At 42.0% G+C, this 144179-nt stretch overlaps 2 protein-coding genes across 5 annotated transcripts in view; one reads left to right on the plus strand and one right to left on the minus strand.

Moving 5' to 3' along the window:
• The first annotated feature begins 8201 nt into the window (after nucleotides 1-8201).
• On the plus strand, nucleotides 8202-79869 carry LOC137631025 (uncharacterized). Its single transcript, XM_068362580.1, has 3 exons — nucleotides 8202-8312; nucleotides 20028-20091; nucleotides 73590-79869. Exons 2-3 carry the CDS (start codon nucleotides 20048-20050, stop codon nucleotides 75991-75993), a joined length of 2448 nt encoding a protein of 815 aa, XP_068218681.1. The 5' UTR covers nucleotides 8202-8312; nucleotides 20028-20047; the 3' UTR covers nucleotides 75994-79869.
• Nucleotides 79870-90637: 10768 nt separating this feature from the next.
• Nucleotides 90638-144179, minus strand: part of LOC137631026 (1-acylglycerol-3-phosphate O-acyltransferase Pnpla3-like) — a 137122-nt gene continuing 83580 nt past the window's right edge. The window contains exons 3-13 of one of the 4 annotated variants that reach the window (XM_068362581.1): nucleotides 143340-143459; nucleotides 130504-130692; nucleotides 129577-129774; nucleotides 129366-129437; nucleotides 119756-119931; nucleotides 113523-113683; nucleotides 110281-110347; nucleotides 104473-104770; nucleotides 103692-103833; nucleotides 98429-98498; nucleotides 90638-93571 (exon numbers count right to left, since the gene is read on the minus strand). In XM_068362581.1, the coding sequence (XP_068218682.1) occupies nucleotides 93490-93571; nucleotides 98429-98498; nucleotides 103692-103833; nucleotides 104473-104770; nucleotides 110281-110347; nucleotides 113523-113683; nucleotides 119756-119931; nucleotides 129366-129437; nucleotides 129577-129774; nucleotides 130504-130692; nucleotides 143340-143459 (1575 nt within the window). In that variant the 3' untranslated portion in view covers nucleotides 90638-93489. Of the gene's footprint in view, nucleotides 93572-98428; nucleotides 98499-103691; nucleotides 103834-104472; nucleotides 104771-110280; nucleotides 110348-113522; nucleotides 113684-119755; nucleotides 119932-129365; nucleotides 129438-129576; nucleotides 129775-130503; nucleotides 130693-131652; nucleotides 131842-142117; nucleotides 142307-143339; nucleotides 143460-144179 lie in introns of all 4 variants that reach the window. The other 3 variants (XM_068362583.1, XM_068362582.1, XM_068362585.1) reach the window with 3 other exon arrangements.

Here is a 144179-nt window from a genome sequence, read left to right on the forward strand (position 1 = left end):
GTTTATTCAAAACTGAGATTAATGAATATGCAATTTACGAGTAACATTGGCATAGCTGAATTGTAAAGACTTCTAAAGTAACATTTTATTTTCTTTATGATATTATAGTTAATCTGAAACGGCACAGTAAGAAAGGAAATGGTAATGAAATTAAATTGCTTTCAATGTAAAGTGATATATTCACTCAGAAAATATAGTAATGTATTAATTAAGGTCATTATATATGTAATTGCTTTTCCGGTCATTGTAATTTTCATACTATATAGCAACTTTCCCTCCATATTACAGTACTATATTTCATATTCATATTCACAACTAATATCTAACTAAACACTATCTTTTTGAGCTATTAAAGTGCAATTTTAATTTTGTTTGAGTTACCCTCGGAGTAGTTTCCTGAAATTGTTAGCGACTACTCATTGTGTTTATAAATTTGCTCACTTCTTGCAGTGACTGGCATACTGTAGTTATACAGTAAGTACATTGTTCGTGTATAATTCCAGATTGAAGTTGTTTTTCTAAAGATTATAGTAATTATGGAACTACAATTGTAAACTTCTATGTAAAATATTTATTCAGGTACATTAAGTACATTCAGCTCAGTTTGTAACAATACAAGCTATATATTGATACACAATGATTTGAAAATAGTGCTAGACATGTATCTGTACAAATTGAAAACCGATTTTTCTGTAGTTTCTTGTTGTAGTCGTATGTTCACATACATCCGTGCCTTTGTAGCTCTTAGGAATTGTTCACATTCTATATAATTGCACCATAAGAGAATTCCTGAATATGAAATGCGGTAATATTTCATGTCTCATGAATACTTTATTCACATTTTTAACACATACGCGTACCTATATTTCATTTGGCTAATATTTTATATTTCATTGTATTATTACAATTTGACATCAGAAATTATTTACGATATCAATGCAAAAAATATATTGTGATTTGTTTGAACTTCTTCCTCACTGAATCCTTTTTGCATTAATGTACATATTCATAAAGGTTGTTTGCTGAAATGTAAATTAAACTACAAGGAGAGAAATGTTTTTGTTGTGTAGAGTACGTACTACGTTACAGTATGACAGTGAATGTAACTCGAGTTAATATTACCCATAGATTTCGTAAACTTGATAATACCGTCTTATCAACGGTAACCAATTGTATCCTGCCATTGTTATCAACCAGCGTAATATACTGGGATTTATCTAATAGGCCTATGGCTAGCGCTAGACTTCTAGTGGAACGCTACCAGTCTTCCCCTCAAGATTTTAACATGCATAGTTCTATGCTATATTATTAAATTGAAGCTGTGTTCAATAGCTTATTGCGCATTTAAATCCCGAACTTGAAACATTAATTTATCAATCGTATAGCAAATTGAAAAAAATGTAAGTGGCACACAGTATGTAAAATGTTAAAGCGAATAAAATATTGAAATTGAGAAGAATTAATGGAAAAATGGACGACTACTGTACTTAAAGAAAATACCCAATGATGAGAAGAATTGTAAGCAAGGAGAAGAAAGTTGACATTATAGAAGGACAACGGTTACTTCATAGCTTAATGAAAAAGAGACAGTTGCCACTATGGGGTTTACCACAGATCCACTTGGGTGCTAGATCCCCACACAGAGCCAGCACTGGGTTATATAGACTAAATTCTTAAATCCAATAGAGAAGGTGAATGGAGAGGGTTGGCGGCAGGAAAGGCATCCGGCCATGAAAAATTAGCCAAAACCAATATGGTCGGGGGGAATTGTGAGATTAGAATAAATGCTAGGGCATATATATGATGAAGTGTGGGGCAGAGGTAAATGGGGAACGCTGGCCAGAAATATCGACCCCACATTATGTGGGAAAAGATGCAGACAAAGAAGAAGAAGAATAGAGAAGGTGACATCTGAAGAGTTTGGAAGATTAAGATTAATGATAATCTTTCAAAGCAGTTGAAGAATCAATCATTAAAAAACAAGTGAAAATAAGTCATTAAAGAACTGACAAGGGTAATAAAAACGTTTAAGAGAGAGAGAGGAAACCTAAGGATTGGGAAAGGTTATTTACCATTACTATATTATGCATATGAAAGGAAGGATATATATATATATATATATATATATATATATATATATATATATATATATATATATATATATATATATACATACACACATATATATATATATATATATATATATATATATGATATATATATATCCAGGCCTACATGATTGAGGACTATGAAGCGGGAAGTAGGAGATGATGAATGTAGAAGAATTGGTTCAAAAGATCAAGATGTAGACAACGGGGGAAATCTAACCGATGCCCTTTGCGTCAATAAGCGTAGGAGATGTTTGTGTGTCCGTACTTTAACAGATCAGATTTTACCTAGAATAACTATTGTATACTCGGCTGCTTTTGGTCAGATTTTATTCTTCAACTGATAAGGAATACAATTTAACCTATAAAAAGCCTAAGTGGTTGGCTAGCCTTAAATCTGCACTCTGTTGTACACTTAACAGTTCCTCCTTTGCTTAAACCAGAAGGCTCTGTTACTCACTGTCCAAAGGAAAAGGCAACCCTTTTATGTGATATGTTTGACAGTAAGGGGAGTAATGAGAAACTCGATCTTCCTCATTCCTGCTTTCCTAAGGCTAAAATGACTCGATTTATTGTAGTTTTTTGGCCCTGTGCAATAGAACCACTCATGGTGAGCCTTCATGCTTGTGGAGTTTTAGATCCAAATGGTATTTTTCCTTTATTAATAAAGACCGCTGATTTCTTAGCCCATACATTGTCTTATTATTTGCAAGACGCCTTTCTTTTTGCACTTGGTGGAGAATTGGTAACGTTACTCCATTAGGTAAATGTGTTTGTGGTAGCTCTAGCCCTGCTGATCACCCTCAATTACCATATCATCTAAAGTTTTTGAGCGTCTTTTGCCAAAACATCTAAATGGGTATGATGAAAGTAATCATCTGTTCCCTAGTCTGGCTTTCGCAAAGGCCTTGGAGCATGTGATGCTCTTCTTATAATTTCGAATACTGTACAAAAGTCCCTTGATTGTGGTCAGAAAGTTTGAGTGGTCGGCCTTAATTTCGGTGCAGCCTTAACCGTGTTAATTATAATGCCTGTATTTTAAACTCAGACAGTTTGGAGTAGGTGGGTCTTTTCTTAGCATCATTATTTAATTTTTAAGTAACAGATTGCAAAGAGTAGCCTAATTGTTTATGGTCACCATAGTGAGTATAGAAATGTAATATCTGGTGTTCCTCAGGGTAGTGTTCTTGGCACATTACTTTTCATACTATATACACATAGTATATGGGTTAGCCTAGAAAACCAGCTTGTTGCATAAGCGGATGATGCTACTGTTTTTGCATTAATTCCATCTCATTAATGTAGATCTGTGGTTGCTGAATTCTTTAATAAAGATCTAGCTAAAATTAGCAAATGTTACAAAGTATGGGGCATGAAGTTGAACCCTAACAAAATTTAAAGTGTGATTGTAATTAGGTCGAGGAAAGTGGTTCCTCAACATCCAGATCTCAGCATTGATAATGTTTCTTTAACTATAGGCTATATAACTCCTTTGAAATTTTGGGTATGATTCTGTATTGCGAATTTGTTTTTGAGAAACATTTTCTTATTTATTCAATTGTACAAAAAATGGATTATTGAGAAAATTTTTAGATATTTTTTATTAGCATTCCATCCTGACGAAATATTTTAATGCTTTCATTCTACCTAGTTTTGAATATTGTTCTATCTGATCTGACCCAATCTGTTGGACAAAACTTAGTCTATTAAATTTCTTATTCGTGATCTTAATATTAATTTCTGGCACCGTCGTTTAGGTAGTTCTTTGTGCATTGCGCATAAGATTTTTCATAAGTGTGACTATAATAATTGTAATCTTCCCAAACTGTACCATGATGTAGATAGTATTAGGTATGCATTTAGCCTAACATTCTTGTCTTCATCATAATACACAACACTACATAGTATTATCTAGAAATTTTATCTCGGTTGTGACCAAGTTGTGGAGTGATCTTCCTATTCTGACAGTTGAATCGGTGGAACTAAAGAAGCTTAAACTATGTGAATCTTTCTGTTGAACAGGTTGCAATGACTCATCATAGTTTATATATAACATATCTAATCTGTTACTTATCTCAAGATGTTTTATATCTTTTATTACTTCTCGTGTATAGTTTATTTTTTTTCCTCAATGGGTTATTTTTTTCTATTCGAGCCATAGGGCTTATAGCATCCTGCTTTTCCAACTAGGGTTGTAACAACTGTAATGTTAATGATAATATTATTAATGGGCTGCCAGTAACGAATATTATCACTCAAACTTTTAACTTTCCGGAGACAATGAGCAAAGCTTGCGTTTCTTCAAGGAAAAAATTCCAGTTATTCATTCGTGTGTTATAAGCAAACCAGGTGATGTAGGCCTACGTTTTTTATCATTCACTCTTTAAAGAATTTATGAAGTTTTAAACTTCGTCTTAGCAGTCACACAACAATGAAAGCACCACTAATCCTTTTAAGGAACTAGACTTTGTGATGGAAAAACTTGATGTATGCTACATTTGCACCAAGGAAGCTCATAATAAGAGTTCAGAGACAGACTTATGACAAGCCAGCAATTGGAGGTGAATCGTACGATGCTTATCTAGTCTAGAAATTCCAACCAAAGAATATGACGACGAATAATTTTTAGGATATTGCTGCATTAGAGGCTGACAAATTAATGAAGTAGAAATTGGTTGATAAAGCTGACATAATAAGAGAGCCAAGATCGAGGTGGTATGGCCATTGGCGAGGCAAGGTGAAGGAGGCTTAGGCCTTAGGTGTTAACTGTTACGTGTGAAGGTCGCCAGGGGGCCAAATGTGTATATGATGTGATAAATTTACGGAAGAAAGGCTTTTATAATATATTGTATATCGTATTGAAGTAGGGGTTCAAATAGCTCCCTTAGCTGCACCCGGTTTTTAGCCGTTTACCATGCATCCATTGCTGGTCTTTTCAGCGTCTAGCTACAATTACTTTTCTGGTTCTTTATCTTTATATCAGTTTCCTGTTTACTATCTGGCTGTCCAACCTCAGAACTTGTCTCCCAGGTCCCGCCGCTATAGTCCTTTTGGTCTCGTGCAATTTTGAGATTTTCCCGTTACGCATTGCCTTGTCGGTCCATAGGGACCCAATATCATATAGAGAAAAATTAGGAATGAGTACCAGTAAGGAAGTAAGGACTGGACACAGTATACAATACAATACACAATACTTGCATGAAAATAAAAAGCTTTTATTCACAGATCAGCTCACCAGCAATCAGACGGGATATTGTACTGTAAATGGACAGAGCTGTAAAGACAATTACCTAAGATCCCAATAAGAAAACATACTGTACTGTATATACGCTGCCGAAGAGAAAGTTGAATACAGTATTTCAAGCCTTCTACCTGTGCGGATCAAATTTGTCTCTTTGAGAAAGTAGTTAAAGGAAATATAGATCATGATAGACAGGACTAGAACTAGGGTAAACATAATGAAACTAAGTGGGTATATGCATGGGAAGATAAACCCTTGAACAATAAAAGAAATGGTGTGGAATTCACAGACAAACGAGAAATAAGGAAGAAAAGTTGTTGAGCAGAAAAAAGATACTTTTTTTTTTTTTAATAAAAACCTCCAGGAAAGAAAGAATAGAATATGCCATAAGTAATTGTCATAGTTTGGAGATCTTAAAGAAGTTCACAATCAGCACCAACCCCAAAAATCGGGTGTATTAATAGTTAACAAAAGAAAGAAGAGCATATTAAAACAAAAGTGAAGAATGGGCCAATAAGTTTAGTTATAGAATATAAGTATCTAGGTGAATGGTATACTGAGAAAGGAAACAGAGGATTGAGTATCAGTGAAAAAAAAAAAAGGCCGAAGGGTCACGTATATGACCCAATAGATACGAAAATATGGAAATATGAGAAAAATATATGAAACACTAGTAGTACCAGCAATATTTGCTAATGTGGAAAACTGGAGTGTAAGAGATAAAGAAATGAAAGATATGGAAAACCTTCAATATAGGATAGTAAGGAACTTGTATGAACAACCTGCAAGTACTCCATATTGGGACATCCTTGCAGAAATGGGAATATGATTAGTGTCTTGCAGAATGAAAAAAAAATCATGCTCTTCCATAACATAAACTTAGATAAAAAATTGTAGTAAGAGAGATGATTGAGGATCAGTTTAAGAACTCTCATGGAAATTGCTGGAGTAACAGCGTAGAAGAAATCTGTAGTAAATATGGAATGGAAGTTGAAGAAATAAGAAATGGGGTGGGTTGGGGTGGGGAAAGACCCTGAAAAAAATATCAAGAAAAGAATTATGGAAAAAAATGAAAGAAACTATCGAAGTAAAGAAGAAAGTTATGAAAAAAAATAAGATTTATAGAAGTAAATGGTCCTCAGCCTTATATCAGAGAAATGGATCTTGATAAGACATCCCTTGTAATGAAGACAAGATCAAATATGCTCAATTCAAAAGCAAATTTCAGGGGAAAATATGCAGATAATTTGTGCGACCTGTGCAAAGATGAAGACACTACTGAACAGTTATTTTCAGGCCCAAAATTAGGACAGTCAATGAACCTACACATAAGTGTAGCTACGTTGCAAAATCCTAGATGTGATCTGGACGCATTTATAAGTAGAGCAATGCTATTGAAATAAGAATCTAAAAAGTTCAAACTGATCAAAATAGGTAGTCAAAACTGATGATAGCAAGGTGCTATATTAGCCGATTTCCAGATAGAATGGGATAAAAGTAAAGATTGAGAATTTCATCATTAATTTATTTATGGTACAGGCAAAATAAGCTTAATTACAATAATAAGAATAATCTTAGAAGCTTTTCTCCTATCTGTAAAGTGATAGAGTGCCCGCAAATTTATTTTGCGGCGTGAGCAATAGGAACCAGGAACCAGATTTCTCGTTGCTTTCTCCACAAGACGATAATTGTGGGCACACTACTAGAAACGTAGCAGGTGCAAAGCGCTGCAATCTACAGAAGATTCATCGTCATTAGTTAACCCCTGCACAGACAGCACAGCTTGTATACTTTTATTTCTGACTTCCAGGGCCTGTCTAATAGATCAGACAACTTCTTTAGTTGGTGTTTCTAAATTCTCTAATTCTATGCCGTTGCTTCTAAATTTTCTTAATTCCTAACAGCTAAACATATGATCAGTTGTATCACCTGCCCCACTACACAACACACAAAACCTATCCTTATGATTCCTATTTTTATCATTTTCTTTTAGTTTATCATTCAACCTTGTTTACATGATTTCTACTGCTTCCCTAGTGTTAAGTTCTATGCGATCCCTTCTGCCATTACTATTTACAAACCTCAGTTTGGTAATTTTTGCTTTCTTTTCTTCTATTTTTTCTTTTAATTTCAATTACTACTTTACTTTTTATTTCTTACTTGTCTTCTTACTTTTTATACTTTCTTACTTCTTCAGTTTTAATTTTATATTTTTTTTTTTGCATATTTCTCTAATACCTTTTCCTCAGCCTTCCCCATATGGTTCCCCTTTTTAATCTTCCACTATCTCCTTAACTAGTCGTTTATCATCTGATGTTATGAAACCATCACTTTTTTTTTATACTCTATTCTATTTTCAACTGGCCAAATTCCTGTTGCTGTTTCTGCCATTAACCCCCAATAAGGTGTGGTAACAACCTTTTCAAATATTCCCTTTATAATTTTGTACTGTATACCTTCTAGTTCTTTCATTTCTTTTTATTTTCATGCACCCCATGTGTCTATATTTCCAAACATTGTATGTACTACTACTTTCTCAGATGATTTTTATTCTCACCAGTGTTGCCAGATATGGGAATTTATTCCTAGATTTGGGAATTTTGGGTGTCTGATGAGGATATTCTGTACAAATTTCTATGAAGAAGAAACAGATGAGTATACCTTTACATTGTTGTAATTAGTTTACTTGCACTTATATGAAGTACATTGAGTAATTTCTATATTAGTAAAGCCTACATTATCAGAAGAAAATATATTTGTGGAAATGGGGATTTTTGGGTTGTTTTGGGATTTTTTTTACCATGAGTTTTGGGGATTTTTAGACGGGTTCTCACAAACAAAATACAAATCTCCGATTCTCCACGATCAACTTGTTATTCTGACCGCTAGATGGAAGCACGTACATGTAAATATGGCATTTTGAAAGTGAAATTCTGAGTATGTAATATTATCGTGTTTACGACGTAAGTAAGAACTCAGATGCATTTAAATTTGTATACGATCTAATCATATGGTTTTATTACACTCGAAAATTGATAGAAAATAACCACTGATGTACAAATCGTAACGAAAGGCACTACCGTATGTCAAATGTAAGATCGGTTATCCTACGATTGATCAGTGTTTGTTTACAAGATTATTTAGCTAGGCTTATATACTAAAATTTGGATTAGATATTAGAATTTGGACTAGCATTTCTAGTAGAAGTTTAGGGGTGTATGTATGATAGCGGCCGCTTGTGTATTATTATGGCTCAATTAGAATACGGCAGTGCAAGGGGAGGGGTCACAAGGGGGCGTCAGGCCCCCCCCCCGTTAAGTAAGTAGGTAAGGACATGGCTTATAGATTATGTTAGGGAGGGAAATATAGGTTAGTTGATGTCTACTTTTATTCAACCTGTGAGGAACTGGCCGCTGATATACAAAGGATCCGAAGTTTATTTTTCTTGATCCTTTATGGCCACAGTCCTTTAAGCACCCAAAAAGCTATTTCCCATTTGTGACTATACCAAGGATATATGTTTTCCTCTTGTAAATAACGTGATTTAACAGGTTTTCACCTTCATTTCAACCCCAACAACAACAACCAGTTCGGCTACTTGAAGTTAGTCGAACTGGTTTTTCTGTTTGTTTACGGTTTAAATGAAGGTCAAATTTGGTTACTACATGAAAACATATTTTTTGTTCGAAATGATACCCTGTAGACTTGTAAAACTTTACCATATTTACCATCATTTTTATTGTTGGAAGATTATCCTTGGTATAGTCACAAATGGGGAATAGCTTTTTGGGTGTTTATAGGACTGTGACCATAGAGATCAAGAAAAATAAACTTCTGAGCCTGTGTACAGTGAACCCTCGCTACTTCGCGGTTCGACCATCGCGGATTCACCACTTCGCGGATTTTTTCCATAACCCATATATATACAGTGGCATGGTTGGTTTCGACCTGGCCTTTCATTAGAAGGGGCTAGCGTTCGATCCCAAGTATGAGGTAGAAATTTATTTCTATTTGAACACGATGTTGTGTTGATATTTATCCATATTGACTCATTAGGGGTAATTTGAATGAATTACTACCAATTGTGTCACGTGGTGGCCCGGGGAAATCGGGTAAAACTCGCTGGTAAGAGACTGATGTCTCGCCAGGTAAATCCTCGGACAGCTAGATTAGTGTCAGGTTCGGATTTCCTTTTAGGGGCCTCTCGTGGCATGGTTGGTTTCGACCTGGCCTTTCATTAGAAGGGGCTAGCGTTCGATCCCAAGTATGAGGTAGAAATTTATTTCTATTTGAACACGATGTTGTGTTGATATTTATCCATACAGTAACATATATACATATATATGTATGCATGTATTTATGTATATATGTATGTACAGTATGTAAATATGTAGGTATGTATATGTGTATACATATAAATATATATATATATATATATACACACACACACACATATATATATATATATATATATATATATATATATATATATATATCTATATATATATATATATATATATCTAAAGTAGGAAGATGTGATGTAGTTCTAAGGGAATAGTATGGGAAATATGTCTGGGTAATAAGCAAAGCTCTACCTCCAGTTTGTTTCTTCATTATGATCAGAGATAAATGTAAACAAAACATTGGTTGCCATTTTTTAACGTGCTTTTTAGCGTGTTTAGGGAACGCATGATATAAAATTGCCTTTAATATATGTGCCTGTTTTAGTTTAGGGTACTGTAGTACATGCATTAAGTGTTCTGTACATTAAAGGGTAGTTTGTTAACAGTACTACGTACAAGGGAAGGTTTTAAAAGTCTGAATATACATGTTGAATAAATAGGTAAATATGGTGTCACTACTTCGCGGATTTTCACCTATCGCGGCCGCGTCTGGAACCTATCTACCGCGATAAACGAGGGTTCACTGTATATCAGCAGCCAGTTCCTCACAGGTTGAGTAACTAGTGTTAAACTAATACTGTTGAGTCCCCATACCCTAGCGAGGTGGTATTGGGAAAGTCGTGGTTACAACAGTTTTTCATACTAAAGACTCGGAATAACTTTACCTGGACGGTCACACTTCTATATATCTCAACACACAGCTTGCGTAGGCCGCAGACCTTGCGTAACAAGGTTTCAGCGAGGCGCAGGGACCCCTTATTTTTTAGTGCTAACATACTCAGATAAAGAGCCCCCGGGTAAAGCCAAAAATCCAGATTGGCAGGGACGTCCACCCTTCCTAATGGGTGAGTCACCCCTAATAAATAGCGTAGGTTTGTATTCCAGTTACGGATCATGACAAATTCGTAGATAATCTGTATTTTTTCTAACTGTACAAACCTTAGCTATTTAACCAAACTTGCCCGCCAGCCCTATCCCCTTTGAAGTCTTACCTCCAAGCAAAGTTAGCTAAATCTTAGGTGTGTTAGTGGGAGCAGTAGCAAGCTAACCCCCCCTACCCCAGCTAACTAGTGGTGTGGGTAGTTAGCCCATGCTAATTTTAATTTTGAAACATAAAACTTCCCTGCTGGTTATATAAGAATGGCTAATGCCCCTGGACGCCCAGCAGAAATTCAAAATCTCGCGGCAATCGCAGATATGCCAGGTGTGTACTAGCGCCCTCGCGGTAGACAGGCCGAACTATTCCAACCAATTCAGACCTTCTCTGCCGCCATTGCTAGCTGGAACAATTGGAATTCACTCGCAACTTACTTTGATTTGGACGGTTTATTTGGTGATGTACACTGTCTGTTGGTTTTGGGCTTTCGCTTTATTGATTTCCCTTTCATATTATCTTGAAATCTTTGTTGTTTTGGGTTTATTTAGATAGTTTTGACCCTTGTTTATGTTTTGATCTCTCTTATAACTCTTCAATATGGCTGACCCCTCCCCTGTATATAGGAAGTGTATTAAAGGATGTCATACTCGTCTTCCTAAAGCTTCTGTGTTCCAACATAGATACAAACCTTCGCTATTTATAATAGGGTATTACTTTCGGCGCAGCGAAAGACGAGCCATGATAATTTTAGTGAGGGATAACTACCCCATCCGCTAGTTAGCGGGGGGGGGGGGTTAGACTGGCTACCCCGTTCACTCACACCTCTCAGCTGAGTAACCACTTTACTTTTTGGCTCGGTAGAGGACGGACATGCTGTTCTTCTCTCCCGCAAAGACTTGCCTTGATGTTTTTTATTTTTGGTTTGTTCCGTAACCGAAATACAAAACACGCTATTTACATTGGGTTTACCTTTTAGCGCAGCTGAAATGACGAGCCAATAGTTTTAACGAGGGCTAATTACCCCCGCGCTAGTTAGCGGGGGGTAGGGGAAGGGTAGCTTGCTACCCCTCCCCCCCCACACACTGGTGACTTGCTTCACTTCACTTTTGGCTCGGCATTGAACAGACGTGTCTGTCCATCGTCCTCTTTTTTCTGCTTTTTCTTTACTACAGCTTGTGTGTGTTTGAAGTTGACTACCTTATATTATCTTTGCTATGCGTACATGCCCTGGTGTTGCCGGCCGCCCTTGTGGGACCTTTATGTCGGCCTTGGATACGGATCCTCACACCCTTTGCCCTCAGTGTCGGGGCCGACGGTGTGACCAGGAAAACATGTGTAGTGAGTGTAGGGAGTGGTCTGCCTCCCAGTGGGAGAGGTTTGGCCGCCGGCGTAAGAAGTCCAATAGAGACCGTTCTCCTTCGGGGGTTGCCTTGAAGGAGGAAGGTTCTTGGGACTCTTCTTTCGCCGCCCAAACCTCCTCCGAAGCTCCCCCTCGTCCGGCTCCTAAGGAGAGTCGGCCGAGTGGTAGCGCATGCCCTAGTTCTGTTTCCCGACCTTGGGCGGGGGGAGAGGGCGTCGCCTCCCATAGCGGGGCGGTTCCCCCTCCTCCTCCGGGGGAGGTTGTTGATAATTCATTGTCTAATGATGATCTCTTACAGATTTGGGCTTCCCTGGGGCTTAAGGGCTTGCCCTCCAGGGTCGCCTTGATTGACCTTGTCTCGTTGGGGGCCGCCGTTAAGCAGTCGCCGGCGGTAGCAGAGGTAGACCCTCTGTCTATCGTCGACGTCGTGGTGGCAGAGGCCTCCGACGGGGCAGGGCAATCCTCTGCAGGTGCAGTTGAGGATGATGGTGCTGACGGCTCTCCTCCCCCTTCCGTACATCCTTCGAAGAGAGAAGTGAGTCCTACGGGCTCTTCTGCTGTTCAGCTTCCCTCTAAGGGAAGTGCTTTGACTGAGACTCTCCTTCGGAGGACTGATGGTCCTGATGATCTTCCCCGTGGCCGCCTTCGCCGTAAGGCTCACCGTCCGCTGCGTCGCAAGGGCCTCCCTTCCCCTTACAAGGGGGTTAAGAGGCACCTTTTTGGATCTTCTTCCTCCGAAGGGGGCTCTCCTCGTCGTACTCAGCCTACAGCTCCTGCTCCTTTGGACCTCTCTGCAGACCGTTCTCCTACTCCTGCTAGAACTTCACCTTCTGGGGAACTCGTCACCCGACGGGCAACGGTCCCTTCGGGGCAAAGGGATTCTTCCCTTTTACGTGCAGTGTTAGCGCACAGGCGCTCTCCTGCTCGTCAGCGCTCTCCTGCTCGTTAGCGTTCTCCTGCTCGTCAGCGCTCTCCTGCTCGTCAGCGCTCTCCTGCTCGTCAGCGCTCTCATGCTCGTCAGCGCTCTCCTGCTCGTCAGCGCTCTCCTGATGTTCGCCCTCCTCGTCAGCGCTCTCCTGAGGACATCCTACATCCTGTGGTTCCTGAAGAGCGCTTAGCGCGCCAGCATTCTCCTGCTCGCCCTTCTGCAGTGTTAGCGCACAGGCGCTCTCCTGCTCGTCAGCGCTCTCCCGTTCGTCGGTGCTCTTTTGAGGATCATCGCCCGCTTGCTCGCCAGCCCTCTCCTGTGGTCTCTGATCATCCTGCTGTCCCTGTTGGACACCCTGCGCGCCATCAGTCTCCTGAGCTCTCTCGCGATCCTCATCCTGTGTCTACGCAACATCGTCCGCGTTCTCCAGCGCGTGTTTCAAAAGCACATGTTCGCCCACGCACCTACGATCTTCCTGTTCCTTCACAGGATCTCATGCGTCGCCTCCTTGCTCGCCAGCGATCACCTGCTCGCCAGCGTTCACAGACGATTCTAGTATCGCCTGTTCGTCAGCGTTCTCCTACGCGTCAACGATCACCTGTTTATCGGCGATCTCCGGACCGCCCGCGTTCTCCAACGCGTCGTCGACCAGAGGTTCTGGAAGGACATGGTTCGCCATCGCGCGATCATTCACCTGCGCGTCCTGCGCGCTATCGCTCGCCAACGCGTCACCATGCGACAACGCGCCATCGCTCACCTGCGCGTCAGCGTTCGCCAGCTCACCACCGATCGCCTGCGGATCTACGCCGCCAGCGACCTTCTTCGCACACGCGCCAACGCATTTGTTCGCTGACTCGGACACGCGGTCGTTCACCTGTACACCCTCGAGCCCACTCGCCTGCGCGCCCGCGCGATCATTCGCCCGCGCGACCATCGTTCGCGGCGAATTTCGCAGCCAGTGGTAGCAGCAGGAACGCTTGTTCCTAGACAGCGCTCGGGATCGCCTCCATCCAAACGCAGGACTGTATTGCAGGACAAGGAAGACACTGCGGAGAGGTTAGTGCATCATTCTTCACCCCCTTCTTTTCAGGCAGGTACTGTGGTGTCCACTCCAAAGGATCGCCCGATCCCTTTCCCTCCAGCGAAGATTTCGGACTCTGTGTCCGTGGAGCAACAGACTTGGTTTGGTCCTCTGATGCGGGCGTTAGTGAGGGTAATGAAAGCGGGACTCGCCGATCAGGGCAACAAACCAACGGCTGCCTCTCCTAAGCTGAAGAGAAAGAGAGGAGTGGACTTCGTGGTGACTTCCCCCAGGGCGAAGTTGGTTCCCAAGAGGTCTGTCGTGAAGCCCCCTTCTCCTGCTCGAGTGCTTTTTCCTTCTCCTGTGGACGAGGCTTTTCCGTCCTCGGGTGAGTCCAGTGAAGCGGTAGTCTTCCCCTTGGCACCAAGGGGGGAGACTTCACTTCATGGAGGAGAGTCGTCTCGTGCGGAAGGGGCTCTTTGAACCTCTTTGTTGGGATCCTGTATCCCTCCCAGGAGGGAATCCAAGGACTCCAAAACCGTCCCGAAATCATCTTCGAGGATTCGCCAGGAACCCGCGGCTCCCCGGGGGAACGTCCACGCTTCACCCCAGGAAGAGATTCCGGGGACAGGAGACTTAGCTGCCAGCCCGCAAGGAGGTGATCAGCAGGAATCCGAACATGCCTTATGGCAGGTCCTGAGCCTGATAAGGCAACTTAACGGGCTTATGGACCCCGTGATCGCCCCCCGTGAAGGCAAGGACACTATCTTGGACGAAGTGTTTGACGTTCGGAAGGCCCCTAAGTCCAGTGCGGCTCTGCCCTGGTCTCGGGGTCTGAAGAGTGCCAGAGCCAGGGCCAACGCTCAGATCGCGATTCTTGCCTCCTCCAGTCGTTCCTCTGCCGGGAACAAGCTCATCCCTCCTCCTCGTCTTCAGCAGAGGAGGTATTTTGAGATCTTGGGTAAGTCCAGCCTCGCTCTTCCTCTCCATCACTCCGTGGAGGAGCTGGCGAAGGGAGTTCCCCTTGAGAAGCTCTCTGCCCGGCAGGTGTCGTTCTCGGCGGAAGAGATCCTTAGCCATGAAAAGGTCGCGAAGTGTGCCATGCAGGCCACTTCGTGGCTGGACTTTTGGCTAGGGACTCTGGGCATCCTATTGCGCTCCGAGGACTTGTCCTAGGAGACCAATAGGAAGGCCCTGGAGACCTTCTTACTCTCGGGCACCCGCTCCATCTAGTTTTTGGTGCACCAGGTCACCATCCTGTGGGCCAACTCGGTGTTGAAGCGTCGCGATGCTGTGACCGAGAGATTCTATCCGAAGGTCCCCGCCGTGGATGTGTGTAGGCTCAGACATGCTTCCCTTCTTGGGGAGAACCTGTTTGAGCCTCAGGACATGGAGCGAACGGCTGAGAGGTGGAGGAAATCTAGCACGGACTCCCTCCTCCATAGGGCCCTTACAGCTCGGCCCTATAAGCCTCCAGCTCCGCCGCAACAGCAGCAGCAGCCTCGTAAGGCTCCGAAGCAGGCACCGGCAGTTAAGAAGGTGGTGTCCAAGTCCCAGCCCTTTCCAGCCAAGGTCAAGAGGGGCGGTAAGTCCTCCAGGGGAGGCAAGACTCCTAGGGGTGGTGGCCGCGGCCGCAAGCTCTAGGGGTGGCAGTCCCCCTGCGTGTCCACCTGTGGGGGGATGCCTTCAGCGTTGCGTCCACAGGTGGCAGCAACACGGGGCCGATGCTTGGACGGTCTCAGTGATCGGCCAAGGCTATCGCGTCCCGTTCACAACATCTCAACCTCCCCTGACAGCGAATCCAGTGTCGTTGAGCTCCTATGCCACGGGATCGGCAAAGGGGCTGGCCCTTCGGGCCGAAGTCGAGACCATGCTCGAGAAGGGTGCTCTCCAGGAGGTCGTCGACGGCTCCCCAGGCTTCTTCAGTCGACTCTTTCTTGTAAAGAAGGCGTCTGGAGGCTGGAGACCTGTCATCGATCTCTCAGCTCTGAACGGGTTTGTCAAGCAAACCCGGTTCAGCATGGAGACAGCAGACACGGTCAGACTTGCGGTGAGACCACAAGACTAAAGGACGCGTACTTCCAGATCTCAATCCATCCGTCTTCCAGGAAGTACCTAAGATTCTGCCTAGACGACAAGATCTACCAGTTCAAGGTGCTGTGTTTCGGTCTCTCCACAGCTCCTCAGGTGTTCACCAGAGTGTTCACCCTGATTTCATCTTGGGCGCGCAGGAACGGCATTCGTCTCCTTCGTTATCTGGACGACTGGCTGATCCTAGCAGACTCGGAGTCGACCCTTCTTCGGCACCGAGACAGGCTTCTGGATCTTTGCCAGGATCTGGGGATCGTGTAAACCTCGAGAAGTCCTCTCTGCAGCCGTCCCAACGACTGGTTTATCTAGGCATGCTAATAGACACCAATCTCCACAAAGCCTTTCCATCAGACGACCGGATAGCAAGGCTGAGGAGGGTGGCGGAACCCTTCCTCAGGCGAGAAGAGCTCCCCGCCCAGTCGTGGTTGCGTCTCTTAGGTCACCTATCCTCCCTGGCCCGTCTGGTTCCAAACAGCCGCCTCAGGATGAGATCCCTGCAGTGACGGCTCAAGTCCCGGTGGAATCAAGGATCCGATTCTCCGGACATTCTGATTTCGATGGGGTCTTTGGAACAGACGGACTTGCGGTGGTGGCTGGTCGACGAGAACCTGCGGAAGGGAGTGAGTCTTCTCGTCCTCCCCCCGGAATTGACTGTTTTCGGACGCGTCAAAAGAAGGGTGGGGGGCGCACGTTCTGAACCAGAGGGCCTCAGGCCTTTGGTCAGAATCAGAAAAGTGCCTACACATCAACCTGCTAGAATTGAAGGCCGTCTTTCTGGCTCTTCAGCAGTTCCAACGGTCCCTGGCGGGTCACTCCGTGGTGGTGATGAGCGACAACACCACGGTAGTGGCTTATATCAACAAGCAGGGAGGCACTTTTTCGCAGCAGTTATCCCATCTTGCAGTAGAGATTCTGAGGTGGACCGAAATTCGCTCGATAACACTATCAGCTCGCTTCATTCCTGGCAAGAGGAATGTGCTCGCCGACTTTCTGAGTAGGGCCTTGCAGATAGTGAGTACCGAGTGGTCTTTGGATCCTCAGATAGCCAACAAAGTCCTGACTTTGTGTGGTTCCCTGACTGTGGACTTGTTCGCGACAGCGTTGAACTTCAAGCTGCCCCTGTACTGTCCCCAGTCCCGGACCCCAAAGCACTCTGGCAAGATGCTTTCCAGCAACGGTGGGACAACATCGACGTGTACGCCTTCCCACCGTTCTGTCTGATGAGAAGGGTGCTCAACAGGACCAGACTATCGGTCAACTGTTCGATGACTGGTAGCTCCGCTATGGCATCACGCGGAATGGTTCCCGGACCTTCTGCAGCTCCCGAGGGAACTTCCTCCACGACACGAGCTTCTCAGACAACCCCACTCCGGCGTCCCTCACAAGGCCGTGGCCTCGCTTCGGCTTCACGCCTGGAGACTATCCAGCCTCTCCTAACGGAGAGAGGCTTTTCGCAACAGGTTGCGGAGAGAATGTCTTGGCACCTGCGAAGGTCCTCTGAGGGAGTCTACCAAGCAAAGTGGAGAGTCTTTTGTGGTTGGTGTCGTGGGAGGGTTATCTCTCCACTCGATGCCACTATTCCAGCAATAGCGGACTTCCTCGTTTATCTGCGGGAAGAAATGCGCCTTTCTGTCTCGGCAGTGAAAGGCTATCGCTCAGCCTTAAGCTTGGCCTTCAGGCTGAAGGGCGTGGATATTTCTTCATCGCTAGAACTCTCTTTACTCATACGTAGCTATGAGCTTACCTGCCCCCAGTCGGAAGTGAGACCTCCTCCTTGGAACGTGGTTCGAGTCCTCAGGGCTCTTAAGAGACCTCCCTTCGAACCATTACGCCAGGCCTCCGATCGCCACCTTTCTTCTTTAAGACGGCTTTCCTACTCGCTTTGGCTTCGGCCAAGCGGGTTAGTGAACTTCATGGTCTCTCATACGACATCGCCCATTCAAGGGAATGGGGGGAGGTAACGTTCAGGTTCGTCCCTGAGTTTGTTGCCAAGACTCAGAATCGTGGAGTGCCGGATCCTCGCTTCGACTCTTTCAGGATCGCGAGTCTCCGTTCTGTAACAAGCGACCCAGACCAGCTGCTACTATGTCCAGTGAGGTGTCTGAGGCACTACTTGAAGAGAACGGCTGCAGTCCGTCCTCAAGTGCGAGCTTTGTTTGTGAGCACAGGCAGGACTAAGAGGAGGGTCACCAGGAACACCATCTCAGCTTGGATTCGAAGGGTTATCCACCATGCCTTGAATCCAGACCCTCCTCCGTCACGTCGCCTTAGGACACACGATGTCAGGGGTGTTGCTACATCCCTGGCCTTCAAGAGAAACTTCTCTGTGACGCAGGTACTTCAAGCTGGGGTCTGGAAACGTCAGACGACCTTCACAGCCCACTACCTGCAAGACGTGACCCACAGGAGCCTCGATACGTTTTCTATCGGCCCTGTGGTGGCTACACAACAGCTGATCTAACCTCAGGCTCCTTTTTGGACAAGTAGCAGTAGGTTGAGGGCGTTGTTACCCGGTCTTAGTCTGCGTGAATGAAAGAGTATGTCTGACCCTTACTTCTTTCTTCATTGTCCCCTCTCTTGGGGAAGCAGCATCCTGGTCCTCGCATAGCTGACCTCGACCTCTGCAGGTAACCCATGCTTCTTTGTGCTCCTAGTATTAAGCTTAATACTGTTGCGTCCCCCATACCCTGACGAGGTGGTATTGGGAACGTCCTATCCTAGATTCCTATCTAAAGGTCTCAAGGTCAACTTCATAGGACGAGTTACTCTTTCTTCCACACACTGCTTATGTAGGCCACTCGTTCCTAGCGATGCTAGGAACTTGTGAGGTGCAGGGGCTCCTTTTCTCTAGTGCTGCTCACTGAGAGATTGAGCCCTTGGGCAAGCCGAAGTCAGTAAGGCTGGGGACTTTCCATCCTTCCTAAGGGGTAAGTCACCCAATGTAAATAGCGTGGTTTGTATTTCGGTTACTGAACAAATGACAAATTCGAAGATAATTTGTATTTTTCCTAACCATACAAACCTTAGCTATTTACACGTATGTGCCCGCCATCCCTGACCCCCAAGTCAAGTCCTACCTCTAAGTGAAGTGAAGCAAGTCACCGGTGTGTGTGGGGGGGGAGGGGTAGCAAGCTACCCTTCTCCTACCCCCCGCTAACTAGAGCGGGGGGTAATTAACCCTCATTAAAACTATTGGCTCGTCATTTTGGCTGCGCTAAAAGGTAAACCTAATGTAAATAGCTAAGGTTTGTATGGTTAGGAAAAATACAAATTATCTTCGAATTTGTCATATTCAAGTCTCACAGGAAGGGTTAGAATGTGGTTTTTACCTTGAATGTTTTAGTATCCCTTTTTGCACATGCCTTGAATTAACCTGTTGTACTAAAGGAATTTTTTTTCCAATGCAGTTATTGCAAAGTAACTGCTTTAGTAGAAAGGGAGCCCTTGAATGACAAATACAGCATCAGATGAGGTTTTGCCTTTCCTAGGTCGGTGCACCTATAGTAATACTGTAGCTTTACTATGTCTCTATCAGTACATTTTAGAATCAACTTATGTCAAAGATTGATAACTTTGGTTAAACTTTATTTTGGCAATGTTATTCATCATTTAATTTTGTGACTTAACTCTTATCATACTTCCTGAGCACTTGTAAGCCTATTCATATGTCATTGCTACTTTTTATTCTCAAAGTATTTTGGCTAATCTAAGTCTTCAAAATATGTTCATGTTTTAGTATCTGGGTCTCCATATGTTGCAGGTCACTGAAACTCAAAGTGGCAGCTGATGAGTATGGATAGTCTAAGTGATTGGGATAATCTTTGTTAAGAGTGAAGTAATCCTGTTGCAGTAGACAGTGTCCTGATAGAATAAGTTCGTAATTATGTATGGAACTACTGTACTACAAATTTCCTTTTATTTTAATTGTTAGGCAACTCATGTTTTGTGCTGTGATCATTGATTAGTGTAATGTTATAATTTTTTTTCTTGTGTTTCAGTGCTTTAAGGGATTACCGGTATGAGTGATCAGCCACATACAGAGGCGCCTCCTAGGAGAAGCAGGTTAGTTAAGTACACCTTTCATGGAAGTTAATCTTTTCTTTTTCAATATCAAACTTACCCGATGATCATATAGCTGCATCCCTGCTGCCCGACAGAAAAAATCTACGGGCGGAATACGCCAGCGATCGCTATACAGGTGGGGGTGTACATCAACAGCGCCATCTGTCAAGTAGGTACTCAAGTACTCGATGTCAACATAGAACCAATTTTCCCTCTGTCGTAGGTACTCAAGTACTCGATGTCAACATAGAACCAATTTTCCCTCTGTCGTGCCACAGGCAAGACCTACTAAATACGCCATCCCTAACTGGATTTGTTTTCACAACGAATTGGTGAAGTACACTATTCCAGTTTTGAGCTTTCGCTATGCAGGGGTTTTATCTTCATTTCAAAACTTGAACTCGTTTTGGATAGATTTAATTATGGCCGACCCTTCCCTTAGACGGAAGTGTTGGTGACGAAGAGAGTATGGACTCTCATTCACTTTTAAATGGCCGACCCTTCCCTTAGACGGAAGTGTGTTTAGGTTTTTGGTAATTTTGCTTAACAAGTTATAGATCTATTTTTTTTTATATCTCTCCGCCTTTATAGGCCTCTTCGATTAACTTTCCATTTATTATAAACTTATAAAAATTAATTTTTATGTTTGTTTATATGCGACCTTTCCTAATAGTAGGCGGTCCTTACTTGGAACCGAAGTTAATTAACATTGAGCCCGTCATTTCGTATTTACCTTTTAAGAATTTATACTTTTTTAATTTTAATGTTTTTGAAAGAATTTCTTTGATAAGTCTCGTACTGTTTTCAAAGATGAACTAACGTTTAGTTTAGTCTCCGCAGTTGTTGACGTTCAGAACGTTCAACATGCGCTCTGTCGTTACGATAGAGAGAGAGTATTTCACGGTTTCACGTTGCAGTAAGAGTAAACCGATTCTAGCGTTTCGTTCATTCTTTCTTAGCTTAAATGGTTTAAATTCTAATAAAGGAACTTTTTATTTGGGAAACCTTTCAGTTTTTTCCTTTAGCAAATAATATGTTTTAACGATATATAATTGGGCTCTTCTCTCAGGTTCTAAGTCGAGAGAGAAGAGAGAGAGAGATAGAGACGGAGGGAGAGAGAGGAGAATAAACGTTTCGTTCTAGCGGGTAACGTTGTTCTCGTTTTTTACTCTTCTCCCTAGTCGCTGTAGGGGAAGAAGGTAAAACGTTTCTAGAGTTTTATTCTTGTTCCCAGGCTTTATGCGGTGAGAGATTTTAAACGTAGTTTATTTGATCTAGTGTTTAGTCTCTTTTCCAGCCACTGAATTCTTTATCTTTAATTATGTTTTTCTGTTGCATTGTAAACTGTTTTCGCAATTACTACCTTTTAATGAAGGATAGGATTGCGTGTTTCAGATAGAAATCAGTTAAAGTTTCGATTTCAGTGAAATAAGTGCTAACAGAAAATCAAAAGTGATAAAGTGATATGCGCAAAGTGTTACAGTGTTGCGTTCGAGGGTTCGTCTGTTCGTGCCAGTTGTTCACCTAGTCCGATACCTCTTACAAGCTCCCAAGCCCAGGGGAGAAGTAATGTCGAAGGACTTATGGGTTCCACAGGCCTTGATCGACGAACAGACGTTTCCCTCGGTGGTTTCGGGTGTATCTACACACGTTGCCGACGTGATCGCCCCACCCACACAAAGACGAGAGAGCCCATTTATTCCTCGTCTGCGGAAGAGGTTTCTCGCAGAAACCATGGACCAAATCTTGCAGCTTTTTAGTGCAAGTCGGTCCCTTCCGCGCAAGTCCAACGGCCTAGGTGTAGCCACTGGGTCAGTTCGGACTCGCTGCAGTCATCCGACGACTGCACACCTTCCAAGAGAGGCAAGGTGGTACCGCAACAGGCAGTAACTCCGTCTGTTGCCGCACCAGCTGTTTTAGACCCTCAGTCACAACGGACAGTAGCTCCGTTTGTTGCCGTCTTTTATAGACCCTAGTGGTCCATGCTGCAGACTATGCAGTCTCAGCTTGCTTCCTTCATGCAGGAGTATCGTGCTGAGAAGGTTGACACTGCACCTGTTAACCTACAACCTGCCACGGTTGTGCGCTCAGCAGATACTGCGGCTGCCTGCTCCCACACTCCACCTGTGAGAGCTCCACCACCGATGCGCAGTCGACCCTGCCAGACGCATGTTCATGCTGCACCCTCCGTTGACATGCGTGAGCTACCGCATCAGCAGTGGGAAGGTGCTGTAAAGCTGCCGTGTTTTGACGCAATGCGGCATGCTCCGCAAACCACGGCAGTCCCTCCCACGCACCAGCACTCCGCTTTTGTTGTTGCCAGCTCCCACACTCCGACTGCGGAGAAGGTTGACGATGCACCCGTTGGCCTACAGCCTGCCACGGTTGTGAGCCCAGCATGGCTGCCTGCTCCCACACTCTTGTTGTGAGAGCTCCTCCACCCATGCGCAGTCGACCCTGCCAGACGCATGCTGACTCCCACAGACACACGGAGCACTCCGTTGCCGTGCGTGAGCTACCACAAGCTGCCGTGTTTTGACACGGTGTGTCAGCCTCCGCAACCCACTGTGGTTACCGCCACTCGCCCGCAGCAGACTAGTCAGTCAGGAGTTGAGGCTTCCCCACACAGCTTTGGTTGTTTCCAGCTCACAGACTGTCAAGCAGTTACATGACGTTGCCTTCTGGTCTGCTACTATGCACCAGTGCTGTATGTCCTCACGCTCCTGTTGTGGTTGACAGTTCAGTTTTTGACAGTTCACAGACTGTCAAGCAGTTACATAACGTTGCCTTCTGGTCTGCTGCTTATGCACCAGTGAAACCCTCACTGAGATACCTAGCTTTTCTCGGACATGGTTCCTGTAGATGAGAAAGTGCTGTTCTCCCTCCTTCTGATATTCCCTTGAGGACTCTGTCATTTGGAGAGGAGCCTTAAGCTGCTTAGCCTCCTATGGACTTTAATTAAAGCATAACATGCTTCCAGGGATGGTAAATGGTTCCGCTTCAGTCGCTAATCCCGTCTGTTGCCACACCTGCTCCCATAGACCCTAATGGGCTTTGTTGCAAGACATGCAGTCCAAGCTTAGTCCTTGTTAGAGGATTTTTTTTTTACGGAGAAGAACCTTCTAGCCAACAACCTTCCTACCGGTTGGTTGTACGCCCTGTTGACGCTGAGGTATCCTACTCACGTCCGCCAGTTGAGATGGTTCCTCCACCGGTGCGACCCAGTGTGGGTTGCCAGTCGCACGTTGACGTTAAGCAACTCTCGGAGGTGGTTGTGGACGTTCAGTGTGTCACTAGGAAGACGTTCAACAACCAGCAGAGGTGACTTGTTGTGACGCAGTGCGGCAACCTCAGCAACCCGGTAGGGGGTTGTCTGCACAACCCAGACAGTCTAGACAGTTTCGGGTTGTCACTGTACTTCCTCGCGTCCCCATGGTTGACAGTTCACAGACTGTGCAGCAGTACCATGATCTTGTGTCCGGCTCCGTCACGCATCCACCAGTGCGACCGGATTCAGCGAGTCAGACGTTGCCCACTCCGTTGCCGTTTCCTCATCAGTTTCGGATGAGGAACCCTCTGATGGGGACATGGCTGAACAAGACGATCATCCCCCAGCCATGCTATCCATCCAGAAGATGCTGAAGAAGGAACACGGCCCTGTCAGGCTGTGGATGAGTCTGGTTAGGACACTGTCATCCGTGGTTCAATTGGTGTCTCTTGGAAGACTACACCTCCGTCCTCTTCGGTATCATCTAGCTCTTCACTGGAAAAGGACAAGACGCTAGAAGCGGTCTCGATCCCGGTTTCCGGAAAGATAGTCTGGTCTGACTTGATGAAAGGGCTTTATCAACCTTTGAAAGGGATTTCCCCTGACTGTTCAGACTCCCAACCACGTTCTCTTCTCAGACGCATCGGACGTAGGCTGGGGTGCGTCCTTAGGCGGTAGGGAATGCTCGGGATTATGGAACTCGAGTCAAAGGACAATGCATTTCAACTGCAAGAAGCTTCTGGCAGTACGTCTGACCTGGAAAAGCTTCAGGTCTCTCCTTCAAGGCAAAGTGGTGGAGGTGAACACGGTCAACTCCGTGCTTTGATGTACATCTCCTAGCAAGGAGGGACCTACTCTCTGACATGGTACGAGTTCGCAAGTGACCTCCTCTCCTGTTCAACAGGTCTAGACTTTTCACTAGTAACGAGTTTCATCCAAGGCAACTTGAATGTCTTAGCAGATTGTCTCAGTAGGAAGGGACAATAATTCCAACACATTGGACCCTCCACAAGGATGTATGCAAGAGACTTTGGGTCACCTGGGGCCAGCCAACCATAGATCTCTTCGCAATCTCGATGTCCAAGAGGCTCTCAATACTTTGCTCACCTATCCCGGACCCAGCAGTAGTTCTTATAGATGCCTTTCACTAGATTGGTCTCATCTAGATCTATATGCATTCCCTCCGTTCTAGATTGTCAACAAGGTACTGCAGAAGTTCGCCTCTCACGAAGGGACAAAGTTGACTCTAGTTGCTTCCCTCTGGCCCGCGAGAGAATAACTTACCGAGGTACTTCGATGGCTAGTAGACGTTCCCAGAACACTTCCCCTAAGGGTGGACCTGCTACGTCTGCCACGCGTAAAGAAGGTACTCCAAGGCCTCCACGCTCTTCGTCTGACTGCCTTCAGAATATCGAAAGACTCTCGAGAACTAGAGGTTTTTCGAAGGAGGCAACCAGAGCAATTGCTAGAGCAAGGAGAACATCCACCCTTAGAGTCTACCTATCGAAGTGGGAAATCTTCCGAAACTGGTGCAAGTCAGTATCCATATCCTCGACCAGTACCTCTGTAACTCAAATAGCTGACTTCCTCTTATATCTGAGGAAAGAGCGATCTCTTTCAGCTCCCACTATCAAGGGTTACAGAAGCATGTTGGCATCAGTCTTCCGTCACAGAGGCTTAGATCTTTCCAACAATAAAGATCTACAGGACCTCCTTAAGTCTTTTGAGACCACGAGGGAGCGTCGTTTGGTTACACCTGGTTGGAATTTAGACGTGGTTCTAAGATTCCTTATGTCAGACAGGTTCGAACCACTTCAATCAGCCTCCCTGAAAGATCTCACCTTTAAGACTCTTTGCCTGATATGCTTAACCACAGCTAAAAGAGTCAGTGAGATTCATGCCTTCAGCAAGAACATCGGATTCTCATCCGAAACGGCTACATGTTCTACATCTTGGTTTTCTAGCCAAACACGAGCTGCCTTCTCGGCCTTGACCAATATCGTTCGATATTCCAAACTTATCGTATGGTTGGAAATGAACTAGAAAGAGTATTATGTCCTGTAAGAGCTCTTAAGTTCTATTTTAAAACCTTTACGAGGCCCGTCTGAAGCTTTATGGTGTTCAGTTAAGAATCCATCTTTGCCTATGTCAGAGAATTCTTTTTCCTATTTTATCAGACTGTTAATACGAGAAGCTCATTCCCTTCTGAATGAGGAAGACCAAGCTTGGCTGAAGGTAAGGACACACGAAGTTAGAGCTGTCACAACTTCCGTGGCCTTTAAACTAATAGATCTCTGCAAAATATATTCGACGCAACCTATTGGAAAAGCAAATCAGTGTTCGCGTCTTTTATCTTAAGAATGTCCAGTCTCTTTACGAGAACTGCTACACTCTAGGACCATTCGTAGCAACGAGTGCAGTAGTGGTGGGGGCTCCACCACTACAATTCCCTAATTCCAGAACCTTTTTTAATCTTTCTCTTGAAATATTTTTGGGTTGTCCGGAAGGCTAAGAAGCCTTTCGCATCCTACTTGATTTGGCGGGTGGTCAAAATCATTTCTTGAGAAGCGCCTAGATTAGAGGTTTTGATGAGGACCTTTAGTATGGGTTGCAACCCTTCATACTTCAGCTCCTAGGAGTCGCTCAGCATCCTTTGAGGATCGCGAGGCTCAGTAAGGAAGACGTACTTAAAAAGGCAGAGTAATTGTTCAAGTCGTCTTCCTTACCAGGTACTTATTTATTTTATGCTTGTTATTTTGAATAACTGCTAAAATGAAAGACGGAATACTTAGCTCATAATGTCAACTTGTAATGCTGGTCTCTACCCACCCCCCTGGGTGTGAATCAGCTATATGATCATCGGGTAAGTTTGATATTGAAAAATGTTATTTTCCTTAGTAAAATAAATTTTTTAATATACTTACCCGATGATCATAAATTAAAGGACCCACCCTTCCTCCCCAATAGAAAACCAGTGGGACAGAGGAGAAAATTGGTTCTATGTTGACATCGAGTACTTGAGTACCTACTTGACAGATGGCGCTGTTGATGTACACCCCCACCTGTATAGCGATCGCTGGCGTATTCCGCCCGTAGATTTTTTCTGTCGGGCAGCAGGGATGCAGCTATATGATCATCGGGTAAGTATATTCAAAAATTTATTTTACTAAGGAAAATAACATTTTACTATGTTATTTTTCACATACAGTAAATGCTATTATTTAAAGATATAGGATCAGTAAATGTTCTAATAAAACATTTTTTCTGGTACTAATACAAACTTTCGTCTTTACATGTTGTCTTTACATGTCGGTTAAAATTTTATAATGAAGTGTAAACAGGTGGTTGGTAGTTACCAAGTGGGGAAGTTCCTCCTTTCTGCTTGCTCACTAAATAGTCCCTTTCATAGCAGCCATCAATGAGGACAGATGTTCTCACTGGCTGGAATTTTGGCAAACTATAATCATTTCCTTTTTCCAGTGTGTTAGCTACTTCATTCTTCAGTGTGGATGCTTGCGGAAATGTCTGGGGATGTTGGAGAGTAAGTGCAGCACCTTTATGAGTTCCAAGGAGAATGATCCTCATCTTTTGTGCCCTGCCTGCAGAGGATGCTCCTGCAGTCAGGCCTCCCCTTGTGCTGACTGTTGGGAATGGTCACCCTACCCACTGCAATCGCCCTCCCGATGGGTAGCGCCTACAGAAGGAGCCCCCCTCTCCTACCTTAGCTCACCTGAACGTGCTGGCAAGGTTGCATGTCAACCACTGCCTGACCCCTCCTCAATGTGTGCATATGCTAGAGAGGCACAAGATCTTAGACTTACAGTCAGGCTTAAGTGTCGCGACAATTGTTAGGGAGATTCTCCGATCATTGATCTTTTTCTTTCCTAAGAGGGTGAAGGCATGTTTTCCCCAACATGCCCTGCTTCGGTTTCATGATTTAGACATGTCAGGATGCCTGATAACTCATAATCAATCAATCATGATTTAAACATCGTGCCTGTAAAGCTCAATGATCGATCACTGTGCAACCGCAGGTGGCAAGAGACGCCTTGCCGAGGCAACCATTGCCCTCTGACTCATTGGGGGTCTCTGTCACCCAGGGAGATAACCCTGGTTGACAATTATCGGTTCTCATCGATAAAATTTGACTCGACATCTTGCTCTCCTTCTCAGAGTCAGAAGAAGGATGGGGCAGACTGACATTCTGCTCTGGACCGGGACAGATCTCAGCCAGTCTCGGACTGCATAGAGGATGCCAGGATTTAAAAGGTAAAAAGGAATCTGAGGAGTGTAGCTGCTAGCTCTCCTCGGTCTCAGTCTCTTCTCAGGAGAGACAAGTAAGAGACTTATTTGACTTTTGACCCTTCCCTAGACCTGCCGGGTATGGTATTGAAGAGGGATGACCCCTATCTAAAGGACTCTGGTGAATTTTACGGCACTCAGGTGGCTAGATCTAGGGCACCAGATACGGAAGTAGGAGAGTCAGATTCCATCTTTTTACAGGTATTAACCTGCATTTGTAGAGTTAGTGCCCTTGGAGAGACAGCTTGCTCCTTGCCCAAGGGGAGGATAGTGGTTGTGTCATGCACCTTGGGACATCAGACCTCGCCTAGAGCTTTCCTGGTCAATCCTGGCCTCGGAACTGCTTGACAAGGTCAATACGCAGGTCTGCAAGAAAGGATTCCCTAAGGGCTGGGAGATCCTATTACAGGATTCCTCCAGCTTTCTCGTGGTAAAGAAAGTACTACCACACACAGAAGGCTTCTCATTCTCCCTTATCTTTTGATCCTATAGTGGACTTTCTGATATCAGGTGTCATTGCGGACTGCCGAACTATGAAAGCCATTACCTTATCGAGTGAGGCTATGAGCATGGCGAGCACTGCAATGGCAACTCTTCAGACCACCTCTTGGATTGACCATTGGTCAAGCACATGCTTATTAAAGAAGGGCTCTTTGTAAAAGGATGATGACAGCTCTCCAGGTTTAGTCAGCTATTTCTTAGAAAATGTATCTGGAGGCTGGAGACTAGTTGTAAACCTGTCAGCCGTGAATGAGTTTGTATTATAAACATCGTTCAAAATGGAGACTGCAGGCGATCAGGTCTTTGGACTTCATAATGACGATTGATTTCGAGGACGCATTCTTCCAGATCCCAGTCCATCCTGCCTCCAGGAAGTACCTCTTCTTTGTTGTGACCAGCATATGTACCAGTTGAAGGTGCTTTGTTTTGGGCTCTCAGTATCATTACAAGTCTTCACCAGAGTCTTTATGCTAGTGTCAGCATGGGCACATGCCAACGGCATTTGTCTCTTGTAATATGTGGGCGATTGGCTGATCTTGGCGGACTCGAAGGAAGCCCTTCTCCTTCACTGAGACAGACTTCTTTCATTTTGTCACAATCTTGGAAATGTGGTGAATATGAAGAAGTCCATCCCAGTGCCAAAGCAAAGACTCATCTACCTCGAATTGGACATCGTCGCAGTCCTCGAAAAACCTTTCCATCTCAGGACTGGGTACCATGCCAGAGAGAGGCTGCACTTCCTTTCCTTTGTTTAGCCCCAGCTGCCAGCTCACCATTGGCAGAAATTACTGGTACATTTAGTATACCTGGAATGTCTCGTTCCAAATAGTTGCCTTCACCTACGGGTTCTCCAAGGGGAGTTAAAGGGATAATGGTCTCAACATCTCGACCACCCTCTTTCATTGGTCCCAATGGGGAAAGAGTCCAGACACGACCTAGAATGGTGGCTGGTGAGACAAATCTTGTAAAGGATTCCCCTCATATGTTGCCTCCAAGAGAGCTTCTGTTGTTCACGGATGCATTAAAAGAAGGTTGTTGAGCACATCTCCGGCATCATATGGCATGTTGAAACTTTGAGAAGCTCTTGCACTCCAACACTTTTGCCTTCTTTTAACCAGTTACTCGTGGTGTTGATGAGTGACATCAAACAAGGAGTTACCGTGTCACTGCAATTTTGCCAGCTAGCAGTAGAGATCCACAAGTGACCTAGGTTCAAGTCAATTACTCTTGACAGCTTACTTTATTCTAGGCAGAAAGAACATCATAATGGGTAAACTGAGCAGGAGGATGCAAGTGATTAGTTCAGAATGGTCTTTGAATCCCCAGATAGCGACCAAGATTCTGACATTTATGGTTTGTCTGACAAATAGGTTTGGAATCTCAATAAACCACAAGCTTCCAGTTTACTGTTCACCATTGCCAGACCCTGAAACAATGTTCCAACACCCATGGGAAGGCCTTGAAGTATGCTTTTTACTGTTCTGCTTAATAAAGTGTTTCCTTAATCATGTTCGAGTGACTCAACTTCAATATAAATATAGTGGTCTCGAAATTGCCTCAAGTAGTTTGGTACCCTGACCTACTTCTGGTGAGAAAAGACTCTGAGGAAGTACTGTATCCTCTTCTCAACCTGTTGTGCCAGCTACATGCCAAGATGTTCCACAGCACAGTGGAATCACTTTGGCTTCGTGTTTGGAGGTTATTTAGCATCTCCACTCAGAGAAAGGTTTTTCACGCAAAGTTCTGTAAGAGATGTTTGAACAGACTTGTTCTCTGTTAGAGATGAGGCCACCACCCTTGAATGCTGTCAAGGCCCTATAATTCCTGAAGAGGGCACCTTATGAACCTTTAAGGCTTGCCTCAGATAAGAATGTTGCTCTTGCTCATCCTAGCCAGAACATGCTTCTTGAGTTTTGTCAGGATCTGAGGATTGTGATAAATCTCAAGAAATCATTACTGCTTCTGTCTCAGAGACAGGTTTATCTCTGTATGATTATATAAACCAGCCTTCCGAAAGTCTTTCCATCAGACGACTGAGTATATAGCCTGAGAGAAGTGGTAAGACCCCCATAAATGGGAAAATCTTCCAGCCTGCCAGTAGTTTTGCCTTCTAGGCCATCTGACCTCCCTGATTCGTCTTTTTCCCAACGGCTGCCTCAGGACAAAATCCCTACAATGGCAGATAAAGTCTGTGTGGAACGAACACACCAGCTCCCCGGACATCTTAGTTCGCATAGAGTTGTGGTGGCCGGTGCGGTAATGTCCCTTACTGGTGAACGCCAGACTGGGATTCGAGTCCCGCTCAAACTTGTTAGTCCCTTTGGTCGCTTTAGCCTCACCATCCTCATGAGCTGAAGATGGGGCGTTTGGGGGAGCCTATAGGTCTATCTGCTGAGTCATTAGCAGCTATTGCTTGGCCCTCCCTGGTCCTAGCTTGGGTGAAGAGGGGTCTTGGGCACTGATCATATGTATATATGGTCTGTCTCTAAGGTATTGTTGTGCATGATAGGGCAATGTCACTGTCCCTTGCTTCTGCTATTCATGAGCGGCCTTTAAACATGATCGAGTAACGGATTTGCAATGGTGGGTGTCAGAGCAGAACCTCAGAGGACTAGATCTTCTCGTCCCTCCTGCTTACTTGATGCTTTACACAGATGCATCAAAAGAAGGATGGGGGCCCTGCTTGCTGCATCACACGGTTTCGGGCCTTTGGTCCGAGTCCAAAAGGTACCAGCTCATAAATCTCTTTAAGCTCTCCATCAGTTCCATCTGTTGCTGGCGGGTCACTCACTAATGTTGATGAGTGACAACACTACAGTGATGGCTTACATAAACAAGCAAGGCAGTACCTTTTCGCAGCCCCTATGCCATCTTGTAGTAGAGATTCGATTATGGGCAGAACATTCATTATTCCTATTAGCTCGCTTTATTCCCGGCACAAGGAATGTGCTCGAGGACAACTTTAGCACTGTGACTCAGATAGTGGGCTCCAAATGGTCTTTGAATTCTCTCATAGCCTGACTTTGTAGGGTCCTCCATCTGTGGACTTGTTCGCAACGTCCCATTATACTGCTCCCCAGGTCCGAACCCTTAGGCTCTATGGCAAGATGCATTCCAACAATGGTAGGACAATGTAGCGGTTTGCGGACTGTGGCCAGAGGTAGCACCCGAACGGCCTAGTGTCCGAATGCCGACCACACCCCAACGTTCACTACACAAAAAATATACAACGGTGGAATACCCAAAAATCTGGGTAAAAGGCAAACAATCAAGGATGAACTGGTACCACCCCTTGATTTATTCTGGGCAAGGGGACCCAGCTAGAATCTCAGTTCTTTTTTTATCTTCCCTTTCATGTAGCTTGCTGAATTTATGTATCATATCAGAACATTAGGTGAAAGGATAAAAATATAAACAATGAAAAATAAATTGTAAAAAAAACAGTGGCTGTGAAGGGGACACTGAGATGTAAGGAACTGGAATAAATTTATCTTCATAAAAACAAAAAAAAGTATTTATTTGTAGATGAAACAAAAAAAAAAAAACTGTTAGGAATACATTAACATTGATTTTTCAATTAAATAATCAATTAAAGGCAAAGTTAGCATCCCTTTACACTCCAGCTCCACAAATAAAAAAAAAAAACAAGAACTATTCACATATGGGACGCTCATAAGTGTTCCAATACAGTACAAGTATAAACAAAGGCCCACCTAGCCGTGTATCTATTTGGGCAAATACCAGTAGCTTGCCTCACGATCAAAGGGTTCATAAAACAAGGATTGCAATTCATGTGGCAAAACTAGAAGATCTCGGCAATCTTGCTTATAACTGTCTTCCCCCAGGCAGACTAGCAACATACTCAGGTGGATCATGCAGATTTATTCCTGACTATGACAGAAACAAACTTCAAGCTTAACGGAGAACCCCGCGACACTGTGGTTCATAATCTGCTTGAACAATCCACTGGGTTTAAGAATTGAACACACTTAAAAGTTTGGCTATCTCTGCAAAAAAACTGTTCCATGCCACTTTATGTTCACTTGGTTCTGGGGCAAACATTTATAAAAACTGTCCATCACTAAGTTCCAGTATGGAATCACATTCTGTGATCTGGTGATGTAGAGTAGCAATATTTTGAGCCTTGTTGATGTAATCTTGGATACTCAAGTTTTAAACATCTGACTTACCCGGTAGTTATATATATAGCTTTAGTCCCTGACGTCCCGGCAGAATTTCAAAACTCGCGGCAATCGCAGATTGGGTAGCCAGGTGTACCACCGGTGCGCCCTCTAGCGAGGTACCTGGAACCATTTCAGTGATTCCTCAGATCATCCCTGCCACCATCGTCGGCGACATCGTTGGATATTTCACTCGTTGTTAACCTGAATTTTTGCAGTTATCTTGGTGATGTACTACTAATTGGTTATTGACTTTCGCTTTTTTGGACTTGCTTTTGGATTTTCTTGAACCTTTATTGATTTTTTTTATTTTGACCCTTGCTCGTTTGATCTCGTCTAAAATATTCAAAATGTCTGACCCTTCTTCTGCTTATAGAAAGTGTGTGAAAGGTTGTAAGACCTGGCTTCCTAAAGCCTCTATTGATCCCCACTCCATTTTTGTAAAATGTAGGGGTAAAGTGTGTGAGTTGGGAGATCGGTGTGATGAATGTATTTTGTTGTGTGAGAGTGAGTGGTTAGATTTTGACCGCTACACTCGTAAACTTGAGAGAGATAGAATTAGACGAAGTTCTTTTCGTTCTAGAGAATATTCCTCTTCCCGTGTCATTGAACCTAATCCTTCCCCTGTAGTGGTAGTTTCAGATCCCACTACTGTTACTGCTGAGGAACCAACGCTAAAGGACATGATGGTTGCTATTCAAGCCTGGGCGTTAGGGTTGAATCGCTTGCTGCGGTCAGAAACCAGTTAATGTCTGATGTTGATCAATTAAAAAGTGCCAATGTCAGTGCGAAAAGTGCGGTTAATGTGTTTAGTGTAGTGGAGGGTGCGTCTGCTCGGACCTGTCGTTCACCTAGCCTTAGACCTCTTCCAAGCTCCCCAACCCCTGGGAGAAGGAATGTCGATCGGCGAAAGGGAACGAGAGGCGTTATCGCCCGAGCAGACGTCCCCTCGCGCGTACCTGTTGACGCTTCACGGGACGCTCGCCCTTACCGCGGGCAAGGTGAGGTTAAAGTGTTTACTTCATCTTCGGATGACGCAGCGCCCAGTCGGGGCTGGCGCCAAGCTTCCAGACCTCTGAAGAGGAAGGTGGAAGCAGTCGTTCAGCGTCGCGCCATGTCGCCGCAAGCTCCTGGTTGTAGTCATTGGAGCAGTCCGGAGCGTTTTCCTTCTTCCGAAGAAGGTTCTCCTGCTAAGCGTCCTGTAAGGATGTCGGATCCTGACAAGCGTGCAGCCCAGCCTGTTGTAGATCAATTTCCTGAGTCTGGCATGACTTCGGTTCATGCTCCGCCACCACTGTCAGACTGGTTGTCGTCTTCTGGACACTCTGCGCGTTCCGTGAGCGACGGAGAAGGCGAGCTTGTGGTAGAAGTAACCTCGCCTGCTTTGCCACAACAAGTTGACCCTAATAATTTGAGTATGCTGCAAGAGATGCAGCAGAAACTCTTCTCTCATGCAAACATATCAATCTGCAGACAACAAGAGAGTGGCTCGCCAAGATCCCGAGCGCCGGGAAGCTTCGCAACTTGACGCTAAGCGTCGTAAGGCGGTTAGTCAAGAGGCTCTTGACGACGGATAGCTTTCCAAGCGTCAAACAATTAAACACGACAGCGAACAACGTGATAAAGTTCCTGTTAAACGTTGAGAGACTGATCCGCATGACACCGAACGTCAAGCGACCAGAGGTGATGCCAAGCGTCAAGTAGTCAAACGTGACGCCGAGCTTAAGAGCCTCGGACGTCGTGATGACGCCAGTCGAACCGAGCGTCGTATCAACGTGACGCCAAACGTGATGACCCTGCGCCTCTTGACGACAGAAGTCAGGCCCATAAGGAGTTGCCTCTAGTCATGCAAGACGTCTCTACTTCAGTTAGTTTTATTGGAGGAAGAGATTGATGATCACCTTTCCCCGGCTGAGCTGTTAGAGGAATTCTCGGAAGGAGAAGAGCCTAAGATCCTTCATCATTCGGTTGATCTTGAAGAGAATCTTGAAAGTTTTTACGGAAGGGTTTCCAGATAATTTTGTACCTGTTGCTCCGCGTTCACCCCCTTCGGAGTTTACCCTAGGGAAGGCAGCGAAGGAGTCTCTTTTCACCAAGATGGTTCTTTCTCGATCATCGAAGAGAGCTTTAAGGATGTTGGGAGACTGGATGCAGTCCAGAAAAGACAAGGGCAAGACGGCCTTCTCTTTTCCTCCAGCTAGATTAGCCCCCAGGTCAAGCGTTTGGTACGAAACGGGAGAAGTTCTCAGCTTGGGAGTTCCTGCCTCTGCCCAAGGAGTCTTTTCAAGTCTAGTAGACTCTCCTCGTCGGTCGGCCATGAGGAGGACCAAAATTCTCTGGTCTACTTCTGAACTCGATCATCTTCTCAAAGGCGTCTTTAGAGCCTTCGAGGTTTTCAATATTCTGGATTGGACTCTGGAAGCCTTGGGGAAGAAAATTTTGACCTTAAATGATGTTGACAATGATAGTATCATCCACATCATGTCATGTATGGATAAAGCTGTTGGAGACAGTTTTAATGAGTTGGCAGCCTTATTCTCGGCTGGGGTTCTTAAGGAAAGAGCACAAATGTGTTCTTTTCTGTCCATGGGGGTTACATCCTTTCAGAAGTCTGAGGTGAAGTACGCACCTCTTTCTCCCTCTCTTTTTCCTCAGGAGCTGGTCAGAGAGGTTGCTTCCGCTTTGACCCAAAAGGCCACACAAGATTTGGTCTCAAAGACAGCAAGGAAGGTCCTACCGACTTCCTTCACTAGCCGCAAACCGAAAGAAGCAGCTCCATTCCCTCAGTTTTCGCAGCCTTTTCGAGGGAAGTCCGTCAGTAGGGGTAGTTCCAGACCCGACAGAAGGAGAGCAAAGAGGAGAGGATCCAGACCTGGGTGAAGCAGAGTCTGACTGCTTTCGCCTTCTGACAGCAGTAGTAGCCAGACTGAACAACTTCTGGCAAGCTTGGGAGAAGAGGGGAGCAGACCCTTGGTTCGTTCTTTTACTGAAGGAGGGATACAAAATTCCTTTCATAAGGAAACCTCCTTTAGTTTTAGCTCCGATAAATCTCTCTCCCAGATACAGAGAGGAGTCAAAGAGGCAGGCTATGCATCTCCAAATGTCTCTCTTGTTGGAGAAGAAGGCAGTAGAGAGGGTACGAGACTTGCGGTCACCAGGGTTCTACAACCGCTTATTCCTGGTTCCCAAGAACTCAGGGGGGATGGAGACCAGTCCTGGACGTAAGTTCCCTCAACACCTTCGTTCAGAAGACAAAGTTCTCCATAGAAACATCAAAGTCTGTCCTAGCAGCAGTAAGAAAGGGCGACTGGATGGTCTCTTTGTGTTTCAGCCTCAGCACCGCTCCTCTAATATTCACGAAGCTGCAAGCATACTGCACTCAAGAGGTATCAGAGCCTCCCTGTATCTGGACGACTGGCTACTCGGAGCTCATTCCTACAATCGCTGCCTGGAGGATCTGCAAATGACATTGAGGTTATCAGAGGAACTGGGTCTTCTTGTAAACACAGAAAAGTCCCAACTGATACCATCCCAGAAGATCCTTTATTTGGGGATGGAGATTCAGAGTCTAGTTTTTCAGGCTTTTCCGTAACCCTCAAGGACGGAACAAGCCCTCCTGAAACTTCATATTTTTCTAGAGAAAAAAAAGTGTTCTGTGAGAGAGTGGATGAGTCTGCTGGGAACCCTCTCCTCGTTGGAGCAATTTGTTTCCCTGGGAAGGCTGAATCTTCGTCCTCTTCAGTTCCACCTCAGTCATCATTGGGACAAGGAAAAGGGCCTAGAGACGAAATGCATCCCCCTTACGGAACCCGTAAGAAGTTGCCTCCAGTGGTGGAACGATCCGGCCAAACTTCGAGAAGGTCTCTCACGGGAACAGAGGAGCCCAGACCTTGAGTTGTTTTCCGACGCCTCGGACTCGGGGTGGGGAGCAACACTGGGCAAGTTGGAGATCTCTGGTCTGTGGACAACAGATCAGGAGAGCCTCCACATCAACCAGAAGGAGCTGTTAGCAGTCCTGTTGGCCCTCAAAGGTTTCGAAGGGTCAGTATTGAACAAAGTGGTGCAGGTCAACGCCGACAACACTACAGCATTGGCCTACATAGCCAAACAAGGCGGAACTCACTCGAGGTCCCTTTACGAGAGTGCGAAGGTTCTTCTCGTTTGGGCAAAAGAGAGGAATGTAACTCTTCTAACAAGGTTCATTCAAGGGGAAAAGAACGTGATGGCAGACAGCCTCAGCAGGAGAGATCAAGTTCTGTCCACAGAATGGACACTGCATCAAGAGGTCTGCAAGAACCTATGGCGGATTTGGGGTCGTCCGTCCATAGAACTGTTCGCAACCTCGAAAACGAAGAGGCTAGAAACATACTGCTCCCCAGTGCCAGATCTCGAAGCGGTCCACATAGATGCTTTCCTGCTAGATTGGTCTCACCTGGACATGTATGCGTTCCCCCCATTCAAAGTTCTGTACAAAGTGTTGCAAAAATAAGGTGTCACATGAGGGAACCAGATTGACTCTAGTGAATCCCTTTTGCCCCTCAAGAGAATGGTTCACAGAGGTACTAGAATGGATGGTGGACACCCCGAGAAGCCTTCCATTAAGAGTAGATCTACTCAAACATCAAACAACCACACTTGGAAAGGTACCATCAAAACCTCCAAGCTCTACATCTTACTGCCTTCAGACTATCGAAAAACTCACAAGAACTAGAGGATTTTTGTAGGAGGCAGCTAGGGCTATCGCTAGAGCAAGGAGGACTTCTACCATCAAGGTTTACCAGTTCAAGTGGGAGGTTTTTAGAGAATGGTGCAGAGTCAACTCTGTTTCCTCGTCCAGTACCTCTTTGACTCAGATTGCTGACTTCCTGTTAGACCTTAGAAGAAAATGCAAGTTTTCTTCTCCTACCATCAAGGGATACAGGAGCATGTTAGCGGCCATCTTCAGGCACAGGAACTTGGACCTCTCTTGTAATAAAGACCTACAGGATCTTCTCAAATCCTTTGAGACATCTAAGGAGCGACAACAGGAATCACCAGCCTGGAATCTGGGTGTTGTCCTGAAGTTCCTCATGAGTGACAGGTTTGAGCCCTTACACTCAGCTTCTTTTAAGGATCTCACTATGAAGACTCTATTCTTGGTTAGTCTGGCGACAGCTAAAAGGGTCAGTGAGATTCATGCTTTTAGTAAGAACATTGGCTTCAGAAACAACAAAGCTATCTGCTCCTTGCAACTAGGATTCCTTGCCAAGAACGAACGCCCTTCTCATCTCTGGCCTAAATCTTTCGAGACTCTGAACCTTTCGGGATGTGGTTGGTGAGGAATTAGAGAAGGTCCTGTGCCCAGTAAGAGCACTGAAGTTCTATTTGGACAGAACGAAAGAATTACGAGGCAAGTCAGAAGCTCTTTGGTGCTCGGTCAAGAAGCCCTCGTTACCGATGTCAAATAACGCCTTATCATTTTTTATCAGGCTCTTGATAAGAGAGGCTCATTCACATTGCAGCGAGGCAGACCTCAAACTGTTGAAAGTGAAGACGCATGAAGTTAGAGCTGTAGCAATTTCTGTAGCCTTCAAGCAGAATCAATCTTTACAACCTTTTGGAGGAGTAAATCTGTGTCCGCCTCACATTACTTGAAACGTGTCCAGACTCTTTATGAGGACTGCTACACTCTGGGACCATTCATAGCAGCAAGTGCAGTAGTGGGAGAAGGATCTACCACTACATTCCCTTAACCTTGTACCCTTTTCTTCTCTTGGAACTTTTGTATTTTTTATGGTTGTTTGTGGAGATTGGTCGACAGTCTTCCGCAATCATTGATTTTAGTCAGGTGGTCAGTTTTGTTCCTTGAGAGCGCCCGGAACAAGGGTATTAGATGAGGTTCTGTCACATAGAGGTATTTACACTGGTTTGACAGCTCCTAGAGGTCTTTAACCTCTTGGGTGGATCGTTGGATCTCATAAGGAAAGCGGACATAATGAGGCAGAGAATCATTGGAGTCCGCTTCCTTATCAGGTACGAACCCTTAAGCTTGTTTATCAACTCTTAAGTAAAATTCCAACAATGTTGGCTCTGTCTGACCCTCCACCAAGGGTGTCAATCAGCTATATTTATATAACTACTGGGTAAGTCAGATGTTTAAAAATTATATTTTCATAATAAAATAAATTTTTTAACATACTTACCCGGTAGTTATATATAATTTATTTCCCCCCCTCCTCCCCTCTAGAGACCTATGGGCATGGAAGATCTGAAGAATCACTGGAATGGTTCCAGGTATCTCGCTAGAGGGCGCACCGGTGGTACACATGGCTACCCAATCTGCAATTGCCGCGAGTTTTGAAATTATGCTGGGACGTCAGGGACTAAAGCTATTTATATAACTACCGGGTAAGTACTGTATGTTCAAAAATTTATTTTTAAATATTAAACTTAGCCGGTGAATATATAATAGCTGACGTCTCCGACGGCTCGACAGAATTCAAAAACTCGCGAGCGATCGCCATGAAGGTAGCGGGTGTGCCCACCAGCGCCGACTATCGGCCAGATACCGCATATACATGTAAACAGCTTCAGTTCTTCTCTGTCGGTTTCATCGACAAGTCGATTCCACTCGCTATTATGACCTCGAGTTTTCTACCGAATTGGTGAAGTACTTGGTTTTGGTTTTATTGCTTTCGCCGTGTTGGATTATTCAATACTATCCTCAAAAGAAATGCTTTTGAAAGGAGAGTAAAAGTGTTTTGCCCTTGCTTTTATCTCTGGTTTTTTTCCATAGAGTAAAAATGGCCGACCCTTCCCTTAGTGTACGGAAGTGTGTTTTAGGCTTTTAGCAATTATCTTATCACGTTATAAATTGTTGTTGTTAATTATAGATTTTCCTCTATATATTTTATATCTCACCCACCTTTATTAGGCCTCTTCGATTAGCTTTCCATTTATACTAAACATCAAGCTAAATTTTAATGTTTTGTTTATATGCGGCCTTACCTATTCCTCCCCTAGTCCGAGAGTAGGCGGTCCTAACTTGGAAACCGAAGTTAAACAACGTTGAGCCCATTCAACTTTTATTTTCGTTAAGTTTAAATCATTTGCTCTGTAAGAGTTATTAAATGAATATTTTTTAGTAGATATTTTATGAAAGATTTTCTTTGAATAGTCTTCGTGCTGGTTCAAAGATGAACTAACGTTTGGTTTATTTATGCTACGCAGTTTGCGCTCTATCGTTACGATAGAGAAAGAGAAAATCACGGTTTCACTTTGCAGAAAGAGTAAATCGATTTTGACGTTTTGTTGATTCTTCTTTCAAACTGAAATGTTTTAAATACTAATTTAAAGGAACTTGTTAATTTTCAATTTCTTAGTCCTTTCAGTTTTTTCCTTTGGTCAAATAACCTGTTTATTGACGAAGGGTGAGTGGGCTTTTCTCTTCTGTGGGAAATCAAGAGAGAGAGAGAGAGAGAGAGAGAGACGGAGGGAGAGAGAGGAAGAGAGAACGTTCCGATCTTTATTCTCGTCCCAAGCGAGTAACGTTGTTCTCGAGTCAGTTTTTTACTCTCGTCCCAAGTCTCTGTACGGGGAGAAAGAATAAAACGTTTTTAGTTTTTATTCTCGTCCCAAGGCACTGTACGGTGAGAGATTGAAAACGTAGTTTTTAATGAACTAGTGTTTAGTCTCCTCCCCAGTCACTGATCCTTTTAACTTTATATATTTCCGTTTTATTCGATATATATGTTTACTGTTTTTTGCTTGTATTAATGTGCTTACATTATACGACTTATTTCGCAATTATAACCTTTTGATGTAGGGGAGAATTGCGTGCTTCAGGTAGAAATCAGTTTTATTCATGCCTAATGTGAAATTATTGAAAAATACGATTTCAGTGAAGTGCAAAAACAGAAAATCGTAGTGATAAAGTGATAATTGCGCAAAGTGTTTTTTAGTGTTGCGACCGAGGGTTCGTCTGTTCGTGCTTGTCGTTCACCTAGTCCGATACCTCTTTCAGGCTCCCATGCTACCAGGGAGAAGTAATGTCGTAGGACTTATGGGGACGAGAGGCTTTAACCAACGAACAAACGTTCCCTCTATGGTATCGAGCGTGTCTAGCAAGATCGCCCCTACCATAAGACGAGCGAGGCTGTTTTTCTCCTCGTCATCCGAAGGCTTCTCGCAAAAGAAATCTTGGAGCAAAGTTTCTAGACCCTTAAAGCGGAAGTCAGTCCATTCAGGACAGGTCCAGCGTCCTGGCTGTAGCCATGGGGACAGCTCTGACCCTTGGCAGTCGTCGGAAGACGGTTCGCCTATTAAACGGAAGCGTAACACGGGGTCCGAGGGTCGCGGTAAAGGCAATGTTTTGCCAACACAGACGACGTTACCGTCGTCTCGGCCCGTCCCGACTCCTGTTGATCCTAAATGGGTTGTCCTGCAGGACATGCAGACTAAGCTTGCCTCCCTTATGGAGAAGTATGACGTTGAGCAGGTTCACGATGAACCTTCGCTTTTGAGTCGCCGTTACACTAAACGAGACTCTGGCCGTCAGCCGCCCAAATGAGCATTTACTCGTCCGTTTGACGTTATGAAACGTGATGTCGGTAGTTTGTCACGTCAGTCACGTGACTTGGATCCTTACTCGCTGCAGTCCCGTGTTGACTTTCAGCCGCTGCCGCAGCCTCGTGTTGACGTTCAGCCGCTGCTGCAGTCTCGTGTTGACGTTCAGGACGTTCGCCAACCAGCTCAGTTGCCTTGTTTTGACGTTGAACGTCAAGCACCGCAGTCAAGAGTTGTTTTAACTGCTCTATCTAGGCAGTCAAGGCAGTCTCGACTTGACGTCGAGCGTCCTCCCGCACCTGTTGTTGTTGCTGGTCAGTCCTTTAAGCAGTTACATGACGTAGCGTCCTTGACTGCTACTGATGCTCCTTTGCGTGTGGACTCTGCTTGTCAAGCATTGCCACCACGGCAGGTCTCTCCCTTGCTTGAGACTCGGCAATTGTCGGACGAGGTTCCTTCAGATGAGGAAGTTGCTGATCCCCCTCCTACTGATATTCCCTTGGGGACTCTGTCAGACGGAGAGGAGCCTAAAGCTGCTCAGCCCTCTATGGACTTTAAATAAATCATGCTGATTTTTAAGGATCTTTGTCCGGACCATTTTGTAACTGCTGCTCCTCGTTCGCCTAAACGTCAGAGTTTACACTAGGCCTAGCTACTTCTAAGAGAGCTTTACGTTTGCTAGGCGACTGGTTGATCACCTGGAGGAGTTTGGGGGAGACAGCCTTTGCTTTCCCTCCTTTTAAACTGGCTTATAGAGCGAGCGTCTGGTATGACACGGGAGAAGTTCTCGGCTTGGGAGTTCCTGCCTCTGCCCAGATAGACTTCTCAAGCCTCATAGACTCTCCCTGGCGCCTGGCCATGAGACGCTCCAAGATTTTATGGTCGGCTTCAGAGCTAGACCATCTCCTGTTAGGAGTTTTTCGAGCGTTTGAAGTTTTGCTGTACAATTATGTCATGCATAAACAAGGCTATCGGGGATGGCTCCAATGATCTGACAGCCACGTTCTCTGCAGGAACAAGACTATCAGGGATGGCTCCAATGATCTGGCAGCCACGTTCACTGCAGGAGTACGTAAGATGCAAGTGCGCTCAATGTGTTCATTGTCAAGACAAACTTCACGATGAAGTCTACCAAGCTGTCTTGACAGCATTAAGGGAAGGCGACTGGATGGTCTCTCTCGACCTTCAGGATGCATACTTCCACATCCCGATTCATCCAAACTTTCAACTACATCTGAGGTTTGTGGACGGGAAAGTAATGTACCACTGTCGAGCACTGTACTCCGACCTCATTCCTGCTCCTCTTGTTTTTACAAGACCCTTGCAAAATGTAGCAAGCTTTCTACATTTTTTGAGGATTCAGAGCCTCCCTTTATTTTGACGACTGGCTAATCAGGGCGTTCGTCATTATATCGCTGTCTGGAGAGCCTCTAATGGACATTAGACCTAACCAAGGAGCTAGGTCTCATAGTGAACGTAGAGAAGTCGTAACCTACAGTATCCCATCCCAGACTATTCTTTTTTTGGGAATGGAGATACAGTGTCTGATTTTTCGACCCTTTTCGTCTCCCGCAAGAATGGAACAAGCTCTGTTAAAAGTCCTTCACTTGCAAGAGAAAAACAGTTGCTCTGTAAGAGTTTGAACTAGCCTCGTGGGAACTCTTTCATCGCTGGAGTAGTTTATCTCTCTGGGGAGACTCAACCTATGCCCTTTCCTATTTCACCTAAACATGGGAACAAGGAGAAGGGCTTAGTGAGTATCTCTTTCCCAATCTCCAACTCAGTCTAGACATGTCTGACTTGGTGGGACAGCAACATCAGACTTCGAGAAGGTCTTTCTCTTGCGATCAAGAACCCAAACCATGTGTTGTTTTCAAATGCAGCGGATTTGGGTTAGGGAGCTCCACTGGACAGTCTGGAAGGCTCGGTTCTTTGATCCACGGATCAGAAGGAACTCCTTTTAAGGCAGTAACATCTCTCCTTTGGCAAGATTTGTGCAGAAATGAATGTCTTGGCGGACGGCCTCAGCAGAAGAGGACAAGTCTTCTCCATGGAGTGGACGTTGCATAAGACTGTGTGCGAGAAGCTATGGATGACATGGGGTCTACCCACCATAGATCTTTTTGCTACTCTCTCTGACAAAGAGGCTCTCGACTTACTGCTTTCCAGTTCCAGATCCAGAGGCAGCTCACATAGACGCTTTCCTGCTGGACTGGTCTCACCTGGACGTTTATGCCTTTCCACCTTTCAAGATCCTAGACAAGGTGCTGCAGAAGTTCACCTCTCACGGAGGGACCAGGTTGACATTGGTTGCTCCACTCTGGGCCGCGAGAGAGTGAGTAACAGAGGTACTTCAATGGCTGGTAGACGTTCCAATGAGTCTACCTTTAAGGATGGATCTCTTACGGCAGCCACGTAAGGAGTCTTCATCAAAGCCTCCCCGCGCTTCGTCTGACTGCCTTCAGACTATCGAAAGACTCTCAAGAGCTAGAGGATTTTCGAAGGGGGCAGCCAGAACGATTGCGAGAGCTAGGAGAGCATCTACCATCAAGGTCTATCAGTCGAAGTGGGAAGTCTTTAGAGACTGGTGCAAGTCATCATCCATTTCCTCTTCCAGTACCTCTGTAGCCCAAATTGCAGACTTTCTCCTACATCTGAGAAATGTTCGCTCCCTCTCAGCGCCCACTATTAAGGGCTACAGGAGCATGTTGGCGTCTGTGTTCAGACATAGAGGCTTAGATCTGTCCAATAATCAAGATCTCCAAGATCTCCTTAAGTCCTTCGAGACCTCTAAGGAGCGTCGTATGGCAACTCCTGGATGGAACTTAGACGTGGTCCTAAGGTTCCTAATGTCCGACAGGTTTGAGCCATTACATTCAGCCTCCCTGAAGGATCTCACCATCAAGACGCTTTTCTTAGTGTGCTTGGCTTCGGCTAAAAGGGTCAGTGAGATCCATGCCTTCAGTAGGAACATCGGCTTTTCTACAGATAAAGCCACATGTTCACTTCAGCTTGGTTTTCTTGGCCAAAAAATGAACTGCCTTCTCGTCCTTGGCCTAAGTCATTTGATATACCTTGCCTGTCAGAGATCGTAGGCAACGAGCTTGAAAGAGTGCTGTGTCCAGTTAGAGCTCTGAAGTTTTATTTAGCTCGGACTAAATCCTTACGAGGTGGATCTGAGGCTTTGTGGTGCTCAGTTAAGAAGTCTTCATTGCCTATGTCAAAGAATACTTTGTCATATTTTATTAGATTTTTAATCTGAGAGGCTCATTCTCACTTGAGTGAAAAAGATCGTTGCTTGCTTAAGGTTAAGACGCACAAAGTAAGAGCTATAGCAACTTGTGTGGCCTTTAAGCAAAACAGATCTCTGCGAAGTATTATGGACGCGACCGTTTGGAGAAGCAAGTCGGTATTCGCGTCATTTTACTTAAAAGATGTCTAGACTCTTTATGAGGACTGCTACACACTGGGTCCATTCGTTGCAGCGAGTGCAGTAGTGGGTGAGGGTTCTACCACTACATTCCCTTAATTCCAATATCCTTTTAATCTTCTCTTGAAATGTTTTTAATTGGGTTGTACGGAAGGCTAAGAAGCCTTTCGCATCCTTTTTGATTTGGCGGGTGGTCAAATGTCATTTCTTGACAGCGCCCAGATTAAGGGTTTTGATGAGGTCCTGTTGTATGGGTTGTCGCCCTAGATACTTCAGCTCCTGGGAGTCTTTCAGCATCCTAAGAGGATGGCTGGGCTTCGTGAGGAAAGCGGACTAACAAGGCAGAGTAATCGTTAGAGTCAGCTTCCTTACCAGGTACCTATATTTATTTGGGTTTTGTTATGATATAACTGTCAAAAACTCTAAGCATATACGCCGTAAACTGTATTAATACTGGTCTCTACCCACCACCATGGGTGTGAATCAGCTATTATATATTCACCGGCTAAGTTTAATATTTAAAAATGATATTTTGATTAAAAAATAAATTTTTGAATATACTTACCCGGTGAATATATAAATTAAAGGCCCCCCCTTCCTCCCCGATAGAGACCCAGCGGGATGAGAAGAACTGGAGCTGTTTACATGTATATGCGGTATCTGGCGGATAGTCGGCGCTGGTGGGCACACCCGCTACCTTCATGGCGATCGCTCGCGAGTTTTTGAATTCTGTCGAGCCGTCGGAGACGTCAGCTATTATATATTCACCGGGTAAGTATATTCAAAAATTTATTTTATAATCAAAATATCATTTTATTATGAAAATATAATTTTTCCAACTGTCGAAGCTCTTTTTCAACCGACTGAGAATACTGATGAAGATCTGTGCCTGATGTCAAAGCTTCTCTAATGACATCATCTAGTTGAGCCTTAAAACTTGAGTTTATATCTTCACTTTCTCCCCTTTCACCCATTTTGATCAATGCATCATTAATTTCTATCAAAGCGAGATAATCATGTTTTGCGTTACATTGGATTCCAGGGACGGATGTACTCACTCTTCTCTATATACTGTACATACAGTACTCTTAAGAATAAACTTCCCTTACACTCCCTACTGAGTGTAGGGGCTGCTGTCAATACCTGAAAAAAAATAATAATAACGGATTAAGGCATTTTTGGAGGGCACAGAGGAGTATTCAAAATTAAGTGTCTCATAACAATACAGTGTATAAAATATTTTTTTAAATATGTAACTTCCCTGGTAGTTACGTATATACAGTATAGCTTAATCGCGCCGATTCGTCGCGCGGATGGCAGAAATTCAAAATTCGCGGGAATCACCGACATGTGGCCAGGTGATCATACCTGTGAGCCCTCTAACCAGGTACCTGGAACCATTCCCATTTGTCCTCAGAAATTCCCTGCCGTCGTTCTAGCAACACGTCGGAAATTCGCTCTACGTTGTGGTTTTGCTTTGTCTACAAATTGGTGAAGTACCCATTGTTTGGTTTTTTGTTGATGGCTTTCGCTGATTTTGGATTTTCCCTATTGACTTTTCACTCGGATAAGATAGAGTTTGTTGGTTTTTTTTACTTGGACAGTTAGTTTAACTACTTTTCTAGTTTTCAAAATGGCTGACTCTGTTATTAGGTGTGTCAAGGGGTGCAAGGCTCGGCTTCCAAAGGCTACGCTTAATCCCCACTCAATACGTAAGAGTTGCAGAGGGCATGAGTGTTCATGCAATGACAGATGTAATGAATGTGAAGTTTTATCAGAGAGAGAGTGGAAAGAGTATGATCGCTATGTTAGGCGATTGGAAGAGGACAGACTTAGGAGAGCCTAGATCATCAAGTTTTCTTTCTAATAGGTCTTTGGATAGTCAAGTCCTTTCTAATTTGCATAAAACTAATATTCATGATCCTAATCCTAAGGTTGTAGTACCAGACCCACCTACGGAGTCGGAGGTAAGTGAGTGAGCCTTCTTTGAAGGATATTATGGCTGCGATCTCTGCCTTGGTAGTGAAAGTGCAATCCCTTACTTTGGATAAGGAAGTGATGTGGAGGGCAGTGCGTGGTTTGCAACGCAAGTTCGGAGATAGTGATAGTGCAGTGGAGGGTGCGTCCGTTCGTGTCTGTCATGCTCCTAGCCCTGGACCTCTTCCATGCTCCCCAACCCCTGGGAGAAGGAAAGTCGACAGGCTAAAGGAAGTGAGAGATGTTGAACAGCGAACGGACGTCTCCTCGAGCGATCCTGTTGATGCATCCCAGGACGCTCACCCTCGCCGCAGGAAAGGCGAGATGAGGAAGTGTTCGTCTTCTTCGGAAGACGCAAGATCTAGATGCGGTTGGCGTCAACCTCTTCAATCGAGACCTCTCAAGAGACATAGGTCCCCCGTTAAGTTCCAGCAACCCTCGTGTAGCAATTAGAGCTCTCCGGAAATCTTCCTGTCGGAAGAAGACGACGTGTCCGAGCCTAAACAGATGTGTAGGACGCATAGTTCGTCGGAGGAAGAAGACGTGCACTTTACATTGGTTCACGCTTCTCCCCCACCCCCGGATTGGGAGATGTCGCAAGGGACTTCACCTCCTCTTCGCCAGAATACCCCAGCAAGGGTTTCCGAAACTGTGGACGCTCCTTTGCAGCGATCGGGGCGCATTACAGGAAGCGACAAGGATCATGACGCTCCCTCGCAGCAGACTGGACACATCCAGAACGCACCGCAAGCAGCATGCCTGTCAGAGCTTCAACGGTCCATTACGTCCCTGTTTGACGTTTATAAGTTGCAAACAGAGGAAACTTGGAAGAAGGAACCTAAGGACGTCAACAGACCTAGGAAGAGAATAAGATCGGAGTGAGACGCGAACAGCCAGCAAGAAGCGGACTCGCGGCAAGCTGCAGCGCTCATGGACGCGCAGCGATCTGGACGCGTTACCGGAGGCGACAAGGATCTTGACGCTCCCTCGCAGCATGCTGGACGCTTCCCCGCAGCATGCTGGACGCATACATGAAGCTCCCTCGCTGCATGACGCACGCAAGCATGACGCTCCCTCGCAGCATGCTGGACGCATGCAGGACGCATGCAAGCATGACGCTTCCTCGCAGCATGCATGACGCTCCCTCGCAGTATGCTGGACGCATGCAGGACGCTCCCTTGCAGCATGCTGGACGCATGCAGGACGCAAGTAGACAAGACAAGGGGTGTGTTTCTCCCCCTCGTTCTACATCTTAGATCGCTAACCCTTTAGAGGAGGAAATGCAGGAAACTCTTCATGCAGCAGATCTTAAAAGATTACTGGCAGTTCTGGCGGACTTATATCCGGAGGACTTTCAGCAGGCTGTACCTCGGAGCCCGTCCTCGCAGTTTTTGAAGGGTAGACCCCAGAAACCTTCCTCTTTCAAGAAAACAGTGCTAGCCAGATCGGTCAAGAGGGCTTTTTTTACTCTGAACGATTGGATTCTCAAGAGAAAGGAACAAGGAAGGACTACCTTTTCCTTCCCCCCTACGAGATTGGCTTCTAGATCCAGTGTGTGGTACGAGACTGGGGAGGTTCTCGGTTTGAGAGTTCTTGCCTCCTCCCAGGGGGACTTCTCCAGACTCGTTGACGCCTCGCGTAGATCAGCCATGACTAAGGCTAAGGTGATGTGGTCCACGTCGGAGATGGATCACTTGCTGAAGGGCATCTTCAGAACAATCGAGGTCTTCAGCTTGATGGAGTGGACTCTCGGAGCCCTCGCTGATGTCACAGACGAAAAAAACGAGACGCAGATGCACCGTATTGCCTGTCTCGATAAAGCCGTGAGGGACGGGACGGTCGAACTCTCCGCCCTTTTCACGGCAGGGGTTATTAAGAAGAGATCTATGCTGTGTTCTTTCCTGTCGTCAGGATTGGCTCTCGCTCAAAGAGCAGAGCTCTTGTATGCTCCTTTAAATAATCACCTCTTCCCTTCTGATGTAGTGAAGGACTTGTCGGCAGCTCTTGCGCAACAAGTGACGCAAGATCTTATTACCAGGACTGAGAAGAATGTCCTCCCGGCTAACTTTTTAGCCAGGAAGCAGAAGGAAGCTCCTCCCACGCGCCAGCCCTTTTGAGAAGTCAGAGAATTGCTGCTGGAGGACAACCTCGTAAATACACAAAGCAGCAACCAAAAACCAGAAAGTGAGCTCTACAACCTCCAGACACAAGTGGGAGCCAGGTTATCCCACTACTGGCAAGAGTGGAGCCAAAGGGGAGCAGACGACTGGACAGTCGATGTCTTGAAGGAGGGTTACAAGATCCTCTTCCTAAGAAGGCCTTCTCTTTCGCCAGAGCCGTTAGAATTGACAGCGACATACTCGGAGAGCAAGGCAGCAGCTCTTCAAGAGCAGGTCCCTCTTAATGAGAGAATGCCTTGATGAAGTCATTGAGCTTCAGCACGGCATTTCATTCCTGTGCTGAAACTTGGTGACGGGCAAGAGGGCTCCCGAACTTGGGGAAATTGCTCCCCCAGTTCGAATCTAAATTTCTCTCTTTCACCTTTTTCTTTTTCTCAATATTACTTCGACCTTATCCTAATTTCATAAACTTTCTTTCGTCTTGCTTTCCAAACTCTATGAGAAAAATTTCCCTCATTATATATGTGTATATATGTACATATATATTTATTATTATTTTTTTTTTTCTTATGGCTTGGATGTTTCTACATCCATTGTAGCCCCGGCGGGGATGTTCATACATCCTTTATTGCTGCCTGCTTTGATGAGTGGGAGGAGGTATCACAGTTGGGAGGTGTTTGCATTCAAAGCTATATGCGAGAGTATTGGATGATTTCAGCCATCCCGAAGATGGTTTGGACCTTTTTGGCGGAACTATTCTCAAGTGTTCGGTCTTCGGAATTCAGGGGGATCCAATGCTTGGGGTAGGACTCTCGGCTTTTGGCCGGAAGCCCGTCATTACAGATATGGGGAGGATGATTCCATAATTTCTTGGTCTCAGTCCTAACAGGCGGGTTCAGCTTACACCTGTGCCTCTATATCTGTTTTGATGCTATCCTTTCGGGTAGGGTATGGAGTGGACCATCTGGGAAGTATACTCTCATTGTGCCAATAGTGGAGAGTGCAAATTTCCTTTCTGACGTGTGATGGCCTAACATTCTCGAGCAGGTACATCAAACTAACCCTTTTCTCTCTCTCTCGTCTAATGGATTCTTTTAAGTAACGAACCCCCATCCCCTGGATACGCTGACTCTCCCCCGGCACTGTTGACGACCTCTGCTAATGTGATAAGGGAAAGTTCTGTTGATGACCTCGGAACGGGAAAGGACCATTCTACTGATATTTCAAAATCGAGTAATTTGGGTAACACGAGGAAACTTTGAATCCTTCATGTTACACAAATTTCAATAGAGACAAATTATGATGATCTATGTAAAGCATTTGAATGCTATGGATGCATAAAAGAAATAAGGATGAAACTTGAAGCTGAAACTTGGGATTCATGGATATCTTATAGTAGTTATGACGAAGCATTTAGTGCAATAAGTAACTTGAATAATATTAAAATTAATAACTTGAATGTCGCGGCTGCTCTCTGCGATAAGGTACCAAAAGATTTGGATGTGTATAGGCCTGCCGATTGGTTGGAAAAAGACGCAGATTTAGTTATGCCCTCCCAGAGAAATCCAAAACCACCGATGTGGCTTATAGCTGAATCAAAAGGGTTTACAGGGAAATATTTTAAAATATGCAAATTGATTCAGGAAAAAGTAGGAACTATTGCACCAGGCCATATATCTCGTTTCGGAAAAAATAGTTTCCTTATCCATGCCAAATCTAGTAAACAGTCGGTAATATTGTCCAATATGAAAATAAGTAATGATGACATTAAGTTAGATGTCAAACCCCACCTAAATTTTAGCTACGGAAGGGGCGTAGTTTTTAACAGAGATCTATATGATTTTACAGAGGAGGAGATACTGGCCATGTGTCCATTAAATGAAAGTTCACAAAGTCCCAGGTACATCAATGATAATCCTTACGTTCCAGGATGCTGATGTACCTTTTCATATTATTATCGAGAACGAAAGGATTAAAGTAAGACCCTTCAAGCAGAAGCCATTGCAATGCTTTAATTGTTTTAAATTTGGGCACCCGTCCAAAGTTTGCAAAAATGAGAAGATGTGTGGTATTTGCTCCAAATCTTACCATGGAGAGTGTGCACTTGGAGCCAGGTGTTTAAATTGCAGCTCGAATCACAAATCCACAGACAAGAGCTGCGAGCTATATAAGCTGGAGGAAGCTGCCCTCAACAAATCAAACTTAGAATATATAAGTGTGACCCATGCCAAAAGACTATTAAATAAATCAAATACATATGCTAAGGCATTAAAATCAAACCAACCTAGCGCTGCCAATAGCTCAAAAAAAAGTATACTATCTGACAAAATGTCAAATAACGAGGTAATCATATTACCTCCTGAGGCTTTACCACGGTGTATTAACACTAGGTCATTGCCCATTGCTGTACAGCCTTCAGCCGCCATTACAAAAAATAATACAAACCTCTCTCAGGCCATGTCCTTGCCTGATCTGATGGAGGTTCCACTTAAGACTAACTTACCTGATGCACCTGTAGTGGGAAAGGTGCAAAAACCTCGAATCCCACCATTTATTAATCGTAAAAGAGAGAGACCTCCATCTCTCTCTCCACCCTCCATTAGAAACGTTAAGGTTATGACATCAAATAAATTTGATGTTTTGTCTGTTGATGTTTCTAATGAACCAGAAGATAAACTGAATAAATCAGAAATTCAAGTTGAGGTCCACCATCCACCTCAACAAATAGATAAAAAGGATACAAAGAAAAACACAAACGTAAAACCCAACATAACAAGACCACCTGTGAAGAAACCTACAGGTAATAATGTTAGATTAAAAACTGCTAATGGGAAGACCTCATCCAAGATGTCTTCCAGAAATAATCCATAGTTTTCTCCTCCATTTTGCAATGGAACTGTCAGGGTTTGAGGGTGAAATATGAAGAACTTAAGCTCCTAATTCATGAGCATTCCCCCATAATTGTATGTCTACAGGAAAGTATGCTCGATTCTAACACTCCTAGTCCTCGAGAGTATGTTAGCTATAGAACACCATATAATCAACAAGCAGGGAGCCATGGCGGAAGTCTCATGTACATTCGTCGAGATGTTCCCCAAATACCTATGTCTATACGTACAACCCTGCAGGCAGTTGTTGTACAAATTGATATAGGGAGAAAATATACAATATGCTCTCTGTACTTACCTCCAAATGATATTATTTTATATGATGATTTAGCAGAGGTCATTCAACAACTCCCTCAAACTTTTCTCTTACTGGGAGATATGAATGGTAGACATCCTTTATGGGGTGATGTTTTGGCCAACACAAGGGGCAATATTATCTCATCAATTGTGGAGAATGAGGATGTGGGACTCCTTAATACAGGAGAGCCCACGCACTTCCATGTTCAGACAGGTACTTTGTCATGCATTGACCTTTCAATTGCAAGCTCTAACTGCCTTCTTGATTTTGATTGGAGGACATTAGATGATTGGCATACTAGTGATCATGCACCAATCATTATAAACACCAACAAGGGTCCACCTTTGCAAAGATCGCCACGTTGGAATCTAGACAAGGCAGACTGGGTTAAATTTTCTGAGCTAAGTGAAATCGAAGGGAGAGCAGAACAGTTTGAAAGTATTGATGATGCCATAGACCTACTGAATGGAACTCTTCATACAGCAGGAATCAATTCGATTCCCAAAACCACAGGACTATTCAAAAGACGACCAGTCCCGTGGTGGTCCTCAGAATTAACAGCCTTGCTCAGAGCCACCAGAAAGTCCCCGACTAGATTGCGTAGACGCCGTACTGATGAAAATTTTATATCATACAAAAAGTGTAGAGCACAGTTCCGTCGTGCCATGAAAGAAGCTAGACGCCAATCTTGGGTGGCTTTTGTTTCCTCCATTAATAGTAGAACACCACCATCTTCTGTATGGAGGAAAATAAAAAAAATTGCAGGCAAATTTACCCCGAACCCACCACCAGTGTTGAAAGTGAATGGTCAGTTTGTGACTGAAGGAAATGAAGTTAGCAATGCCCTGGCTGACCATTTTTCAAATGTATCGTGCAAGAGTGTAGCAGCTCCTGGTCACCAGTACAGGAGCATTGAAGAAAAGAAAATTTTAAATTTTGCAACAGGAAGGGAAGAATCGTATAATTCTCCTTTTACTGAAAGAGAACTTGATTCCGCACTCGCTACTTGCAACGATACAGCTCCTGGACCCGATGGAATTCCATATGCAATGGTTGAACATGTACATTTTAATACAAAGTTATTTATTTTAAGTATTATTAATAGAATATGGCATGATCATAGTTACCACTAGCCATTATTTTAGCCTTTCTAAAACCCGGTAAGGACAAGTTTTTAGCAGCAAGCTATCGATCTATTGCATTGACTTTGTGTTTATGTAAAATCATGGAGAAGATGGTCAATGTAAGGTTGATGTGGTACCTTGAAAAGAAGGGTATTTTATCACCGATTCAATGTGGATTCAGAAAAATGCACTCAACAACTGATGTGTTAATAAGACTTGAGTCCTCTATTTGTGAAGCCTTTGCTTCCAAACAGCACCATGTGACAGTTTTTTTCGACCTTGAAAAAGCATATGATATCACATGGAGATATGGTATACTTAAAGCAATTCATGAACTCGGATTAAAAGGAGAACTACCACTATTTATTCAGTCATTTCTTTCGCATAGAGTTTTTCAAGTGAGAGTGGGGGAAACTCTATCAGAGAGTAAGTGTCAGGAAGAAGGAGTTCCTCAGGGGAGTGTGCTGAGTGTAACCCTGTTTGCACTAGCAATTAATGGGATATCCTTAGTCATTCCCCGGGATGTTCTCTCAACATTATTTGTGGATGATCTCTCAATATCATTTGCTGGCACTAGAATGGCAATGGTTGAGAGAAAAATCCAACTCTCTATTGATAAAATTATCCAGTGGGCTGACATGAATGGATTTAAGTTCTCGACAAGTAAAACTACCATTGTCCATTTTTATCGTATCCGGGGAGTACATCCAGACCCGGATATATACATTAAAGGTCAACGGATACCATGTGCAAGTTAAGCTAAATTTTTAGGTTTGATATTTGATTGTAGGTTTACATGGGTTTCTCACTTAAAAGCGTTAAAAGCTAAATGTGTTGAAGCTCTGAATATCTTAAAAGTATTGTCCCATACATCATGGGGGCAGACCGCAATACTATTTTAAAATTATACAAGGCCTTGATTTTTTCCAAAATTAGTTATGGATGTGAAATATATTCTTCAGCCACCCCAAGCCGGTTAAAAATATTAGACTCTATACATCATGCAGGTATTAGATTGTCTACAGGAGCTTTTAAAACCTCGCCTATCCCAAGTCTCCTTGTTGATGCTGGAGAGTTACCTCTAGACCTTTACCGAATGTCTTCCATTATTCGGTATTGGTTTAGATTGCAAAGACTCCCTAACTCTCTAGCCTTTCAGACTGCAAGCCTTGTAAGACACGCATCATACTTTGAGTTGCACCCAAAATCTCCTCAACCTTATGGCTTTCGGGTGAAAAGATTATTAAATAGTCTGGATATAATTAGAAATAAGGTACTTCCATTCAAGGTATCATCAACGCCTCCATGGAAGTTACCAGAGATATCTTTTTGTAAATATTTTATTGGAGATAAGAAGAATATGTCAGACCTAGAAGCCAGGTCTCTTTTTAATGAACATGTTAAAGAACATAGAGGATCAACTTTTATCTATACTGATGGCTCCAAATCTGATGCTGGCATTGGATTGGAGTACATAGTAATGGTTTTAATTGTAGAGGTGCACTTCCTCTGACCGCTTCCATATTTACTGCCGAACTGTATGGCATATTAACCGCTATTGAGAAAATAGCGTTGGAGAAGGAGGGTAATTTTACAATTTTTAGTGATGCAAGGAGTGTCCTTCAAGCTATAGAAGTTTTTAATTCTAATAACCCTCTAGTTTTAAAGATTTTAGAATGGCTTTTTATTATTGGACGGAGAGGTATAACAGTTCAATTTTGTTGGGTTCCAGCACATGTAGGTGTGTCTGGGAATGAGAAGGCTAAGAAGGCTGCATCCGAGTTGCTGCCAAGAAGGTATCCCATTCCCTGTAATGATTTCTTACCTGACATCAAGAAATTGGTTTGCAATAAATGGCAACAGCAATGGGATAGCCTAGATGGGATTAAAATGCGAGAGGTAACAAATGTCATATCTCCTTGGAGGTATAATATGATGCCCCGAAAATGGGAGACGTCTCTTTGTCGTCTCCGTATTGGTCACACTCGGTTGACACACGAGTTTCTGCTGAAGGGCCAACACCAACCGTATTGTGACGACTGTTTAGTACCTCTAACAGTGAGGCATTTGTTGACCGAATGCCCCAATTATAACAACTTAAGGAATAGATATTTGTTTGAGGCTCGAGGTGAGGGTGGCAGGTTCATCCTTGCCAAGATTCTTGGAAATGATGTGTCCTACTATGCAAGTGGCATTTTTAGATTTATTTCAGAAGCAAGTCTTCTGAAAACTATTTAACATATATGACATTCAACTTTTATGATTTTAATTGAATACTCTTTTGTTTTTTATTTTTTATTTTTTATTTTTGTATACATAAATTAAATGTTACCGGCGTCAATGACCTTGGGGGTCAGGATGCCTGAAAACTTTAAATCCATCAATCAAATCAAGAGCAGGTCAACCAAATGCTGTCAAAAGCAGCGATAGAAGTTGTAGAGGACCCCTCGTCGGAGGTATTTTACAACAGACTTTTTCTGGTTCCCAAGAACTCGGGGGTTGGAGACCCGTTCTGGACGTAAGTCCACTGAACAAGTATGTAAGCAAAGTCAAATTTGCTATGGAGACATCTGCGTCAGTCATAGCAGGCATCAAACAAGGAGACTCGATGGTGTCGATAGATCTGCAGGACGCGTACTTTTGCATCCCAATTCACCCGGACTACAGAAAATTTCTGAGATTTGTACACCACGCAACTACATATCAGTTCAAAGCACTTTGTTTTGGACTAAGCACGGCTCCTTAAGTTTTCACTCGAGTGGTGTCGAACGTGGCTCGCTGGTTACATCTGAAAGGGGTACGGATATCAATGCACCTGGACGACTGGCTAATCAGAGCCAGGTTGCAAATGAGGCAGGATAACTATGAAGCCAGCTTCCTTATCAGGTAAGAACTAGATTATTGGTACAGCTAATTTGTAGCGATTAATAATTATACGAATTCCCGACGGGGTTGCGGTTTTCTAACCCACCACCAATGGTGTCAATCAGCTATATATATGTAATTACCAGGGAAGTTACATATTTGAAAATGATATTTTCATTTTAAAATAAATTTTTAAATATACTTACCTGGTAGTTACATATATAAAAGGTCCCTGCCTCCTCCCCTTTGAAAACAGGGGCATGGAATTTCTGAGGACAAATGGGAATGGTTCCAGGTACCTGGTTAGAGAGCGCACAGGTATGATCACCTGGCCACCTGTCGGCGATTGCTGCGAATTTTGAATTTCTGCTGTGCGCGCGACAAATTGGTGGGATTAAGCTATATATATGTAACTATCAGGTAAGTATATTTTAAAATGGAAATACCATATTTCATAGCCACAAACCATGAAAGTTTTCTTAAACACAAACCACTATTTTATTCCAGCAACATCGACATGTACGACTTTCCCCCCATTTTGTCTGATGAGAAAAATGCTCAACTAGACCAGAGCTTCTAACAACTTGATGATGACCCTCATAGCCCTGCTATGGTATCATGCAGAATGGTTCCTGGACCTTCTGCATTTCCTAGTAGATCTCCTAAGAGAACTACCTCCACAACCAGATCTACTCAAACAACAAAACGTAAATATCTTTCACAAGGCAGTTCCGTCTCTTCGGCTTCATGTCTGGAGACTATACAGTGTCTCCTCTCTCAGAGAGGCTTTTCGCAACAAGTTGTGAAAAGAATGTCTGGATACTTGTGGAAATCCTCTGCCTCGGTATACTAGACAAACTGGATAGTCTTCTATGGTTGGTGTCATGGAAGGGGTATCTCTCTCCTCGATGCCACTACAGGTATTCCAATGATATTGGAGTTTCTTGTATACCTTCGAGAGGAAACACTCCTTTCTCTCTCGGTAGTGAAAGGCTATTGCTCAGCCTTAAGCCAAGCCTTCAGATTAAATGGAGATCTTTCCTCGTCTTTGGAGTTTTCTTTACTCATACGGAGTTATGAGATTGCTTTCCCTCAGTCAGAGATAAAACCTCCTCCTTGGAACGTGGTTCGTGTTTTGAGATCCGTAAAAGGCCCTCCTTACAAACCATTACGCCATGCAACAGACCGTAACCTCACTTTGAAGATGGTATTCCTACTCACTTTAGCCTTAGCAAAGAGAGTTAATGAACTTCATGGTTTCTCATATGACATTGCCCAATCAAGGGGATGGGGGGAGATGACTCAGCTTTGTCCAGGAGTTTATTGCAAAGAATCAAAATCCGGGGTTATTGCACTCTAGATTCGGGCCCTTTTCATATTAAGAGTCTATACTCTGTAACCAATGACCCAAATTAGTTGCTACAATGCCCAGTGAGGAGTTTGAGACATTATCTTACACGCACTGCAGCAACTCTGCCTCAGCTATCAGCCCTATTCATTAGCTCGGGCAGAATTAAGAGGAGTGTTACCAAGAACACCATTTCTTCATGGTTTCGCAAAGTTATAGAGTGCTCTAAATTCTGATCCTCCTCCAGCTCGAAGACCAAGAGCTCATGATGTCAGGGGGATCAGTATGTTCCTGGCATTCAAACGTAATTTTTCTGTGTTGCAAGTGTTACAAGCGGGCATGTGGAAGCGTCAGATGACCTTCACCGCCCACTTTCTTTAAGAAGTGACTCACAGAAGATTCGACATGTTCTCTATTGGTCTTGTGGTGGCTGCACAACAAGTGGTTTATGAATAATTTGGGCTACTTGTTGAAGAAGTAGCAGATGGTTGAGGGCTTTGGTTACCCAGGTTAAGTCTGGGATGAATGAAAGTATGTCCAGCTCATTTCCTTTCTTCATCTTCCCCTCTCTTGGGGAACAGTGCTATGGGTTCCTTTACAAGCTGGCTTCAACCTCCCTTGTGTAACCTAGTATACTTTATTATTGTTATATACTCGTACACATCCCCAATGCTTCCCGCGAGGGAAACTATATATATGTGTAATATTTCTATTTAAACTCTGAATATTCTTACTTAGACTTTCATATGCTATCTCTCACAACCACATAGGTTGCTCTGGCCGCTGTCATACTCATTTTGTATTTGTTAGCGAGGTGGCATGTTCTCCTCTGATACACTCGAATACTATACAAGGATTACCCAGGTCAATGACTAAGCCAGTAGTCGTACTTACCACCCACCTAAGGGTGATTCATCCATATAAATAATGTAAGGTTTGTTAGTGTGGGAACCAATGACAAATTTGGAAATAATTTGTATTTTTCCTTAACTGATGTAAACTTCTAGTTATTTATATAAATTATCCTGCCATCACCTGTCCCCCCATAAGGCCTGCCTGCAATAAAAAAGGGACGTAGCTCACCGAGCTGTGAGTAGATATACGTGGCGAGGTACCCCTTCCAGTTACCCCCTACCTACCCACTACAGTGGTTAGGTATGGTTGTTACCTCGCATTAAAAGTATAAGGGCTACAATCATCAAATTAGGAAAATAGAATTGTTACATATTATTATTATCACTAGCCAAGCTACAACCCTAGTTGGAAAAGCAAGATGCCATAAGCCCAAGGGCTCCAATAGGGAAAAATGGCCCAGTGTGGAAAAGAAATTAGGAAATAAATAAATGATGAGAATAAATTAACAATATATCATTCTAAAAACAGTAACAGCATCAAAACAGATATGTCCTATATAAACTATTAACAACGTCAAAACATATACAGTATGTCATATATAAACTATAAAAAGACTCATGTCAGCCTGGTCAGCATAAAAACATTTGCTCCAACTTTAAACTTTTGAAGATCTACTGATACAACTATCCAATTAGGAAGATCATTCCACAACTTGGTAACAGCTGGAATAAAACTTCTAGAATACTGTGTAGTATTATGCCTCATGATGGAGAAGGCCTGGCTATTAGAATTAACTGCCTGCCTAGTATTATGAACAGGATAGAATTGTCTAGGGAGATCTGAATGTAAAGGATGGTCAGAGTTATGAAAAATCTTATGCAACATGCATAATGAACTAATTGATCGATGGTGCCAAGGATTAATATCTAGATCAGGAATAAGAAATTAAATAGACCGTAAGTTTCTGTCCAACAAATCAAGATGAGAATCAGCAGCTGAACACCAGACAGGAGAACAATACTCAAATCAAGGTAGAATGAAAGAACTAAAACACTTCTTCAGAATAGATGTTAAATGTGAAAACAGCATATTGGCGGTGATCAAATACGGAGGGAAATATATTTAAAACTACCGGTTGAAGGAGATTGGAATGGTTTATGGACATTGAAAAAGACAGTTTATGGGTTGAATGATGCTGCAAAAGCATGGTATTGTAAGGTAGTGAGTGTCGTGAAAGAACTTTTGGTGAAAGAGAAGTAGACTGGAGCCAAACATGTTTTATTGGAGGAAAGAATAAATTGGTGGGTATATTATGCTCTCGTGTAGATAACTTTTGCTAAGGGGGAAATAAATGGTTCTTGAAAGAGATAATTGAAAGGCTAAGAGAGAAAATAAAAGTGGGTGAACAAGAAAGTGAGAGTTTCAAGTACATAGGAGTAATGGTAGAGCAAAATGAAAGGAGGATAAGTATCAATCAGTAGAAGTATGTCAACTCTGTAAAGGAACCAGAGGCTAGACAATATATTGGTAATAGAATACTAAGTTAGAAGGAACTAAAGAGTATAGGTCTTTGGTTGGACAGCTTAATTAGATATCTTTGAATCTGATGCCAGAAATATTGTATAGCGTTAGTGAATTAAGTAAGGCATTCAATGAAGGTACAAACAAGATATGAGAAAATTAATTGAAGTAATAATGAGGGTTAAAAGTATAATGGGAGAGGCAGTATTAGATGAACTACAAGAAGAGAATACTGTATTGGGAAGCGTATGCAGGTGCATCTTTTGGAAATGTTGAAGATAGACATATGCAATTGGGTTACATAATATCTTTGTTAGATGGCAGGAGATGTCTTATATGGTGGAAGTCTAGAAAATCAACTATTTAGGCAGAGGCGTTAAGCCTGAGAGAGGTGATAGAAGGTTTATTATATTTCAATATGTTATGGGAGGAATTAGTAGGAGAGAGAAAGTTAAAGGCAATAGTGAAAACAGACAGTAGAACACTGAATCAAGTACGGGAAATTAGTGGTAAAAGAATAAAGATAGAGATTGCTGCCATAATGGAAATGATTGAATCTACAAAAGTAAATGAGGTGAAATGAATAGAAGGAAAGAAACAAGTACCTGATGTACTTGCCAAGGCAGGAGTATCTGAGGAGAACTTCAGGGCATAGTTGGAGAGTAGAGATATGAAGGAGAGTGAGGGGGTAGTGTTGTAGAGAAGAGACTTGTTGAAAGGAGATGGTAGGGGAGGAGAAAGAGGTAAGTATGATTAGTTAGAGGATTTATTCTGAGTATTTTGAAAGTTTACTGAATGTTGAGGAAAATAGGGAGGCAGATATAATTGCTGTTGCAGATGTTGAGGTGTCAGTGATGGGAGATGAGAATGAGAGAGAGATTATAAGAGAGGAAGTGAGGAGAGCACTAGATGAAACGAGAGTAGGAAAAGCATCTGGTATGGATGTTGTGAGAGCTGAGATGTTGAAGGAAGGGGGTGTGACTGTACTTGAATGGTTGGTGAGATTGTTTAATATGTGTTTTGTGTTGTCAATGGTACCAGTGGATTGGGTTTGTGCATGTATTGTACCACTATATAAGGGTAAGGGAGATGTGCATGAGTGTTGTAATGCAAGGGGTATTAGTTTGTTGAGTGTAGTTGGAAAAGTGTATGGTAGAGTACTGATTAATGGGATTAAGGATAAAACAGAGAATGCAATCTTAGATGTACAGGGGGGTTTTAAAAGAGGTAGGGGTTGTATGAATCAGATTTTTGCAGTTAGGCAGATATGCGAGAAATATTTAGCCAAAGGTAAGGAGGTGTATGTTTCGTTTATGGATCTGGAGAAAGAGTATGACAGAGTTGATAGGGAAGCAATGTGGAATGTGATGAGGATATATGGAGTTGGTGGAAGGTTGTTGCAAGCAGTGAAAAGTTTCTACAAAGGTAGTAAAGCATGTGTTAGGATAGGAAATGAAGTGAGCGATTGGTTTCCGGTGAGAGTGGGGGCTGAGACAGGGATGTGTGATGTCGCCGTGGTTGTTTAACTTATATGTTGATGGAATGGTGAGAGAGGTGAATGCTCGAGTGCTTGGACGAGGATTGAAACTGGTAGACGAGAATGACCATGAATGGGAGGTAAATCAGTTGTTTGCGGATGATACTGTACTGGTTGCAGATGCGGAAGAGAAGCTTGGACGATTAGTGACGGTAAGAGTAAGGTTATGAGATGTACGAGAAGGAAAGGTGGTGCGAGGTTGAATGTCATGTTGAATGGAGAGTTACTTGGGGAGGTGGATCAGTTTAAGTACTTGGGGTCTGTTGTTACAGCAAATGGTGGAGTGGAAGCAGATGTACGTCAGAGAGTGAATGAAGGATGCAAAGTGTTGGGTGCTATTAAGGGAGTAGTAAAAATAGAGGGTTGGGCATGAATGTAGAGAGAGTTCTGTATGAGAAAGTGATTGTACCAACTGTGATGTATGGATCAGAGTTGTGGGGAATGAAAGTGACGGAGAGACAGAAATTGAATGTGTTTGAGATGAAGTGTCTAAGGAGTATGGCTGGTGTATCTCGAGTAGATAGGGTTGGGAATGAAGTAGTGAGGGTGAGAATGGGTGTAAGAAATGAGTTAGCAGCTAGAGTGGATATGAATGTGTTGAGGTGGTTTGGCCATGTTGAGAGAATGGAAAATGGCTGTCTGCCAAAGAAGGTGATGAATGCAAGAGTTGACGGGAGAAGTACAAGAGGAAGGCCAAGGTTTGGGTGGATGGATGGAGTGAAGGAAGCTCTGGGTGATAGGAGGATAGATGTGAGAGAGGCAAGAGAGCGTGCTAGAAATAGGAATAAATGGCGAACGATTGTGACGCAGTTCCGGTAGGCCCTGCTGCTTCCTCTGGTGCCTTGGATGACCGCGCAGGTAGCAGCAGTAGGGGATTCAGCGTTATGAAGCTTCATCTGTGGTGGATAATGTGGGAGGGTGGGCTGTGGCACCCTAGCAGTACCAGCCGAACCCGGTTGAGTCCCTTGTCAGGCTTGAAGGAACGTAGAGGAGAGGTCCCCTTTTTGTTTCATTTGTTTGATGTCGGCTACCCCCCAAAATTGGGGAAGTGCCTTGGTATATGTACTGTATGTATTTATTCTAAGTAAGAGAATTAAGATAGTACAGTATGATAGTTGAAAGGTTAAGTGAAAAAGTACAGTATTACAACTGGTACAACTCAGGAACACAAGTGGTGGACTACCCTTAAATCTGCACTCGGGTAATAAAATTTTGTGGCAGGCATAACAACTTTTATTTGTGTTCGATCTACCGGAATCCAGACGTGGATGATTCTATCTTCGATTGTTTTCTTACCATTATGGCTAAGATACAAGAAGATGATAAAAAGGCTTCTTTTGTCTTTATTGGTAATTTTAATGCTCAACATAGGGAGTGGTTAAGTACTATCTCTCCTACTGATCACCACGACTTAAGAACTTTAGACTTTGCCTCTGAATCAGGCTGTGAGCAGATCATAAGTGAAGCTACTCACAGGTCTGGCAATTGCTTGGACCTCCTATACACTGACTCCCCTGGCATTATAACTAGTAAAGTTGGTTCTTCAGTCGGGACATCTGATCATGCCTTGATTTCATTAGTAGTGAAGACTGAGCAGCCTATCCCTGATGTATCATACTCTTGTAAAATTTATATGAAATCTCAAGCAGGCTGGAATGGGATTTTGCATGATCTTTTGTGCTTGAATTGGTCACAATTATATAGTAGTGTTGTTCCTGTCGTCCCTTTGAATGAGAATCTAGTCAACATAATTGATAGACGTATCCCTCTCGTGTGCAAAGGTACCGAGTGAAGGACAAACCGTGGTTCAATGATGATTGTAGACGTGCTTATTTGGAGAAGCAGGAGGCCTATCATCTTTGGAAGGGTAACCGATCAGATTTGACATGGAATATACTCAGCTTAGAGCTTTTGCTGAGAGAGTTTATGCCTCAACTGAAAAGGAATACAATTTAACCATAAAAGAAACCCTTTCTGGTGGTCTACCCTTAAATCTCCACTCTTTGGTGTAGATGTAACAGTTCCTCCTTTACTTAAACCAGATGGCTCAGTCACTCACTGTTCAAAGGAAAAGGCAACCCTTTTGGCTGATATTTTTGACAGTAAACAGAGTAATGAAAAACTTCATTTTCAATATTTAACTTAGCCGGTGATTATATAGCTGCAACTCTGTTGCTCGACAGACAACTCTACGGAAAAACTCGCCAGCGATCGCTACACAGGTTGCGGGTGTGTCCAACAGCGCCATCTGTCGACCAGATACCCAGCTCTCAATGTAAACAAAGACTCAATTTTCTCTCTGTCGAGGTGTCGACAAGACGTACTTTACTCGCTGTTGCTAAACTGGAGTTTTTCACATCTATTTGGTGAAGTACTATATTCTAGTTTTGAGCTTTCGCTATGCAGGTGTTTTATCTTCATCTGAAATCTTGAACTCGTTTTGGATAGATTTAATTATGGTAACAAAGAGAGTATGGACTTTCTTTCACTTTTAAATGGCCGACCCTTCCCTTAGACGGAAGTGTGTTTAGGCTTTTAGTAATTATCTTATCACGTTATAAATTATTTATAGATTTTCCTCTATATATTTTATATCTCTCCGCCTTTATTAGGCCTCTTCGATTAACTTTCCATTTATTATAAACATATAAAAATAAATTTTAATGTTTTGTTTATATGCGACCTTTCCTGAGAGTAGGCGGTCCTAACTTGGAAACCGAAGTTAATCAACGTTGAGCCCTTTATATCGTAATTAGCTTTTAAAGAGCTAAGGATTTAAAACTTTTTAAATGTAATATTTTATGAAAGAATTTCTTTGATAGTCTTCGTACTGTTTTCAAAGATGAACTAACGTTTAGTTTTTTTATGCTACGCAGTTGTTGACGTTCAGGACGTTCAACATGCGCTCTATCGTTACGATAGAGAGAGAGTGTATCACGGTTTCACTTTGCAGTAAGAGTAAATCGATTCTGACGTTTTGTTCATTCTTTCTTAGCTTAAATGTTTTAAATTCTATTTTAAAGGAACTTTTTATTTGAAAAACCTTTCAGTTTTTTCCTTTAGTCAAATAACATGAGAGAGAGGAGAGAAAACGTTCCGTTCAAGCGGGTAACGTTGTTCTCGAGTTACTCTCGTCCCTAGTCTCTGTACGGGGAGGAAGGATAAAACGTTTTTAGTTTTTTATTCTCGTCCCCAGGCTATGTGCGGTGAGAGATTGAAAACGTAGTTTATATGAACTAGTGTTTAGTCTCTTTCCCAGCCACTGATTTTTTTATCTTAAAATCTGTTTTCTGTTTTTTGCTGGTATTAATGAGCTTGCATTATACGACTGATTTCGCAATTACTACCTTTTAATGAAGGGTAGAATTGCGTGTTTCAGGTAGAAATCAGTAAAAGTTTCGATTTCAGTGAAATAAGTGCAAAACAGAAAATCGAAGTGATAAAGTGATATGCGCAAAGTGTTACAGTGTTGCGTCCGAGGGTTCGTCTGTTCGTGCCTGTCGTTCACCTAGTCCGGGACCTCTTGCATGCTCCCAAGCCCAGGGGAGAAGTAATGTCAAACGACTTATGGGTTCGAGAGGCCTTGATCAACGAACAGACGTTTTCCCTCTATGGTATCGGGTGTATCTTACCAAGATCTCCCCTACCATAAGACGAGAGAGACGTTGTTTCTCCTCGTCATCCGAAGGCTTTTCGCATAAGAAACCTGTCACAAGGTTTCGAAGCCCTTAAGCGAAAGTCAGTCCTTTCAGGACAGGTCCAGCGTCCTGGTTACAACCATTAGGACAGCTCTGACCCTATGCAGTCATCGGATAACTGCTCGCCGCCTAACAAAAGCGTAACACAGACTCCGAGAGTCTTTTTTTGTTGGCAAAGTGTTGCGGTCACAGACGTTACCCTCGTCTCTTACCACAACCATTTCCGTTGATCCTTAATGGGTTGTATGGCAAGACATGCAGTATATGCTTGCCTCCCTTATGGAAGACTATTCTGCCGATTAGTCCGTTGAGTCTAGCCGTTTATCTCATCGATATCCTGGCTTTCAGCCAACCTAACGTTCCTTTGTGCTTACTGTTGACGTTGGCGTAGCTTAGTCACGTCAGTCAGGTTGTTTAGAACCACACTCGATGCGGTCTTGTGTGGTTTTTCAGCCGCATTTGGACGTTAGGCCTCTTGCTGATGCTCCTGTTGACGTTCAAGACGTTCACTAACATTCGGAGTTGACTTGTTTTGACGCTGTGCGCCAACCTCCGCATTCTAGAGTTGTTTTGACTGCTCAGTCTAGGCAGTCAAAGCAGTCTCGAGTGGACGCTGTGCGTCCTCACGCACCTGTTGTGGTTGACAGTTCAGTTGTTGACAGTTCACAGACTGTCAAGCAGTTACATGACGTTGCGTTCTGGTCCGCTACTAATGCACCAGTGAGTGTGGACTCTGCTTGTAAAGCATTGCCACCACGGTAGGTCTCTCCCTTGCTTGAGACTCAGCTTTTATCGGACAAGGTTCCTGTAGATGAGGAAGTTGCTGTTCTCCCTCCTACTGATATTCCCTTGAGGACTCTGTCAGATGGAGAGGAGCCTAAAGCTGCTTAGCCCCCTATGGACTTTAATTAAATCATGATGATTTTTTTAAGGATCTTTGTCCGGATCTTTTTGTAACTGCTGCTCCTCGTTCGCCTAAACGTCAGAGCTTACACTAGGCCTAGCTACTTCGAAGCCGTTGTTTTTAAGCTAGTGCTCTCTCGCTCTCCTAGAGAGCTTTATGTTGGCTAGGCGACTGGTTTTTCACCAGGAGGAGTTTGGGGGATACAGCCTTTGCTTTCCCTTCTTTTAAACTGGTTTATAGAGCGAGAGTCTGATATGACTCGAGAGAAGTTCTCGGCTTGGGAGTTCATGCCTCTGCCCAGATAGACTTCTCAATTCTCGTAGACTCTCCCTGGCGCCTGGCCAGGAGACGCTCCAAGTTTTTACAGGTGAACTTCACAGCTGTTTTCGAGCCTTTGAAGTTTTGCTGTACAATTATGTCATGCATAACAAGGCTTTCAGGGATGGTAAGCGGTACCGCCTCAGTCGCTAACCCCGTCTGTTGCCGCACCTGCTCCCGTAGACCCTAAATGGGCTTTGCTGCAAGACATGCAGTCCAAGCTTGCGTCCTTGATAGAGGACTTTAATGCGGAGAAGGTTGCTACCGAACCTTCTGGCCAACAACCTTCCAACCGGTCGGTTGTGTGCCCTGTTGACGCTGAGGTAACCTACTCGCGTCTGCCAGTTGAGGTGGTTCCTCCACCGATGCGACCCAGTGTGGGTTGCCAGCCGCACGTTGACGTTAAGCGACGCTCGGAGGTGGTTGTTGACGTTCAGGACGTTCAACAACCAGCAGAGGTGACTTGTTTTGACGCAGTGCGTCAACCTCAGCAACCCGGTAGGGTGTTGACTGCACAACCCAGACGGTCTAGACAGTCTCGGGTTGACGCTGTGCTTCCTCGCGCACCCATGGTTGTTGACAGTTCACAGACTGTGCAGCAGTTCCATGATGTTGCGTCCGGCTCCGTCACGCATGCACCAGTGCGACCGGACTCAGCGAGCCAGACGTTGCCCACTCCGTTGCCGTTTCCTCATCAGTTTTCGGATGAGGAACCCTCTGATGAGGACGTTGCTGAACAACAAGACGATCAGCCCCCAGAATAGATCAAGCCCTGTTATCCATCCAGAAGATGCTGAAGAAGGAACGCTGCTCAGTCAGGCTGTGGATGAGTCTGGTAGGGACGCTGTCATCCGTGGAACAATTTGTGTCACTAGGAAGACTACACCTCCGTCCTCTTCAATACCATCTAGCTTTTCACTGGAAAAAAGACAAGACGCTAGAAGCGGTCTCGATCCCGGTTTCCGAAAAGATAAAGTCTTGTCTGACTTGGTGGAAGGACAATATCAACCTAAGAGAGGGTCTTCCCCTGGCTGTTCAGACTCCCAACCACGTTCTCTTCTCGGACGCATCGGACGTGGGCTGGGGCGCGACACTAGACGGTCGGGAATGCTCAGGACTGTGGAACTCGAGTCAGAGGAGCATGCATATCAACTGCAAGGAGCTGTTGGCAGTACATCTGGCCTTGAAAAGCTTCAAGTCTCTCCTTCGAGGCAAAGTGGTGGAAGTTAACTCGGACATCACCACGGCCTTGGCGTACATCTCCAAACAAGGAGGTACCCACTCACTGACGTTGTACGAGATCGCAAGGGACCTGCTCATCTGGTCAAAAGGTCAAGACATCTCCCTAGTAACGAGGTTCATCCAAGGCGTCTTGAACGTCATAGCAGATTGTCTCAGTCGGAAAGGGCAAGTAATTCCAACCGAATGGACCCTCCACAAGGATGTGTGCAAGAGACTTTGGGCCACTTGGGGTAAAACCATCCATAGATCTCTTTGCAACCTCGCTGACCAAGAGGCTTCCAATCTATTGCTCTCCAGTCCTGGACCCAGCAGCAATACATATAGATGCTTTCCTCCTAGATTGGTCACATCTGGATCTCTACGCATTCCCACCGTTCAAGATTGTCAACAAGGTACTGCAGAAGTTCGCCTCTCACGAAGGGACAAGGTTGACGTTAGTTGCTTCCCTCTGGCCCGCGAGAGAATGGTTCACCGAGATACTTCGATGGTTAGTAGACGTTCCCAGTAGTCTTCCTCTAAGGGTAGACCTTCTACGTCAGCCACACGTAAAGAAGGTACTCCAAAGCCTCCACGCTCTTCGTCTGACTGCCTTCAGACTATCGAAAGACTCTCGAGAGCTAGAGGCTTTTCGAAGGAAGCAGCCAGTGCGATTGCTAGAGCAAGGAGAGCGTCTTCCATTAGAGTCTACCAATCGAAGTGGGAAGTCTTCCGAGACTGGTGCAAGTCAGTTTCTGTATCCTCGACCAGTACCTCTGTAGCTCAAATAGCTGTTTTTCTCTTATACCTGAGAAAAGGACGATCCCTTTCAGCTCCCACTATCAAGGGCTACAGAAGCATGTTGGCATCGGTCTTCCGGCATAGAGGCTTAGATCTTTCCAAACATAAAGATCTGCAAGACCTCCTTAAGTCTTTTGAGACCACCAAGGAGCGTCATTTGGCTACCCCTGGATGGAATTTAGACGTGGTACTAAGATTCTTCATGTCAGACAGGTTGGAGCCGTTACAATCAGCCTCCCTGAAAGATCTCACTCTTAAGACTCTTTTCCTGGTATGCTTAGCCTCGGCTAAAAGAGTCAGTGAGATTCATGCCTTCAGCAAGAACATCGGATTTTCGTCAGAAAAAGCCACTTGTTCGCTGCAACTTTGTTTTCTAGCCAAAAATGAGCTGCCTTCTCGGCCTTGGCCTAAATCTTTCGATATCCCCAGCTTATCGGAGATCGTAGGCAATGAACTAGAAAGAGTCTTATGCCCTGTTAGAGCTCTTAAGTTCTATTTAAAGCGTACTAAACCTTTACAAGGCCAATCTGAAGCTTTATGGTGTTCAGTTAAGAAACCATCCTTGCCTATGTCAAAGAATGCTTGGTCAGACTTTATCAGATTGTTAATACGAGAAGCTCATTCACATCTGAGTGAGGAAGACCGAACTTTGCTTAAGGTGAAGACGCACGAAGTTAGAGCTGTAACAACTTCCGTGGCCTTTAAGAAAAATATATCTCTGCAAAGTATAATGGACGCAACCTATTGGAGAAGCAAGTCAGTGTTCGCGTCATTTTACTTGAAAGATGTCCAGTCTCTTTACAAGAACTGCTACACACTGGGACCATTCGTAGCAGCGAGTGCAGTAGTGGGTGAGGGCTCAACCACTACAATTCCCTAATTCCTTATCCTTTTAATCTGTCTCTTGAAATGTTGTTTTTTTATGGGTTGTCCGGAAGGCTAAGAAGCCTTTCGCATCCTGGTTGATTTGGCGGGTGGTCAAAGTCATTTCTTGAGAGCGCCTAGATTAGGGGTTTGATGAGGTCCTGTTGTATGGGTTGCAACCCTTGATACTTCAGATCCTAGGGGTCGATCAGCATCCTAAGAGGATCGCGAGGCTCCGTAAGGAAGACGTACTTAAAAGGCAGAGTAATTGTTCAAGTCGACTTCCTTACCAGGTACCTATTTATTTTGTTTTTGTTATTTTGATAACTTCTAAAATGAAATAAAAAACTCTTAGCTCATAAAAGTGTAAACATATATTACTGGTCTCTACCCACCATCCTGGGTGTGAATCAGCTATATAATCACCAGCTAAGTTAAATATTGAAAAATGTTATTTTGATTATAAAATAAATTTTTGAATATACTTACCCGGTGATTATAAATTAAATGACCCTCCCTTCCTCCCCAATAGAGACGCAGTGGGACGAGGAGAAAATTGAGTCTTTGTTTACATTGAGAGCTGGGTATCTGGTCGGCAGATGGCGCTGTTGGACACACCCGCAACCTGTGTAGCGATCGCTGGCGAGTTTTTCCGTAGAGTTGTCTGTCGAGCAACAGAGTTGCAGCTATATAATCACCGGGTAAGTATATTCAAAAATTTATTTTATAATCAAAATAACATACTTCCTCATTCCTGTTTTCCTAAGGCTAAACTAACTAGTTTAGCTTTTCGATCTCGTGAAATTAAAGCTCTGTTGATGGACTTTGATGCTTATGGACGTGGAGACCCAAATGTTATTTTTCCTTTGTTTTTATAAAGACTGCAGATTTCTTAGCTCCAAAGGTATCTGTTATTTTGCACAAGTCAGCAAGAAGAGGACCTTTTAGCACTTGTTGGAGAATTGGTAATGTTACTCCTCTATGTAAATGTGTTTGTGGTAGCTCAAGTCCAACTGATTATCGCCCAATTTCCATAACTCCCATATCATCTAAAGCTTTTGAACGTCTTCTGGCAAAACGTCTTAATAGATTTGCTGAAGGTAACCATCTATTCCCTAGTTTGCAATTTGGTTATCGTAAAGGCCTTGGAGCATGTGATGCCCATCTTACAATCTCCAATGCTGTACAGAAATCCCTTAATTGTGGTCAGGAAGTTTGTATGATTGGCCTTTGACCATGTTAATCATGAGGCCCTTGTTTTCAAACTTGAACAGTTGGGAGTGGGTGGGTCGTTTCTTAGCATTAGTATTGATTTTTTAAGTAATATATCTCGGAGAGTTGTTGTTGATGGGCACCATAGTGATTATAGGAATGTGATATCTGGTGTTCCATAGGGTAGTGTTCTTGGTCCATTACTTTTCATACTATATATACATGGCATGTGGTTTGGCCTAGAAAACAAGCTTGTTGCATATGCAGATGATGCTACTCTCTTTGCATCAATTCCATCCCCTGAATGTAGATCTGGGGTTGGTGAATCCCTTAATAGAGATCTAGCTAAAATTAGTGCATGGTGCAAATTATGGGGTATGAAGTTGAATCCTAACAAAACTCAAAGTATGATTGTAAGTAGGTCAAGGACAGTGGCTCCTCAACATCCGGATCTCAGTATTGACAATGTTTCTTTAATTTTGTATTACTCTTTTAAAATTTTAGGTGTGATTCTTGACAGGAAATTTACTTTTGAGAAACACATTAGGTCTGTGTCTTCTTCCATTGCACAAAAAATTGGCTTATTGAGAAAGTCTTGTTTTGAGTATTGTTCTGTCTGGTCTTCAGCTGCTGATTCTCATCTTGATTTGTTGGACAGAAACTTCCTCGACAATTCTGTCCTGTTGGTAATACTAGGCAGGCAGTTAATTCTAATAGCCAGGCCTTCTCCAACATGAGGCTAAATACTACGCAGTATTCTAGAAGTTTTATTCCAGCTGTGACCAAGTTGTGGAATGATCTTCCTAATCGGGTAGTTGAATCAGTAAAACTTCAAAAGTTCAAAGTTGCAGCAAATGTTTTTATGTTGAACAGGCTGACATAAATCTTTTTATAGTTTTTGCGGTGTTACTATTTTTAAAATTTATTGTTAATTTGTTCTCATCATTTATTTATTTCCTTATTTCCTTTCCTTACTGGGCTATTTTTTCCTATTGGAGCCCTTGGGTTTATAGCATCTTGCTTTTCCAACTAGGGTTGTAGCTTGGATATTGATAATATTAATAATAATAATTGGTGTCAACGTAATAGTTCCTCCTTTACTTAAACCAGATGGTGCTGTCACTCACTGTCTAAAGGAAAAGGCAACCATTTTGGCTGATGTGTTTGACAGTAAGCAGGGTAATGAGAAACTCGAACTTCCTCATTCCTGTTTTCCTCAGGCTAAACTAACTACTTTAGCTTTTTAATCTCGTGAAATTAAAGCTCCCTTGCTTGACCTTGATGATTATGATGTAGACCCAAATGGTATTTTTCCTTTGTTTTTTATATACAGTAGGCTGCAGATTTCTTAGCTCCAAAGTTATTTGTTATTTTGCGCAAGTTAGCAAGAAGAGGAGGTTTTAGCACATGTTAGAGAATTAGTAATGTTACTCCACTTTGTAAATGTGTTTGTGGTAGCTCAAGTCAAACTGATTATTGCCCAATTCCATAACTTCCGTATTATGTAAAGTTTGTGAATGTCTTTTGGCAAAACATCTTAATAGGTTTGCTGAAGGTAATCATCTGTTCCCTAGTTAGCAATTTAGTTTTCGTAGTCCTTGGAGCATGTGATGCCCTTCATACAATCTCCAATGGTGTACAGAAATCCCTTGATTGTGGTCAGGAAGTTCGTATGATTGGCCTTGATTTTAGTGCTGCCTTTGACTGTGTTAATCATGAGGCCCTTGTTTTCAAACTCAAATAGTTGGGAGTGGGTGGGTCATTTCTTAGCATCATTAATGAATTTTTAAGTAATAGATCTCAAAGAGTTGTTGTTGATGGGCACCATAGTGAGTATAGGAATGTGATATCCAGAGTTCCTCAGGGTAGTGTTCTTGGCCCATTACTTTTCATACTATATACACATGACATGTGATTTGACTTAGAAAACAACCTTGTTGTATAAGCAGGTGATGGTACTCTCTTTGCATCAATTCCATCTCCTAAATGTAGATCTGAGCTTGCTGAATCCCTTAATAGAGATCTAGCTAACATTAATGCATGATGCAAATTAGGGAATATGAAGTTGAATCCTAGCAAAACTCAAAGTATGATTTTAAGTAGGTCAAGGACAGTGGCTCCTCAACATCCGGATCTCAGCATTGATAATGTTTCTTTAACTTTGTATGACTTTTAGAATTTTAGGTGTGATTCTTGACAGAAAATTTACTTTTGAGAAACACAATAGGTCTGTGTCTTTTTCAATAGCACAAAAAATTGGCTTATTGAGAAAGTCTCTTAAGATTTTCGGTGATCAATCTATTCTGAAGAAGTTTGAATTCTTTCATTCTACCTTTTTTTTTTTTTATTATTGTTCTCCTGTCTGGTCTTCATCTGTTGATTCTCATCTTAATATGTTGGACAGGAACTTATGGTCTATTAAATTTCATATTCCTGATCTAGATATTAATCTTTGGCACCATCGTTCAATTAGTTCATTATGCATGTTGCATAAGATTTTTTATAATTCTGACCATCCTTTACATCAAGATCTTCCCAGACAGTTCCATCGTGTTAGTAATACTAGGCATGCAGTTAATTCTAATAATCAGGTCTTCTCCATTATGAAGCTCAATACAGTACTACATAGTATTCTAGAAGATTTATTCCAGCTGTAGCCAAGTTGCAGAATGATCTTCCCAATAGGGTGGTTAAATCGGTGGAACTTCAAAAGTTCAAACTTGCAGCAAACATTTTTATGTTGAACAACCTGACATAAGTCTTTATCTAGTATAGATATATATGAAAAATCTGTTTTAATGTTGTTAATGTTTTTAGAATATTTTATTTCAGTTGTTCATTACTTCCTATTCATTTATTTATACTGTATCCATATTTCCTTTCCTCACTGGGCTATTTTACCCTGTTGGAGCCCTTGGGCTTATAGCATCCTGCTTTTCGAACTAGGGTTGTAGCTTAGCTAGTAATAATAATAATAATAATAATAATAATGATAATATTAAAGGGTTAATATAGATATATAGAGAAGATTGTGAGAAAAACATCAAGAGATTTATTTATGATAAGTAATTAGGCAATATAGTGATAATTAGTGAAGAAACGATTTCTTTATGTGATTTCACAGTGACGTCAGGTCACGTGTTGTTGTTAGTGAAGGCGATTGTCGGAGCAGTAGTAAGCTAATTAGATTCGTGGTGTTTGAACTATTTTGGTGGTGGGCACGCTCTCTTTTCTGTATTGGTTAGTATGTATCTAGTGATGGAATTATTTTTGTGTTGATAAGCTGACATCAGATAAAGAAGGAAATATAAAGAAGATAAAAATAGTAAATATATCATAAGGTTTAAAGAGAGAAAAAAACAACAACCAAGTTTTAATTAAGAAATTTGTATATTCAGTTTTTTTTTTTTTTTTTTTTTTTTTTTTTTGGCAGTAGAAGAGTAGATCAAAGCTCTAGATATCCAAAAAGGAAAATTTTCTTTTACTAGTTGAGAATTGATTAGCTGATATACCACTCTTAGGATGTTTTTTTTTAATTTAAGTCTTTCTTTGAATGTTGTGACTTTCTTTTGTGTAAAAATTATATCTTTACTCCTTTTTATTTGCTCAAGATATGAAGAGGAAATGATTGGGTTTATTTCTATTTCAGATTAATAATGTTTAGACAGTTCAGTTTATCTTGAAAAATGAAATTAGTCATATTATATTTCATGGTTTATTTCAGCTTACGTGCAAGACCACAACGAATAGACTACTCGGAAGATGAATTTGAAGATGACATTGCTAAAGGTAGGGAGGAGAAGAAAAGGGGATCCAAAAGGAAAGCTGAAGTAAATATTGAAAGTTTGTATTGTCAAGAGAATGCAAAAGATGTCTGTGTCTGTCCTTCCTTACTGGAGACTATATTTGAATCTCCAGTGAAAGGAGCAAATCGTTGTCGAAGTAAGAATGCAAGGGCTCCAGGAAAAGTTAGTGAAACTGAATCTCAGCTGCAGATGATGAGTGTCAAAAAATGGAAACGGTTTTGTGCTTTTGCCGACTACTATCATCCTTCTAAACACAAAGTTAAGGTACGAAAAGATCGTGCAAAAAAAATGAAACAGTTAACTGGTGTCAAAATTCCTAAAGGAGTTGTATCTGACGATGCTCTCAAGACAATTCTTGCCGTGTTGTCAGATGAGGATGATCAAAATGAGAATATCCAGAGTACTCATTCTTGTAAGAGCTCATCTAGTTTTTACATTGGTAACATAATTAAACCTGATATTGAGGATTCTTCTTTAAATGATATGATAAGAAATATTTCTTCGATGAAGATGACAGCAGATAGCTCAGAAGAGGGAAACATCCCACATAATGCTTTAATGGAAGATATTGAACCTCTTCCCTTTACCGATGAGAAACAAAACACGCTTCCTGCAGTTTCCCATCAGAAAAAATCGAGACGGCGCTCAGAGAAGTTCTCAGGTATTTTACTGCCCCGACCGCTAACTAAAATGGATGAGGAGTTTGAGGATTTGCCAGTTTTACTTAAGGATGATGAAGACAAGTCATTGGGGTTAGCAAGAATTGCAATAGAAGGAAAATCTAATTATTTTGAACCAGATGAAAGGACAGAAGTTAAAATAGCTCCAAAACGAAGAAGTGTTTTGAACGATAAAAAAATTGTAAAGAAAACAAAACATCAAGAACTTACTCTTAAGAGACAAAGTGAATCTAAAGATGACCAGTGCCAGAAGAAGAGAGGTGATATGAAATTCAGTGTCGTCAAAGATGATTCTAGTAGGAAGCTTGATGAACATGTTATTGGAAATAACTTGTTTAAAAAGACGAATGCTATCAAATTTGACGTTGAAAGTTCTAGTGGTATAGCAGATATGTTATCATGCCGTGAAATATCATTGGCACAAAAACAATCTAACTCAAGTTTTCAATCAATTAATCTTAATAAATCTGGATTTGGAAAGAAGCCTGGAAAACGTCGTGTATCTGGTGTGAAGCGCCCTCTCTATCGAAAAATAATAGAAATTTCTAGCCCAGAAGTTTTGAAGACTCCAAACCAGTCGCCAAATATTGGCAGTGGCCGCTCATCCCCATTTTCTTGCTTTAATACCTCCAGTGAAGAGCTAAATGAGGGTAATCCAGATTTTGCAGTTGTGGACGTAGTTGGGCAAAATACTCTGAAGACATCACACTCCCCAACTTCTCCTTGTACACAAATGGCTGCACTGTCACTTCAGTCTGAAAGAGAATCTGAATTTAATTTAATGCAAAAGAATTTAAAGTTTGAGGGTCCAAGAAGGATTACGCGTAGGAGATCAGCACAGCTTGCCAGAGCTCCACTTTTCAGTCCTTTGTCCTCAAATAATCCATCATCGCCTTTGTCCTCAGCAATATCAGATGGTGAGAGGAACAGAGGCCTCAGCAGTGTTTATAATGATTTATGTGGAAGCAAGAATGAGTATGTAAAGGGTACTAGTGACGAATATAGCATATCTCAAGAAGTCTGTGATAGCAGTTCAAATGTACTCTCTCATTCAGACCCAAAAGCAGAGCTAATGGCAGGACTTATTACAAGTAAAAAAGGGTCAGTCAAGAAGAATAAAGGCCATAGTGTAGGTCTGGCCTCTACAAAAGGGAGTAGTTGTAGAACTTCTGAAAAGGTAAAGTCAACTTGTGAATCTAATGATACCAATGATAGTCCTCCTGAAAATGGGACTACATATCTTTCCCTTAAGGAAAATATAGCAGTGGATATGTTAAGTAATAGGGGTCAGATATCTTCACAAATGTTGCAGAATGGTAATGTGGTAGTTACCAATACTATAAACAGATTGACACCAGTAAACCATGAATCTAGTGTGGATATAAAGAGGTCAGAAAATGTATGTAACAATGCCCACCAGCCTTCTGTGAAAATTGATGGTGAATCGTGTGAAGTGGATTTTATAAGCAAAAGTTTGTTTGTAATAGATGAACATTTTGACTCTCCTGTTATTACTGGTATGATTGGAAACAAAGCAAACATTCGAAAAGGGAAGATTTACCGCAATAGATTATCGTCTATCGAGAGCCCCATTATCCTTGCCCAATTAGATAAACGTAAGTCAAAGGAAATTTTGAAGTAAATTAAGTGGGTTACTAAACTGGGATTGATTTAGTATTGTTAAATTAATTTTTGGAAGATTTAATTTATTTTAGTATACTGGTTTGTTTTGAAGGGACTTTTGTATATTTTAATGTTTAACCTCATTTGATTCAGGGGTACAATAGTAGTACCTTGAGCTTATGCGTTTTTAGATATTGGTACTATACATTTATAATGCTTTAATTTAAGAGTTCTCCAAATGGAGTGTTTTTTTGTAAATTTTATTTGCTCCTTCACAAATAAAAACCTTCATTCTTTACATAGGAGATGAAGTCAGAGTAAGCTAGCAAATAAAAATTTTAACTAATGAGGTGTCAACAACCATTCTAGTTGTCACCAGCGGTAGTGGTGAGAAGCAACCCCCCCCCCCCCCACTCATACCTTCTTCACTTTGATCTTAGCTTTGATTGAAGATATATGTCTTCTTCCACATTCACTGGCTTTGGCAAATGAAACTTTTACTCCTGGTTTTATTTCTGTAGATGCATTAGCATCTCAGGGATTTTATTCTTGAGTTTCAGGACTCTAATAACTTTAGGTTGGTTAGAAGTGAACACTTGCTGGGCCAGGGGCATTCCTATGCTCCCTTGGAAGTAGCCTTCCCTGAACTCATGGTTTTATTCCAGGTATGGTGCACTAGGGTCTTGGAGATATTGTTCTTGAGTTGCAGAATTGATTAACATCATGGCACCATTAACTCTTTTGGTTGGTCAAAGATGAACAACTGTCAGTCAGTGGCTTACCTGTACCTCCTTGGAATTAGTCTTCCCTGAAGTCTCAAGATCAGAAACCTCTAGAGAGGAAATTTGCCTCGTCTGTTCATGCTGATCCTTCAGCGGACACACGCTAGTGTCCTAGCAAGTGCTGTTGAATCAATCTTTTCATCCTCAAATATTGGCAGCAATTGCTCTGCGACCAATTGCCTGGCTTGGTCAGTGATCAAATTGCTAGGAGGTGAGCATTATAAGCTACCTTTTGGCACCCACAGGCACTCGAGCGGAAGTTAGCCTTTCACTTGAGAGATATGCTTGCCTTTTTCTCCCTCTTGAGTCCACCGACCCTTTGTGCTTTTCGGCAGATGGAGTCGCTCCGTAACCCACTGTCCTAGTTTGGTGGTTTATCTATCCAGTCAGCTCAGAAGCATTCTCACTTTTTTGACACGAGAGCACTCTAGCTCTTTGGAGCTCTTCGTTGATATTTGCAGCTGTTCCAGTGGCTGATGGCATCAAAGGTGAAACCTATCCTTTCACCTGTGTGTTTTGTTTAATGCAAGCGATCTCTCAACACCTCGTGACGCAATTCAAGCCCTAGCAAGCCTGGATTCCATCGCCAAAGGTGAAAACTTCCTTTCACCTGAGAGGTATGCTTGATGCAATCGATCTCTCAACACCTCGCGCCATGATTCAATCTCTGAGCCTGGATTGCGGCGGCAAAGGTGAAAACTTCCTTTCACTTGAGAGTTTTGCTTAAAGCAATCTGTCTCTCAACTCTTCGCGACGTGATTCTGCTTCTAGCTAACCTGGATCACGGTTCCAAAGGTGAAAGCTAACCTTTCACCTGAGAGGTTTGCTTAAAACAACCATTCTCTCAACGACTTTGTGGGGTTCGCTGAGAATAGACCTGCCCTTGACAACCCTCAACCGGGAGTTTCTGGTGTGATGCTTGCTAGTACCAGACGCAAAGGTAGTGCTTTAGACCGTTTTCAAGCTTCCGTAGGATGAATGCGACATCTGCCCTTTCCCCCTCCCCCCATTTTCCCTAATGAAGAAATACCTCAACAACCTAAGATCCGCAACCAACGTATCCCTGATGTGGATAGTCCTGTTGTAGCAACATGTAGAATGGTACCCTGACCAGCTACTGACAGAGGTTCTGAGGGAGGTTCTTTCTCTCCAAAACTTGCTACACCAACCACATGCTTAGATTTACGATCAGACAGTGGGATCCGTATGCCTTCGTGCCTGAAGTGTATCCAGCATTTCACTGTGAGAAGGTTTTCACCACCTGTAATGAAACAGATGTCTGGTTACTTCAGGAGGTCCTTGACCTCAGTCTTCCAGGCAAAATAGGCAATCTGTAGTGGTTAGCATCGTGGAAGGAGTGTCTGTACAGGAAAACACTGTACAGTACTGTACCCCTAATCCTGGAATTCATACCTTTTCTCTGAGAGGAAAACACTGTTCAGTCTCAGCAGTAAAGGTTATTACTCGGTCTTAAGCCAAGTCTCTAGACTGAAAGGGGTTGCTATTTATTCCTTGGTAGATATATCATTGCTCATGCAGAATTTGAAAATGCTGGCCCTCAGTCGGAAATGATACCACCTTTGCGGAACGTTGTCTAATCCCAGAAAGGAGCACTTATGAGTTGTTACATGAGGCTTCGAACCGTGATTTAACTTGGAAAATGGTTTCCTCTCGCTTTAACATCCACTAAGGTGTTAGCGACTTGCATGGTCACCCATACAATATCGCAGTTCTAAGGTATGGGGGCAAGTCATTTTCAGCTTCAACCCTGAATTTGTTGCTAGACTCAAATTCCGAATCAGTGATTCTGGTCGGCGGACTTTGTGTCTTGTAAGAGATGAGGTACTACTTGAACAAATTCAAGAATTTTTCCCATGCATCAAGTACTTGCTTGTCAGCTTGGGCAGAGTCAAGAAGAGGGGGATTACGTACACATCCTCATGGATCAGGCAGGTCATCAACTGTGCCATTAATACCTCCCTTCTGTCAGTAAGAGACATGACATGACAGAACCATAAGTACATCCTTGGCTTTCAAGGACTTTTCTGTGATGCAGGAACTACAAATGTGTATATGGAAGAGAATCTTCCTTCAATACCCACTAACTGCTAGACAAAACACACAGGATCATAATTTCAATAGGTCTTGTGGTACCTGCACAGCAAGTGATAGAGCTACCTCAACCCTCACATGACTATTAGCAGTCGTTCAAAGACAGAGGTTAGGGTGTTAGTCTAAAATTAATTAAAAGAGAATGACGCCTTTTTCTTTTCTTCATCTTCCCTTCTCTTGGGGCACATCATCTGAAAACCCTGTCAGCTGGATCTCTTCGATTTGCAGGTATGCCTCAAATAGCTTGTATCTAGAATATATATTTTTATATATTGCCTGTTACGTCCCCAACTTCCTTACGAAGGTGAGGTGAGATGTCCGGTGTATTCACAAACCTGTGAAATATACCCGCTTGTATTGAAAGGCCATTGGTTTACAAGGTGTCGGCATACTCATTACTCACATTGTCGTGCTTGTATGCAGTGACCCTGGGTCAAAAAGTTTCAGCCAGATTAAAGGACTTCTACCAACTATGAGGTGAATCTCTTTCGTAAAAAACAAAGATTTGTATTAGTGAAGGAACAAAGGATAAATTTGAAAGTAATTTGTATTTTTCCTAACACTACAAACCTAAAGTTCTTTGTACATACTTTACCCGCCATTGCCTACCCTCGGAGAAAGTCTCGGCAGTTATCAAAGTGAAAAATGTATAAGTGAGTGGGGGGGGTGCTTCTCCCCGCTACCACTGGCAGCAACTGAAATGATTGCTAAGGCCTCATTAAAATTTTTATTGCCATACGCAAGCCTGTGCTGATTTCATCTCCTATGAAAAGAACTTCAGGTTTGTATAGTTATGAAAAATACAAATTACTTTTAAATTTATCATATATTTTATATTATGTATCATCCACTGTAGATATATTCCATTATGATTACTGTACAGTATTTGTATTTTTTATCCACCATGAAACTAGTGAAATTTTATTTTGGTCTACCATGTGTATTGTAGTCTTTCATAATTTGCTTTGTAATGTGTACAGAAAATTAAAGAATAGGATGTATGTTGTTGTTTTATGTAGTGTATGTGCTCTTCTGAATACCAATTTCCATCATGCAATGCAATTATACGTCAACACTGCGCTTATACCTGAAAACTTGACATAGCAGTAGATGTCTGAAGCAGTCGTAGAATGGTCTATTTTTTTTAAAGATTATGATTCTAAAGGTGAATTAAATGTTGCAATTGGGATTATTTAGCTTGGCATTTAAAAGAATTGTCACATTGTTGTATTATATTTGTGAGTATAGTAGTTTATGTTGCATGAAATTTTATTTTTGTATTTAAAAGAATTACCAATGACTGTTCTCTTTATCTGTGAGTAGGTTTGAAGCCTTCCCTTATTGGGGGTCATGGTGTTATTATGTTTAGAGGCCATTGGCCCCTGACTTTCTGAAAGCTAATTCTGCGGGTAATAGGTGATCCTAGATTTTATGGATGTATGAAAAAGATTATGCTCCTAGTATTTGCAAATATACTATGTATTAAACTTTGTACAATACAGTTATTTTAATTCAGATTTATACAAATAGTAAAGTACAGTAGAAAAAACCCACAGTAACGTTGGTATGTAGGAGATGAACAGCCTTACCTGCCATCGACCGATAGAATTATAACCACCTCATTAAATTTTTAACTTCCATTGCAGCTTCGCTTAGGTCATACTCCTATTAAAAAACTCAGGTTTGTGTAGTTAGGAAAAATATAGGTGACTTTGAAAATTGTGATGTTGCTAAATCTGACTCTGTCAGAAGATGTTTTGTATTCCACCAAGTAGTCCTCCTTTATCCTAAAGTTTATTGCTTAGACTCAATCTTTGGAGAAGTATGAAACTTCTATCTTTCCCTTTGAAAACCCAGGAATATTCTGAGGCTTCCTCATACCTGTTCCTGCATATGAGTAATCATCAGTATTAAAGAATTAATTTTTGTTTGTTTGAGGGCACACCTGCATCTTAGGAGAGTTTGGTGTAATTCAAAACTAAAGAACTGGGTATATTTTATTTTATCTTATGTGGCTTTTGAATAAATTGGATTTATAACATTAATTTTTTCCAAGTAATATAAACTATTAACCTTTTATAGAAGTACATATAAGTTTAGCGAGGTAGAGGAACCCTCACTTTGATTATATCCTCAGGACAGTACAGACTTACTTCTTGCCATCTTCCTGGGTGTTTTTATCTGTTGCTTTTCTTTTAGATTGAATACTCTTGTAGAGTACAATAGTAATTTATGTACAGTATGATTAATAAACAATGCTATACATAAATGTAATACTGTACTGTACAATATGTATATAATACAGTATTTCAGATTAACAAAGTATACATATTTCATACAAAGACCACTAACCATTTTCGTACAAAGTAATACACATTCTTGAAGCATGCCGCAATTTCTGATGTGTCATCTCTTGTGCAGTATTGTAAGGAATTACACATCTATAGTACATTACCCAGTGAATGTAAACATAAAGGTGATTCTTCTAAAAAAAGACCAAAGTGGGAGATGAACACGCAAGACTGAGACCAAGTCAGAGTGAGATGAGAGATTTTGCTGGGTGGAGAAGGGTGTGGTGCATAAGTGAGCCCTGTACAGAGGAGCAAGTTTTATTTGAAATCGTTGCGCCTTGCGAAAGTGCTTATGGTTTTTTTTTTTTTTTTTTTTTTTTTTAATGGATTGTATGGTTGTCGCGAAATTGCAAAGAAAGAACTTGCAGATATGGAGGGCTGACTGTAATCTTCTCATCTTTGTACCCTTAAGAAAGAGGATAACTATTTGCAGTCATCACCTCACTGTGTGGGTGCACGACAAAGGTTATTCTTTTAGCCACCATGATTTATAAGGATTTCTGACTGCTTCTCCAGTGAAGACACTGAAATGCATGGCATATTCTAGTGTTGTCTGCTACTTTTGAAGAGACCCATGGCATAATTTTCTGTGGGATAGTTGTGAATTTCCATAAAACTTGAAAGAAGGCTGGGAAGAAGCACGTGTGCTCCTCCTCCTCTGCCTTGTCTTTGTTAGATTTTCAGACTTTCCTACTTCCAAGAAGATATCATTGAGGAAGTCCAGAAAGACTGATCAACAGGAATTTCATAAGACTCCAACCAATCTCTCCGCTTACGTGCGAGAGAAATGGTGTGGTACCGTGAACCAACCAAGACTGGGAATGTGTCTCGTTATGTGATACTGTACAGGGACTTGAACTCATGCTGTCGGTGCTTTATCTTGTACCAAATTATGTACTTTCATTGTTGATTGGGATGAAGGGTGCCACCCTTCACCTCTTCCTTCCACTGGACGATTGAGGTACACCTTGGTCTATCCTCCTAAGGGATATAAATTCATCTGTGGTGGGGCGAGAGGAACCATCGGTCTCCTTGCTTTTGAATGACGACACATTCCCTCACGTGGTGTTCATGAATACGATAATCCATCTCCTCGGGATTATTAACCTCTAGATACATAACTGCTTAATCATTTTCCTTGTGATTTGTTGATGTGTGACCAGTAGTGGTCCTCCCTCTCGTATGAGGGAACGAGATCACTTGTGACCAAACCATGCACCAGGAACCGCAACAAGTGACTACCCAGGTCGGCTCTCACTAGTACCAAGATGCCTGCATCACATGCTCATGAATGGAAACAAGGTTCTTAACCATCATGTGACTGGTTTACAAGCGATGCACCCGAGTGCCTCCGATACTGCCTTTATTTTTACACTCCACAGAGCCTCTTATTTCCTATCTATGAGGGATTAAGGACCAAAAGCAGTTCTGCTTCTGTTGGGGAGGTTTATCATTTCAACATCTTTCGGGTACGTGTTTCCATTCTTATCTCTGATTGAGCATACACGGGCTAAAAAGGAGCTGCAGGTTTTCAGTGTCCAATGGCGCTAGACGTGTGTGCAGCAGGAGGAGAATCTCTAGACTTAGTGCTTGTTTGTTAATGCTCGTGCACTCATTAGTGTGTGCAATGACCTTGTAGAGGCTACCATGGCTCCTGTAAAAGTGGTTTTGATAGTCAATGATTGGTATGGAAAAAACTTGCCCCTATGGCATCGGACCAAGTAATTTACTTTAATTCCATCTCTGAAGAGAAAACCCACGTCAGGGTTGGGAGTGTTAGCCTACTCTTCCTTGCTCGCAGTCCCATTGTTGTGCCATCTCCAAAGGAGAATGTACGGATAGCCTAGCGTAGCGCGTGAGGAATGCTTGACTTGTCAGTGTGTGGGGAGTGGGATACCCTGTACCTTTTCCTCTTGTGGTCTAAGTCTTTAGGAAACACAGAGAATCTGGTTTGCTCGAGAAACTCGGATCATAACCACCTTCCCCTTCCCAAAGCGACAAACAACCCGTGGTCTGAACATATGCTGTTATCCTTTTCACTGGAAGGAGATCTAATCCAAGGAACATCAAGATCATTCCATCAAAAAGGTGGGTACTTCAAACTGTGTTGTTTCCTTATCTGGCCCACCAGCCTGGTTGAGGTCTAAAAACATATTAGAAGTTGGGCAGCCTTTGCGGCCAAACAAGGACCACACGACCTTCAGTGCCTCCTCGCGCGCGTCACAGACATGGAGGGGACACCCGAAAACAAAAAACGCCTCACCACCGACAGAATTCCACAACTTGACTAACCCTGTTCTCCATGCTCTGGTGTGTGGGAGTTAGTATCCTTACACGAAACTCTATACGGGACTTCCCTAACCCTAAGGATGAGGAGTCTCCTTATAAGACTATGGTTTGTATTCTTGTAGGAAAATATTCAAAATTTTTTGTAACCACAGTATACCCACCCGAGTACTTTGCCGCTTCAACCCCCCACAGAAGTCCCAGGAATTGGGTCAAAAGCGAGTGTCTAGCTGACAGACAGGTAGACATGGCTTTCCCGCCACCTGTTGCTAATTATTGTTATTATTATTATTATCATTATAATATTATTACAAGCCAAGCTACAACCGTAGTTGGAAAAGCAAGATGCTATAAGCCCAAGGGCTCTGTTTCAGCTTTGCAGAAATCATACTTCCTATTGAAGAAAAAGTTAAGAAAAATCACAAATTTTAAGTAATTTGTATTTTTCCTAACAGTACTTACCTCGAACTACTTTCTTAGGAGTATCTGGGATCTCCTCCCAACCGACCAGAGTTTTGTGTAGTTTACCCTAGTCCCGTTTTGTATGAGGGGTAACCTCAGGTGGAGTGATACGCGCCCTGAGGCTAACCCCGGGTCAGAGAGCATGCTTGCTCAGGTCTCGATCTCCAGTAAGTTCTTGATAGCTTAGGTATCTATGAAATCCAGCAAGGGACTCGGGGTAGGATGGGCGGGCCATTACCCGAAAGTAGTTCGAGGTAAGTACTGTTAGGAAAAATACAAATTACTTAAAATTTGTTATTTGTTCCAACACGGAATACTTACCTCGAACTACTTTCTTAGGAGACTTATACCTTAGGAGGTGGGAGTGTCCTTCAGGACCTAGAGACCGTGACGAGTATAGAAGAGGAGACTAGGTTCTGCCGACGAGAAAATAGGGAAAACTACGCAAAAAACCATCTTAGTGTCTACGTAACTCACTTCTGCAAGAATCCTAGGAGACGTACTTCCAATGATAGTTTATCCCATGGCAGTTTCAGGGGGCTACCCGAGTCATTTCCGGTAAGGGAATAGGGGAAGGAAGAACAAGGGGGTTCAGGAAGGAACCTGTGTCTCTTGGACTTACTACCCGCAGTTACCCCTGGGGCTACACCTTGAAACCGTTTGGAGCGCGGAAATGACGGGACCGAGCGAGAACCCGTCCAGGGACTTTCTCGAGTACTCCTTCAAGTAGTGAGCCGTAAAGGTCGACTGGCTAGACCAAGTACCTGCCCTCAGGATTTGGCCCACTGCCATGTTTTTCTCAAACGCCAATGAAGTATTTAGACCCCTAATGTCGTGGGGTCTGGGCTTTCCTGGAAAGGGGACCCCTGCACTACTGTAGGGCCTGACAATCACTTGCCTTAGCCAGAATGAGATAGTGTTCTTGGAGACTGGCTTCTTCACACTCCTGAGGAAAATGAGCAGACTCTTGATCTTGGGACGAAGTCTAGCTGTCCTCTCTAAATACTGCCATACTGCCCTGACAGGGCACAGCAGCAAGTCCCTCGGGTTGTCCGAGCGAGGGATAGCTGGCACTGAGAACCCTTCAACTTTGGGGTCCCAAACAGCTGGATTCTGAGTCTTGGCTACGAAGGAGGGTAAGAATCTGAAAGTAGCTCTTTTCGCCAGCCCTTCGAGTGCGAGATCTCGTATGACCGGCCATGAACCTCACCTACTCTTTGCCGATGCCAGAGCTAAACGAAAGACTGCCTTGAGGGTGAGCTCCTGGTCTAGAATGTCTTTTAGAGGCTCGAAGGGAGGTTTCGAAAGCATCTTCCGTACCCTAGCCACATCCCCCTGGGGCACTCTAGCGGCTTGGGGGGAACACGCTCGAAGCTCTTGATGAGCGTCGAGATATATCTTGGAGGCACCTAGGTCTATGTCCTTCAGGAGGAAGACTTGGGATGGACGTGCCCACTTCGTCCCTGAGATAGACCAGGAAGTCTGCTATCTCGTAAATGGAGGCCCCTAACGGCCTGATGTTCTTCGAGGAGCACCCCTTAGAAAAGGTAGCCCACTACGCCTGGTACACCTCGACTGACGAACGCCTCAGGTACCCTGACATCCTTGATGCTGTCCTCGACGGAAATCCTTCCTTTCTCAGCAGACGCTCGATAACCTCCACGCATGAAGGTGGAGGGACCAAGGGTTTTTGTGGAACCTCTGGAAAAGAGGCTGCCGGAGAAGGTCTGGTCTGTCTGGAAGTGGCCCAGGTGGAAGGCGTGCCAGTTCCTTTAGATCTGCGAACCACTCTCTCTCTGGCCACCAGGGCGCTAACAAAGTCACCCACAGGTTGGCCGTCCGTCTCATTGGAAGGCGTCCTCGAACGCTGCTGCTGGATCTGGCACAGGAAAACAAAACACGGGGAGCTGTGCATTTAGTCTTTTGGCGAAGAGGTCTATCCCCGGCGAGGCCCACTTCAGGAAGAGAGTTTTGACCACTTCTGGGTGTAGGGACCATTCGGGCCCTACCACTTGACCCATCCTGCTGAGGCTGTCGGCCAGGAAGTTCCTCTTCCCCGGAGAGAACCTGGCTGAAAAATTGATTTGTTCCACTTTGGCCCATTCTAGGAACTCCATCGTGAGACTGCACTGTTCCTTCGACTTCAGTCCCCCTTGCTCTTTCACGTAGGCCACCACCGTGGCGTTACCGCACCCCGGAGCCACGGTGCTTCCCCGGGGTAGATGGACGAACTCTAGGCACGCCTTTTGTACAGTCCTCATCTCCAGCACATTTATGTGCAGGTTCGTCTCCTTGACTTCCCATTTACCTTTTGCCGAGAAGATGAGCACCCCAGCCCTCCTTGGATGCGTCCGTGAACAGGAGCATCTCCGGAGGGTCGGTTGCAAAGGGCATTCACTTGAGGGTGTTTGTTCTGACGTGCCACCACTCCAGGACTTCCTTCGTCTCCGGGGACACCAGGACTATCTTGTGCGGGGAGTCCTATCAGTCTTTGCCAGTCCTTGGCTCTCCTGGGCTGGCCCGACAGGAAGGGCCAGAGTATCTGTTTCAGGTTGTCCAGTCTCTCCGCGGAGGGGAAGGCCCTCGCCATCCGGGAGTCTAGGACCAACCCTAGGTAGGTCATCCTGGTGGAGGGAATCAGCTGGGACTTCTTCAGGTTGATGATGATACTCAAGACGTTGCAGAACTGCAGGAGCTTCGCGCCTTGCTCCCTCAGTACTTCCTCTGAGGCTGAAAGCAACAACCAGTCATCTAGGTACCGAATCTGGCGGACGCCCTGTTGCCCTGTTCGTACGCCCAGTCTGAAACTGTTGCGAAGACCCTCGTGAAGCCCTGAGGGCTGTCGACAGTTCGAAGCATAGGGTTTTGAACTGCAACGTTTGGGTACTCCATTTTACCCTTAAGAACCTCCTGCTGGAGGGATGAACAGGGACATGGAAGTAGACATCTTTGAGGCCTATGGACCTCATGAAGTCCTCCTCCTTCAAGGCCGCTAGGACCGACTTCGGAGTGTCCATCTCGAAGTCGGTGTTGCACACGAATTTGTTGAGGGCTGAAAGGTCTATGACCGGTCTCCAGACCCCTGTCGCCTTCTCCACCAGGAAGAGCCTGTTGTAGAACCCTGGATTCGGTTTCTTGACTGGTTCTACTGCCCCTTTCGCCAGCATTGCCGAGCCTTCTTCCTGCAATACTGCTACTCTCAAGGGGTCCTTGGGTGCCAACCACTCTGCCTGTTGATCTGGGATCCGAGGTGGGGGTCCGCTAGGAAGGGCAGCCTGTACCCCTCCTTTAGTACTGCTACGGTCCACGGATCCGCTCCATGGTCCCGCCATGCTTGCCAAGATTGTTTGAGGCATCCCCCCACCCGAAGCGTCGGCAGGAGTAGGGAACCTCCCCTCCTAACTCCTTCGAGAGCCGCGGCCTGAACGCCCTCTCCTGGAGCCCAAGTAGGAGGGTCTGAAGGCTAACTGTGGAGTTGAAGCTCCCCTACGGGGGGGCAAGGCAAGGGAAAGATTACGTGTGCCAACTAATACATCCGATGGGCGGACGGAGCCGAAGAGGCACTGGGGAAAGGTGCGGGGGCCTCTCTCCAGCGGCCACTGAGGCAGGCACTGGAGAGGCAATAGCCCCGTTCGACCCCGCTAGGGGGAAACCACTTTGCCTTCGTCACGGATGGAGCCGTCAGGAACGGGGGTAGCCGTCATGTGTCTACCCCCTCCCAGGGAAATCCGTGGGGTTTAAGTACCCTGCCATGTCAGCGGCCGCCTCCGATGCTTGGATAGGGCTGGCCGGGACGATGGCACGGCTGGCTCCATCACGGATGGAGCCGCCGGAACGGAGGTAGCCGTCATGGGTGTGTCAGCGGCCACCTCCAATGCTTGGATGGGGCTAGCCGGGACGATGGAGCGGCTATCTCCATCACGGATGGAGCCACCGGGACGGAGGAATCCGTGGGGTGTGAGTACCCTGGTATACCAGTGGTTGACCACAAAGCCTGGATGGAGCTGTCGTGGTACCGGGTATGGATGCCATGCTGCCGGGTCGAGCCAGCGGCTGCCTCAGCTGGAAGGACGGAGGTCCATGGAGCCGCGGGCTTCCCCGTGCTGGCTGGTTGGCTCCTTCGTTCAGGGCGGGCCATCGAAGAACCAGAGGCCGGGACAAGGCTGCCAGTCTGAAGGGGCAACTCTCTCCGCCGGGCGGGAAAAGTCGGAACCTTCGCGGGCTTATGCCTGTCGACCGAGACCTGGTGCGATGACTTCCGTCGATGATCGGGTCTGCTGGAGGAGACGTACCGCGAGAATGGCGAAGGAGCCCTAGGGAGCCAGCCAGTGAGGGCCTCTGCTGCACGGGGGTATCTACCAACCTGCTGAGGCCCGAGAGCCAGTCCTCATCCGTCGCGGGCTTCGGTTTGACCAGCCTGTGGAGCCGTCTGATGAGGGCTAGTACTTTTCTGTACGTGGGGGCCTCGTTCGCTGAGCCTTCCGTTGGATGCCCTTCTGCCTGAGAAGGAGCACCTACGACGGGGGGCCCGCTTGGGGTGAAGGCATCCTTTGTCCTGGTACGACTTCGGCGGTTCTGGATGGAAGACGGGCATCGGCGCTGGGACGGAGGCCTCTGTCCTGGACTTGTCTCTCCCCATGGAGGACCAAGCCACTGCGGGCTTCCTCGTGGCTGCTGGTTGTCTTTCACGTTCTGGCCGGCCTGTCAAAGTCTTGGAGGTTGGGACACAGCTGCCAGACCAAAGGGGCGACTCTCCGCTGGACGGAAGGAGTCGGAACCTTCGCGGACTTATGCCGGTCTGCCAGAGCCTGCTGTAGGGTCGCGGGGGTTCACGTCGAAGGACGGGCATCGCCGTCGGGACGGGGGCCTCCGTCCTGGGCCCAACATCTCTTCTGGAGGTTCTCGTATCTGCGGGCCTGCCTGTCGAGGAAAGCCGAGCGCTGCGCTCGTGACGAGCTAGGTGGCCTTGGCTGCCAGACCGAAGGGGCGATTCTCTCCGCTGGGCGGATGGAGCCGGAACCTTCGCGGACTTACGCCTGTCGACTGGAACCTGCCATGATGAGTCCCTCCGTCAGGTGCCGCGGCTGCCGGAGGAGTATCTATCCGGGGAGCTCGTCCTCGGACGCCAACTTGAAGGGCCCGGCGCCGCAGCTAGCTCCAGCAGCCTGTCGAGGTGAACCATCACCCACTCACTGCTCTTGGGGGATCTTGGGCGCCGACTCTCGTGGCGCGACCTCGAGGGGGAGCGAGAGCGCGACAACTTCTTGCGGGACTTCTCCCTTCGGCTCCTGAGCTTCCTCAGCGCCTCGTTTTCCGAAGAGCAGGAAAGCTCCTCCACTGAGGAGAAAGAGTATGACTCGAAAGAGGAGCCCGAAGATTTGTAGGGCCGCACCGAAGGGTCCGAGCCGTCCCGCGTAGATGCTCTTCTGTGGGGGACCAGGTCCCGAAGCCCTCTTCCATCCTCAGCAGTGACCTGAAAAGGCGTCTTGGGGGGAACCCACGCAATGGGGTCCAATGGCGGGGAAGGCTCCTTCTCGGCGGCGCCCTCGGCTGCAGAAGTGACTGAAAAACACGCCAAAGAGGCTGGAGAAGAATTAGGGACATTTTTCCCCCCGCATGGGGTCGTCAGAGGAGACGTGGCCTGCTTCCACTAGGACTCCGTCTCCCATACACACTCCCGCCCCTCCCTCGCCTGGGACGACGCCACAACCCCACTATACTGAAGATCAGACTCTTGGGGAAGGGCCGCGGGCCTCTTCCCCACAACGGACTTACCTCGTCCCCTACTCTGGGTAGGGGAGGGTGGTAGGGAAGCTTGGTCAGACGAGAAGCCCGGTGAAGCAAGGGAGGAAGGGACGCTCGGGTTCTTATGCGACCTCTTCGTCGCCTACTTCTCCTTGGTCCTATACCGCACCCACTCAGACTCCTGGGGAAGAGCAATGGGCCTCTTCCCCACAACTGACTTACCTCGTCCCCTACTCTGGGTAGGGGAAGGTGGCTGAGAAGCTCCATCCGACGAGGCATCGGGAGAAGTAAGCGGCGAGGAGAGGAGAGGCTTCCTATGTAACCTCTTAGACCCCTTCTTCTTCTTGGTGCCGAAGCGCACCCACTGCACCTCGCTCCAGGACTCGCACTCCGGACACGTGGCTGTAGGAGAACATAAGCTGCCCCTACATGACGAACACAGAGGAGAAGGGTAGGAAAGGGTATAGAATGAACACAATGGGTCCACGTGGGGACCGCGTAAGACACAAAGGGGGTCGGGGACACAAAGGGTCGCACTGGGTAAGGAGAGAGCGTCGAGATGTTATCGCGACGCGACCAGAGAACTTACTGGAGATAGAGACCTGAGCAAGCATGCTCTCTGACCCGGGGTTAGCCTCAGGGCGCGTATCACTCCACCTGAGGTTACCCCTCATAGAAAACGGGACTAGGGTAAACTACAAAAAACTCTGGTCGGTTGGGAGGAGATCCCAGATACTCCTAAGAAAGTAGTTCGAGGTAAGTACTCCGTGTTGGAACAAATACAAATTGCTCAAAAAAATTTTGAGGTATTGTTCCCATTAAAAAAAAAGATTCTAATAAAAATTCATATTCCTATTGAAAAATCTAGAGTACAAATATAGTTACCAATTACATATTTCTTGAACAGGAATTTCATGAAACAGAATTTAATGCAAATATTTATTAAAAGTACCTACTGTATACAATTGGAATGACTAGCTTAATATATGTACCCTGATGCTGCCATATACAATATATAAATATCACAAAATGCTTATGAAGAACTAGACATTTGACTTGTACAGTTCAATAATTACTCTTTACATGATTAATTCAAAAAAAATTTGACAAACGTCCACTTAAGTAAGTTGCAGACTTGTCCCTCAGTGATGAAGGTAAAATAGTGTATCGCTACCCTTGGCAGTAATCAATATTCATAAGCCAGTAGAAGGCACTACAAATCTTGGTACATTAGTTAAATGGTTTTGAAGAGAAATTTTTATAACAGTTGCATTGTGACAAAGTGAATGTATCACCGATTGTATTCAAGTGTTTTCATCCTTGCTAATGTTAAGAAAATTGCTGCAAACCATAGCACAACTTAAAATTGTGGTATTAAAGGAGTTTCATACATGAAAAAGAAGTGAACATATGTAAAGCCAAGACTGACTGGACACTATTTCTTATTTGGCACTGAAAGTTCTCGCTAATATATAGTACTAATGTACACTGCATTGAGATTTGACGTGGCTCTTGAAATTTGTATTGCCTTGATCAGATTAAAACTAGTAACTCCACTAGATAATTGAAAATTTATAAAAAAAATACCCTTAGGAAAGAAAACTTAAAATGTTCAAACATTCAGTTGTTAAATTTATCCATAGTAAGTGTAATTATTTACCAAATATTAAGATATACAGTACTGTAACCTTGCTCACAATGAAAATATAAATATTGTAATGCCCAGACAATTCAAGCTTGTACATGTATGGTAATACAGTATATTGAAATTGATTTTCACAGAATTTCTATATAGAGGTAGATGTAACATGTAAATAGGTAGATATAAAATACTATAAGAGAGGTATGGTTACAAGTACATAGTCATATCACAATAAAATCCCATACAAGTTGGATTGTAATGAAATTCTTATAAATATTGTTTTCAACTACAGTCATAAGTTATATAAAAAAAATAGGTTGTTAAAATTCACAATGGCAATAGCATACTGACAACTTATTGCAATTGCGTAAGGGAACTATTTATAAAATCTTTGGTATTGGTGACACTTCTTGTACTGAATCTATTGTCATTTTTTGTAAATTGGCACAGGAAAACTTGTTCATATAATCCACTATTGTACTTGTTTTAAATAAGATTCAAAAATAATGTTTCCTAGGTCAAGAGAATGTTGTTTACAATTTTTGCAATGCTGTATTTCTATACTATAACTTAATGTTGCGTAAAAGAAATGATGTAACAATACAGTACAATTACATCATAAAACCCAACCAACTTTGAAGAACCAGAGCATGCAATGCAGAACTTTTATCTTTTCATAATGAACTTGAATATAATGCCCAAAATTTGTAAGCAAACATATGTTATTACTGATACAATAAATTTACCATTCTTGGGGTAAGGTATTATGTATTTGAAATTATAAAAGTTTACACAAATTCAAGAACTGTATTGTATCAACTCATACAAGCAAGTTTAGTATAGTAATAACCTGCATTGCTTTGCTTCACAAAGCTGGTATAGTGTCAGAAAAATATGGATATAGCAACCGAATCTAGTATATACAGAGGTAATAAGTACTTTTATAATGGAAGTAAATCAAACCCCCTTACGTCTACAGTAGATAATGTAACATTAGCAGCTAATACTGTATTACATGAAGTATACTTTAACAGTATACGAGATACTTTAAGCTGGCAAGCTAGAAGTGTTCCTGTTTTCTGTAACATATTTTGTGTTTCTCTAGCTGTCTTAAAAAATGGCTAATTCTTTTGAAGTCCGTCATGAAACTAAAAAATGGCTAATTCTTTTGAAGTCCGTCATGAAACATCTTATGGAAAACTATCTTTTTTTCTGAGATTTTATGTAAAACAAACAAAAATTTATATTAAGGAAACAGGAAACAATATTTGCTTACCATTACAACTAATAAAACTTAAAATTAAAAGAAAGGAGTAAAATCTTAGATAATTTAAAATTGGACATGATATGACGTACAGTTCATAATTCTAATTTCCTGAGTCTGATGCCGCACATCTATTCAGGCTTTTTAGGAAGGCAAAGTGTGGATGGTAATTATTCTATTAGTTAAATTTATTACTTTTTCATTTCCTGGAACTATTAGATTAAATCATCTTAAAAATGTACAGTATGTACTATAAATTCATTTTACAAATTCAAATTGAAGCAAATAACTTTACTCCTTTCCATCCATTCTCTCTCCTATGTATTACGTATGCTAAAATTTCTATATTACATGGCAAATATACATCTCAAGCTGCATTAAGTAGTCTCTATACAGAGGATTTCATTATTCTTACATCTATTTATTAAAAAAATTATCATATTTCTCCCAAACTACAACAGTATATGTTTATACAATATATATTCAATGTATTCAACTAAAGAATTCACATGCATACAAGAGTCCATTATAAATTAGCTACATGACTACTTGATACATATGATATTTCTTCAATGAAAATATGAAAGTAGCACCACAAAAATAGACTTTTTACACCACTCTAACCACTTCTACAAAGATACTACATCCAAAAGCTGTTTGTAAAACAAGAGCTTCTGAAAACTTGAGGTAGCTCCCCATTTATATTAAAAGCACCACACATGGAAGAGACGGGACTATGAGAGAGCGGGCGGGAGGAAGACCTGCATGCACAAGGTTTCCTCCATTAATGAAAGGAGGCCCTATTAGGAACTTAATGACATGCGAGTGTTCTCCAAAGAAGGTACAATCAAAGTGAAAGCTCAAATGCCCTTCAGTGCATTGGTTTACTATGTAAGGAATAGCTGTATTGATGAGGAGGAAGTATTTGTTCAGCTTCCGGCTCATTGTCACATCTGCAAAATAAAATAAAATGCATGAATAAAAAAAGAATTTTGACTAGGAAAGGTACACAATCGCATAAGTATTAAATACACTATAATTAATCAATATACTGTAAAGCAAAGAACAGCCACTGTAGATTCTCAAAAGGAGATCCAATTTCAATGAATGATAGCAAACCTGGCAGAATTTCCATTTCCCTATACTGTAATCTCCCATTTGTTCCGACACAGATACAAACCTTCGCTATTTATTGGGTATTACTTTCGGCAACGCTGTAAACCAGCCAGGACAATTTTAGTGAGGGATAATTACCCCATCCGCTAGTTAGCGGGAGGGGGGTGGGGTAGACTGGCTACCTCGCTCGCTCACACCTGTCGGTTGGGTAACCACTTTTATTTTTGGCTCGGTAAACTTTATTACTATTCCTTTTTCTTTTGTGTGTATCGGTGTGTGTTTAGTTATTGTCCCGCCATGCGGCCATGTCCAGGTACTGAAGGCCGCCGCTGCGGTACCTTCATGTCGTCCGTGGAGACAGACCCACACCCTTTATGCCCAGCTTGCCGGGGAAATCAGTGTTTCCTGGACAACACCAGTTCTGAGTGTAGGGAGTGGCCTGCCTCCCAGTGGGAGAGGTTTGCACGTAAGAAGAAGTAGTCTAAATGCGAATCTTCACTTTCGGGGTCTTCCTCGAAATCGAAGAAATTTTTGACTTCTGCTTCTTCTACGCCCAAATCTCTGCCCGAAGCTAATTCTCGACCAGGCCCTTCCGGAGCACGGTCGAGCAGTAGCGCAGGGCTTGTGACTCCAGGTTAACTCTGTGGGATAGTGGCAGCTCCCCTAGTGAGTCGGCTCCTTCTCTTCCCCCAGGGAGCGCCTGTTCCTTTCCAGACCTTGTCTCTGTGGCCATCGCTGGGCATCAATGGTCCCCCTTCAAAGGAAGTTCTCCTCGAACTCCTCTGAAGGGGAGCAGAGAGAAGGTGGTCATCTTCCTCTTGCCCGTCGTCAGGCCGAGATTCTGGTTCCGATGCCGAGGAGTTAGCTAACCCACCAGGGGCGGTGGCAGGGCTCTCTCCAAGGCAAGCTTTCCCTTCGGGGGAACATATCTCTCATCTGAGAGAGAAGTTTGCCTCTTTACATCGGCAATCTCCTTACGCTTTTGGTTCTCCTCCAGGGGTGGAAAGAGAACCTTGTTATAAGTGTAGTTCTCCTTCGGGTGAACTCTCCTCCCCTGCGCAGGAATTATCTGTAGACCTTGATCAGTCTCCCCCTCGGGCGGAGTCTGTTGAACGTTCCTCTCCGGAGGTTCGTAGAGTGGAGGGGTGAGTAACCCCTCTCCACCCCAGACGTTCTCCTCCTCGGGCTTTGAGGAGACGTCTTTTTGAACCTGCTGGTTCTCCTCACGTTGACCCTTCGGGGTCTTGTGACGATCACCCTTTAGGCTGGCGTGATCGTGAGTGTTCGGGCTCTCGTCATGTTGATCCTGCGGGTTCTCATGACAGCAGGAGTCCTTCCGGTCTCTGTCGCGCTGAACCTTCGGGCTCTCGCGACTTGATACCTTCGGGTTTCTGTTACGCCGAACCCTCAGGCTCTCGTAACGTTGAACCTCCAGGTTCTTGTACTGTCAGTCACGCTGACCCTTCGGGATCTCGTTACAGAGGGACCTCGGTTCCTCATTACGTTGACCCTTCGGGAGCTCGTAACCTGAGTTACACTGAACCCTTAGGCTCTCGTAACTTTAGTCACGCTAACACTTCGGTGTTTCGTGACTGGGAAACTTCGGTTTCTCGTTGGGCTGACTCTTCGGGGTCTTGCAACACAGGCTACGTTTTGGGCCTTTGGTCCCTCGTACCCTTAGTCACGTTAACCCTCCAGGGTCTGGTGACAAGAGAAACTTCGGTTTCTCAGTCACGTTGATCCTTAGGGTTTGCGCAACTCAGTTCACGCAGAACTTTCGGGTTCTCGTGACCTATGACAGAGTTTTCAAACTCTCGTTGTGTTAATCGTTCGCGCTCACACAACACAAGCTATCGTGAACCTTTGGGTGAGCGTAGCCGTGAGTTCTCTCACCAACCTGAGAGCTCTCGCGCGCACAGCCAAATTGGCGTGCACGACCGGATCGGCAGATGACCAACTTGTCGCATGCAAACAAAATGGCGAACATGGCGCGCGGGTTCATCGTTTGGCGCGACATTTGCGCGTACATTCTGTTGCTCGCCATGCGCACAAACAACCTTATGCAACCCACGAGTGCGAAAAAGGTGTGCGCAATCAGGAAGGGCGTGCGCACGAGCTCCCTTCCGCCTACCAACAGTTCGGCGCACGAGCGCGCGACCATCCTTTCTAAGGACCTCCCTCTTAGTTCCTCGGGAGCCCGTGGCTCAGCGCCTTATTCAATGTAATGCGCCAAGCCATGAAATGAGTTGTTCCCCGCTCCCAGTCCTTAGGTGACACACCTAGGATTCCTTTATCGCCTGTTCTCTTCCCAGGGTCCTCTCCTCCCTCAGACCCTAGGAGGAGTTCGGAAGATTCCACACAGGCGGGTCCTTCTGGCAAGGGGAGATGGTCATCCCCTCGCAAAAGACCTCTGGAGGAGATTAGGCATGAACCTCAGGGTAGCCCCCTGCAGTTCAAGATGCTACAGGGCAGACCAAAGGGGAAAAGGAAAAGGATTCGTCCTTCGCCCCCCAAGGAGGATAGGGTTACTTCCTATGGAGACTCCTTCCGTCCCTCACCGGTCGAGATAGTCCTGCAACTGTACGGGACTCACCCCATATAGCAACGGGCTTACATTCCACCCGTAAGTCGGCGTAGCCCTCTAGGCCCTAGGGGACAGAGGACCTCCGGCCTCGTGAGAGGGAACCGAAGGATTTGTTCACCATCCCCAAATCCTCGCCCAGGCTTCCTTCCTCACTGCCTCCCAGGCAGCTGGAAGCGAGCACCTCCTCGGCAGTCTCCCTATCCCCAGTCTATCCAGTTGACGACTTCAACCCACTCCGAGCTCCTATGGATGAGAGCTCGGATGTCGAGCGGGTGGCAGAGAGGTGGAGGAACTCCAGCCAGGACTCGATCATCCAAAAGGTCTTAACAGCTAGACCTTACCCCTCTCAGCCACAGCGGAAAGCACAGCAAAACCCGCAACCAAAAAGGGCTAGAGACCCAAAACAGCAGCCTTTTCTCTGTTTACTATACCTTCAGAGATACCTTCATTCTGTGAGGTGACTTGCACCTCAAGGGTGGAGACTATCCAGTATCTCTTTCAAGCCAAAGGTTTTTTGAGAGGCACAGCACAGATGTCTGTCAGTGGCACAAGTATTGAAGGTAGAGCTTAGAAATGCCAGACACCCTTCATCTCCTATATGCTTAATTCCTCAGGTACCTTAACCCTTGGCCTTTTTGTAGCTTCAGAACAGGGTGTGTAGCCATTCCAGCTCCGTCACGAGACAAGTATTTTGTCTCGATAATCATTATAAGAGTAGGATGACTGGTTTTTATACACTTCATTTGGTAGGTAGTAAGTTGCCCTGGCCACAAGCCACTCGTTGAGATACTACCGCTAGAGAGTTATGGGGTCTTTTGACTGTCCAGACAATACTACATTGGATCCTTCTCTCTAGTTACAGTTCATTTTCCCTTTGGCTTGCCTACGCACACGCACAGCTTATTGTCTGGCCTATTCTTTACTTATTCTCTTCTGTCCTCATACACCTGATAACACTGAGATTACCAAAAAAAATTCTTCTTCATCCAAGGGGTTACTGCACTGTAATTGTCCAGTGGCCACTTGCCTCTTGTTAAGGATAGAAGGCCACTCCAAAATCAAACTATTATTCTCTAGTCTTGGGTAGTGCCATAGCCTCTGTACCATGGTCTTCCACTGTCTTTGGTTAGAGTTTTCTTGCTTGAGGGTACACTCGGGCACGCTGTTCTGTCTTGTTTCTCTTCCTCTTGTTTTGTTAAAGTCTTTATATCTTAAAAATTTTATTTTTCCTAGTTTCCTTTCCTCACTGGGCTATTTTCCCTGTTGGAATCCCTGGGCTTATAGAATCCTGCTTTTGCAACTAGGGTTGTAGCTTAGCAAGTAGTAATAATAATAATTTTGTCTTCCCTCCTCCCTTAGGGGAGATGTAGTGGGGACATTATTTGTTAAACCGGACAGTGATAAAGGTATGCATCCTTTCTAAAGACAGGATCTGGCCTTTAAGCAAGAGGCAAGTGGATATTGTGTTAAATCCATTCTTGCGTTGAGTGCATTCTGACAATACTCTACAGTATATCCCATACTGGGGTATAGGTTCCGCTGTTGACCAGATACCAGAAGATATATAAGGTCTAACCTAGCGACTTTAACCTCCCTATGCTCAAGCTGTAAGAAAGTTTAAGCAGCAGCATTTGGTTAATAGGGACTGCCCCCACCAATAGGCGAGTCTCCTATTTCAAGGCCGAAGGTTTGTAGTATTTGGAAGGAACTGTAATTTGTATTTTTCCTAGCTATACAAAACTGAGTCCTTCAAGTAACACCTCCCACTTTAACCACCCCTCAGTGTTGTTGATTGACACATGGGCGGGTCTTCCTGACTACTTCGTTACAAATTTAATGGCCGTTCCAGTCTTTACTAAAGATATACTTCTATTTAAATAAAAAATACAAGTTATTTGAAAAATGTGTGATACAGAACTACCACAGCTTTTCAAAACAAAAACATGGATTCCCAAATACATTTTTTCATCTCTTGAGCTTTCGTCATTTCCTATTAAATATTAAAAAAAATAATAATTTAAACAATAGAACATTACAATGCTTAATTTGTTTTAAAATATTTTTTAAACAAAAGTTTCTGTAGGAAATATTTATGAATCTTAACACTCACCTATGGAAATGTTCTGATTCAGTGTCGGAAAGTATAATGCCACTTGCACTTTCTTCATAGTCTTCAGAATCTGTAAATAAAAATATGAATTATTATTCATCCTACTACAACTCTATCAGGAAAAGCAGGATATAAAGCCAGTGGCTTTAATAGGGAATGCAGGCCAGTAAGGAAGAAAGAATACTTTTAAAAACAAAGGATAAACTACAGAGAAGAAATAAAGAAAAACAAAAGTGATAAAACAATAATTTATTCTAAAAATCTAATGAATCTGGTCAACAAGAATATATTTGTATGCAGTTTTAATTTCTAAAGTTCTATTAATTTAACTACTGTATACTACTTTATTAGAACTAGTAAAACTCCTGAAAAAAATTTTGTACTAAACCTCACAAAAATATTATTCCTCTGAAGGGGGATAGTGGCATCAATACAACTAGTGCAGTGCACCATAGACATTACGAAAAACAGGCCTTTCCTTCATGCTGTGACCTGTAGCTATATGCCTTTTTAGCTTTCTGCTTTAACACAATTACTACTTTTTCAGTGCTGTTCACTTGAGTGCCCAACTTCTTCTAATTTCTACTTCAAAGTGTACCTGCTGGGTTTTCCCTAGTTGCACCAATGTGCTGGACGCCTGCCCAAGCCCAGTGCTGGGGCATATGCCACAAATTCAATAAACCAAACCGAACCATGACCTAATCGAACAAGTGTCTGATATCAATAAAAAGATCTAGAATAAGAAATTACACAAAATTAGTCAGAAACAATTCCCTCAAAGAATCTAACCAGTGATTGGGTAACCAATCCAGAGGAAGACATTTATTATATTAGAATTTAAGTTATATGGAGGAGGGGTAGTTAGTTGGACCGGTGCAACACAGACCTAAAAGATGACTCTGGTGCCCCACAGATTCACTTTTTCCCATTAACTGCTAAATTCTCATGAAAGAAAAGAAATGGGAAATTTAAACCATTTAGGGTTTAATATCGATAATTCGGATCTTCCAGAGAAGCTATTTTAACATCAGGGGAAGTACACAGAAAAAAACCATAATTGGAGATATCTGGTTTTGACCTCATTCAACAGACTATTTAACATTCACTAATATTAGCCTAGTCTATTAAATGAATCTTCCACCTCAGATATACAATCATAAGATGCGATATATGCAAATCATATTGGATCATCTACATATGTAACCAACTTTTCTTACCACATAGTATTGTCTTTATATACAACACAGGACCAAGAAAATTACACTGAGAAACACTAGTTTCAATACTTGTAATGATATCAATAGTTTCTTAAAACTGGTTTAAAATGCTGCCAAAACTACACTAAACATTCAAACCTAAGGTTACATATGTAAAGCTCAGAAGTTGAAGATTGAAAAATCTTTTTTCAGGAGTCCCTCAAACTACTGTAGCTCAGAAGAGACAAATTTTGGTAAAAAAAAGTTTTGTGAAATATCAATTCTTGCTTATCTCTCAGAAATAATATATATATATATATATATATATATATATATATATATATATATATATATATATATATATATATATAAGATAATTAAAATTCTTCATTTACATTATACTTCACCAAAATTAAGAGGTTAAAAATTTAACAAAACAGGTGTTTTACAGATCTTTATGACACCAAAGAAAACATCAGTCTTGATATGATTCATGCAGTATTTATAAATCTCCTATTATAGGTTGCAGTAATGAAATAAAGAATTAAAATCTCATTAAAAGTAAATGAAACCAGAAGACAAAGGGACTATGTAGAATTGGCCGCGGGGGCATATAAAAATTAGAATAGCGCCAACGTTATCCCTGCGTGTCGTAAGAGGCGACTAAAAGGGACGGGACGAGGGGGCTGGGAACCCCCTCTCCTGTAAAAAAATTCCTGCGAGACATCGACAAGGAGATGGAGCTGGGGGGAGAGTGACTGCTCCCCGCACTCTAGTTTTGGGGTGTTTAAATGTGCGTGGATGTAGTACGATAGAGAGTAAAAGATGTGAGATTGGAAGTATGTTTAGAAGTAGAAGGATGGATGTATTGGCCTTGTGTGAGACAAAGATGAAAGGAAAGGGTGAAGTGATGTTTGGTGAAATGTCTGGTAGAGTGTCTGGGATTGAAAGGGGAAGAGCGAGAGAGGGTGTGGCGTTATTGCTGAGTGAATGGATGACAGGTAAAGTAGTGGAATGGAAGGAGATATCATCTAGGTTAATGTGGGTAAGGGTTAGGTTGGGTAGGGAATGTTGGGCGTTTGTCAGTGCGTATGGGCCAGGTAGTGAGAAAAGTGAAGAAGTGCGGAATGAGTTCTGGAATGATTTAACTAGGTGTGTAGAAGGACTGGGTAGAAGGAATTATGTAGTTGTTAAGGGTGACTTAAATGCTAGAGTGGGCGCTGGAGAGGTAGAAGGTGTCATTGGTAAGTATGGCGTACCAGGTGAAAATGAGAGTGGTGAGAGACTGGTAGACATGTGTGTTGAACAAGAGATGGTAATAAGTGCTAGCTTCTTTAAAAAGAAAGATAAAAATAAGTATACATGGGTAAGAGTGGCAAATGGAAGAGTAGTAGAAAGGGCATTAATGGATCATGTGTTGGTAACTAAAAGAATGTTTGGAAGATTGAAAGACGTGCACGTGTTTAGGGGTATGGCTAACGGTATGTCTGATCATTTTTTGGTGGAAGGAAAATTAGTTGTAGCAAAAGAGTGGGGGAATAGAGTAGGTGGATGTAAAAGGGAGGTAGTGAGGATTGAAGAGCTAATAAAACCCTGGGTAAAAAGTAAATATCAGGAAAGGTTGAAAATGGCATATGATGAGGTGAGAGTAAGAGAAACTGGTAATTTAGAGGAGGAGTGGAAGTTAGTAAAAGAAAATTTTGTTGGGATTGCAAGTGATGTATGTGGCAAGAAGGTTGTTGGAGGCAGCATGAGGAAGGGCAGTGAATGGTGGAATGAAGGAGTGAAGCTGAAAGTGGAAGAGAAAAAGAGGGCTTTTGAAGAATGGCTGCAGAGTAATAGTATAGAGAAGTATGAAAAATATAGAGAGAAAAAGGTGGAAGTAAAGCGCAAGGTACGTGAGGCAAAGAGGGCAGCTGACCTGAGGTGGGGTCAGGGATTGGGTCAGTCATATGAAGAGAATAAGAAGAAGTTTTGGAAAGAAGTGAAGAGAGTAAGGAAGGCTGGCGCAAGAATTGAAGAGACAGTGAAAGATGGAAATGGAAGGTTGTTAAAAGGAGAGGAGGCAAGGAAAAGGTGGGCGGAATATTTTGAAAGTTTGCTGAATGTTGAGGATAATAGGGAGGCAGATATAATTGCTGTTCCAGGTGTTGAGGTGCCAGTGATGGGAGATGAGAATGAGAGAGAGATAACAATAGATGAAGTGAGGAGAGCACTAGATGAAACGAGAGTAGGAAAAGCATCTGGTATGGACGGTGTGAAAGCTGAGATGTTGAAGGAAGGGGGTGTGACTGTACTTGAATGGTTGGTGAGATTGTTTAATATGTGTTTTGTGTTGTCAATGGTACCAGTAGATTGGGTTTGTGCATGTATTGTACCACTATATAAGGGTAAGGGAGATGTGCATGAGTGTTGTAATTCAAGAGGTATTAGTTTGTTGAGTGTAGTTGGAAAAGTGTATGGTAGAGTATTGATTAATAGGATTAAGGATAAAACAGAGAATGCAATTTTGGAAGTACAGGGTGGTTTTAGAAGAGGTAGGGGTTGTATGAATCAGATTTTTACAGTTAGGCAGATATGCGAGAAATATTTAGCAAAAGGTAAGGAGGTGTATGTTGCGTTTATGGATCTGGAGAAAGCATATGATAGAGTTGATAGGGAAGCAATGTGGAATGTGATGAGGTTATATGGAGTTGGTGGAAGGTTGTTGCAAGCAGTGAAAAGTTTATACAAAGGTAGTAAAGCATGTGTTAGAATAGGAAATGAAGTGAGTGATTGGTTTCCGGTGAGAGTGGGGCTGAGACAGGGATGTGTGATGTCGCCGTGGTTGTTTAACTTGTATGTTGATGGAGTGGTGAGAGAGGTGAATGCTCGAGTGCTTGGACGAGGATTAAAACTGGTAGGCGAGAATGACCATGAATGGGAGGTAAATCAGTTGTTGTTTGCGGATGATACTGTACTGGTAGCAGACACAGAAGAGAAGCTTGACCGACTAGTGACAGAATTTGGAAGGGTGTGTGAGAGAAGGAAGTTGAGAGTTAATGTGGGTAAGAGTAAGGTTATGAGATGTACGAGAAGGGAAGGTGGTGCAAGGTTGAATGTCATGTTGAATGGAGAGTTACTTGAGGAGGTGGATCAGTTTAAGTACTTGGGGTCTATTGTTGCAGCAAATGGTGGAGTGGAAGCAGATGTACGCAGAGAGTGAATGAAGGTTGCAAAGTGTTGGGGGCAGTTAAGGGAGTAATAAAAAATAGAGGGTTGGGCATGAATGTAAAGAGAGTTCTATATGAGAAAGTGATTGTACCAACTGTGATGTATGGATCGGAGTCGTGGGGAATGAAAGTGATGGAGAGACAGAAATTGAATGTGTTTGAGATGAAGTGTCTAAGGAGTATGGCTGGTGTATCTCGAGTAGATAGGGTTAGGAACGAAGTGGTGAGGGAGAGAACGGGTATAAGAAATGAGTTAGCGGCTAGAGTGGATATGAATGTGTTGAGGTGGTTTGGCCATGTTGAGAGAATGGAAAATGGTTGTCTGCTAAAGAAGGTGATGAATGCAAGAGTTGATGGGAGAAGTACAAGAGGAAGGCCAAAGTTTGGGTGGATGGATGGTGTGAAGAAAGCTCTGGGTGATAGGAGGATAGATGTGAGAGAGGCAAGAGAGCGTGCTAGAAATAGGAATGAATGGCGAGCGATTGTGACGCAGTTCCAGTAGGCCCTGCTGCTTCCTCCGGTGCCTTAGATGACCGCGGAGGTAGCAGCAGTAGGGGAGTCAGCATTATGAAGCTTCATCTGTGGTGGAAATGTGGGAGGTTGGGCTGTGGCACCCTAGCAGTACCAGCTGAACTCGGTTGAGTCCCTGATTAGGCTGAAGGAACATAGAGAGTAGAGGTCCCCTTTTTGTTTTGTTTCATTGTTGGTGTCGGCTACCCCCCAAAATTGGGGGAAGTGCCTTGGTATATGGATGGATGGATAACAAAGTTTATGAAATGTTAAAATAAACCATCTGAGAATTTGATATCTTAAATTTTCACTTGTGTAAGATTAAAAAAAAAATAGTTTACTTACTGACGGAGTCATTGCGAGACATTGTCCAGTGAGTAAGATCTGTATCTGGAATAGTGAGACGATGATCAGAATCCACTTCCAAACCACAATTGTCTGCAGTGGGACCATCATTTGTCAAGTCAAATATTTCTGTGACACGGACCTAAAAATGAAAAAAAAAAAGGATATATTAACAATATTGTATGGATATTCAATGTTTAACATCTAAAGTAAAAGCTGAAAACACAAGTTAAAGTAGAGACTCAGTCAAGGATGGATACAAATATATGAGCAAACTGTATGCACTTACAGCATACACCTCTCACATAATTAATATCATATTTTCAATTTGAGAAACTTTGACTTGGCCTTGTCAAGAAAAGAACTGTACATATTTAATATGAAATACCATAGGTACTGTATACAGGTATAGGTTAATGATCACTATGTAAGGATAATAAATGTGGATAAAGTTAAATAACAACGTTACCAAAGAGGAAACATGCATGCATTTCACAACCCTTAACATAGAATAAGGAGTGGAAAACATGTATAATTAAAAAAAAAAAAAAATATTACAAAGTTCAAAAGCAAATCAGGCCTGAGTATCTCTTTCTTTTTCCAGTTGTCTGGAAAAAGACAATTTCAAAACTTGCAGAGGATAACACAAAAATTAAAATGAAAAATATCCAGATCACTACTTTACAGACATCAGGAATTTTTCTGTACAGTAAAACATATTTAACAATGGTGTAAAAACAAACTAAAACTTTACAAAACATTCATACCACATATTACTTACCTCATTATTATCATCTAGGTAGTAATAAGCCATAAGAGCCTCCTGATGAGTGGTTACATTCATTATTTGCTCAAAGGCATCATCTGTAATGTATCCAGGTCCTTCATAGAGGCTATCATCATTTAGATTGTCAAGAGAAGGCATTCTAGAAACGGCTCTTGAGACAGCCCTTGAAGCCGCACGAGAAGCTACGCGAGACCCAGCTCGCGAAACACACCGTGAAGCACAACGTAAGGCAACTTGTTTTAAGGCCTCTGATTCTAAAACCATGGCCTCTTTATGGCTTTGTGGCATTTCTCTGTAATTAAGGGCAATCATTACCATGCAACATAAAAACGAACCATTAGTAAAATCGTAAACCAATCAATCTTGTTAATGGATGAATTGTCAATTAAATACGATGATATCTAATTTTAAAGGAATAAATAACAAATACTCAGCACTGGATATAATTATCCACTAAAAAGAACAATTCAAAACTTCTTGTAATTCTCTGTGTCTGTAGATGTTAGCCCTTAAATAAATTAATTTGTTACAACTGTATTTTAACCATCTGAAAAATTTCCTTATTTTCTAGTTATGGAAAAATCCTATATCATTGAATTCTAAACAATACTTGACACACTCCAGTAAGGCTAACTACTGTACATCCTCCTCAAGTTACTTCCACAAGCATTCTGAAATGTATACTAGCCCTCTGTACTCTTGCATCTATAAGTTCTGTGTCTCTTCTACCCTCCACATTCAACACGTCAAAATTTTCATTTCATATACCCAGGACTGCATTCACTTAGAATCTCCCTTCATCTTTTATTAAGAATATTAGATTCTATCATCATCTTTCTCCATGCATTTACTTCTAATTCAAGACTTTTTTTTTTTACACTCGTCAAAAATTTTCATCTCCCATATAATGTATGTTTACTATTTACCTACTTCATCTCACTTTCTTTGAGAAGCCAATCCTACATCTTGTATGCCTATAGAAAAACTCTTTTGTCATGCAATTGCAAACCCCTTATTCCATTCCGAAAACTTTTATTTCCTTGTCACATCATGTAGATGTTTTTAATTGCCTCTGTCCCAATACCAACAAAGTAATGCCTCACAATACAAAATTAATTAGTTTTGTGGTGGCTTTCGTACCATGATTTTTTTAGCATTGTGAGTCGCCTTTTACATATAAATAGCCTAATTCGTTCCAAGCCCTACAAAAACACCACATTAAATTTTTATAATAGAGCTAAATTCCAATAAAAACAATGAAATACAACCATTGGGATCATTCAATAATAATCTAACAGTTAATAACCTGTAAATTAAATGTATAATTTGAACAAAAAGTACAGCAATGCAATAACAAATGGAAAATACAGTAACAAAAATGTGGAATATTACCTTTGGAGTGAGGCGATGTCCAAGAGGATGGCAAACTGAAGAAAACATTAACTAGTGGCAGGAAACATAAACACTTAACTTTAAAAAACACATTAATAAATGGCAGAAAATATTAACACTTAACTTTATGAAACACATTAACAAATGGCAGAAAATATTAACACTTTACAATAAATTTAAAATAATTTTTTTTGCCTTTTTTTAATTTTGTATATTTTTTACTTTACATTTTGTATTTTATAAATTTAATAAAGTTCTTCATCACATAAAGACTTAACTTTACAAAACACATTAATAAATGGCAGAAAATGTTAACCCTTAACTTTATGAAACACATTAACAAATGGCAAAAAATATTAAAACTTAACTTTACAATAAACTTTAAATTGAATTTCTTCTTTTTTTACCTTTTTCTAATTTTGAATTTTTTTTTTTACTCTACATCATGTATTTTCTAAATTTAATAATTTTCTTCATCACAATCACTTTTTTTGGAGGGGTCACTTTCAGCCTCCTCTTGACCTACTAATATTGAAGGCCTCTTCAATAAATAACTATCCAAGGAAGCTAGTTTCTGCCTGCTTCTTAAAATGTTCCTGAAATGACTCGGGCAAAGGTCATTAACTTGCTCAAGATGACAACCTCTGTAAACCTTTTCTGGGTGTCTCTTTACAAGAGCACCATTTTATGGTAGGCAGCTAGATCCTCTTTAATTTCTGCTGTTGTCAGTGGGTCATCCTCCTCCTCATCGCTAGAGAACTGTTCCTGAACAACGTTCAGTTGTATGGCCTCCAACTCCTTCAGGTCATCCATCGTAAGTTCCTCTTGGTGCTCCTTGAGAAGCTCATTAATGTCGTCCTCATTGACTTCCAGACCCATGGACATCCCAAATCTAACGATCTCGGGAACCTCAGATTGAAGAACAAATTCAGGATTGTCAACTTAGTCGGCTTCGGCTTCAGCTTGGCATACATGGAAGCCCTCAAAATCTTGTACTGAGATGGTATCAGGCCACAGCTTCTTCCATGAAGAGTTCAAGGTGCGCCTCGAAACCTCCCATCAAGCTTTATTGATGAGTCTGAGGCATAGCTCCTTCCAAAATTCATGCAGTGTGAGGTTTGTGCTATCAGTATTTCAAAACATCTCTCAAAAATATTTTGTATAAAGCTTCATAAAGTTTGAAATCACTTGCTGGTCCATGGGCTGGAGGAGAGGGGTGGTGTTAGGGGGGTGATAGAGAACCTTAATGAATGAAAAATCCACTTCATCACAATCCTCAAGGCCAGGAGGACGAGCAGGGGCATTTTCCAACACCAGCAGGCATTTCAGGGGGAGACGCTTCAGTTCCAAATATTTTTTCAGTCGGGCTGAAACAAAGGTTAACCTACTTGGTGAACAAGGTTCTTTTTACACAGGCTTTTGCATTAGGGAAACACAACACTGGAAGATTCTCCTTAATCACTTTGTGGGCCTTGAAGGCCCGAGGAGTCTTGGAGTGATACACCAGCAGGGGCTTCAACTTACAATCCCCACTGACGTTTGGACAGAGTGCAAGAGTAAGCCTGTCCTTCATAGGCTTATGCCCGGGTAGCTTCTTTTTTTTTCCGCCATGATGTACGGTATGTCTGACAAGGCCTTTTTTCCAAATAAAAGCCCAGTTTAGTCATAGTTGAAGATTTGCTTGGAACTGTAGCCTTCCAGGAGATTCAACTCGTCGAATAATGTCTTAACAAAGGCTTTGACCACTTTCGTGTCCGAGCTGGTAGCCTTCCCATGATGCAACATCGAATGAACTCCCAAACCGTTTCTTAAATTTTTCAAACCACCCCTGAAAGCCCTTGAATTTTGGGGGGCCTGCTTCGGTGTCCCTTCTCCTGTGTCGTCTTAAGCCTGAGTACGCACGAGATCACCGAAAATGGCGCTGGCTTTCTGGCAGATTATCATTTCGGTGATCGTGTCTCCAGTAATTTCCTTGTCTTTAATTCAAATAAGCAGCAGTCTCTCCATCTCATCATGGACGTGGCTCCTCTTACTGGAGAAAAGAGTTACTCCCTTAAAGATTTGGTGCTGCTTTGATGGCTTCATTCCGTTTAAGGATGGTTACTATCGTAGACTGATTTCGGCCCCATTCCTTAGTGATCACACTTAACAGCATACCAGCCTCATACTTCTTAATTATCTCAAGCTTCATCGCCATAGAAAGCATCCTCATTTTCTTTCCCTGCACAAAAGGAACTTTCTTGGAACCCCTGGACCTATTCAACTTACGAGTTGAATAACGCAACACAATACAGTTCAGAACTAAAAGATCGAAAGCAAAATCCCAAACAGGAATTCAATGTAAACAATAGCACTGCCAAAACGAAATGTGCAAGGGACGCCGATACGTAAATGCATGATAGAATGGATACCGACAAATAGGAGAGCAGGATTGTATGGCGGTAACTAGTATTATAGTATGGAGATAACCAATGGGAGCACGGGAGGATGGTGGAAAGTTTACGGCTGGCAGCCAGGAAATTATAAAATTAGTCTTGGCAGCAAGGCAAATCTCGTACCGTACCTCGTTTCGTAACATGAAACATTTTTCGCAATATGAGTCCGAAAAATCTTCCGTCTCGCTTCGCAGCACAAAAATTTTGTATGCAAAAGCTTTCGTATCGAGAAGTATCACTGTATACACCAAATCATGGAATTTTAAAATGAACTCAAATATTCCTTCCAACACTGTGTCTTTAATCCTAGTTATACATTATCTCATTTATGTACAATCCACTGCATTATCCTACTCAATTGTATTTATTACAATCATTGCCAAATTTTCATTCACTCCTCTCCTTTAACCAAACAATCATACATACCTCCATCCAGTCAACTTCACACCATTACATCCATCAACTTGCTCTTACATGCACTCCGTACTATCATATAACCTTGTAAATGTTTTTCCTTACCATTTTCTCTTCCTCAAATATGCTTTAAAATATTATTTTTTTAAAAAAACATTCTGAGCTCTTTGCACTAAACACTCCTTACCATGCAAATCTTCTATCACAACCTTCCTTTCATACTCTCCAAATCATGCCAAGCATAGATCGGTCTCTCCAAAAGATTTTCTTTCTATCCATGAACCACATATAATAGTCATTCCTGTTTTTTTTTTTTTTTTTGGTCAAAATCTAACCTGTATAATCCTTGAAAAACTGCACCGTTCTTCCCATTCTTGGAAACAACCCGACTTTTTTCTTGCTAAATACCCATATATTTCTTCTCTTCTGCATCACATTGATTACTTTTCAAAACTATTTAGGACACGGAAAATGATGAAAAGTGAAAATTCAACTATCACAAGAATAATGGACTGTACTGTAGATAAAATACACTGTACTGTAGTTCCAGGAGTAAAACCCATTTAATTATTTTCTAAATAGGTCTGGAAGATGGCACTAAATATATTTGACTGATATTACTTGTTTTCAATCAATAATACTAAAGACTAATGTTCTTTTACATTAGAAGATACATAGCTTCTTCTATTTGCAATTACTTTCGGTTGAGAAATTCCAAAAGCTTTCATGCTTGACTTACACCTACTCCTGGTTGGGGTTCCAATAACTTTATTCCTCTTATTTTCTCCATGTACACTGGTTTAACAATATTACAACAATTGTTATCTTCACTGTTTATTCAACATCTATTTGTCCATTGCTTAATCCGATCTCCGTCAACATGTTCACATTTCTTGATGCATTCACCTGTCCTAACAACCTTTCTTAAAATCTGTGGTCCCATTCTCACACATTTCCCATTTTTCCTCTTTTAATAATTTCTCTAAAATTTTAATATTCTTCTCTTCTCTCTCTCATCTACACTTATCTTCCTCATTCATGAAACTACTTTAGAATTTCCCTGTCATATCTCCATTCAGCCTTTGTCTTATATCCTACTTTCCTACATACTTACAAATCGTGCATGTCCTCAGGACAGTAACATTAAACCATTTAAGATACCAGTTTGCTCCTATTGGTTTAAACTTAAATATTACCTCATTCATAACCAAGCATCTTTTATTCCACTTTTTCCATTAAACTCCTGTGTGATACCTGTTTCAAGTATTGCACTCTACTGTAACAGCTTATATGACAGAATATTGAAATAAGCCTAGTCTGATTATTAGTCAATTTTGTTTCTACATGCCTTGCCACGTAGTGATCAAAGCCATGAGATTTGAATGCTATGATTGGTCAGTTTTTGATCAAACAACAAAAGAATAATCTAATTAGTGTCCTTCTCATTATTATAAGATATATGACAACACTTAGAGTGCATATAGTACAAGTTCATTGGAACATCACCCATGAATTACTTCACTGAACAAAAACTATGATTATAGGAAGATTTGATACTCACGCATCTGTCATATCTAAAGTGAAATCAAAGTTATGACGATTACCCACTCTTGGGGCTTCTTGGTCTCCTAGAAAAGAAAAGGAAGAATATCTCATCATAATTTACATATTGCTGTTTTTTTAATTTCAGTAATAAGAATACTGGCAGAATTTTCATAGGCAAAGAGAGGCTGTTCTTCATCATACATTTGTGATTACAATACAACTATAATAATGTGGCTTAAGAGATTTTTTTTTTGTGATTACAATACAACTATAATAATGTGGCTTAGAGATTTTTTCTTAATTTATTTAGCCTATAGTTCCCCAGCAAATTTGAAAATATACCATTTTATGACCAAACTTTTAAAAAATTTAACATTCCCATAACCCTCCTACTTTCTATAACATTCAATTTTTATTTTTTTCAAATACAGTACTATGAATTATTATGTAACACATTTTGATAAAACATTAATTTACTTCTTTTGTTTTTGTCAAGTCCCATATCCCATTACTAATTACCCTCAGATCTTTGTGACCACTATCAGTTATTTCAGTTTCAACTAGAAAAGAACAAATAAAAAATAAATATAGCATCATGTAAATATCATTCCTCTGACAGTATTTTTAATGTCACTATAATAGCCTAACAACTAAAAGAACTCAAGAGTACTGATAGTAATGTAAACCAAATCATTAATAACTATAAATCTTAACCATGAGAGCCCTGTCTATAACTTCTACATTCAATTAAAATGTTTTGTGTTTGAACCGTGTCTTTCCTACTACTGTACCTCCTTTTGAATACAGTATACTGTACAGTATACCTATCAACATCAATGATTGAAGTAGTACTTAAGAAATTAACCAAATAACACAAAAAATAGAAACACATGCCAGATAAACAATAACAGTACACCTCATTCAAAACATGGCTGGATAAATCTTAATGTAACTGAAGAATTTGCAACATTAAACAGAAGCCAAACTTTTTAAAGGACTTAGCTAATTCTGTAACCCTATGTTCAACAGTATCTTGTATATAATAAAATTAGGGTCTTCACTTAAAATACTGCTAGGCACAATAACCTAGAATATCACATTTTAAAATAATGTTAGAAATAGTTAAGGAGCTTCAGTACAAAAAATTGTCATATCAGTACAGTAATGAACAGCAAAGTCACTAAAGGGTCCATATTCTTAAATAGTTCAACATGACTAGTAAAAGTTCTTAACTCTTGTAAGTCTGACTCAAGGGGTTCAATTTGCTATTGGGAACTTTAAATGTCATCATCAGTCATGATGCACTCCTATTAGATTAGATTAGATTAGGATTGCACATGATGATTATAATGAATACAACAATAAAAGTTTAGTGTTTGGCAGATAAAATGTTGATGATTAATTTGCATATAATAATTATAATTAATACAAAAAACATTTCTGAAAAGTTTCAATTTTCCAGATGAAAAGGTTGAAGATTCATATATTTTAGGAATTTATTTTGGAAACATCTTACAGAGTTGATCCAAATTTTCAAAAAATTTGATCAGCCCAGTCCCAAGTAGCTATTAAATGCACTTTTTATCAGTGTAAGAAGTGTAAGGTTAACTAACTAATGACACTTGAAATATTTATAAAGCTAATTACAAGTGATATGATATTCATTACCTTTCCAAGTGCAAAATAAATATTCATAGAGCTCAGTGACTAATTCCTAGTGTAGTGACAAAGTAAATAACTTCTAAAATAATTTTTAAATTGATATGGTTCATTCAGTGCAATGGTGAAAAGTTGTGAGAGCATCCTAAAAATAAACAAAGAAATGTGAAGGTGCATTTGAAAAAAACAGCTGCATCCAATACATGTATTCAGTTTATAAAATTTACCTAATAATGTATAAGTCACTTAATGAATTGACAGAACAAGCTTGAAAGATAGCAATACTTTATTTCATTTTTTTTTTTTAAACTTGATGCATAAAAATGTACGAATTACACCATCCATGATACCTGGACCATGCAAAGCAGGACTGGAAAGCATCTGTGCAGATGTAATGAAGCAATGTCTCCTAACACATTACAGGTGTTTTATTTCTTAGTAATATACTGTACTTATCTAATATCCATTAAGGCTAACCCTATCAATCTGAGAGTGATTTATCAGTGATTTGGCTAAGCTACATTATCTAATATCAACAAAGTGTAACAACCTTGAATATAATAAATCATCTAAGCAAAATCTTAAGTGCTAAATGTAAACTTGAAACACATGACTCACATAAGGGTATAATTTCCATTGTCTTTTCCAACCTAAATACATGAGATAACAAAATTATATCATATGTATATGTATATATATATATATATATATATATATATATATATATATATATATATATATATATATATATATATATATACACAGTATATATATATATATATATATATATATATATATATATATATCATATATATATATATATATCATATATATATATATATATATACATATTTATTTTCTTATATGAAATTTAACATTTCAACTTCCAAAGTTGACACAATAATCTTTATAACTGGAATTCTGTTTATGCCCTTTCTTCGTCTACAAGTTCAAATATTTTACAATATCAAAAAAAAAAAAAAGATAAATCTTGAAATAACTACTGATGTGGAATATTATTGCATGAAATGCTCCAAGCATTAAAATGAGATAACTGAATGATCCATAACCCTACCCAGGGCTACTGACAACTAATTTTTGCACATAGTATTATTCAGATATATATTTGATTTACAACAGCACTCTATTTCATCCCCATAACTGTAATTATTTTCACAACCCTACTTATTATCAGTTATAGAAAATATTATTCAATATAGACTTTTTAAATAAGTTTTTAATAATTCTTTTGTTTGGAAGATACGAAAGAAAAATCATTCAATATACTGAAATCATCATTATAAAAGTTTTATATCAACTTTTCCCTTTATAGGGTTGGACATCACAATTTTTCAAGTCATTTGTTTTTGCTTTTACTATAAGGTATTATAGCACAGTAATTAGAATTTGTCGCGTTTAAATGGATTGAGAGTAGATTTCACGAAATGAAGATAGAACAGTTAAGGTGCATATACAGTATTATGGATTCCCTGTCATCTACTTTTTTCAAGTACTCAAGTATCTATCAATATTAATACAATACTGTACAATATATTCAGATTTACTGTACTTCATACAAATTAATAATCTTCAGCTTACCTGCAAATTCTGTGATAGCCAACTGGCATGAGAATTTTCCATCATGATGGTGGTGGTGAGCATTTGGCTGTACCATATTGGTCATGAGAGCCTGTACAAGGTCGACAATCTGATTTCCAAGCAGTTTAATATTATGAATTCTGGGAGTAGAGCTTGAAAACCTGTTGGATAAGGAATGGAGAATTCAACTACCGGTTTCAGATAGCTTCAGGAATAAAGGACATAGAGGTTGACAGCAAAACTCATGCATGGTGGGAATGTTCTGAAAGGGAGGCAAGGTCAATTTTATCCTACAGTATAGTACAGTACAAGAATGATATAGGAGTAAAGCGCAATTACAAAGCTGAATGTTGGCAAATGCAAAATATGCTCTAATAGTTCATGTCTTGCTTACCTATTATACTGATATTTAATCAAATTAAGATGGTATCTGAAGTTTATGCTTACATTGCCTAAGAGATTATCTAACAATAATCAGTACTATATGGAAAAAAAAAAAAAAAAAAAGACTTCCGAAGGCAAAATGAAAATGGGAGAATGACTTAAAAGACTTTGTAAATCATATCGTGACTAATTTAAGTAACTAAAAAAATGGCCCTGAAATTCTTTGTGTAACTTTCTGGACTAGGAATATACATAGGCAGGACTACATTTTGAAAATTTGAAAAGGCACATGATACAGTACAGTATATAAACTTACATGTAACATTAAATTTACTTGGAAAACTTTCCACAGCTTATAATTTCATTCATTTACTTAACATCTTTACCGCACTTTCAAAGCCACTCACCCAAACCTATAAATAAAATTGATGCAAACCTGATTTTTAGTACCATTTAAATTGAACATAAATTCTATTTTCCAATAACAATTATTAAGTTATTACACTGCCTTTAGCCACAAAATTTGAAAAAAGGTAAATTTGAAATCCTCCTGTTACTATACTGTATATAATACTGGCCTAAACTTAAAAAAAAACACAAGTCTCTGTGGAGCAGTCATCCTCAATTTCCAAACCTAAGATAGTATGCTTGATACTGTGCATACAACTGTTATCATAATGAGTGCAAGCCTTATGAAAATATAGAAATCGGACTCAGCAGGTTTCAAATTGATTAATAATAATACATACATACATACATATACCAAAGGCACTTCCCCCAATTTTGGGGGGTAGCCGACAACAACAAGAAACAAAACAAAAAGGGGACCTCTACTCTCTACGTTCCTCCAGCCTAACCAGGGACTCAGCCGAGTTCAGCTGGTACTGCTAGGGTGCCACAGCCCAACCTCCCACATTTCCACCACAGATGAAGCTTCATACTGCTGAGTCCCCTATTGCTGCTACCTCCGCGGTCATCTAAGGCACCGGAGGAAGCAGCAGGGCCTACCGGAACTGCGTCACAATCGCTCGCCATTCATTCCTATTTCTAGCACGCTCTCTTGCCTCTCTCACATCTATCCTCCTATCACCCAGAGCTTTCTTCACACCATCCATCCACCCAAACCTTGGCCTTCCTCTTGTACTTCTCCCATCAACTCTTGCATTCATCACCTTCTTTAGAAGACAGCCATTTTCCATTCTCTCAACATGGCCAAACCACCTCAACACATTCATATCCACTCTAGCCGCTAACTCATTTCTTACACCCGTTATCACCCTCACCACTTCGTTCCTAACCCTATCTACTCGAGATACACCAGCCATACTCCTCAGACACTTCATCTCAAACACATTCAATTTCTGTCTCTCCATCACTTTCATTCCCCACAACTCCGATCCATACATCACAGTTGGTACAATCACTTTCTCATATAGAACTCTCTTTACATTCATGCCCAATCCTCTATTTTTTACTACTCCCTTAACTGCCCCCAACACTTTGCAACCTTCATTCACTCTCTGACGTACATCTGCTTCCACTCCACCATTTGCTGCAACAACAGACCCCAAGTACTTAAACTGATCTACCTCCTCGAGTAACTCTCCATTGAACATGACATTCAACCTTGCACCACCTTCCCTTCTCGTACATCTCATAACCTTACTCTTACCCACATTAACTCTCAACTTCCTTCTCTCACACACCCTTCCAAATTCTGTCACTAGTCGGTCAAGCTTCTCTTCTGTGTCTGCTACCAGTACAGTATCATCCGCAAACAACAACTGATTTACCTCCCATTCATGATCATTCTCGCCTACCAGTTTTAATCCTCGTCCAAGCACTCTAGCATTCACCTCTCTCACCACTCCATCAACATACAAGTTAAACAACCACGGCGACATCACACATCCCTGTCTCAGCCCCACTCTCACCGGGAACCAATCGCTCACCTCATTTCCTATTCTAACACATGCTTTACTACCTGTGTAGAAACTTTTCACTGCTTGCAACAACCTTCCACCAACTCCATATAACCTCATCACATTCCACATTGCTTCCCTATCAACTCTATCATATGCTTTCTCCAGATCCATAAACGCAACATACACCTCCTTACCTTTTGCTAAATATTTCTCGCATATCTGCCTAACTGTAAAAATCTGATTCATACAACCCCTACCTCTTCTAAAACCACCCTGTACTTCCAAGATTGCATTCTCTGTTTTATCCTTAATCCTATTAATCAGTATTCTACCATACACTTTTCCAACTACACTCAATAAACTAATACCTCTTGAATTACAACACTCATGCACATCTCCCTTACCCTTATATAGTGGTACAATACATGCACAGACCGAATCTACTGGTACCATTGACAACACAAAACACACATTAAACAATCTCACCAACCATTCAAGTACAGTCACACCCCCTTCGTTCAACATCTCAGCTTTCACACCATCCATACCCGATGCTTTTCCTACTCTCGTTTCATCTAGTGCTCTCCTCACTTCCTCTATTGTAATCTCTCTCTCATTCTCATCTCCCATCACTGGCACCTCAACACCTGGAACAGCAATTATATCTGCCTCCCTATCATCCTCAACATTCAGCAAACTTTCAAAATATTCCGCCCACCTTTTCCTTGCCTCCTCTCCTTTTAACAACCTTCCATTTCCATCTTTCACTGTCTCTTCAATTCTTGCGCCGGCCTTCCTTACTCTCTTCACTTCTTTCCAAAACTTCTTCTTATTCTCTTCATATGACTGACCCAGTCCCTGACCCCACCTCAGGTCAGCTGCCCTCTTTGCCTCACGTACCTTGCGCTTTACTTCCACCTTTTGCTCTCTATATTTTTCATACTTCTCTATACTATTACTCTGCAGCCATTCTTCAAAAGCCCTCTTTTTCTCTTCCACTTTTACCTTCACTCCTTCATTCCACCATTCACTGCCCTTCCTCATACTGCCTCCAACAACCTTCTTGCCACATACATCACTTGCAATCCCAACAAAATTTTCTTTTGCTAACTTCCACTCCTCCTCTAAATTACCAGTTTCTCTTACTCTCACCTCGTCATATGCCATTTTCAACCTTTCCTGATATTTAATAATAAGTACTGTACAGAACTTTTACTTCAAAATCATAGCAACGATGTTTCAATTAAGTAATTTCTCCTGCTAGACTAAATGTCATTTACCAAGCCACCCATGTACAAAATTACATTTCGCATCTTCACTAATGACATATAACTGGCAGAAACATAATCTCTAAGCATACCTGTCAAAAGAGACTAAGTAACTTAAAGAAAAAATAATTAATCTTGCATTATATAAAGTAAAGTGTAAAAGAAAAACATTACTTCCAACACAAAGTTGGGGTATCACTTAGGAAGAGAATAAACCAGAAGTACAATTAAAATTATCTTTGAACTAATAAACTCTTTCATTTCAAAACCATCATTTTAACTTTTGTGTATAATGCATGAAACCCATACTCATTAATTTGCTTGTAAAAAAAAAAAAAAAAAAAGGTGGATCAGTGTATATGAGCTCATGTGCCTATGGTCTCTTTGGTCTCCGGTATATCTGAAATCATTCTTCGTTGTCTGCTGACTGGTTGAAGAAAAAAACGGTGACTCCCTGACTTATCGCCACTGATTTTATTTTCAATATTCCTAATTCCTGATATCAGGAACTAAAACCTTTTCTTTCGTGCTAATGATAATACTTATCACATCAATTTTTTCAGATTCCCATAAAGTCTTTAGATGTTCGATGGTAAAATTGCCCATATTTTTTTTTACACAATTCTAAAAAGAATTTAAAAAGAATTTCTAAAAATTTTTAATACTTTCCAGATTATTTATGGCCATTAAATAGTCGCCATATACTGGCCTTGCATCATGGATTATTTTATCAGTATCAAAACTGTGTACTGTATAGTACTCTTAATTTCACCTAATACTAAATACAGTTGTTACAAATGTAAAGAAAAAAACTATTACTTATTATCATAGTAAATGGGTTGAACTTTTTCTTCAATATATTTTAGAGGGATTCTTATCTCTAACTTTTGCCACTATAGATGTATCAGTTTGTCAAGAACTCACTGTTCTCATGTAAGTAAAGTTTCAAACTTAATTTTGACAAAGCTTCATTAGGAGGTTATTAGTCTCCAGAATTACTTTACAATACTGTAAGTACAATACTTTATCTGACAGCTGAATATAGTCCTTAAAGCTTTTCCAGCATTCTTCTAGAGCTGCATTGCTTTGTCTTTCAACATCCAACCAATTTCTTTGGTCCTTTAAATACTTAGCTGTGAAATTTCTTCAATTTTACATCAGCTTCAACCTTTAGCGGAACAAAGTTTAGAAATTCGACTTAGTGATATTTCTTTGACCTCTTCACTTCAATTTTGGCTTACCTTACATCTATCTCTGATACCCTCCTCTACTCTTTTATAGCTGCTGCACCTCCGATATTGGGGCTAACAATAAAGGACTTGGTGCTCATCTTTGATGATCCAACATCACCTTCAATTCTTATATGCATGCCATTACCTTTTTTCTATAGCCAATGTTACGATACAGTAATATCACTACGGTACAATACATGTTTCCAGTGTTCCTGGATTTCAACATTTCCATCCAACCGATTGTATTGGTGGTGTGTCAGATTTTTTCTCAAAAACCACTTCCTGTATGTGTGGTACTTCTCTTGGAGTTGCCTCATAGTAAAAAGTGTTTATCTTTTATTTTTCTAACATGAAAATAAAACATTTCAACTTGAAATTTCTATGCTTTCCTCTAGTACTTTCCCTAATACAGTAATGTACCTAACATAACATGTTCCTGTAGATTTATTCTTCCATACTTTTCCTACTGTAGTGCATCATTTCTTCCTTGTACATTCTTATTGAAATACTTATCCTGTTCTCTTCCTCTGGTCCCATTACCGACATGTTTTAACTATACAGTATTTTGATGAACTCATCGATACAGGATAAGCTATCAAAAAGATATCGATAAACTAAATCTTTTCTGAGGCACAAAAGTAATACCTGTACACAGTAGTGCTGCAGTGGTAAATAATTATTTCTATAGGAAATAAGAAAAAATTAAGTAATCCACTTCATAAATTGAGTGAGAATTAGAAAGAGAATTTCATGCTACTACACCATCAATGAAAGATGGAAGAAGCTTTGGATAATATGCAGATTTTGCAGCTAAAGTTTTCTTTCATTTCAATATGAAACAAAGTTCTATCTCTGTATTCTTATCCTCGAGATAGCTTATATCCACCAATGCCAAATATAGTACTGTACTCGTACAATTTACAAGATATAAATTAAGTTAAAAAATATACAATTTTAAATACATTTTCTTATAGATAACATGACAAAAACAAATGCTGTACATCTTGGTAAGACAAAAGACAGAAACCAGGCATAGCAGCAGATATAACAAATAGCAATAAAAGGCCAAGAAAATCATACAAGCAGGAGAGGATGATGAGAATGTCAAGGGGAAGAGAAAAATAGGGAGGGCAAGGAGTCTAAAAGCATCTCGTCACAATAATCAATCAACGAGTTTACATAAGGGAAAGGTGCTATGTGTGATAAGGTTTGTTGGGAGTCTCTCTCTTGCACCAAACCCATCCTGGAAGTGTAAAAAACTCATTTAATCTTATGATGAGTTTCGGGTAACTTCACATCTATTTAACAAAATGATAAGAAATTGGAAAAATAAAACAGGGAGAAAACATGACATTAAAGAAAGAATTAACCAAAAATATTTACAAAGATATATAACATATGAAGGAAAATTATTTATTACTCACTTAAGGAAAGCCGCATAGGCTATGTCAATTGGCAGCACATAAGGCAAGGTTAGAACTGAGAGCAGTTTCATGGATCGGTGTTTAAAGACCCAGTTCATCAAGCCTTCATTAGCCTTGTCGATGGCATCTTGCAAAATAGCTCCGACTTGCTCTGGTAATTGATCAATAATGGCTTCCTGTAGAAGAAAAAAATATTCTTAAAAATTTATAGATTTTATAAGACAACATAATGCTTAATTTAGCCCTGGGATTTTTTTACTTAATAGTGGAGTTAATGATTATTGTAATAATTCACTAAGTGGAGCAGTCTCCCTCAACATATTGTACAAAATTTATCATCCTATCATCATAAAACACTTTTATAGCAGTTTTTTCCTGATTTTGGGGGTATTACTATAAGTTTTCGTCTTGCTATTTACATTTCTACTACTTTTCTGACTAACTGCTTCTCCTCTTCTCATCACATATCAAAACTATCTAAAACCTCCCTAATTTACTTTGTTAATCCATAATTTTTTTTTTTATGTGTAAAGTACTGTAGTACTTTACAGACCTTCTGTTGGTGTGAATATTTGCTCTCTTTAATAGTGAGATGATTTTATTTGCAAGTAGCTAGCCAATTTACTTTTCATTCTGGCTGCATCTACTGTACTTACTTTAGTGCCATATCAGCTCCTGCTTCACAGTTTAGTCTCCACAAGATAACAAAAATCCTTTACCTTTTCCATGGCCCGTTCTCATATTGCAACATGAATCTCCAAATTCCTTTTCTATTTTGTTCCTCTAATGCATTTCAAGTATTGCAAATCTACTCCCTGCTTACTTTGCAATCTTAAGCAATTCGTGCAACCACCTGTTACATTTGTAACACAACATCTCCCACAGCCACATCAATGTCACTTTCCTAACAGTATTTTTTCTTTTATCTTTCCCAGTCACTACAGCATCCACTGACATCCATAATATTATGTGCAATATCTGAATGAAGTTTCCATAATATTATGTACAATATTAGAATGAAGTTTCCATAATATTATGTACAATATTAGAATGAAGTTTCCATAATATTATGTGCAATATCTAAATGAACTTTCCATTTATTCCTCAAAGAAGACTGAATAAATATTTCTGAATTCAGAATTTATGATTCAAAACTCAAGTTTTCATCATGTTTAAAAAATCCTCTACATCCTTACATAAACATAAAGATTTAAAAAAAATTTAATTTTCTACTTTTCAAAACAAACTATCATTTACATTAGCCTATATGTGTGGTATTCCAAAAATCATTACCACTTTAAATTAAAACATTACACTTCCCTTCCTACATCGTGAATTCCTGGCAGGTAAGATTCTAATTGTTTGTAAAGTTCAATCTAACTCATATAAATCGGAATACTTATAGAAGCAAACAATCAACTTCCACATAAATCAAAATTAAATATCAAATAACTTAGGAAAGTTGTAATCATTTAGCTGGTTGGATAAGGGTAATATTTAATAGGTAATTAACAATAGATTGTATTCACAATACAGGTACTTTTTATGCAGTGAAATACATAAATCAGCAATTCCTAACTTGTCACACTTATTACAAACTAAAATGTCAAATCAAAGTAATAAAATGGGAAATACCAAAGTGATAACAGTAAAAAGCTTGAATAAAGTAAGATTATGACAGTAAAGCTTGTTGATAAGCTTGATACATGACATTTGAGTTTCTATCTGATCATAACCTTGGATCTACCGTGCCACGTGGATGTTATGACTACCAGCATATGATACTTTAAAGCAGAAGTGAAGTGTATGGAAATCACCAAAGACTGTGAATAAACAAATTATAGCATCTTTGAGAAACAAAAGGATAATGTTTCAGAGTATTTGCATTTCTAAATATTGGAGAAAACACATTGTATTAAATCATCATCAATAAATTAATTCATAAACGAAACTCATTTATTTCAATACTTAACTCAAATTCATATCTAAAATAAAACCTACAAAGATGGGTGTAAAACCCTTTGAACCCACTGGAAAGATACAACGGAGTATAAAGTGCTTGTGTAAATAATGCTTTCCCCCAGCCACAGCTATAATGATCTCCCTTATTTCCTCTGTCAGTACACAATTTCTAGCGTCTGTTACAAAGCTTATTGTTATGAATTAGAAAGTATGGCTTCCATAGTGGCTAAGTAAAGATTGTGTGCAGATTGCAGAGTAAATAAGCTAATATTGGCAAAAATGGGTCCTCATTTGATGTGTTCATTGCCGAGGCTTTGCATGCTATTTGATAGATTCATATACCGGGTGTAGTACTTTAACAGATGGTTTAGTGATTTATTATCCAAAGTTAGTTTGGAGTCAAATTCTCTGGTTCCCATTCCCTTGCTAGTTTGACCATTCAAAATGTTATTTTCATTAGTAAAATAAATTTTTGAATATACTTACCCGGTGATCATATAGCTGTCAGCTCTGCTGCCCGACAGAAAAACCTAAGGACAAAATACGCCAGCGATCGCTATACAGGTGGGGGTGTACTTCAACAGCGCCATCTGTCGAGCAGGTACTCAAGTACTCCATGTCAACACAGAACCAATTTTCTCCTCTGCCCACTGGGTCTCTATTGGGGAGGAAGGGAGGGTCCTTTAATTTATGATCACCGGGTAAGTATATTCAAAAATTTATTTTACTAATGAAAATAACATTTTTCAATATTAACCTTAGCCGGTGATCATATAGCTGATTCACACCCAGGGGGGTGGGTAGAGACCAGCATTACATGTTGACATTATTATGAGCTAAGTATTTTGTATTTCATTTTAGCAGTTATTCAAAATAACAAACATAAAATCAATAAGTACCTGGTAAGGAAGTCGACTTGAACAATTACTCTGCCTTTTTAAGTACGTCTTCCTTACTGAGCCTCGCGATCCTCATAGGATGCTGAGCGACTCCTAGGAGCTGAAGTATGAAGGGTTGCAACCCATACTAAAGGACCTCATCAAAACCTCTAATCTAGGCGCTTCTCAAGAAAAGACTTTGACCACCCGCCAAATCAAGTAGGATGCGAAAGGCTTCTTAGCCTTCCGGACAACCCAAAAACAATAATAAAACATTTCAAGAGAAAGATTAAAAAAGGTTATGGAATTAGGGAATTGTAGTGGTTGAGCCCTCACCCACTACTGCACTCGTTGCTACGAATGGTCCCAGAGTGTAGCAGTTCTCGTAAAGAGACTGGACATTCTTAAGATAAAAAGACGCGAACACTGATTTGCTTTTCCAATAGGTTGCGTCGAATATACTTTGCAGAGATCTATTTTGTTTAAAGGCCACGGAAGTTGCGACAGTTCTAACTTCGTGTGTCCTTACCTTCAGCAAAGCTTGGTTTTCCTCATTCAGATGGGAATGAGCTTCTCGTATTAACAGTCTGATAAAATAGGATAAAGCCTTCTTTGACATAGGCAAAGATGGATTCTTAAACTGAACACCATAAAGCTTCAGACGGGCCTCGTAAAGGTTTTAAAAATAGAACTTAAGAGCTCTTACAGGACATAAGACTCTTTCTAGTTCATTTCCAACCATACGATAAGTTTGGAATATCGAACGATATTGGTCAAGGCCGAGAAGGCAGCTCGTGTTTGGCTAGAAAACCAAGTTGTAGAACATGTAGCCGTTTCGGATGAGAATCCGATGTTCTTGCTGAAGGCATGAATCTCACTGACTCTTTTAGCTGTGGCTAAGCATATCAGGAAAAGAGTCTTAAAGGTGAGATCTTTCAGGGAGGCTGATTGTAGCGGTTCGAACCTGTCTGACATAAGGAATCTTAGTACCACGTCTAAATTCCAACCAGGTGTAACCAAACGACGCTCCTTCGTGATCTCAAAAGACTTAAGGAGGTCCTGTAGATCTTTATTGTTGGAAAGATCTAAGCCTCTGTGACGGAAGACTGATGTCAACATGCTTCTGTAACCCTTGATACTGGGAGCTGAAAGAGATCGTTCTTTCCTCAGATATAAGAGAAAGTCAGCTATTTGAGTTACAGAGGTACTGGTCGAGGATACGGATACTGACTTGCACCAGTTTCGGAAGATTTCCCACTTCGATTGGTAGACTCTAAGGGTGGATGTTCTCCTTGCTCTAGCAATCGCTCTGGTTGCCTCCTTCGAAAAGCCTCTAGCTCTCGAGAGTCTTTCGATAGTCTGAAGGCAGTCAGACGAAGAGCGTGGAGGCCTTGGTGTACCTTCTTTACGCGTGGCTGACGTAGAAGGTCCACCCTTAGGGGAAGTGTTCTGGGAACGTCTACTAGCCATCGAAGTACCTCGGTGAGCCATTTTCTCGCGGGCCAGAGGGAAGCAACTAGCGTTAACCTTGTTCCTTCGTGAGAGGCGAACTTCTGCAGTACCTTGTTGACAATCTTGAACGGAGGGAATGCATATAGATCTAGATGTGACCAATCTAGTAGAAAGGCATCTATATGAACTGCTGCTGGGTCCGGGATTGGTGAGCAAAATATTGGGAGCCTCTTGGTCATCGAGGTTGCGAAGAGATCTATGGTTGGCTGGCCCCAGGTGGCCCAAAGTCTCTTGCATACATCCTTGTGGAGGGTCCATTCTGTTGGAATTATTTGTTCCTTCCGACTGAGACAATCTGCCATGACATTCAAGTTGCCTTGGATGAACCTCGTTACTAGTGAAATATCTAGACCTTTTGACCAGGTGAGGAGGTCCCTTGCGATCTCGTACCATGTCAGAGAGTAGGTCCCTCCATGCTTGGAGATGTACGCCAAAGCCGTGGTGTTGTCCGAGTTCACCTCCACCACTTTGCCTTGAAGGAGAGACCTGAAGCTTTTCCAGGTCAGACGTACTGCCAGTAGCTTCTTGCAGTAGAAATGCATTGTCCTTTGACTCGAGTTCCATAATCCCAGACTTTATCTTTCCGGAAACCGGGATCGAGACCGCTTCTAGCGACTTGTCCTTTTTCCAGTGAAAAGCTAGATGGTATAGAAGAGGACGGAGGTGTAGTCTTCCTAGTGACACAAATTGATCCACGGATGACAGTGTCCCTACCAGACTCATCCACAGCCTGACTGGGCAGCGTTCCTTCTTCAGCATCTTCTGGATGGATAGCAGGGCTGGGGGTTGATCGTCTTGTTCAGCAACGTCCTCATCAGAGGGTTCCTCATCCGAAACTGATGAGGAAACGGCAACGGAGTGGGCAACGTCTGACTCGCTGAATCCGGTCGCACTGGTGGATGCGTGACGGAGCCGGACGCAATATCATGGTACTGCTGCACAGTCTGTGAACTGTCAACAACCATGGGGACGCGAGGAAGTACAGCGTCAACCCGAAACTGTCTAGACTGTCTGGGTTGTGCAGTCAACACCCTACCGGGTTGCTGAGGTTGACGCACTGCGTCACAACAAGTCACCTCTGCTGATTGTTGAACGTCTTCCTAGTGACACACTGAACGTCAACAACCACCTCCGAGCGTCGCTTAACGTCAACGTGCGACTGGCAACCCACACTGGGTCGCATCGGTGGAGGAACCACCTCAACTGGCAGACGCGAGTAGGATACCTCAGCGTCAACAGGGCGCACAACCAACCGGTAGGAAGGTTGTTGGCCAGAAGGTTCTTCTCCGTATTAAGTCCTCTATCAAGGACACAAGCTTGGACTGCATGTCTTGCAGCAAAGCCCATTTAGGGTCTACGGGAGCAGGTGTGGCAACAGACGGGGTTAGCGACTGAAGCGGAACCATTTACCATCCCTGGAAGCCTTGTTATGTGTGACATAATAGTACAGCAAAACTTCAAAGGCTCGACAAAAGTCGAGAAGTTGACCTGTAAACAACTGGAGCGTCTCCTGGCTAGGCGCCTGGGCGAGTCTACCAGAATTAAGAAGTCTACTTGGGCAGAGGCATGAACTCCCAAGCTGAGAACTTCTCTCGTGTCCTATCAGACTCTCGCTCTATAAGCCAGTTAAAAAGAAGGGAAATCAAAAGGCTGTATCCCTAAAACTCCTCCTGGTGCAAAAACCAGTCGCCTAGCCAACGTAACGCTCTCTAGGAGAGCGAGAGAGCACTAGCTTAACAACAACGGCTTCGAAGTAGCTAGGCCTAGTGTAAGTTCTGACGTGAGGCGAACGAGGAGCAGCAGTTACAAGATCCGGACGAAGATCCTTAAAAAATCATCATGATTTAATTAAAGTCCATAGGAGGCTAAGCAGCTTAAGGCTCCTCTCCAAATGACAGAGTCCTCAAAGGAATATCAGTAGGAGGGAGAACAGCACTTTCTCATCTACAGGAACCTTGTCCGAGAAAAGCTAGGTTATCTCAGTGAGGGTCTCACTGGTGCATTAGCAGCAGACCAGAAGGCAACGTTATGTAACTGCTTGACAGTCTGTGAACTGTCAAAAACTGAATTGTCAACCACAACAGGTGCGTGAGGACATACAGCACTGGTGCATTAGCAGCAGACCAGAAGGCAACGTTATGTAACTGCTTGACAGTCTGTGAACTGTCAAAAAAAACTGAACTGTCAACCACAACAGGTGCGTGAGGACATACAGCACTGGTGCATTAGTAGCAGACCAGAAGGCAACGTCATGTAACTGCTTGACAGTCTGTGAGCTGGCAACAACCAAAGCTGTGTGGGGAAGCCTCAACTCCTGACTGACTAGTCTGCTGCGGGCGAGTGGCGGTAACCACAGTGGGTTGCGGAGGCTGACGCACAGTGTCAAAACACGGCAGCTTAACTCCACCCTCCTGTTTTTGTGGTAGCACACGCACGTCAACGGAGGGTTCCGTGCGTCTGTGAACGTCAGCATGCGTCTGGCAGGGTCGACTGCGCATGGGTGGAGGAGCTCTCACAGCTGGAGTGTGGGAGCAGGCAGCCACAGCGTCTGCTGGGCGCACAACCGTGGTAGGTTGTAGGCTAACGGGTGCAGCGTCAACCTTCTCCGCACGATACTCCTGCAAAAAAGATGCTAACTGTGTCTGCATAGACTGTAGCAAAGACCACTTAGGGTCTACAGCAGCCGGTGCGGCAACAGACAGTGTTACTGCCTGTTGCGGTACCGCTTTACCTCTCTTAGGAGGTGTGCAGTCATCGGAAGACTGCAGCGAGTCCGAACTGACCCAGTGGCTACACCTGGGCCGTTGGACTTGCGCGGAAGGGACCGACTTGCACTTAATAAGCTGCGAGACCTTGGTCCAAGGTTTCTTACGAGAAACCTCTTCCGCAGACGAGAAGTAAATGGGCTCTCTCGTCTTTGTGTGGGTGGGGCGATCTTGGGTAGATACGCCCGAAACCACGGAGGGAAAAACGTCTGTTCGTTGATCAAGGCCTGACGAACCCATAAGTCGTTCGACATTACTTCTCCCCTGGGCTTGGGAGCTTGCAAGAGGTCCCGGACTAGGTGAACGACAGGCACAAACAGACGAACCCTCGGACGCAACACTGTAACACTTTGCGCATATCACTTTATCACTTCGATTTTCTGTTTTGCACTTATTTCACTGAAATCGAAACTTTTACTGATTTCTACCTGAAACACGCAATCCTACCCTTCATTAAAAGGTAGTAATTGCGAAAACAGTCGTATAATGCAACAGAAAACATATATAAAGATAAAGAATTCAGTGGCTGGGAAAGAGACTAAACACTAGTTCAAATAAACTACGTTTACAATCTCTCACCGCACATAGCCTGGGAACAAGAATAAAACCCTAGAAACGTTTTACCTTCTTCCCCGTACAGCGACTAGGGAGGAGAGTAAAACAAGAACAACGTTACCCGCTTGAACGAAACGTTTTTTTTTTCTCCTCTCTCTCCCTCCGTCTCTATCTCTCTCTCTCTTGATTTCGCACCTGAGAGAAGAGCCCAATTATATATCGTCAAAACATGATATTTGCTAAAGGAAAAAACTGAAAGGTTTTCCAAATAAAAAGTTCCTTTAATTTAGAATTTAAACCATTTAAGCTAAGAAAGAATGAACGAAACGCCAGAATCGGTTTACTCTTACTGCAAAGTGAAACCGTGATACACTCTCTCTCTATCGTAACGATAGAGCGCATGTTGAACGTCCTGAACGTCAACAACTGCGTAGACTAAAAAACTAAACGTTAGTTCATCTTTGAAAACAGTACGAGACTATCAAAGAAATTCTTTCATAAAACATTAAATTTAAAAAGTTTTAAATTCTTTAAAGGTTAAATACGATATAACGGGCTCAACGTTGATTAACTTCGGTTCCAAGTTAGGACCGCCTACTATCAGGAAAGGTCGCATATAAACAAAACATAAAAATTTATTTTTATATGTTTATAATAAATGGAAAGTTAATCGAAGAGGCCTAATAAAGGCGGAGAGATATAAAATATATAGATCTATAACGTGTTAAGCAATTACTAAAAACCTAAACACACTTCAGTCTAAGGGAAGGGTCGGCCATTTAAAAGTGAAAGAGAGTCCATACTCTCTTTGTCACCATAATTAAATCTATCCAAAACGAGTTCAAGTTTTGAAATGAAGATAAAACCCCTGCATAGCGAAAGCTCAAAACTGGAATAGTGTACTTCACCAAATAGTTGTGAAAACAAATCCAGTTAGTAACAGCGTATTTAGTAGGTCTTGCCAGTGGCACGACAGAGAGAAAATTGGTTCTGTGTTGACATGGAGTACTTGAGTACCTGCTCGACAGATGGCGCTGTTGATGTACACCCCCACCTGTATAGCGATCGCTGGCGTATTTTGTCCTTAGGTTTTTCTGTCGGGCAGCAGAGCTGACAGCTATATGATCACCGGCTAAGTTTAATATTGAAAAAACAGAAGTGTTTGGTTTAAATGATTCATGTCTGAATTTTAATGGCATCTAACACTGTAGGCTGAGCAATATTGAAAAAAAAAATTAAATATCTTCAATCTTGTATAATACTGTAGTACAACAGTTGTTGCCTGAAGCTGTGGAGATCCAAGTATTTCTCATAAGCTTTTCTCCTCTTTATTGGATCAGACTAAGCCAGTATCCTATGCATAGTATTGTAGATGCTTGGATTTGCTAATGTTCTTTTTCAGAACAAGTCTTACCAACTAGCTATTCAGTGCATGCGCCCATTTCAAACATGCCAGCTAATATTAACTCCTTTAAAAGGTGGACACTCTCTCATTCCTTTCAAATGAACTTGGGAAGAGCGGAAGAGTTGATTCCCATATCAAAACTATTGAGCTTGACTTGGTAAAGCAATAGCTTTCCTCTTACAATAAGCTCCTAAGTACCTGAAGGCGAACATAATATGAACACAACAGTTCCTAAATGCAAATTATACACCTAAAAAAAGAAGGTTTAGTATACAGGGTGCCTTCTGATAATGAAAGTGGGATGGTTCCTTGCTTACCTGATTATCCTATCTGGTTTCCTTTAACAGGTGATACAACAAATACTACTGGTATACAGCTACCGTTGTGTTGTCACCTTATAGGGTGTCACACTCTGATAAGGGTGTAAACTATATATCAGTAGCTTATAATCTGCCCTGGGAACTTCTAAACTGAGAATAGAATTTTACAGTTTCATTTAAATAAGAGTAGAATATCTTTATTCATCACATTACCTTTCTCTGTTTATGGCAGTCAGCACAGTCCAGCTCTTCATCAATACCGATATGGACCTCCTCTGGTGTATTCTGCAATAAAGATAAAATTTGCAATGAAATAGGCGATATCCCTTACCTAATGGAAATTAATGCCAGTTGTATTGCATTTCGAAGATAAATGCTATATGTATTTCAAAACACAATAAAAGAAAGTGTTTTTGTGTCATACCGATAACGTGAATTTTGAAGTGACAGCCAAGCATCTCATGCAATTGATGAGATTGTTTCTCTGAAGGAAATCCAAGGTGTCATTAAAACCCTGCTGACACATCTTGTTCAGGACCTCAGGTGGAGGTGGGAACAGGATCCTAGCAAAACGATACAGGTTCTCCTTGCTGAGCTCAATGCTAGTGTTTGCTAGGTTTACCTGTAAGTTTGACGAAACATTTACAGAACAAAAATACATACAACTAAGACTATTAACAACTGAGCATCTGATTAGTAAGTATTTGACATAAATAATATGCTGATCATATTTCTTAAGCATCAAAATTAAATGAGAATGTAATGTAAGAACATTTATAGAAATATACTGAACTAAAAAATACAGTAAAATTATGTAAAGATATTTGAACTCATATTTCATAATTCATTGAAATTATGATTAAAATGGACATTGTATAGAATAAAACTGTTAAAATAGATTACATGCAAAGCTTAAAAAGTCAACATTACAGTAATAGTAATATAAGCAAGCTAAGGTTCCACAGTTTAGCATTAGCTGAAGAAAGCTATAAAACTGAATTCAACAGAATCTAAGAAACACTGAAGTGCAAGAAATAAGCATAATATGGATGACTTCCATTACTAACCACACAGTAACATCAAAATTAATAGTAAAGGACAAAATTTTTAATACTTTCAATATTGAAAATGAATTTTACTTGCAGAACTGTTTCAAAGAAAATTAAGGGCATTAAAAGGAAAGTGACATACTTGAAAATCTCATTTCCTTCATCAATAGTATTATTTCCATTATTTTTCTCAATGATTTATTTATACTCCCACATAAAAGTACAGCACAATATATTAAGAAATACAAATGAATAATACTTTATATTTACAAATTAAGTTCTACAACTGATTATAACTATACCGTAAGAAGGCCAGCCGTTGGATCTTTTGGGCAAATATCTGCCTCTCCACCAAATGGTGATACAGTAACAGTATGAACATCTACTTCTGGTAAATTAACAGTAAAGCCTCCGTCAATATAACGCACACCTTTGACTGTTGGAGGAACCCATCCACTAAATCCAGGAATGAATGCAGAACAATTACATGCCTGTTAGATTTTTGAAAAAATCAAACTGTTACAACATGATAGACAGAAATAGGCAGAGATATTAGTAAATTAGAAGGAAAGAACATCTACATCTATGTAACTACATACATGCAATTACATGCAATCATGCATAACTGAAAAGAATAATAGAATTTGTTAATACTGTGTAGTAAAGCATTTAAAGGTGCAGGGTCTAGATACTATTAAGAACAGTGAAATACATAATGATTCTGTTAATAGATATGATGAAGAATAGTCCAGGAATACAATACTGTACATAAAACCAACAATGCCTTAAAATATTAAAGATATGGGATTTAAAAGCAACCCCTTCTTTGCATAATGTAATATCTTCAGGCAAAGAACATAGTCTTAAATGGTGAAATTACCACTGGAGGCTTTTCATCATTCCTGAAAATTAACTTAGAAGAGAGACAGCAAGTGTCTTTAATGTAACTATCGCCTACATATAACACCTAAAACCCACATCCAAAAGGTAAAGTTATAAATTAATTTATTGCATTAATCAACATTATATGTGTGAATGACAAAAGTAAAATTACTTTTCAAAAGTTGCAAATAAAATTGTGGCCCCAAAATTATGTTAGGGCTATAGATCTATCACTGACTCTTATTACTAAGTTTTGTGCATCTGTGACATTTATCTTTTGAAACCCATCATAACACAATCATTTTCTTACAATAAATATGTTGTGCAACTACAAGCCTTTCAATATAAAAACTAAGAGCAAAGTACTTTGGGGTCTAAATATATATATGGGGTCAAGGCAGAGAAAAATTAAAATATTGCTAAAAATTTCCAAATGCATACATTACTACTGTATACTACATTTATAGTAGCATCAGTAAATATATCTGCTGTAATTATAAATACCATCTTGGCTACCAACTAGTCCTAAAGGGCTGACTTTAATTTAATCAATCTGAGATTATTCATACCACAAATAACTTTTCAGCATTGTCACTTGGACAGATGTCTGTATTACCAGCAAAGGGGCTGACAGTTACAGTATGTTTGTCAAGGATGGGCAAATTGTCACTACAAAAGCCATCCACATAACGCACACCCTTAAACTGAGGAGGAATCCACCCACTGAATCCAGGGATGAAACAGGAACACAGTATGGCCTGAACAAATGGGGCAGAAAATATGATAAATGTATCTGATCAGTAATATTATCCCATTAAAAATTAACCTTAGAATCTCATCCAAGATACATGCACACTAGAAGTATTTAACGTAAGTACAGTGCACTTGTAATTTCCTTTATTAGAAATAAGTTTTAGTATCCAAGCATTTTTCATTCATGAATTGTTCCATGACAAAACTAACTTTCGATATTATGAATTACATTAATCTTTGAGTAGTAATTAAACTTGGCTGAAACAATCAAAGGTTGACAGCTATTTTTTTTTTTTTTTTTGGTGGTACTGTATAGTATTAAACATACAAGTTATAAGACTCCTTGTGAAAAGAGATGTCTTATTTCTTAACCATAATAACAAGCTAAATCATGAAATTGTATCCTCACAATTACCAGGTCCTTTAAATATAGCTTTCTTCTTTGATTTTTTTCTATTAGTGGCAGAAGTTTTAGCATCTGACCACTACGCTCACTGACCCTTGTTTACATTTTTATTTTTGGTGAGGTTTAATCTTTTCTTGGCAACTACATTTAAAATATTTTACTCCTTATTGTTACTATCTCACTAAATTTCTTGGAAGTGCAAACTTTTGTGCACAGCAATTTTCAGCTAGTTCAATCACGGCTCCAGAACTGTTACCACATATAAACCCGAAAAGTATTCTGCTAACTAAATACGATTAGTTAATTTCCAGCCAGATGCTCATGATCCTAGTTCACAATAGAATTATTTTACTGCTTTTCAACTAACTCACAATGAAAAATTTGTTGTTTATATACAGTATACCAATACAATATAAAGTATACTTATACCTAATTGTTCCTCCATTTTAAATGTTTCACATCCAGGACAAAGGCTCAAAATGGTTAATTTGATGGAAAGTATAGTACAATACATACATAAAGAGGTTTGGGGCCACATCCATTCATGTAGCTCTTAGGAAAATATTATTTGATTTCTAATAAAACTTTCAGATTCTTTCTTTATTTATATGTTTGTTAGTTACGCTACGAAACGTCAACATAAGTAGACTGACACATGATGCCATTGTCCATCAGAGGGTTAACCAGACCCCAAAGTTATAAATTAGTCCTTCCATGGTTGGCCTAAATTGTTTGGACTTAATATTAATAAGATTAACAAGATTTTACCTAACAAGTTAGAACTTTAGGAAAATTCCACAAATAGCTAGACTGAAAATATTGACAATTCTGATGAAAATTCTTTGGGGGTTTTGCGACCAGTATCTGACATTTATAGTTTATCAAAATTTTAGCAATCACATAAAATGTGTTCTATTCTTATTGCTGTGATGAATCCTCAACTGATAAAAAGAAAATATAGAGTACAGTAGATGACAATTCAAATATATACTCAAATCCTAAAATCCTACTGATTAAAATACAATGCTCAAGAAGGCCAGAGCAAAAAGCTACATAACTTCCATGTCTAGGAGAATCAACAAATTACAACAATATATTTTGAAGAGGAAAATATACAGGTTATAATTTTAATATCAACCTCCTGCTTTGATATGAACAAAATAAGAATAATTCATATCACAAAATAGCCAAATGAATTTCAACCTCATATCTTACGAAATAGAAAATATCTGCAGATTCCGAACGAAGACAAAATCCGGGCTTAATATTTTCATATAATATATGGCTGCCACTATCTTAAATACAGTATATTGTACTACAGTACAGCATATATTTTGATGATGTAAAAGTCATTTAAAACTTGACCTAGAATAACAATGAATCCTCTGCTTTTCTCAGCAAAATCTTGTTAATCCAATCCATACTCTATAGTTATGGAAAAGGCAAAATTCTTAAAAGTCATATAATACTGAAAGAATGGGAGGTTAAAATTCCTTGCTATATTTTATAAGGAATTACAATTGCTTCCCAAAATATAACTTAATTACTGTAAAAGCCAAATACTGTACCCTATAAACCAATTACTGTAACTAACTGAGCTAAAATGGTAATATCCAGAAATAAACATTATGTTTTCAGGAGAGATGTTGCAGGGAAATAATATACAGTACAGTTTCTGTGGACAATAAGTTAACCTTGATGCCCATTACAACATCACATATAAACAAAAACCGCTAGCCTGTAAAACAGTTCACCTACTATTAAAGGGATTTTGACGTAGGAAAAATCTATTTCTGGGCGAAGGACCTGTGCCGCCCAGTGAATAAGCTCCATTTAGCACTTATTCTTAGGTAATTTACTGCTAAATATACCAGAGAAAAAATGTAAAGGAGTGCTAGGTTAACTAGCTCGCTCACCTATTGGTGTCGGTATAAAATTGGGCGTATAATTCAGAGGTCCCGCACTATTTAGATTAATCCACGACAGAAACCCCAATAGAGGAGAGCCGTTCAACCTCACTCGGTACTACTAACAATGCATCCGCTCAGAACCCAACTCCTTAGCACCCAAAGTTTGGGGACTCCAAGGGAGAGGAGCTGGGAGGGTTTACTGGGCGGCACAGGTCCTTCGCCCAGAAATAGATTTTTCCTACGTCAAAATCCCTTTTCTGGGCTCGAACCTGTGACGCCCAGTGAATCTATACAAGAGAAAATGTCACCAAACTTGCAAAATAAAGGAAAAAACATAAGCGTAAGGGAAATAAAGGATGCTTTAATCAGAGATGAGTACCAAAAAACAATTATAGGTATAATAATGCCGTGAGTGATAATATATACAGATACTCAGGAGTATATAAAAATTTACAAATATAATAACAGTATTCAGGTGCGAGACCAACGAATACAATAGGGTATAAATGAGGCAGGTAAGAGGGAGAGATAAAGAGACAAGGCCTTAACCTGTGAGTTACCTGGGAGTAACTATGCTCCCTGCGGCTACTGTAGAAAATTTTAGGGCTTCCAAATGTTTAAGGTAGTGTTTCTTGAACACTGACGGTGATTTCCACCCTGTACACCTGGAGAGGTCTGTAAAATTCATGTGGTGAAAGAAGTTCACCGAGGTAGCAACCGCCCTGATATCATGTGCAAGAGGAAAAGAGTCAGGGTTAGCTTGTTTAATAAAATACAAAATTTGTTGCCTGATCCCTTTAATAGTAATGGTACCGCCTTGTTCTCTAACGAATAGAGGCCCCGAGGAGTTAGAGGAGGTCCGGGATAAATAAGACCTAAGAGTAGTGACAGGGCACAGAGACGGATCTTGCGTGAGGGGAACAATTTTCCAGGAGGTCCATCTGTTTTGAGGGTCTTCGTTCTTAGCCAAAAAGAATTTGTTAGGAGAAAGAAGGACCTCTCCCGAAGGCAGAAAGTCAATATGACCCGGGTCTCTCGACAAGGCTGCCAATTCAGAAATTCTTGCCCCGGAAGCCAAGCTCACCAGGAAAAGTGTTTTCCTGAGAAGGGGCATGTAATCACAAGAACTGTTAATGGTATCAGAAGCCAATTTGAGTACGTCATTAAGGAACCAGGTCACCGGGGTAGGACGAGTAACCGGTTTCAGTCTGGCACAAGCTTTCGGAATTGAAGCTAACAAAGAGTCGGTTAAGTCTATGTTAAAACCCACTAGGAAGATCTTTTTCAGAGCCGATTTAATAGTGGTGATAATATTGGCTGCCAGACCTGATTCTAATAAAGATCTAAAGAAAGTGACTGTAAGGTTCAAGTTCATACAGTTCACGTCTGAGTCTATTAAAAATTTTGCCAACTTTTTAACTGCAGAGTCATACTGGCGGATGGTGGAATCCCGTTTATCCGATTCTAGGAACAAGGTGTTTTGAGGATCAATATTGGCACCATGCATAGCCGCAAACTTCATAAAGTCCATAAAGTTAGGGCGCTCTGAATGTTTGAGAAAGCGTACACAACGCGTGTTTGTACTATCTGAGACAGAACCGGATTGGGTATCGGGTGAGGGTATAGTCTCAACTCCCGCAGGAGAGGATACCAGTTGCTCTTGGGCCAGTTGGGTGCGACCAAGGCTATTTGTCCCTTGAAGGATCTCAGTTTGTCTAGAACTTTCAGCAAAAGATTCACCGGGGGAAAGAGATAAATCTTTTCCCAGTTGTCCCAATTCTGTGACATGGCGTCTGTGGCGTAAGCCTGAGGGTCTAGATTGGGAGCCACATATACTCTCAATTTGTGGTTGGATTCCGTGGCGAAGAGGTCCACTTGGAGACCGGGAACCTGAGAGAGAATCCACCGAAATGACTTTAGATCGAGTGACCATTCCGATTCTAGAGGGGAGGTCCGGGACAGGGCGTCTGCCACTACATTCCGGACTCCCGCCAGGTGGACAGCTGAAAGATGCCAACGGTTCGAGGCTGCTAGGGAGAATATGGCTACTAGAACATGGTTCAGAGGCCCTGACTTTGACCCGCCTCTGTTGAGGCAGCGGACCACCACTTCGCTGTCGAGGACCAGACGAAGGTGTTGTTTCTTGGGAAGAGCGAGACGTTTCAGGGTTAGAAGAACTGCCATGGCCTCTAGCACATTGATGTGAAAATGGCGGAACAAGGGAGTCCAAAGACCTTGAACTTTCTTGAGCTGAGAATAGCCGCCCCAACCTGATAAGGATGCGTCTGTGTGAATGATTAAATCCGGAGGCGGAAATCGAAGGGGAACTGACTTTGACAGACTGTTTGCTCTTGTCCAAGGAAGAAGTCTTTCCCGTAGAATGGGAGGAAGGCGGACTTTCCTGTCCCGGAGCTTCCGGTTCGCCCTCGAACGCCAGACACGATTGATATCTTTCAATTTTGCCTTCAGAAGAAGATCCGTCACTGAGGCAAACTGAAGGGACCCCAGAATCCTCTCTTGGAGTCGTCTGGAACTTACTTTGTCTTTGAGAAAGCGTTTGGTGTTCCTTGCAATCTCTAACCTCTTGGGTCTGGGAAGACACAGAGTATGAGATATAAGATCCCATTGCAGGCCGAGCCATTGGAACTTCGATTTTGGAAGAAGACGGGACTTCTTGAAGTTGATCTGGAAGCCTAGAGATTGAAGATAATGGATGACTTTGTGAGTGGCTTTTAGGCAATTTTGGGAGGTGTCTGACCAAATGAGCCAGTCGTCCAGATAGGCTACTACTTGAATCCCTAGATTCCTGAGTTCCTGAACAGCGACTTCTGCTAACTTTGTGAAGATCCTTGGGGCGATGTTGAGCCCGAAAGGCATCACCTTAAAGGAGTAACTTTTGTCCCCTAAGCGAAAGCCTAGGTACGGACGGAAGTGTCTCGCTATCGGGACGTGATAGTAGGCGTCTGTAAGATCGATAGAGGTGGTGACGGCCCCACGGGGAAGTAAGGTCCGCACCTGCGAGACGGTAAGCATTCGAAACTTGTCGCATTGAATGGACAAGTTGAGAAGGGATAGATCTAGAATCACTCTTCTCTTGTCTGAATCCTTCTTCGGGACACTGAACAGCCGACCTTGAAACTTCAGATGTTTCGTTTCTTGTATGGCGTTCTTTTGTAAAAGATCCTGGACAAATTCGACCAGGTCCGGAGTGGAATGTTGACGAAATTTGTTTTGAGGAGGAGGTCCTTGAATCCAACTCCACCCCAGTCCCTTGGAGATGATACTGAACGCCCAGGGACTGAACCTCCATTTGTTGCGGAAGGCATAGAGCCTCCCCCCTACCTGCTGCACCTCAGTATTGGTTTGAGGAGTTGCCTCCACGTCCGCCTCGGAAGTTCTTTCCTCTGCGAAAGGCTCTTCCCCTGCCTTAGTTCTGGTTAGAACCATGGTGGTAGCCTCTGCCTCTACCATACCTCTGGGAAGAGCTATGAGCCTCGTAAGACTGGTTAAAGGCAGGAGAAGTGGCGGAGGCACCAGAAAGCTGGCTCTTAGGGAGCAGAACGGTGACATAGTCGTCCGAAGGAGCCTGAGAGGTGGAAGGCTGTGCGGGGACAACAGAAGATGGAGGAAGAGGCAGCCGGAAGTTGGATGAAGCACTCTGCTGTTGCCTGAACTGGGTGGAGGTATATGGTCTAAGCTTCTTCCTACCCCGGGCTTGATAATTTGCGGGGTCATATTTGTGTTTAGGGGTCAAACCCGAACGGGCTTTAAGGCTCTGATTAACCCTAGTGGCCTCCGCCAAGACTTCCTCTACGAGATCCTCGGGGAAGAGATTTGAACCCCAACAGGAGGACCGGATGAGCTTATTAGGTTCATGCCTAATCGTCGCCTCAGCTAGGACATGCTTGCGACATCTGCGTTTAGCAGTAGCGAAGTCATACAAGTCATAATATAAAGACTGTAACGTAGCCTTGTTGAGAGACTTAAAAATACTCTCCGTATCGTAAGTCAAGGCTATCGACTCAGTGGATGTGGCCAAGTTTAGAGTACGGCCCACACGTAGGCGGGAATCATATTCCTGTTTAATGAGGGATTCCGGGAGACGGGGAAGCTTCTCACTAAACAAAACTGAGGCACAGTCTGCTGCAAGCTTGCCGGAGGTAAAGGTGGTATGGACGTTGTCCCAACACTCAATGCCTGAGGGAAGAAGGAGGGAGATTGGATCCACCTCTCGGATGGGAGGCAAGGGCTTCTCCTCCAGAGCATATTGGAAGGCAAGCTCTGCCACCTTATTGACGCATGGAGTCAAGGTGTTCTTGTCCATTAAGAACATCGTAAAGGAGCTTTTATAAGGCGTCAGCATGGTGTTAGTGCAGCCGATGTCGTTCAAAAATCTGGCCCAAACAGATTGGGCTTGCTCCTTCGGGAAGATGACCGTCTCTTTGGGGACCTTGTCTAATCGAACTAAAGCTTCCTCGGTAAGCCTGGCATAACCATGAAATGGAAATGCCAGACCAGGAGGAATGAATTCAAAGTCCTCTAGAGGACGAGTGCCAAGGCCCTCCAGAGTCAACATTCCGTCTGAGAACGGGGAATGAAGAGCCATACGCCAGGGGTTGTTCTCATCCGGGATGAGAGAGCTTTGGACTCTCTCCGGAGCTCCTTGCTCTAAAGCCCCAATTCTCTGACCGAAGTTAGAGAACATCGTGTCCATCCTCGACTGCATCTCCGAAACCAACTTTGCCTGCATCTCCGACACGATGCGAAGCATGGCTGATTCGGAAAGGCCCGGGCTAGCAGCAGGAGGGGCGGAATGAACTCCCGGGTCGTGAGACTTAGAGGAGGAACCAGAGGTCTTTGAAGACGGGTTCGTACAATGTTTAGAGCCATGAGAAGTCTTGTGAGGCTTGCGAGCTTTGGGTAAGGTTCTTGAAGTAGACTTATCCTTAGGGGGAACCGGGTATGATCGTTGAGACGAATCACGGTCCCCAGAAAATCCATGAAAAGAAGAGCGATCAGAAGAAGAAGAAAGAGCGGGGCTGAGAATAGGAATCTCAGCGCCGGACACACCTGCCTCACTTACCACCCTACCTGTATCCGGCTCGTCTAGTAACATTGGTTCGACGTCCAGGTTCATGGAGGCAACATTGTCCTCCAGACCTCCGGGGGCGTCCGATGGATCTTGCTCTGGGTCGATGAGACCCGTTATAGTGGCATCAATGTGGGCAATGATGGGAGCTGCCACATGCCTAGCCACAGCAGCTGAAGACTTGGCGTTGGGGTAAACCATGGTGCAGTAGTCCTCAGATAGGACGTACGGCCGCTTAGACTTCACATTCCGGGCAAACCCACCAACCCACACCTTCAGTGTGGCCCGAGCCGCAGACTTTTGCTCCGGGGATGCCTGAAATAATAGTGGGAATTATAAAAGGGAAGACTCCCAATGGTCCTTCAAGACCATAGATATCTTACTAATAGTAAATAAATAAGAAGGCAATATAGCCAACGGGACTCACCGAGTCAGATCCAAGGGTAGTGATGAGGTCGAAGCAAATCACACAGTTATCCGGGTGCCATACCACAACGTCTTCCAGTTGAACCCCACAAGGGGCGTGAGATCGGCAGACGGAGTGGCCACAAGGCTGGTGCAGAACAGCTGCACAGGCCGGCGTCAGACAATGCACCATCTATAAAAAGAATAGTATATGAGAAACTGTAATTCTCTTAAGTAGGGGCGGGTCCGGAGGACCCGGGCCTAACATAGGTCTAACACAAGATTAGAGCTTAACTGTACTATTCTTTAAGTAGGGGCGGGTCCGGAGGACCCGGGCCTAACATAGGTCTAACACAAGAATAGAGCTTAACTGTAATATTCTTAGGTAGGGGCGGGTCCGGAGGACCCGGGCCTAACATAGGTCTAACGCAAGGTTAGAGCTTAACTGTAATATTCTTACATAGGGGCGGGACCGGAGGACCCGGGCCTAAACATAAGTCTAACTTGAAACTAAAGTACAGTATAGCAATCCATTCCGGTCAAGCCGGGAGCATAAAAAAGGATGCAATAACAAGGAATTAAGACACATGGTGTCTGATTTCCCGGGGCGGGGTAGACCCCGGGCCGGGAAATAAAAGTATATCCAATACCAATTCATTTAGGGACTCCGGGGTAGTGATCTGTCATATATAATCATCATAGGAAATGTTATAAAATAATAGGGGGGGCGGAACTGTAGCTAAGAACCGCCAACCGAACCCGGAGGGTTCGTATAACATAAGCCAGAATGAAAAGTGAATATAAAATAGGGTGCACCGGGATCCAACTCTGTTGACCGGTGGCCAACCAGACTAAACAGAGACGAACCCGCCGGGCCACCCGGAGGACAAAGTCCATAAACACTGAACTACCCCCTCTAAAAGGAGGGAAGGCAACGGTCCCTTAGTGGAGGGGGGAGAAGCCTAGCCGCCCACCTAGCTAGAGGGGGAGCGTGGGGGAGGATCACGTGATACGAGGCAGCAGGGCTACCAACTGACGATCCCCAACCAGACAGATCAAACGGAGTAATGGCACAAATATTCATTATAATAATAATAGCGTTAAAATTATATGAATAAACACATAGAAAATTTTGGGCAAGGCATGCAACATAATAATTAAATCACAAAAGACACACCTGATGGCTAAAATAACATTGCCGCCTAGCACGAAGGTCGGCAGCCATAACGATACGTAAATGATATCGGCCCTAAAATTGAACCACGAGGATTCTAAACGCTAAATAATGAATATTCACAATAACAAATAATGTTTGATAATAAAAATAATACACATAGTAACACCGCAAGTGAAACTTAAAAGCTCTCAAAAACAGGAGTACCAACTGTAGTGAAATCAAGCAAGATCGATATGAACGAAGAGAATAAACTCCTATAATATAAATATTAAACGATCTAGGTTGCTCAAAACACAGTAAAACCCAGCTTGGTACTTAACTTAGACGGTGTCTCCTGGGAAACCGACGAAGAAGCCATAATTCAATGGAAAATAAACCAAAATCGAGAGCACAACAAAAATGCGGGTTACTATACTCGTCGTGCTAAAAGGAGTTGGGTTCTGAGCGGATGCATTGTTAGTATTACCGAGTGAGGTTGAACGGCTCTCCTCTATTGGGGTTTCTGTCGTGGATTAATCTAAATAGTGCGGGACCTCTGAATTATACGCCCAATTTTATACCGACACCAATAGGTGAGCGAGCTAGTTAACCTAGCACTCCTTTACATTTTTTCTCTGGTATATTTAGCAGTAAATTACCTAAGAATAAGTGCTAAATGGAGCTTATTCACTGGGCGGCACAGGTTCGAGCCCAGAAAATACAAATAAAAATTGGACTGTACTTGTTATGCGTATTAAAAACAAAGCAAGAAATGCCTATATTTTACATATGATGACCTGTTATTTGTGTGGGTTCCGTTTGTTCTCCCTAAACCATGGAACAAAGTATTCCTAAGTAAGGAATAGTGTTTTTCTGGGATGTCTTTATGTTGGACTATGTAATGTATTTCTGTGATTTGAAATTTCCCCCAAAATAAAAAGTTAAGTCATACGCTTCATCATCACAGGAAATCCTCTCCCTTAATCTGGTTAGCAATAAGAAGAGACCTTTCAAACAAAGCTAGAATAACATGCCATAAGTTTACATGTTCATCATAAGGAAAATCAATGTTGATTAGAACATGCAAAATAACAATGAGCTAGTAAGGAGTTAAAAAGCAAAACATTCACATAACGGAAATTTCATACAAATCCATGCGAGCAATCTCAAAGAATTGTGAGAGAGTAGAGTTCTAATCTTCATGCATCGAAAAAGTCTTAGAACCAGAGAGGCAATCGCTTGCTGCCATGCATATAAGGCATCAGAAAGGGAGAAAATTGAAGAACATGCACAAGCAATCATCGAGTAACCAGACCTGCAAGAAATGGACATTTGCATCTCTAGGGCAAATGTCACTATCCCCACAAAAGGGACTGACAGTCACTGTGTTTTCATCCAAAATTGGAAGGTTGTCTGTGAATCCTCCATCCACATAACGCACTCCGCAGAAACGCGTGGGTAGCCACCCACTGAATCCAGGGATGAAGCAGGAACACAATATAGCCTACACAATATCCAGGGAAAAATTAACAGTATGGTAAAAACTTTACCTCGTACAGTCTTGTCTTTTTAATGAATGTTACTCCTTATTTAAATCTTTTGGTAACATATTTTCTTAAATCACAACGATGATCTCAGTACTATAATTTAGCAAAATGGTAATTTCAGTTCATAAAATTTATTACTAGAAAATAAAAAAAAAGAATAAATTCTTTTAATAGTAATTTGTTAACCTCAAATTTCAAAATCAACCAGTGGTCACAATCATACTTGAGTATTCACAAGCATAAGTGGGATGACTTAGAAATTGGAATACCACAACAAACTTCCAAATGGAATAATACTGTATATCCTATTATGTTTCCTATCAAAATGCTAACAACAGTAAACCACCATGATGTGAAGTTCTTCCTTTAACGATATATATATATATATATATATATATATATATATATATATATATATATATATATATATATATATATATTATATATATATACAGTATACTGTATATATATATATATATATATATATATATATATATATATATATATATATATATATATATATATATTATAAATGATGAATTTTGCACATTTAGATATGTTTTTTTCATATTTCAAATAAACCATATATATTAATACATTAATGTCTGGATTCTCTTACCGACCACAGGATCAGTCTCTCGATGCGAAATCACTCAAAAGACAATAACATCTGACCGGCCGTGACTGTACCATTTAGCCCAGTGGCTAGATAGTACAGTCACTGTCATACAAGTATCCTGGACCAGGGTTCGATTCCCGGCCAGTCAGATGCTATTGTCTTAGAGTGATTTCGCCTTGAGACTCTGGTCCCGAGGTCGGTAAGGGAATCAAGACATTAATATATTAAAATACATGGCCTATTTGAAATATATATATATATATATATATATATATATATATATATATATATATATATATACTTATTTTACCCTTTTGCTATCATATTAGCCTATAAAAGTGACATTCCTTAAAACATCTATTCGTTCTCACCTGAATGAGTTCCTCGCGAGAATCAAACTGTGACAGCAGTATGTTTTTACCATCGCTCACCCGAGTGACAGAGATGAATAGTTTTCCACTTACAATCTTGTGGGCATCGTCTGGGAGTACCTGCAACAAAAGAGGAGAAGAATCAGAAACTGGAAGATGTCCTCAGAGCAAATCATTTTATGGCAAATAATATACGAATCTTCTCTTTTTAATATTTGCATTTTATAACTATTTGTGGAAAGTGAAATTTTCATTATAGAAGAGTAACAGGGAAAGTTTACATGGAATTTACTGTACAACGCTTTAAGACTGCCTTGTATTATATATAATTGTAAATAAAGTATAGAAGTCAATTATCTGACATAAACTGACTTGCATGCTAAAACATTACATTTGACAACACTGCAAAAGTATAAAATCATATTTATACAGTATTTTGGCAAAATGTAAAAAAGGACAAAGCAGCAAAATTAAAATAGAAATATAAAAAGAGGAAAAGGCATTTACAAAAGAAAAAAAATAAAACACACACACCACTAAAACCATAATGGTAGGTGGTGATTTACAGGAGTCCTTAATTGTTTTAGTCTCAAATTCAGTAAAGGAAAATAGTGATGATCTATTTTCCAATATATAAGAACCTGGGCATTAACAGGTCCACGAGGAAATAAAATACATCCTTTGCTAATCTCAACACACACACACATACAAATAAAAATTTATCCCATCCAAAATCTTATATATATATTTGTCTCTCCATTCTCACCAATCTTTCTGTTATAAAATTTCTTAGTTAAACATTAGCTAACAGACAATTTGCAATACATTAACATCTAGACT

The sequence above is a fragment of the Palaemon carinicauda genome, chromosome 39, assembly GCF_036898095.1.
Source record: "Palaemon carinicauda isolate YSFRI2023 chromosome 39, ASM3689809v2, whole genome shotgun sequence".
Classification (NCBI taxonomy): domain Eukaryota; kingdom Metazoa; phylum Arthropoda; class Malacostraca; order Decapoda; family Palaemonidae; genus Palaemon; species Palaemon carinicauda.

Coding starts and splice junctions, on each gene's coding strand:
- LOC137631025 (XM_068362580.1), top strand. CDS start 20,048: ATGAGTGATCAGCCACATACAGAGGCGCCTCCTAGGAGAAGCAG. Junction 20,092..73,589: donor GCGCCTCCTAGGAGAAGCAG/GTTAGTTAAGTA, acceptor GGTTTATTTCAG/CTTACGTGCAAGACCACAAC.